At 48.1% G+C, this 144,179-nt stretch overlaps 3 protein-coding genes across 3 annotated transcripts; 1 reads left to right on the top strand and 2 right to left on the bottom strand.

Annotated features, from left to right (window-relative positions):
- Positions 1–45,709: 45,709 nt before the first annotated feature.
- LOC125941834 (uncharacterized) lies at positions 45,710–47,831 on the bottom strand. Its single transcript, XM_049659691.1, has one exon. It carries the CDS (start codon positions 47,478–47,480, stop codon positions 45,852–45,854), a length of 1,629 nt encoding a protein of 542 aa, XP_049515648.1. The 5' UTR covers positions 47,481–47,831; the 3' UTR covers positions 45,710–45,851.
- Positions 47,832–84,128: 36,297 nt separating this feature from the next.
- On the bottom strand, positions 84,129–102,645 carry LOC125941836 (uncharacterized). Its single transcript, XM_049659693.1, has 6 exons — positions 102,529–102,645; positions 100,617–100,736; positions 90,649–90,686; positions 87,942–88,048; positions 85,370–85,464; positions 84,129–84,294 (listed from the first exon to the last, which is right to left on the bottom strand). The coding sequence occupies exons 2-6, from the start codon at positions 100,727–100,729 to the stop codon at positions 84,129–84,131; spliced, it is 519 nt and encodes a 172-aa protein (XP_049515650.1). The 5' UTR covers positions 100,730–100,736; positions 102,529–102,645.
- Positions 102,646–102,853: 208 nt separating this feature from the next.
- LOC119435086 (sorting nexin-4-like) lies at positions 102,854–143,553 on the top strand (the record flags this gene model as incomplete). The annotated part of the gene is given in 10 exon segments (XM_049659692.1): positions 102,854–103,071; positions 103,212–103,312; positions 109,432–109,555; positions 125,518–125,595; positions 129,209–129,299; positions 129,302–129,383; positions 138,862–138,934; positions 143,046–143,135; positions 143,137–143,267; positions 143,384–143,553. Coding segments are annotated over 10 exon segments (976 nt in total), but the record flags the coding sequence as incomplete, so codon positions are not given.
- Between the last annotated feature and the right edge of the window lie 626 nt (positions 143,554–144,179).

Raw genomic sequence — 144,179 nt, 5'->3', positions numbered from 1 at the left:
CTTTGAGGTTCCGTATAAAGTCCAGACACGGCAACATCGCTGCCGTGTGCCGTACGCTGTATGTGCGAGTGAAAGCTTGCTAGGGTCAGCCGACTCCATCTCGGGCACGTGAGGGAGAAAGGCTGGGCGGAAGTGCGCTTCTGTCGGGCGTGAGGCATGGTGTGGGAGGCGAGAAAGGGAGGGGTTTACTTTGGCAGCGGCAGCGGCCGGGTGGGTGCCATATCTTGAAAGCAACCTGCGACGTGGAAAAAGAGCGCGCCCGCGCGGGCGTTATCTTCAAAGTGATCTGCAGACAAAGTGCAACTAGTGCCAGTAGCTTCGTATGAGCTGTGCTTTCGACGTTGAATGCGCATTGAACGAGAGACGACACGCTCACTGCTGCTGCCCCGCCTGCTCACTCAGCATCCAGACAGCGTGTTTCCGCGATCATCGAGCGAGATGCGTTCTTGTTCACCTGCGCACGCGTTACACCGTGCTTGTTAATTTAGTTACTAAGTGGGGCCTCATGGACAAACTGGCTCATGGCCTTATCGAGTTCGAAGATGCCGTAGTCATGGCAAGTGAAGATCACCGATTTTTTGCTGCCTACCCGCAAATAAAGCCTGTTTGAGTGCGTGTGATGTAACGCAGTGATGTAACGCAGTTCTTTTCCGGCCATTAAGTAGCTGCTAAACTGGCATTGGCAGTTAATTCGTACATCGTTTGTGTACCTAAACATCGTTCCCGGCCGACTAAGTATTAACGAGGTTTGACTGTATACAGTCGATTCCATTTATAACGAATTCATAAGTTCCATGAAAAGTGGTCGTTATATCTGTAGTTCGTTATATATGGCCTCACCCTTAAAAGCACTAAAAAATTAACCACACTGAAGCTGGCGTCAGCAGTTGCAATTCGACAGCACTTTGGTCTGAAAACCAGATTTTCATTGTCATTTTTGGTTTCTGTGCGTTCTTGCACCTATTTGCAAACGTCTGTTAGAAACATCCAACTGAAGAGCAAAATGCGGCATCGTGTAGCTCTTTTAAAACGGCGCCCGGTCCGATCACCTGTCATTTTTAAGCTGTAAGCGCTAGGCTTGTGCAAATATTCGATATTTTCAAATAGTTGAACGAATAATGCATTTTTCGATATTTGCTTCGATTCTAATTTTATTATTCGGAAATTTCAAAGTATTCGACTCGAACGAATAGCCACACGCGGCAGAGAGAAGGCGTTTTCGGAAGTTTCGGTTTTGGATTCAGTAATACTTTTCTCAATCCAATCCAAACCAAGCCAGGAAAACAGAACTATACTCAGAACAAAGGCGTACAAAAACGCATCTCGTCGGCGTGGTGGTGTGGTCGATTGCGTTTAGTGGGCGAATCTGTCTCTGCTGCAGCAGCATTTGATCAATCCCAGCTGCCTTGGACCACTCCAGAGCCCCATGGGGGACTTCATGCGGCCGGCAATCCGATTTGGAACTTTTTTGTAAAGATTCCACCGGAACCGAAGCTCGATGTCTTAAATGCAAGGCAGTCCTGAAGACCCCGACAAGTACGGCAACGACCCTAGCAACGCATTAAGGAGACACCTGGACTTGCACAAGGACTAGCAAGAGAAGCGGGACGCACGCGAAAGGTTATCTAAGCTCAAGAGGGCAAGCAAAGCAATGGTCAAGAGCCATCCATAGCCGACAGTTTCAAGCCGAAAATGATAGTGTCGGCCCCAAAAGCCCAACAGATGACAAAAATGATAGTTCGCTTCATAGCTCGTGTTATGCACCCCTACAACATTGCCGAAGAACCGGGTTTCGTCGACATGATGCAGTTCACTATGCCGGATTATGCTGTGCCTTCTCGGACAACGTTCTCGAGAGCCATTATTCCAGACCTCTACGCATCAAGCAAAGATAATCTGAAAAAGAAGCTCGGGGACATTTTTGCAAGCGCAGTGGGGTTGCTTTCGATCACAACTGATGGTTCGACATCGCAGGCAAATGACAACTACGTTTGTGTAACTTGTCACGTCATGGACAGTGACTTCGTGCAACACGTGCATGCATTGGCTTGCACGGAGATAACACTCTCACACTGCAGCAAACCTGGAGCTATTTATCGCAGGTGTCATCGAGGAGTGGGAACTTCCAGCCCACGATACTGTGCCGGTCTTCGTCGTTACAGATAATGGAACTTCACTTCAGCAGTAGCGCGGTCATCCTGGAATGGTGTGCAGTGTTTCGGACACACCCTTCAGTTGTGTGTCAGTGATGCCAAAAGAGAAGTGTCAGGGTTTTTGCAGCTCTGTGCTAAAGCCAGAGCGATTGTGGCGAGATACAAACGGAGTGCCAAGGCCCGTGGACGGCTTCAGGAAATTCAGAGAAACATGCAGCTGGACCCTCTCGAGATTATGCAAGACGTCCCAACGCGATGGAACAGTAAGCATGCCACGATGGCCAGGCTCGTGAAGCTCCGTACGGTCATCACTGTAGAACTTTCAGAATCTGACGCAGTTCCAAACTTGAACGCAAGTGACTGGAAGCTTATGAATGCAGCAGTGCAAGTCTTGAAGCCACTTGACCATGCCACAACTGAACTGTCTGAGGATAGATATCCCACGCTGTCACAAGTCATTCCCCTGTTGCAGTGCACTGAGGTGGTTCTAGCTGAACATGTTTCCCAAGGTGGTGAGGCAGCATTGCTTGCCTCATGCCTTTTGCGTAGCATCAAGACGAGGTTCCCTGATATAAAGATGTCCCGCCTTCCTGCATTGGCAATGTTGGTCGATCCTAGATACAAAGATGTCTGTTATGCTGAACGATCCCGTGGGGGCTGCCATGTTTGATCATGTGGTGACGCGTCCATTGCTTGCCTCAGCTGCCTCCGTTGCGTCAGTGTTTACAATGGATGTCCATGACGTCCAGCGCGGCTCAGGATACCTGTTTCGGGAGATATTGTAGACGCTGACTGGGTGGACGACATGAAGCTTTGGCCAGAGCGTCAGAGGACATATAAAGCACTTTCGGATCTCATTAAGCTTTGTCCAAACGGCAAGAGCAGCGTATATGGTGCTTGTTCTAAAAGCGAGGCTAAAAATGTATTCCAAGCTATCCAAGCTTTCCGCTTATGAATTGAATCAGGATTAGTGTGTTTCGCTTTTCGTTCTTTATTTGGCAAATGCGTTGAAGCAGTGGGTTGTCATGTTTTTGACTCAGTGAAGTTCGTCGGTGCGGTCCCTATCTGATTATTTTCTGCATAATCGCTCACCGGTGTGTTCATTGCAATAGATTTGTTCTTGCTGCATACAAGGCTTGGAACGAAGCTGTTCTGTACTTTGTAAAACCATGTAGCAAATATGTAGTATCGCTAGTAGCTCGCTTACTCCTGTGGACCGTCGCGAAACATTCCCTTTCGGCCATTGGTGTGCTGTCATGTAGTGGCTGTCCCCATGCTTTGGCGCACTGTGATTCAAGTGTGCGCCTATTCACATATTCTTATACATTTGCAATAGAATGTGCGTAAGTTTGCGTGCGAGTAGGGGTAAATGTGCGTCGATAACGTGTGCGAAACTTGCTATACCAGGAAGCGGCGCTACTCCCTTTGTCATGGTTTAAGGAGCGGTACTCACTCTTGCCAATGCCCCAGGGTTAAATTCTTTTCTTTGGAGGTTAGCAATACAACGCTGCCAGATAAGTGATTTTTTTTCTATCCACGAGGAAAGTCGTACATTCAGAAGGGCCGGCAACAGAGGCTGCCCATATGTAGCAACGGTCTGTGAACTTGGTCACACATATTCATTCTATTCCTTCATACGCCAGTCACTAGTTTTGCAGCGAACTACTGCACACGTCTTCAGTCCACCGCTTCACATTCTGCAGCATGAATAAAGCACAGTGCGTGAGCGAAAACCCAGTTACATTTCCGAAAGCTGATGTCACAGACAAAGGGCAGAAGTGGTGATGATTTCCTATTTGTGCGCTTTCGCTCAGGCAACGTATTATTGCGCGCCGCCGAAACTGCAATCTTGTTTCTCAAGAACTAAGTGCTCTGAGAAAAGGGTCAATAATGTGCTAATCTGGCCTCTCTTTGCTCCGGTGTTTCAGAAGCTTGAGATTTCGCTTTGCTTGAGATTTCGCAGCCTGCCTGTAGCTATATCTACTGGATGATCGGATTCAGCCTGTCACTTGCACTGAAGCGCACGCACAGGTGGCCCAGCCGGCGCGCCATCCATGGCAAAACGGAGTGACCAAGCACCAGCGAAGCCGCCGTTAAACCCTCGCCGAGTCGAGTAGTACTGCAGCAGCTAGGCTACGAGCGAGCGCAGCTGCGACACCTCTCCACAGCGGATCACGTGGCGTGATGCCACTCCTGCCGCACTTGCGCTCCGGCGGCTCAAGGTCATTGCGACGCAATGAATTACTTTGCGAGACATGGCGTAGTAGAGCTTTCGCTCTAAAAACGGTGTTAGCTTCCACCAAAATGAAGCGGTGGAGTTCGCATCGGCGTAGTTATCAGCGGAAATCGTACGTGAATGACAGCAATGCCAGGATGATTCGTGCCGATCAGTGCCTTTAAAGCCTTTATTTTGCATTTCCAACTGCGCATAGCACCGCGTGCCTTCATGAATACGTAGTCACCATCCATGATGTGTCGATAGCTGCCGCGGTTTCATCCGTAGTTGCAGCAAACAGTAGATTCATTTTGACTCGGTGCGTGCGTCGGCCGCCGCCTTCTGAACTGCAAGGTCACCGTCTATGATCCTGTCAACAGCAGCCACGGTTTCGTCCGCAGCGGTTGCAGCAAAGAGTAGTTTCGTTTTTACTCCGTACAAAGCTGTTGAGGATGAGGAGCACCGTCTACATTGCGATGGGCAGCAACCCGACCACACTGGAGAAAAAATATTCGGGATGTGCGCGCGGTAGCAAAAGGCACGTCCCAGATGACGCACGCCGCGGCTGCGTTGTGAAGGCAGTCGCGAGGCCTTCACCACTACGAGTGCAGATCACTCACGAGGTGACGAGAATTGCAGCTTCCGCACTGCTTTTGTGCAAACCGGAAACAGGATTTACTGATTCATTCAGTAAATAAAAGTGTGTTGACGTAGTAAGCATTTGTTTGTTTCCTTGATACCCTCGATAATTTGACATTCGGTTAATTCGAACATTTTTTTTGGTCCCGTGAAATCCGAATTAACAAGGTTTTACTGTATTAGTGACGAGCTTTCCGCGATGGTTTGCAGCCCGTTATCATATCGAGCGGTGGTGAATTTTCGTAATGGCTACACCACTAACCACACTGTCTAGCCCATTAGGCCTAATCAGAGCGTTGTTGTAGGGTGTCGGTGACTAAAGTTACGGTTACTGATGTAACGAAGATATATAAGCAGGCAGTCACACGACTCTCAGAAAGCCAACAAACTGCCTCGCCATCGAAGTGAGTGCATGGGATGACCGTTGCATGTTCACGGCTGCCATCTTCGCAAATTCCGTACGGCGGCCCCTCGTTCCTAACGACACTCGTCGGCGCACAACAGACTCTCTTCATAGCTTGGAGCGACCAGTCACGTAGCTTTGGATGTACTATCAACCAAAAAAGTTTACAGACCACGAGATCTCAGAAAACGCTCATATCTAAGCAGCCTTTAGAATAGCCAGTAAAACATTACGTCACAATGTTGTTCGCATATACCAGTAGAGGCTGGCAATGGGAATTAGCAAACTGGTGACTGGCTGCGTTGAATGGGCAGACCCTTCACCACATTGACCAACCCGTTTTACTACGTTGCCATGAATAGTTGCGTCGCAACGATATCATGCACATTAGTTCATAATGGACCCTGTACTCTTAAAGGAACTGACAACCGCTTTTTAAGGATCCTTTTCGGGTTGGGGTCGGTGAGCGATGCGGACGTCCCGCGTGTGCGCCGATCCACGCTTTTTGCGAGACCGTCTCGTGTGGCTAGGAGCAGGGCACTGGTATGGTTGAACATGGATCGTTCGAACGCGCCACCGTTCGCTGAACGTGAATGACTAGGCAATGGATCATATTCGCTCGCTATCCGGTCGCGGTGAGTCAGACTTCCTGATTTGTCGCGCGCCTATGTGAATGTTCTATGCGTAGTAATAGACAGATCCCATTGGCCAGTTTCACGACGCCACCACTGCTGAGGTGCATGCTGGCACTTGTAGTTATCCGGCCACTCCAGCCGGCCGGAGTGCCTGTGTGCCCTGTATTCGAACGATTTCTGGCAATTTTATGGTTTGTGTAGAGCCATCATGCGATGGGAGGATTGACCTGCTGCGTTCCTAGGTGGTACAACAACCACACAAGGGACAAAGGCTTCGGATTCTATGTGTTTTCTAAAGAGCGAAAGCTTCGAGAGACGTGGATCCAGCGGATTATTAGGTGGTACTGGTAATACATAGCGCGAGAATACGGGGACTAATAGCGCCAGCATTTCGATTGGGGCAAAATGCGAAACGCCCATGTACTTAGATTTCCGGGAATTTATTGATTATTGGTCGATTATCAATTAGCTATTGATTAGCTATTGATTGGCTATTGCAAGGTATTGGCCACGGATTTGGGCTTGGCTAAGAACTACCAAGTCATCCCCAGCATTTTCCGGATTTCATCGATTATTGATTGATTATAGATTAGCTATAGATTGGCTATTGCGACGTGTTGGCCACGTATTTGGGCTAGGCTAAGAACTACCAAGTCATCCACAGCATTTTCCGGAATCTATTGATTGATCGATTATCAATTAGCTATTGATTGGCTATCGCAAGGTATTGGCTACGTATTTGGGCTAGGCTAAGCACTACCAAGTCATCCCCAGAATTTTCCGGAATTTATAGATCATTGATCAATTATCGATTAGCTATTGATTGACTATTGATGACTTGGCAATGATTGGCTATTGGCGTTTTCATGTTAAAGGGCCCCTAAACCACCTAAAGATCGAAACTTAGTTGTGGTGTTGCAGTTGTGCACGAGTCTACAACGAACACGTAGCCACGAGAATTTTTCGAAATGGTGCCGTAATAGCGGAGTTACACGCGTTGATGATCGAAAAGCGGCCTTCACTCATTTCACTTTTTCCTTCACTACTCTCCTCGTCGACTGGTCTCTCCTCCTCGCCGAGTGCAGCTCCAAATGTCACGTGACATACGTCATCGCCAACGCGCTTCTCAAAACGCCTCACACTTTCGGTTAAGGCACTCCACGCTAGTGGCAAATATACTGACGACGAAACGGCCTCCCATGCCCTATAACGTCTGCCGCGTGAGAGGTGTCCAATAGAGGGAGTGCGACCGGCCCACAGCACGATCAACGGGCCAATCGATGACTGCGAAGCTGCGCGCCTCCGCCACCGGCGACGAAACGGCTGCAGCTTCTGTTCCAAGCAAAATGATTTTTCCTAGATAAAGTGATGCGTAAATTTAACATTTTATGAAGAACGATATCCACTGTCAAATGTTAAACATGATCACGAGAGCTCCGATACTTGCGAGCTCAGCTGCAGCCGTGCACGGCTACCGACAGGAGACAACCGGCTAGGCTGCGCTCGCATCGCAGCTGACGGCGCCGCTAATACGCGTTTTCTTCTTCGTGTACAATTATTGCGAAGAGCGATAACAACGGTAAGAAAATATTGCGGTTTGTGCGACGGTAATTCATTCCGAAGCGCCATCCGTTTTAGCTTGAAGTGAGCCAGAAAAGGCCTAGCGACGATATCGGCGCCGTCGAGCGATCGGGCGGTGAGGCTACTGCACAAATAGGTCCCGGTTCTCCTCTCTACGGCAAGGAAATCTCACCGTTCGCGAGGAAAACACGGCGGCCCACAAATGGCAAATGGCATGCGGCGAGTTACCGCGCCGGTAACGGGGACGTGGACGCAGCGCTTCTCGGCTACCCGCTGTTGCTGCTGTGCCGGCCCATGTTCATGCGAAGCGTGTCGCTATAGACCCTGTGTTGCGCGTTCGTCTAGAAAGGCTAACACTGTCGCACTCAGTTTGCGCAGCTAATCAGACGGCTAAGCACGACTGTGTTGGAACGTGAGCGATGTGGCACTTGCGTTGCAGGCTGTAGTTACCGACTCGCAACTGCGCACAAACGAGCACACGACGAGGAAGAGCAGAAAGCGCACGTACCTGCTAGCAGACTAACCGGAAATCGTAGGTTCTTGTTCGACCAATAGACATAGTTTCCGCAGTTGACATCACCAGATTCCCCCTGCTGACATCGTGACGACCGCTGGAGATACCGGAAAGGCGAGGGGAGGAGGACGGCATTGTTTTTTTAAATTTGTGGTGCTCCCACGGCGCGTAGCACTGCAGCGTTTGGCATCGTTGATCGTGACGGCATTCTGAACTCGATGCGCGTCTTTACTTGTAATGTCCAAAAATATCTGAGGTGGTTTAGGGGCCCTTTAAGTACGCCGCCTAGCTTAGTTAAGAACTTATAACTTCTAGATATCGCTGTTACCGAAGTCTTTAAGTCGTGCGTGAAACCCATGTAGGTAAGCATCATTAGGGCATGAAAGTTTTGGTGCCGCATTTCAAACCTGTCTCCAACAGGTACACAAATCCTATTATGTCCATCACTAAGCAACCATAACCTTGCAGTCACCAAGATTCACGTGTGCAAAAATAGTAACGCAAAACGACCGTGTACATCAGCATGTACTATATACAAAGCTCGAACAAATACGATACTCAATGCCTAATCAGCGGGTAACAACCTAAATGAAAGAGCAGCAGGCACTTTTCAACGTTCGCCTCGCATGCTGCAATGAACAGCCGATGTAATTTCTTAAAATACATGACGAATGTTTCTCGGTGGTGGAGTTGCAGAGATGTTAGGGAAGCTCGTGCGCAGTACTCAACGAGTGCGGACTGCGGTGGTGTTGACCAGTTGACTACAACAAAGATGGTGGCAGTGCTACTTCCGGAAAACCGCCGCATGCGCACATCGGTCGGTGGGATTGGTCTATTCGGCTAGCATGCATTAGTGCATGAAAGGCGCAATAAATGCCCTTTTGTTTGTTTGCACTACTGTGTTGTCGTTCCTTTGTCCCAAAAGCACGTGTGATACCCCTGACACACGGGCAAAAGTAAAGTCCTTTGCAGGAAACCCTTTGTTACTCCGAAGGACCCTTTGCAGAAAGGAGTTGCGCCGATGACACATGGCAGTGCATTAACTTCCTGAGGTGGTTCCACAAATGAACACCACAAAAAAAAAAAAAGCGCTGCTTGTTGAATCTTGCTGCCCAGCGTGCTCCTTTTGGGACATCGGACGATCATTTTGACAGTTTTGCTCGGTTCGAGACAACCTTTGTTTGAACCGAAGAGTATTCCTAGCGTGGATTTTGATCGCTAGCATCGGCGGCATGCTTTCTTGAGAGAGGCGACAGTTGCTGTAGTGTGTTTGAACTTTTCAACATGCTATGCATTTTTGCGAGTGTTTTGATGTACACTCGTCCGTACGAGAGCCACGTGGTCTGCATCCTGGGAAAGCGAGGGCTAGCGTCCACAGAGCATTTGCAAGCCTGGCATCGGGCACTCCGACAACGTCTGGGACGGTGGGCACCGTCAACTCGGATGCTGTGTGCACCGAGCGGGGTAGAACCACCTCACAGAGCTAACGTCTCCTCGCGGCTGCCTGTTGTGCTCATTGTGGGTGATGTTTTGTTTTGGGCGGGGGGTGCTGGTTATTGTCAGGGTAGCGACGCATTAGGCCTAAGGCTCTACAAAGCCGCCTGTCACACATTGTTTCCCTCATTATTTCGCCTCGCATGAATAGAAATTACTCGTTCGACTCAAGAAAGCGAGCTTTGTTCACGTCAACCTACCATCTGAATAGACGCCCGAAATTTTCCTAGCCGATTGAACATCGTACCACGTGGGCGATGCGCATGCAGAATTCCTCTCCCTTGCACTGCTTTAGTGTTTGTCGAGTGCGTTGAGTGTACGCCGTGAGCGGAATCACCCTGGTTTGCTGTCACCTGCACATCGTCTGCGCTGCTGCACCGGACTACAATCGAGCTACCCCAGGCGATGGAGATGCCTGTGGCCAGTTCGGCACAGTGACTTCGGGCCGCCTACGTCCGGCCTCGGCAGCTCGGAAAGAGCTGGCAGTCACCAACGGCTACTGCGGCTCTCGCCCAGGGTGCGTCGTCGGCGTGAGCGACGCTTGCTCGTGCCGACTTCTACGTCGCCGTTTCCAGAGTCCTGGGTTAGAGTCGTGCCGTCGAATCTGCAGAGCGGGTGCTGTGACCAACGGACGCCAGCGGTGAACCCCAGAGATAATGTCGCCTCGCATGTTATGGAAAGCGTGTGGACATTTCCTCGGTGCGGCCACTGCTGCATTACTACCTCTTGTTCGCGAAGCACGCGTTGATGTTAGACAGTGTTATGTTTCGCCGGAGTATGCAGTGATTTAAGGTAGGGGGGAGGTGGGGATGCGCGACCCTCACGCATCCCCTGATGTTGTTTTCCCGCATGGCTCCGTCTCCTGCAATCCGGCTTACCGTGAGCTTTACGGCGGCGGAGTGTGCGGTGCATTGCGAGAGATGGCGCGAGTGTCGCGCTGCTAACGCCACTAACGGCGGGTGGTAACTTGGGCGCAAAAGGTCGAAGGCGCTTCCTTCAGGTGGGATCAGTGAGCGATGCGGACGTCCCACGGTACGCCGATCTATGCTTCGCGAGACTGTCTCGCGTGGCTACTGCTAGGAGCAGGGCACGGTATGGACGAACATGGATCGTTCGAACGCGCCACCGTTCGCATGACTGTACACGTGAACGACTAGGCGAGGGTGTCATAGCATGGGGCGAACATATTCGCTCTCTATCCGGTCGCGGTGAGTCGGACTTCCTGATTTGTCGCGCGGCCCCACGTGAATGTTCTATGCGTAGTAATTCGGCTAGCGTGCATTAGTGTATGAAAGGCGCAACAAATGCCTTTTTGTTTGCTTGTATACTGTGTTGTCGTTCCTTTGTCCCAAGAGCACGTGTGACACCACAGTTTATACACAGTATCACTGCTGCGGCAGAATTAGCATAACATGATCCAAGGCATGGGCCTCTAGTTCCCTGAACGTCTCTTAATGCTTTTGAAAGTCTCTTGGTGCAGACCTCTGTAAGAGAGTTCATTGCTGCCCAAAAATCGTTGAGGCTGTTTGCCCTTTTCTATTTGCTTCATAGCTATTATGGCGTGGACATTGATTCGAAAGCCTGTGAGTCCTTTTTATGGGTGTGATGGTCCACGAACTGTCAATGGTGCCACAAGAGGAGCTCCAACTTCCGAGTTTGTCGCCAGTCCAAACTTCGTACTTCTCGCACAGTCAAAACCACCTTTCAAGCAATGTTGAACTGTGCAGCGGAGCAGGCTGCCAAAAGAATCCATCTGAACGCGAGAAAAATGTTCGCCCTCACTTGTAGGTGTCTGCAGGTGTAAGAGCTGGCTCTATTAGCTGAAATTTTTTCCAGGTCGCTGGCATAGAGCAGAATTCAGTGCGAATGGTATCACGATGGTTTCGCATCATGTCGATCTCTTCCTTAGTTAGACGGTCCACAGAAGAATGGTTGGTTGCTCACGTCAATGGCACTGGTTCAGAACACGAGCTGGGTCTGGCCATCTTAGTGTGCTTGCGGCTACAGGAACAATGCGTTGCATTCTCGATTGACGACAGCCGACAGCACAGTTCCGTCGCTGGAAGTGTCTACGAAGTCATCATTGGCAGCGAAGATAGGAAGTTCGATGCTCGTACAAGCCGCATAGCGCGCTTCCACACACTGAACATCTGCACTGTCTTGAGCTTTGTTGCCGGCATCGCGTGCAAACAATGATGAAGACAGTCTTCACGGAACTAGTGAAGAACAAAAAAAGCTGAGGAAATAATCTAAAAGATAGCGCAAGGCAAAGAGTAGCTCTCAAGCTGACGTTGTCGAGGCACCCGGAGCAAGGAGCAACAACACGCGAGTGCTGCGGATGTAGCATTGAAGGGAGCGTGCTGCCGCCGCCCGCGCAACAGCCCATGGCAGGCGCGCTTAAGCCCGCGGGTTTTGAATGCATGCTCTGGGCAATCAGCACTTCACACTGCATCGCTAAAAAACGCCAATAGAGCCTCAACCACGCCGCCGACACCATTTTCAAGGCGGCAACGAGGAGACAAAGCATTCCAGTCAAATGACACCAAAATGGTGGGGCAGGTCGCATAGGCCGGGAACTGGGGCGTGCGCGAATTTTGGTTAATTTCGGCATTTGTGCGGGTTTTGCGAACTGCGGCAACCTCAAAAATAGCGTTTTTTTTTTTACTTTACAGATCATTAGGTACTGATAATACATAACAGGTAGTTATGAGACTTACAACCCAAAATATTGTTTTCAAAAATCGACTTTTCACTATTTTCGGTTTTCAAGGGCCGCATCCCCCTTAAGAGGGTTGCAGCAAGTACCAGAGCCACACGCTCCCGTGTTCATGTTTCATTCCTGTCATGTTAGTAAAAAGTGGGCCCTGTTAGTAGGAGAAAGAGGACCAGTAAAGTGGTACTCTGTGGGAGTTGCATCAAGATGCAAACAAATGGCAAGCAAGGCAGGGGCGCAGCGACTCACCTGCTTGAGCTGATCATTAAGGGCAGGGCAAAGGCGGCGCCAGACCTCGTGGCACACTCACTGCGGAGACACATTGGGCACCAGCACCGCTGAGCACGAAAACGCCTGGTACAGTTGCAGCCATTTGCGGGTCACTGCCTTGCGCACCTGGCAGGTAGGAGAAAAGTGACATTAGCTTCTACTGTTAAAAATAGTCGGTTGGCAGATTCACTGTAAAAATAAAGGATCAACCAAGTGCCGATGTTAACGAAGACAAGGTCGACGTAGATGGTGGTTCAAATGATTCGATAATTAAATGTTCATTTATCTACAGTTAAACCTGGATATAACAAATTGACAAATTCCCGAAAAACTTCGTATAAAGAGGATTTTATATGCAGGTTCGGCACGAAAATTCAAAAATAAATGTTTACCGTATTTACTCGATTTTAACGCGCCCTCAAAGTAACGCGCCGTTTTCGTTTTCGTCGAAGCACTCATCCTCGGAATGTCACAGGTACGGATGCGTGGACGCGTGTGTTTCGCACAAGCGCGAGGCATCGGAAACGAAGAGCGAGCGTCACGATGGCGTCGTAGCGTCGTTAGTGTTACAGTAGAACCTCGCTGTACGTTCCCGGGGGCTGCGTTTTCCGGCTGTTACATCGTTTTCGACCGGTATGGACGAGCTCCAATAACTCAATGGCTCATGTAGCGAGCGGCAAGTTGCCGAGCGTCAGCGCCTTGCCGCGAGGCCACCGTGGCACGCGCGTCTCGCGTCGCGATAAGATCTCCCGCGCACATCTGAACGGCGAGCAACACCGCAAGCGCTCGTTGTTTCATGCGAGAGACGACGATCGTCGATTGAAAACCCGGCGTGGACCGGCGGCGTTCCGGTTGTGATGGCTCCATGACGTCACCCTCGTCGCTCTTGATGGTTCTTCATCTCGCAGCACGCGGCATTTGCCGCAGAAGAAACCATTCGCGCGGCACGCCGCAAGACCCCCGATTCCTGCCGCTTTTGCCGCGTTTCTGACGCGCGTTTTTTGCTGCGTGTTTTTGCCGCCAGCGTAGCTGTACCCTAAGTCCAAGGGCGATAACGCAGTCGGCGCGCGCCGTATGCTGTATGTGCAAGTGAAAACGTGGGAGGGGAGCCGACGACCGCGTCTAAATCTCGCGCGCGCAAGAAAAGCAGGGAAGAAGCGCGCCTTCTTCCGTTGTGCTCGAGGCGCGCGAGGGAGCGAGGGGCGATAGCGGGGCGGCGCGCGGTCGCGCAGGCCGTATCTTGAAAGCGTTCTGTGTGGGACAGAGTCTAGCAGTGTAGGTGCGTCGGCGGCTCGTAGCTTCTGCGTGCTGTGTGTTTCTCGGCGCTCAGTTTGCGTTGAAGCGATAGACAACAGCACGAAGGTCACTTCGGTCGCTTCTCCAGCGGCGCTTCCACGCCGCCAGCCTTGACAGGGCGTGTCCGCGCTCATCGAGTCTGATGTGCCCAGCGTGTACCGGCGCGTCGGCAACATCAGCTGGAAAAGGAGAGAGTGCCGGCTTGGCGGGCTAGGCCAGCTGCAGCAACGCGAGATCAGATTTGAATGAAGGAGGAGGAAAGGTCACGCCGCGGCAGCAAGATCGCTGGGTCGAGGGATGCAGGGCCGCCTCGCACACGCACGCACGCACATGTGCGCTCGCTTCGCATTCCATCGCGGTGCAGAAGGTGCTTCCTTTGCTGCTCGCGCAAAAATGACAAAATTTGGGGCGAAATCTCTAGGTAGTCGGAGGGGAAAATTCGTTATATCGAGGGGGTCTCCCGCTGCCACTTCGTTACGTAGAGGTCTCAAATACATGTGCTTCTATGGAGGTAACGGCGGGGATCGAAAAACTTCGTTATATCCAGGAATTCGTTATATGGAGGTTCGTTATAAGCAGGTTTAACTGTATTTGCTCTTTTTCACTTTAAAATTCACTCATTTCGTATCTTATTCATATTGTATTTCATGCATAATTACATCGACCTTGCCTTCTTTAGTAGCATCACACGTGGTTGATCGTTTTCTTGATCAAGAGGCCAGGTGACCGATCCCAGAGATGCATGCAACAACTGATTTCTGGACGGCCGATTTCTGGACATATCTGATATAATAGAACCTCGCTGTTACGTTCCCGGGTGCTGCGTTTCTGGCTGTTATGTCGTTTTCAGCCGGTACCGGCATAGCTCCCACAGGACCCAATGCATTGGTAACCCCGCTGTTGCGTCACAACTGTGGGACCGTTCACGCATCATGAACTACCATCCAGCGCAGGTCCGAGCAGCCATGTTGACTTTCCATGTCTCTTGGCTTGGTGGCTTGACGATGGCATTGGCCGCCCAAAGTGCCGCGAGTCAAAACTATGACGTATTTTCGGTTTCCGCCAGCAAAAATATGGCCCTTGAGATCCCGTGTTTGCTATCTAAAGATGGTGTCTATGACGCGTTCTGGCCCTAAAATTGGTTTTGGCTCATAGATGTTCCGTATGAAGTATAAGGGTGATAACGCCATCGCCGCGCGCCGCATGCACGAGTGAAAGCGTGCGAGGGGAGCTGACGACCGCGTCTAAATCTCGCGCGCACGAAAGCAGGGAGGAAGCGCGGCTTCCGTTGCGCTCGAGGCACCGGCAAGGGAGCGAGGGGGGGCGGGATAGCGAACGGCGTTGTGCTCTAGCATTAACTGCGTACTGCGCGGCGGCGCGCGGGCCGTATCTTGAAAGCGATCTGCGTTGGGGGCAAAATCTTGGCAGTCGGCGTCGGTGGCTCGTAGCTTTGTGCGTGCTATGTGTTCTCGGCGCTCAGTTTGCGTTGAAGCGATAGACAACGGCACGAAGGTCACTTCGGCCGCTCCTGCAGCGGCGCTTCCTCAAGCCAGCTTTTGACAGCGCGTGTCCGCGCTCATCGAGTGTGATGTGTCCATGTTTGCCTGTGGGCACTGACACCATGCTTGTTAATATAGTATATAAGCGAATGTTCACTAGTTTATACAGACGATTAACCTATCATTACTTTGTATAGCTAGCTGTCTACTAATTTGTTATCGCAATCGATGCTTCGGCTTTTGGGCGAAACTGACTTTTTTTCAAACGTAAGAATTAAAATACAATGAATGCAGTTCACCACTACTCTCATTTCTCAATTTTTCCTGTTTCTCGGCACTTGCATTTCCCGGCTCTTAGTTTTTTTTTTTCTACGGTCCCGTGAAAAACGTATCAGCGGGGTTCTAATTTGGATGCCTTTGCGGCACCGCCAGGTACCCTATAGAAATAATTCTATAAAAATGCGTGAAATTTCGGGCGCTGAAACCCTTCACAAGGAATTACTATGCCCTTACTAGAGCTTACTACACCGTTATCTCTCCTACACCTCCAACATCAGCACTGCGTAAGGCGTAATGAACGCACTCGCACAATGAACACACCCCTAACTTATTTTGGATTTTTTTTTCTTTCGCACAATAAACATGCCCTGAACTTGCTGCCGTGAAGTAGAGAGACACAGTACGATTCGGTGTCCGATATGGCGTCCGGCGGGCATGACTGTATCGGACGCTGCATCGTACCGTGTATCTCCTACTTTTATTGCAATAGCAATCATATGAACACTCTACCCGCGTTCGAGGAAGAAAGCGGGGAGGAAATGCACCGTATTTCGTCGCCCGCATGGCGCCGGAGGGAGGGGAGGGAGGGAGGCGGCGCAGCAACTGTGCATTGTGTGGCTGTGCGCGCCCTATCTTGAAAGTGATCTGCGTCGGGGGCCGAGTCTAGGTGCGACGGTGGCTTATACCTTTGTGCGTGCTCCGTTATTGCCGCTCAGTTCACGTTAAAGCGATACCCGGCACGAAGGTCACACTCCGTCGCTATTGCTGCCACGCTTCCTCATGCCAGTGTCTTGACAGCGAGTGTACCCGCTCATTGAGTGTGATTTGTTCATGTTTGCCTGTTCGCTCGCTGAAATCATGTTGATTAAATTACTTTGCAAGTTTATGCGGCCGCTAAAACTACTATCTTCACTTCGTATAGCTGTCTACGCATTTGCTATTGCAATCTATTGTTCACCTTCCAGCGAAACTGACTTTTTTAGAGGCGGCCACAGAAAAAATCCATCAAAATTTTACCCCGCATTATAAACGCACCACCCACCTTTGCACATATTTCTCGGGAAAAAAGTGCATTCATTATGCGAGCAACTATGGTTTTTGCGACACTCCAAGCGCATTTCTGCTGTCGTGGTCACTGCGATGTTCCGTACAAAGCCCAAGGGCGATAACAGCGTCCCCGCGCGCCGTATGCTGTATGTTCGAGTGAAAGCATTCGACAGTGAGCCGAATCGCGCACAAGGGAGGACAGCAGGAAGCCAGCGCAGCAGGGAGGGGGGTTGGCCTTGTGGGGATGCATGACTCTCACATGTTCCCGATGTTGTTTTCCCCGCATAGCTCGTCTCCTGTAGTCCGGCTTCTCCGCGTGGCTAAGCGCCGGCGGTGGTCGTAGTGGTTGCGGCGCATTGCGAGAGATGGCGTGAGTGTCGCGATGCTAACGCACACCGAACGGCAGGGTGACTTGGGGGAAAAAGGTCGAAGGCGCTTCCTCTTCAGGTTGGGATCAGTGAGCGATGCGGACGTCCCACGCGTACGCCGATACACGCTTCGCGAGACTGTCTCGCGTGGCTACTGCTAGGAGCAGGGCACCGGTATGGACGAACACGGATCGTTCGAACGCGCCACCGTTCGCGTGACCGTACACGTGAGCGACTAGGCGATGGTGTCATAGCATGGGGCGAACATATTCGCTCACTGTCGGGTCGTGGTGAGTCGGACTTCCTTGATTTGTTGCGCGCCCATGAATGTTCTATGCGTAGTAATTCGGCTAGCGTGTTTTAGTGTATGAAAGGTGCAATAAATGTCCTTTTGACTGTTTGCAATACTGTGTTGTCGTTCCATTGTCCCAAGAGCACGTATGAGACCCCACAGCTTGCATACTGGTAGCAACTGCGTAGTTTGAGTAGCAGCGCGCTGTATCTGAAAGCAATCTGCAGACGTGACGACTTGGGGTCGGTCGACTCACGGTCGGCCTGCCGCCGCTTGCGTTGCTGCTCGTCCTTCTAGCACAGCGCTCGGCAACTCTATCATGAGACAAACCCGGTACCTCCATAGTGCGCACACACCCGTATCAACTGCCAGAGGAGGTCCACCCAGCGCGCTTCGCGTGGCCATAGTATCCAATCCGATTTTGACAGCAGTTTTCCCGAAAAAAAAAAAAAAAATAATAACGTATGTAAATTGCACCATTCTATAAAACACACCCGACGAAAAATTCCGAGAGAGACTGTGACTTACACACCAGAAAATACAGTATTTACATTGATTGCAAAATACACAGTGTGCTGTGTTCGCTGCCACAATAGTTCTTTTGAGTTTCAGTAATTTACCATGATGTTTAGGAAGTGAAATGAGTGCTGTGGGTGATGTTCGTCAATCCTAGCGTTTCGGAAGCAAGTAATCAAAGGTTGACCAAAGGCTGCACAAGCAAAACTCGGTGCACCCACCTTGGCCCCCACATCGGGCAGGGCATGATGGACGGGAAAAGTGAGGGCAGCCACCAAAGCCGAGAAGTCGGGCTCCAGGTCGCTGCCCTGGTTCACCTCCTGGCCCGACTGCAAGAAGTTGAGCAGAGACGAGGCCAGTGCCATCCAGAGGGCACAGGCAAGAGGTGCGGCCGGTGGACAGCGTTCCAGACAGCTCAGCACAGATTGTGCCAGGTGAAGCCGCGATGGGTTCTGCAGACCCAAGGTCAGCAGACGCTGAAACAGCTGCGTCACCCTGCAGTTGACAGTCGAGAGTTCCAAACAAATGCTGCACAGTTAGAACCATAAGTGAACAGTTTTGACATGCAGTGACTGGCTAGACCAGTAGAGGCCAAAGTGACAAAGAGACCCTATGCCAGCCAAGTGCTTTGACAGCAGGATTGAGCACACCGGATTAGACATTGCATGTAAAGGTCAAAACACTGCCTAAAGTGATGGATGGTAAATACAACTTTTGGTTGCTGCACTGAAACACCATAAAAACTCGCCTACAGTTATCACTTCTATCCCAAATATGCACGTAAGCAAGGCCAGCAAGATAGAGGACAGCAGAGGCCTCCACCAACTCCAATAGCAAGCAAATGGCAGCACTGAACTGCACAGGATGTGTAAAGTGCATTCCTAACCAATAATTCATGTACCAGCCAGTAAGGCTTATCAGAAGACAATGACCACATGCAAAACAAGCAGTGCGTACTCATCAGTGCTTCCATAAACAGCCAAAAGTGACGGCTGCAGCAGAAGTCTCAGCAGGGAGAGGACAGGCGTGCCCTGCAGCGAGGAAAGCACAGAAAACCCCATGAGATGCATTCCAATATTCAATTCAATTTGATTTTCTGCATCAAGATTGAAAGACAATGACGCTCTAACAGTGGCCAAAAATCCTTAAAAATGGGCTTGAAAGCATTGACTGACCATCACCTTTAACAGACAGCAATACAACATTGCAAAGATAATAAAAATCAGCACTGCACATACAAATACAATAAAACCTGGTTATACCACACCCGCTTAAACAGTAGTTTCGTTTTAAGAGTAGTAAAATGAAATCCCGACTCATCATTCATTGAGCATAATGTGTTTCGTATCCGCATAAACCGTACCAGCTTATTGCGTACGTATCGGTTAACATGTAGTGAGTCCACTTTTCATCATGCAATCACAGCAGTAAGTCGTCCACACTGGGCGGCCCAGCAGAGCAACAAGGTGGCAAGACAACAATGTCGCAGGCGTTACGCTTCATTTGCCCTAAACTCAGGATCGGCGGCTTTTTGCTAAAGTTCGGCCTCAACCGGAGAAAGAATAACAGGAGGCGAAACTCTGGGCTGGCGCCAGCGCGAGCACTTGTGATAATGTCACGCTGGGAGAGGAGGAGACGCGCTGGTGGTGAATGTTGGCGCAGCGCCCCTTGCGGCGACGGAAGGAACTACTTCCCTCGCGGTCACAGTGGCGCACACGGCCGCGGCTACGGAAGAAAAAAAAAATTGCGCTCCGATGGCACCCAGCGTCGTCTGCTACTGGCTGCTTGCGCTAGGTTGTCGGATGCTGCAAAAAGGTTTGCACCAGCGCGGTTTGCACTCAAGGAATAAAAGACCTGTAGACTGTAATGCTATAAATATTTTTTTCAAGATTAATATTAGGATCACACGATTTTTATGCGGCAATAAGAGCAAGAAACTGGAGCACTTGAAGGGCCAGACGATCTGCGATCGTAGCCAGGCACGTATAAAAAGAGCAGACGATTTGCAACCATACCGATGTGCGTATAGAAAACTGCCCTTGGCGCTTTTTAAAATTTTTTTGGCGTAACAAAGAACATTCAACATCTTCATAAAACTGTTCTATTTCTTCATCATCGTGACTAGAGGTTGGGGCGTAGGCTTGTACTACCTTCATTTTGTACCTCCTATTCAGCTTTATTACAACGACTGCTACTCTCTCATTAATGCTGTAGAATTCATCAATGTTGCCCGCTATGTTGTTGTGGACTAGAAATCGTACTCCGGATTCTCTCTTATCTGGAAGACCTCTGTAGCAGAGGACGTGGCCGTTAGTCAGCACGTGTAAGCCTCACCAGTTCTTCTAACCTCACTAAGGCCAATAATATCTGAGCCACTGCCTGATAATTCCTCAAATAGCCCTGCTAAGCTAGCCTCACTCGAGAGGGTGCGCGTGTTGAACGTTGCCAGGTCAGTTTCCATTGGCGGCCTGTCCGGACCCAGATATTCTTAGCACCCTCTGCCACGTCGCAGGTCTGACCGCCGCCTTGGTCAGGTGCTCCGCAGCCACTGGGGACTGAGGGCCATGGGTTAATTGTCGGAGTCATGAGGTAGGTAGTGGCCGAATACAGCACCAGGGAGGCCAATTCCTGTTCTGGTGAGGGAGTGACTTGATGAAGCTTAGGGGCCTTCCTTTGGTTGCAGCTGAACTAGTATAGCCCCACTATATATATTTTTTTCTTGCCGGTGTCAGGCACCACTCCATGCCTGAAAATGTAGTGGAGTGGAGTAGGATTCGAACTTACGACTTTCAGATTTGAAGCCGGGTATTCTACCTCTGCTCCATGCCACCATCCACGTAATTACATGTATTACTGCATAAACTCGTATAACCATATCTCATCATTACTCAGCCGAGCTTGCTCCGAGTCATATTCACCAAAATTCTGTTTATCCGAGCTTGTTCCGACTCATATTCACCAAAATTATATTCAGCTGAACTTGCTCTGACTCATATTCATGAAAATTCTACTCAGGCGAGCTTGCACTGAGTCATATTCACCAAATCTACTTAGCAGAGCTTGCCTTGACTCATATTCACGAAAATTCTACTTGGCCGAGCTTGCTCTGACTGATATTGCCACGTAGTAGTGACAGTGAAGAAAACAGTATTAAAACTATGTATGATGAAACTGGTTGTTTATTGGGCGAACCTGTGCCCACAAAAGCAAGCTACACTCAAAGTGCAACGATAGCGGCGAACACAGTCGGTGATCGTCGAAAATCTGCTCAGCGGCAAAGCGCGTCGGCTTTTATACACGAGTCCTCGAATGTTCCAGATTATTCCCTGGTGCCTGCGTGTCTTCCAGAAAGTTCTAGACAATTTGCGTCGGTCATACAATCAGAGAACGTAAGCGTCGGTGAAAACAGGCAACGGGAAGAAGCATCGATAACGTTCTAGAAACTTCCGATACAGGCGCGTCCTGCGCCTAACGTTTAACATTTGTTAGCCGATGGAAAGCTGCCACCGGTGAAAGATAAACATGTATACGTGTCAATATTCACCAAAATGATATTCAGCGGGACTTGCTCTGACTCATATTCATGAAAATTCTATTCAGGCGAGCTTGCACTGAGTCATATTCACCAAATCTACTTAGCCGAGCTTGCCCTGACTCATATTCACGAAAATTCTACTTAGCCGAGCTTGCTCTGACTGATATTCACCAAAATTATACTCGGCCGAGCTTGCTCCGATTCATATTCACCAAAATTCTACTCAGCTGAGCTTGCTCCGACTACCACGTGACAATATTCACCAAAAGTTTACTCAACCAAGCTTGCCCTTAATCGTGTTCACCAAAGTTCTACTCAGCCAGGCTCACAGTTAGTTCGAAGTCTTAGTGAGCCGACGTTTGAGTGGGTTCACCGAGCTATGTATACATTACATTATGTGACCTGTGTAGTGCATGAGCAAACATTGCATATGTGTTGCATAGGATGAAATAAGGACAACTGTACACATTGCAGTTAGTTTTCTAGAGTTTACCTGACCGTTGCGTGAAAGCTACACCTCATGTCGATTCAAGCAAGTGCATTGGATCTGCATCCTAATTTTTGCCAATGCTGCTGGCTATCTTGGCCATTACTGGGTGGCCACATTTTGTACATTTCAACACAAATTGAGTAAATGACTGTGGTGCAATATATTAAAAACAAAAAAGATGCTTGCATCACTGCAAGTACAACAATCAGAACATGATACAAGCACATGCCCATAAGATGCACACAAATGTTAAATACATAAACAGACGGAATCAGTTGGCCACCACCTATTGCAAAAAAAAAAAAGATAGAAAAAGCACAGGCCAATGCTGCAATGACCACGCAAACCCATTCCCCTTGCCAGGTACATGGGCTATAGGAGAAACACACGTGGAACCTAGCAGTTACCTCGAGGTAGCAGCTATGGACGCTTTTGCATTCGCAGCTGGCCACTCAACCACTCAAGTGTGTTCAGTGTGTACTTGTACATAGGCACACTTTTTATTGTCTATATCTTAAAAATTTAATGTGCTCTCCTCAAAAATTTGAGAATGTTTGGATTCTGAGGCTTGCAAAGGTAAATATTTTTATTCGATTCTTGTTCAAGGTGAAAGCTCATACACAAGCTTAGAGATATTGTCAGTGCCCCTCACTTTCCCTCAGAACATATGAAGTCTGTTATTGACATTCGAGCAGCTTTTCAACATCAAGGGAATCAGCTTTCCCCGTTTTTAGCATTGGGTTAACGCAGGCAATTCAGGGAGGCATAAAGTTTTGCTAATACAATCGGTTCGGGAATTCCAGATTAGATTGTACCTTGACGCTTTCCTTGCACTTTTTTATTTTGGTCAAATAATCCAGTTTGAAATGGCTCCAGTTAGCATGCTCCAACATTGGTCTAGTATAGGTTAAGTACATGACAAGCTTAACAGACTGGGATGCTGGCTTTCATTTCCAGGAAAGGAACCATAGTGCCTGCTCCAGTTGCGTATGTTTTGGTTATCTGGGGCTTTCAGCCTCACTTTTAAGATGTGCTGTAGCAGGTAGAAGCACACATTTGCTATTAGCGGATAGTTTGATAGCTTCTTACTTTACACTTGCCACTAAGAATACAAAATTTTAGCGTGCGATTTTGCTATTAAATAAACAAACATACTCCTAACAAGATAACATACTCCTAACAAGATATTTAATGTTAGCCGTGGGGATACGCGGCTGTGCTACGTACTGCAGCATATTAACTTAAGCTTCTTGGTGCAGATTCACAGCACACTAACAGCGCGAGAAACAGGACGAGAAATTTGATGACACCCATGTCTTGTTAGAATGATATGATACTATGTACGTACACAAGTGACTGCAGCTCCTAAAAAAAATGTGATGTCGGCTTTTACGCCTTTCGAAATATTCAGAGAGCACTTGTATGAATAATTACAGCACACGCCGCGACGGACGAACTATGCTGGCGCTAAGATTAAAGTTCACAACACAAATTCCATTGCACGTTCAGTAATTACACACAGATCATTTGCGGCTTCCTTCAGGGGCAGACGTGAGTTTTTGGGTTGGTGCTTGCTGGTAAGTTTGGTGCAAGAATATTACTAGGAGCACTAACTGCTCAGGCGCAATTACGAGCAATATACACACATCCTTTCTTCAGAAGCTGACGTTAAGCACGGGTAGCGCAAGGGTCTCTGCGTTGACATGACGACTTCGCTGCAGCCGAATTCCGAATACTGCATATGCGATGACAACAGCTATATGGGCTTGTTGATAGGTCCTCTTGTAATTTGTTGTATCGCAGGAAGAACGACATGGGCATAAAAGACACACGACAGCACACAGCGCAGGACGACCAGCTCACGAACAGCTATTTACGTCCGCCATGTCTCCTCATATTAAACTTCATAAAACTCCAAAACAAATTAAACTTTGAAGCATTTCTAAAACACAAACACGCGTATTATATCTCCTATTGATAGCTTTCACGTGACATCAGGCATCCACCTTATCACCGTTTTAGGGCACCAACATAGCGACTACAAGCACTTCAGTCCAATCCATCTTATTGAAAGCTTTTACGTGATGTTGCGGACCCAGCTTATCATCGTGTTGGTGCACCAACATAGCGGCTACAATGATGTCAGTGCAAGCCATCTATTAAAGACTGGTCAATAATATTGTAACACACAGGTGTTTCCATTACATTTGAAAAATCGAGTTATGCCATAAAATTTGGCAGCAAGCAACCCTGGGTGTCACATCAGTAGCATTGTTGAAAACTCGGTCATGTGAATTGAGCCCTCCGAATTCGTATTGCAACGCGTGCGATCGCACCAATTTTTTTCGCTCCAGTCGCAGCATGTGCAACAGCCTTATAGAAGTGAGCTGTAATAAATGCCGGCATACTAATTTGGCATTCCCTTTAATAAGAGTAGGCCGTACTGTGTATCTTGATTTCTATATACCTAAGTTACGGATAGCTTGGTGCATCCTTGTTATGCAATGCTAGGAGACTCCTGAACATGTGCAGCACCGTATTATCTTGCCCTAAATTTGTCAGCATTGAATATTGTGAAAATTTGTCATATTTGATTTGATATTTGTCTTTTTTTTTTTCTTGATTCGATTGAATATTGTTAGCTGAGGGACTAGCGGCACCTATCGGCAAGCGGGAGAAATACCTCGTGCAACTGCCGAGCAAGGCGGGAAGGAAGACATCACGTGACGACGAGCGTTCGAGGCGTGAAGACGCGGCCGCCGAGATGCGGATCATGTAATCTGAATGCATCGTTAATAAATCAAGTTGTTTTTAGTCATCGATCGTGCCATCATATGCGTCAACCCCTGACATGGCGACGAGGATTCGTTAAGTATACCAACGCGGACAAGCAACTGGAAAACATGCAAGATTCAACGCGAGCGAAATCAACGCGGACAAAGCGAATCGGAACGTCCCTGGCCTCCACGGTGTCAGCGAAGGACGTCCCATTACCGAAACGAAGCACAGCGTGCAACGACCGAACAACCACCATGGCGGATCGAGACGGCGAAGTGAAGCACTCAACACTCAACGATGAGTACGGGAGTGACGAGCCACGCGGAGACGCGCAACGAAGCAGATGTTTCCCTGAAACGCCCACGACAGCACGAAGTGTAAACGCGAACGGCACAACGGAGCTCACGATGTCGCGACGACGACGCAAATGATGGCGCGACTGTTGGAACGACAAATGGAATCGCAAGGGAACCCAACAAACACGGTAAACGGCAACGACGCTACACGCCAGGCCAACGAAAATGCTGCAATCCAGATCACTACAATGCCCGACCTCACAGCAACTCTCCCAACGTTCTCCGGAACAGACAACGAGAGCGTAGGCGAATGGATCACTTCAGTGGAGAGCATGCGTGAGAGATGTTCATGGAACGACATGGCTATGCTAAACGCCGGAATATCCAGACTTCGTGGACGCGCAGCAGCTTGGCATCGCACAGACGGCGTAAGCCTCAAGAGTTGGACGACTTGGGTAGCGGCACTACGAAAGGAGTTTGACAAGCAACCACTGTTTTGCGAATGGGTGGAGAACGTGAATGCACGGCGACAGAAGGAAGACGAAACAATCACCGACTACATGTATTGCCGACTGCAACGCATAAAACGCGGCAAGTACGCACTAAGTGACGACGACATCGTGGACTGGTTAATTCAGGGAGTGCGCTTGGAAAGTGCAAGGCCCGTGCTCGCGGCTTCCCGACCTGAGGAAAGGGAGCGTGTCGGAATTCATCAACTACGCACGACAATTGGACAGGCGCATGGCTTCGACGAGAAGCGACGGCACACACGCGAAGACATCCCCGCGGAACAAGCCACAAGCAAGGCAAGGCAAGCCCACAAGACTTCCCGCGGACATTTGTGCTCGCTGCCTGCAACGGGGCCACAGCGCGAAGGATTGCCCGAGACCCGACACACGAACTGAGGAGGAGAAGGTAGCCGCCGCCACGAAAGGAAGAGCGAGCAGCACGAGAGCAGCGCACCAACCACATCGCGACGGCGCGCTCGGAGGATAACGTAATCCTCGTACCCACGAAGATCAATGGCGTAGAGACGCTAGCGCTATGGGACACGGGATCAACAGCGACTCTAATATCGTCAGCGTTTGCAGAACAGCATAACTTCGATGTTGTGCCAGACACGGGGTGCATACTCAAGGGACCATTCGGAGACTCAACAGCTCCCGTCGGAGCAACACAAGGGCATATCGCCATCGTGAACGCAAGTGCAACCGTCGATGTAAAAGTGGTCAACGACTTGCCACACGATGCCGTCATAGGGACTGACTGGCGACAGTGCATCACATTTGATTACATTGAGCGATACACGATCGGAACACATACGCTTGAATGGATAGCGAAAAACGGCTCACAAGAAGCGCCAGAAATGCAACGCGAGAAAAACGACATCCCACAACAACCTCTGCTTAAAAATCAAAACGAAGAAGATGCTACAGCAGTGTGCGGAACAATCACCGCGAACAGTTGGCACAAACAAGGGAGTCCCAAGCTTCCTTCACCGGAGGAAGTGCGACGTGCGATTTCACAAGTGCAACCGGCAGACTTCACCACGGATGAAACAGAAAGGATGAGGTCAGTGCTGAATGCAAACATAAATGTTTTTACAAATCCCGGCAACGAACTAGGTCTATGCACGCATGCCGAGCACACGATTGACCTCAACGACGAGAAACCAGTTCGTATGCAACCATATACGACGAGTGATGTGAACAGAAAGTTAAAAAGGGAAGAAACCGAGGACTGGCTGAAAAAGGGCATCATCCGCAAGTCGAGGTCAGCATACGCCTCACCTGTGATTGTTGTGGACCAGCCACACCATGAATCGACACCGAAAAGAATGTGCGTCGACTACCGTTTTCTGAATGCGAAAACTGAAACGGGCTTACCCCAATGCCAAGAATCGACACACTACTCCGCAAAGTGTCAGGATCGCGACTTTTCTCGAAACTTGACGTGAAGAAAGCATTTCTCAATGTCCCAATACGCGAAAGCGACATCGAGAAAGCAGCATTTGTGACCGAAGACGGACACTATGAGCCGACACGCATGATTTTCGGCTTGTGCACAGCGCCGTCAACCATGCAGAGCATCATGAACGAAGGCCTGCAACCGCTCATCGACAGCGGACACGTCATTGTGTATATGGACGATATATCACTTTACCAACGACACTGAGCAACACATCCGAACTGTGAACGATGTTCTGAAGACTCTGACAGACCTTAACATACGAGTGGACTTTAGGAAGTGCACTTTCGCTGCTGACTATCAGCTTCCTTGGATACATAATTTCAAGAGATGGAGTTGCCACAGACCCACGACGTACGAGTGCCATAAAGAACTACGAACAACCACGTCGAAAGAAACCGCCGCGATGCCTGGAAGACTACGTCACAGAGTATTGCGAGGACGCAATAGATTGAAGACCCGGCCGTGGTAGCTGAGGGACTAGCGGCACCTATCGGCAAGCGGGAGAAATACCTCGTGCGACTGCCGAGCGAGGCGGGAAGGAAGACATCACGTGACGACGCGTTCGAGGCGTGAAAACGCGGCCGCCGAGATGCGGATTATGTAATCTGAAGGCATCGTTAATAAATCAAGTTGTTCTTAGTCATCGATCGTGCCATCATATGCGTCAACCCCAGACAATATGCAATTCGAAATCTGCCATTCAGTATTCGCATAACCCTATTTTATATCTGCACTTCTTTGAGTAGCATGAATTGTAAGTACTGATGGCAAGCATTAGTACAAACAGCTACTACGCTGAAATAGCACTATAACTGTAGTACGTCTGTACACACCCTGACAGCTATGAGCACGGAAAAGACACCGACTTAGAAACTTATGGTGTCCTCAACTCACTCAATGTGCAAAGCAGTTAGCAGGACGACAGGATGACAATGACAACATGTGAATCATGGCATGACACGACGGCATCCAAAACAATGAAGAGATGTCTTTGTGAATTCTGAAAATTTGAATATGACTGCTGTGCTTAAAGCCATTGTGCTTGAAGCCACTCTGCCAATGACCACACTTCACTTGGGCATGAATTAGCCTAGTCATAGCTATAGATATCATAACATAGCAACTATGCTCTTGAGTGTTGTACTTACATGCAGCAGGCCAAGTTTTCCCGAGTAGTAGCAGTGTGATGTGAGCATCTTCTCGGCAGCTGGCTGGCCTCCAGCAGTATAGTCTGCAAGCAGAACACAAAGGTCACACCAGTGTGCTTTTTTTTCCGTTGCGTGTTTGTCGTGTCATACACTCGTTGCTCTCCCAAGCTCTCCCAAGAAACAAAGGATCATAAAGAAACGACAAAACATGAAAGTGTCCAACTCAAGAGATCAGATAGAATTCGCTGAACTGTCAGAACTTATCAACAAGAAGAAAGTAAGGGATATTCGAAATTATAACGTGGGAAAGATTGAGGAAGCCGTAAAATATGGACGCAGCATTAAATCAGTAAGAAGAAAGCTTGGCATAGGACAAGGCAAGATGTATGCACTGAAAGATAATAATGGTAATATCATCAGCAATTTTGATGACATAGTAAAAGCAGGGGAAGAATTCTCTACTGACCTGTACAGTGCCCCAAAACAGCCAAGCTACTTTCATTCGAAATAGTGATGAACCGGATACAGAGGCTCCTTCTATAACTAGCGATGAAGTTAGAAGGGCCTTGAAAGACACGACGAGGGGAAAAGCTGCTGGAGAAGATGGAATAACAGTAGATTTAATCAAAGATGGAGGAGATATCATGCTTGAAAAGCTTGCGGCCCTTTATACGCAATGCCTCACAACTTCAAGTGTACCAGAGAGCTGGAAGATCGCCAACATTATACTTATCCATAAGAAGGGAGACATTAAAGAATTGAAGAATTACAGACCCATTATCTTGCTTTCAGTATTATATAAAATATTCACCAAGATAATTTCCAATAGAATCAGGGCAACACTTGACTTCAGCCGACCAAGAGAACAGGCTGGCTTCAGGAAGGGATATTCTACGATGGATCATATCCATGTCATTAATCAAGTAATCGAGAAATCTACAGAGTACAATCAACCTCTCTATATGGCTTTCATAGAGTATGAAAAGGCATTTGATTCAGCAGAGATACCAGCAGTCATAGAGGCATTGCGTAATCAAGGGGTACAGGAGGCATACGTGAATATCTTAGCAAACATCTACAAGGATTCCACAGCTACCTTAGTTCTCCACAAGAAAAGTAGAAAGTTACCTATCAAGAAAGGGGTCAGGCAAGGAGACACAATCTCTCCAATGCTATTCACTGCATGCTTAGAAGAAGTATTCAAGCTCTTAGACTGGGAAGGCTTACAATGAGGATCAACGGCGAATATCTCAGCAACCTTCGGTTTGCAGATGACATTGTCCTATTCAGCAACAATGGAGACGAATTACAACAAATGATTGAGGACCTTAATCGAGAAAGTGTAAGAATTGGGTTGAAGATGAATATGCAGAAGACAAAGATAACGTTTAATAGCCTGGCAAGGGAACAAGAATTCAGGATCGCCAGTCAGCCTCTACAGTCTGTAAAGGAGTACGTGTTTATCTAGGTCAAATACTCACAGGGGACCCTAATCAGGAGAAAGAAATTTGCAGAAGAATAAAATTGGGATGGAGTGCATATGGCAGGCATTGCCAAATCCTGACTGGGAGCTTACAAATGTCGTTGAAAAGAAAAGTGTACAATCATTGCATTCTACCGGTGCTAACATATGGGGCAGAAACTTGGAGGTCAACAAAGAAGCTCAAGAACAAGTTAGGACCGCACAAAGAGCGATGGAACGAAAAATGCTAGGCCTAACATTAAGAGACAGGAAGAGAGCGGTGTGGATCAGAGAACAAACGGGGGTAGCCGATATTCTAGTTCACATTAGGAGCAAAAATGGAACTGGGCAAGCCATGTAATGCGTAGGATGGATCGGTGGAACATTAGATTTACAGAATGGAAACCAAGAGAACGAAAGCGCAGTTGAGGACAGCAGAAAACTAAGTGGAGTGATGAAGTTAGGAAATTTGCAGGCGCAAGTTGGAGTACGCTAGCACGAGACAGGGGTAATTGGAGATCGCAAGGAGAGGCCTTCGTCCTGCAGTGGACATAAATATGGGCTGATGATGCTGATTATTTCGGTCGGGGAATGCTACAAATTCGTATAAGCCATGATCTTATCACTGGGTTTTTACTGTATAACAATGGTTATAACAACAATGGGATTTTTTGGTACTTGAATTTTCTATAGCTGAGTTCGACTGTATACAGTGGAACCCCGATTATACAACTTTGATGGGACCACGCAAAACTGTTGTATAATCCGGGCAACGTATAATCCAGAAACTAGGAATCTAGGCAGTGACGCTCAGGATTGTCAAAAAAAAAAAAAAAACGGGTACGTACTGCCTGAATAAGCCGGCTGCCCGAAAATGCAGGAAAGTAGCAAAGAGTAGGAAAGTAGAAAAGAAGGAACATTATATAATTAAAAAAAATTACCATATTTATTTGATTGTAACGCGAGGTTTTTTTCACAAATTTCGTTGCTTGAACTTGTGACAACCCGGGTCCCATGACCGCCGTACGTGCGGCGAACGACGCATTGGGCGCATGCGCGATGGAGGGTGGGGGAAGGAGAAACTTTCCTTTCGGGGGCAGCGCACGGGAATCGCAAGCACTATTGTCGCCACCGGGTGTGTCCTGAGATACTCTGACATCGCCCGAGTCTCGGTCAGCGACAGCGGAAGGCTCCGCCGCCGCTCCTGTATTCCCAGCATGTGGTCCGTCATTCGCATTATTGCCGCGGCAATCGCAGCGGCTGCCCGTATCTCCGTGGTAAGTCGGAAGCCTTCTTTACATGGGTATTATTCTCTTCGAGGGAAACTCAGTGATGTCAAACTATAGCTAGCTGGCATGCTCGAAGTGTTAGTTGCAATATGCTTCGAGTGTACTGTGGTTGTCATTGTTTCTCGAGCATGTACCGGACCGCGGTTGCCGCGGCCGCCCGTATTGCCCCTTTGGTAAGTCGGAAGCCTTCTTTACGTAGTGTATTATTCTCTTCGAGAGAAACTTCAGTGATGTCAACTATAGCTAGGGCCTGCTCGAAGTGTTAGTTGCAATCGTAATAAATGCTTTCCGAGTGTACACGTGGTTGTCGTCTGTTGTTTCCTCGAGCTTGTACCGCACTGCGGTTGATGGGCAGTCATGCGCCAACCACGGGGCTCGGTGTGCCGAGGCAGAGCGTCGTGGGCATCTCCCCCATATCCCGACAAACGCAACCCTTGCATTACATTCGAATAACTGCAAAATTGACCATTTCAAAACAAATACACTAAATGCCAAGATTTTTAGCTTTATGTTGGTAACCTTGAACCTTACGTGTCGATCCAATCCATAGACAAGTCGACCGAAGTCAGAACTTGTTTTCGGTTGGAATCGACACTGTTATCGCTGTGCTTGTGACTGGTTACGATGCTCCAATACCCTACGGTCTTTTGCGATTCAACTCCGTTCATTTGTGAAGTTATGGCGACGCACCGCATTCGGTATGACAGCCACTACTAGAGACGAGCAATTTTGATGCTCGAGGAGCTGGGAAAGTGCGCCGCAGCTTGGTGTCTCAACGTCGACGATTTGCGGATGGCGGGACCAGCGGCAGGCCCTCTCTAAATGCGAGGCCAGTCGGAAAGGCTCTGTGAATCTTGAAGTCGCCTCGCACTGACCCAGAATGAAATGGTTGTGCGGTCTTTTAAGATAGTTTCACTATGTTGAGACTCGGCTCGACCCGGCACCGAACCCCTCGATGTATACGGCCGACAGCTCTCTTGGCGCTGATAGCGAGCTTAGGACTGCGCCAGAAACACTTAAACACTTGTCAGGGAAGCTTTCAGTGCTGAGTTACACAAAATTTTGCAAAAGTGAACCTATCTATGAAAGTAATAGCCCGAGAATACCACCCAAGGAAAGCTCCGTCTCCTCTACAGACGACGATGAGTGAGGAGAACTAGTTTCCAAATTATGATTCCTTCAATAAAGGTACAGTGTAGACCACTTATAAAGTAAGTCGGGGAGTTGCGAATATCCGCACTATAAGCGGTACCGCACTATAAACAAAGCAACAATTTTCAAGGCCCGCACATATGCAAAACATGTGCACCGAGCCGCCACGCGTATGCGACAGTCGAGGATGGCTAGAACATTTGTGGTTAGAACATTTGCATTCAATTTACAGTCGAATCTCGTTAATTCGAACCAAATCACGCGGCGGCGCCTCCGACCGGCATTGCTCCGGCACCGCTATAGAGTAAAAGCTTAGGGGAGACCCCTCAATGTCGCGCACAAACGAAACAAAAGAAAAATAAATGCGGTGGAAATTTCACCCTCTCTCAAATGGTAAGGTTGCCGATTCTGCGTTGCGCCGGAACATGCGTGTACGTGCCAACGTCTCAGCCACGCTACCGTAGCACGCGTAGAAAACGGCAGTGAACCCTTCTTTCTTCTTTATGCTTCCTCTACTTTCTAGTCACGTGTTGACCTTGGCCCCAGGTCGGCCAACTGCCCACGCCGGCAAACTCCGCTTCCCAATAACAGCAGAAAACGAAACTTCGGGGAGCTGGCGCCGGGCCGGCTGGAGGGGCGGCCCCTGCACGGCGGTGGACGCGCACGGTGACAGTCGAAAGTGAGGGAGCTACAAGGGAGGGCGAGGGTAGCCACCAAAGCGGCGGAGTTGCCAAGGCGAAATCCGCTTCCCTGCCACCCTCCTCCCTCACATTCTACGGTCTTTGCGTGCGCCCTTCACCGTGCCGTGCCGGCGCCGCCCGCTCCCTGAAGTTTTGTTTACTGCAGTTATCGTGAAACGAGCATTGGCCGGCGTTGGCAGTTTCGTGGCCCTCGCTCGCTATGCGTGCTATGATTTTTCACGACTCGCATCAAGATTCTGGTTTCAGCCTCACTGGCTGTTCCTTCGCACCACGTGCCCTTCTCCTCCACTTCGTCTTCTTTCTTCCTCGAGCACTCCTTGGGGCGCCTGTTTGAGGGGAGCGTTCACCGTCTCCGCTGACTTCCGTACTCCCAGGCAGCCGCACTGTAACCGGTATTTCGTTTCCCGCAACTGCACTATAAGCGATGCTTGTATACATGGAGTGCTATGGGAAAATTAACGGGAGTCTGAAAAGACAGCACTATATCCGGTCCTGCACTATAAGTGGTTACGTTATTGGTCTATACTGTACCATTTATTTTTCTATTCATTCCGTGTTACATTCGCGGCTGTTTTATTTTTATATATATTTTAAAATTTATTTATTTCGCGCAACTGGAAAGTCGACCCTCGCGTTACAATCGCGGTCGCATTACATTCGGCTAAATACGGTATTGCACACCCATTATCAGCCGGTAGTAGTCTGCTCACGTGCCAGCCTGCGTCTACTTAGAGATTTTTTTTTTCTCTTTTTTCGGTACCAGAACGAGGCGGGGTCGGCGTAAAATTGCGTCGTATAATCGAGGTTTTAATACATTATTTCTATGGGGGTTTTGCCGGGACCAAGCCAATTCGTCGTAAAATGCGAGTTATCGCATGAACAGGGGACGTATAATTAAGGTTCCACTGTATTTCTGTTCCTTCGAATAAACCACCAGTTGATAGTCAGCGCTCGTGCTGTCGACTTCCGTAAGACCTGTCTGTCTGAACTGTTTGTTGAATATGTTTAATTTTAGACCATAAACATCAAACCACGGCCGTGCATTACTTGTGGCCAGGTTATGAGGCTATGATATAAGAGGAGCACTGTCAAACCTTGCAGGCAAGTGGTGCCACCAGGAGCCACTCTGAGAGGCCGTCCAGAACGAGCTTCAGGAGGGCTGCTGCGGTGGGCACCGTGTCGGCTGTGTGGGCCTCTGTGGCACGCTTCAGCAGCAAGTGCATCAGCAGGCAGCCGAGGTCAGGTGCTGTGCACAGGCATCGTCAACAACAAGGAATTAATGCAGCCATCGGATTCCAGGAGCAGCTTCCACTGATACTGCAAACTGCGGCAACATTTCTCAAAGACTGATGCATTGCTGATTAACCAGTCATCTTAATAAGATCACTGCCTCTAATGAGGATAAAGATTGGGGCTATTTCCCTCATACATTTCTCAAACTACAATCTTTCACATTCCAATCACTTTGAAAACCACATAGGTGACCTCATATTCCCTGTCTCCACGTCATAGCACTCGCTTGATTATTCTCCCTTAAAACACTCTTTGAACTTTCAAATAGCATTTTTTTTTTGGCCTGGAGAGACAAAGTTCCAAGTCCTATATCAAGCCATATAACTACCTAAATTCAGGAATGTTATATTTTAGCTATAAGTCAGTTACTTATAGCACTAGAAGGCTTGATGGCATCCTCTAAAGCTTTAAAGTTAGCGAACTGTCTGCAACAAAAGCAGGCTGTTACAATAACCGTTACATAACAGGCAAGTGTGACGCCAGCGCAGTGTATTGCACATTCACATTGATCAATTCTACATTGCATATATATATAGTTCTGTATTCTGAGCGTGCATTGCATCAGCACCCGATTTGGTGTTTCAGTCGTGGCCAACTATTGCTGCCTCGTGTGGCAATAACAGTGATAAACATGAGTATGAACATAGTACTAAAAGAAAGACCCTCTCGCTGTTATCTTCCGTGTCAAGTCCAAGTTCGATAAGATCCTATCACAACCCGATCTCAGGGGTATGTGTGCAAGGATGAGTCGAGAAGGATGGTGGTTTAAAGTTCACCATCTTCCCACGCCTGCAGGGGGGTGTGTAGGCAGGTGCATGCACGTCCCCTTCACAAGCCCAGCCGTGGCAGCGCACGGCTGTCAGTGCGGCTCAGCGCATATAGTCGCGCACCCTTTTGGAGGTACTAATCTACTGCAGGTGCAAAGGTTAAGGGCGGGCGGCTTCCTGTACAATGTTCCCCGTGCGCCTAGTGCTGGAGGTCACGTAATTTCGAGCTTCGAGAGACGCATTAAAGCGAGAGGCAGAGGGAGCGTTTACCATTGTGGCAGCGAGTGTTCGCAGTCGTCGAGTGAGATCTGTTCATGTTTGCCTGTGCGCACAGGACAACATGCTTGTTATTTTTAGTAAGCAAATGTTTACTGCAATTCATTCGGCAGTTAGAATAACTAACAACGAAGTTGATCCAATGGTTGGTTTCGAACCCCACTACCTCAGCACAGCTGTCAAATGTGCTACCCATTCCATCACTGACTACCCAGTGAACTATGTAGGTGGGAAAAAGGTTAGATACAAAGAAACAGACAGACGGACGGACAGACAGCCCTCGGAAGTACCTGAGAATGCTAATGCATCAAAAGAGAGCTCGCATTGTACAAGAACAAACATGGCACGCATACCATGCACTGACTGCAATGTGACATGCTCACACTGACCCAAAGCTGCCTTGCACTTTCCACTAGAAGACTCACCGTAGTCTGGGCACTGTTGAACGAAGCCTATGGCTGCCCGACAAGTTGGTTCACAAATTTCAGGTGGCGTCCCAGGAAGCCAGTGTCCAGAGGACTTTCCAGGGAGGCTGCGTGCCAAAAAAGCAACAAAGCTTGCTTAGGTTGAGAAACAAATATGTGTTAGTGTCTCATTCCACAATGCATGCCAAGGCATGCATCGTGGAATGAGACACTAACACATATACAAGCAAACGGTGACCAAGAATTGTGAGTGCAGTGAAATATTGTTGTTTAGAGTGCCAAATCACTCTGAGCTCGAAAATTTGTGAAGTGATTACAATTGATACTAATGTACATCTGCATTTCTGTCATGAGTCGCTGGCAAGACGTGTGGTAAGGTGACAAAAGACGAAGACGTGGCCGAAGAAACAGACAAGGGACCCACAGGCGAGAAGCACTTGAAGCGCGAGAAAAGAAAAAAAAACAAAAAAGAAATCAGAAAAAGGAGACGCAGGCGGAGATGAGGGGGGGATGCTGACGTGGTCGAGATGCAGTTCCATCTCCAGCTGTGCTCTGGAGACTGGAGGCAGCAGCTTCGGGACTACGGACCGGAGAGGGGACGTTCTCGAGTTGGCTAGCGACAACTCCAGAGCCTGAGCCCGACTGCGCCGCCGTGGCTGTGTTCTGCAGCCCTGGTCTAGCCCCACATTGCCGTAACTGGTTGCTGTTCTTTGCCACGGGGCAATCACCAAGGCCACGTCAGCGGCACAATGGCCAACTGGCCCAGACCGCGTCCTGTGCCACGCGGTCTCGGCGCAAGAACGCAACCTCATCGCTCTTGACGAGGCCGACGCAGTGTCTTTTGCCACGCTGAGCCGGAGTCCGACACGACTGGCGACAGAACACTCGTTTGTTCGTGACTTCACGTTGATTAGTCGAACGAAGGACTATTGTAGTGAAGGATGTTTGTTTTTATGTGTATAGCTAGTTTTTAGAGTGTCTTGTTTGTGTATAGTGTTTATAGTGTGGGATAGTTTGCTGTTTGCTTTTCTTCATTACATATTTTCTGTTTGAGATAAATGTTCTTCTGCATATTTGCTTGCGTCTCAGTCCGTTCTGGAGTGCTGAAATTCGTGACAATTTCTATGATTAAACTCAACCAAAACAACACACACAAGACACAAGGAGCCCACAGGACAATGCTGGACTAACAATTGAACTTTGCTGTTGACGTAAACCCACAAAGTCTCATCATGCTCACCTTGAACGGCGTCCCAGGTTAAAAGCACAGTTACAACAGGGTGGGAGCTCCACAAAATCGGTCACCCAATTGCAACTGCAATATTTTGCACATGTATGCTGCCAACTTTGTCTGGCATTTCTTCAGAAGTATAATCAAAGGACAGTAGGCAGTAAATAACGTCGTCAATGTGAATGACGCAAAAGCTTTAGAGGCTTGGGTGGGGCCATAGCCCAAAAGGGGCACAATTAGTCTGACGGATAAACACTCACGTAGAGGTACGCAGTTCATGGTGGTTGTCCAGTCGCCTCTACAGGAAGCTCGAGCAGCCGCAACAACACGTACAGGCATTCCCGCCGAAGGTTGTCATGATCATGCTCTGGCAAAAAAGAAAGACAATATTTCCTTGGGCTCAGGCCTTTCCAAAGTACAGTAAAGCTTGTTATCACAAAGTTGTAAGAACTGGAATAAAATATTGAGAAGCGGTGTTGCTCCTCACACATGATCGCTCTGATGGTCTCATGCAAGTCGTCGGTGCCTAATGCTTGAGCTTCGGCACAGTTTGCAGTGTGGGGGTCTTCCCCAACCCGTAGCGTGTAATCGCAGCTACGCAGGGTTCGGGCGAATAAGGCAACAAGCGAGTCAACTCAACAACTTTATTGCTGTCAGCAATAAAACACACTTGCAGAGGGAAGTCCGCTCTGTATCAACTAATAAAATAGGCTTGCCTCGTCGCGTGTGGTAGTCACGCCAAAGAGGTCACTCACGGCTTTCAGCAGGTAAAATCCGTCCGGGCAGTTAGGTCAAGCGAGGTCAGAGAGACCCGGGGGTCTCTCGGTCGCGCTCTTCTATCTTTTTACCTTTACGCGAGGGGAGTGTCCTCCTCGCCCGCCGGATACTTTCCCTCTTCCCGCGCGGGCGCGCGCGTCGCGAGAGGCGAGCGAGAACCGGGAGAGGGCAAAGTGCACTTCTCCCGTGTCCGCCCGGCTCCCGCGGCCGCGTTGTGCGCGCACGAGATGTCCGCCCGATCCGCCGCGTGCGCTCCGTTCGCAAGCGACGGGCGAGCGCCCGCGGGAGAAGGTGGCAGCGTGTGCTCCCCACAGCAGTTAACGTACGGCAGTTGTATGGCCTGGTCCGCATGTCAAGCGTCTTTCGATCCTTCTAGCCTCCGACACAAATTCAGCGACAATCTTGGCTGGGTTGCTTATCAATCCAGTGAAGAGATCTTGTCCAGGGGTGGGACTGTCCAAAGTCATTCAGGAGTAACTTTAAGAGCAAGTAAAACTGCGTTTTGGAGTTTGTAGCTATTTGGAGAAGACAAATTTTGTAGCAATTCGGAGCAAATAATGTCATTTTGAAGCAGTTTGGAGCCGCCCAATTTCAATTTTGGAGGAATAATTGAATATGGCAGCGCATTTCGAAACCACAACAAAGCACAGAATAAACCAACACGAAGCGCATAGTAGAGGCATGCTTTGTAGCTATAGCGTACTAGAATAAGGAAGAGTGGGTCGGGCGACAGCACGGCGCATGCTTTCCTGTAAAGCTGAAAACATCAAACTATATAATCTCGCGCTGATGCTCGTGATGATAGGTGAAAATGTTCTCACATTATGCGGTCCAATTGGCGTGATAACATAATTTCTGGGTCACCATATGTCACCGCAGACCCAGAGCGCCGCAATCAACCCTAGGCTGGTATGTAACCTAAAGCTATTCCAATCTGTTTTTATTGCAATAACAATTATATGAACACTCTAGGCACATTTTGTCGTCATCGTCACTGTGACGATCTGTATAAAGTTGATGGTTGATAACATCGTCTCCATATGCTCTATATGTGAGTGAAAGGGTGCGAGGGTGGGCTGACAAAGGTGGCTCAATCTCGGCGCGCAGGGGAGAGAACGGCGAAGAAACGTGCCATCTTTTTCGCACGCAAGGCACTAAGGGGAGGGGGTTCTACTCCAGCGGCTGCTGCGTATGGCGCGGGCCCTATCTTCAAAGCGATCTGCGATGGGGACAAAGTGCAAGTGCTGATAGCTTCATGTGCACTGTGTTTTCACCACTTAGTTCGCATTGAAGCTAGAGGCAGCATGGTAGTCAATTCGCTCGCTGCTGCTGCGCGCTACTTCACTCCAGTGTTTTGACAGTGAATTTCTGCGGTCATCGAGCGAGATGTGTTCGTGTTTGCTTATGTGTGCGTGACACCATGCGCTAAGTACAGTAAGATGCCACAGGGACGAAATGGACACTGGATATGAAGCGGACACGAAGTGAGACACGGGACACTGGATATGAAGCGGAACGAAGTGACACACGGGAGCGCTCCCGTGTCTCACTTCTTGTCCGCTTCATATCCAGTGTCCATTTCGTTCCTGTGGCGTCCTACTGTACTTGGTGCGAGAAAAAATTAATGCACACCAACTAGCCCAATTCATAGCTCTTCTGAATGTTACAAGTTTATACGGCCGATAAAACTACTATTTTTACTTCGTAAAGCTATCTACTAATTTGCTATCACAAATGATCGATTCTTCGCATATCGAGCCAAACTGTGACCTTATATTCCAAATCCGCCATTAGCCCTTTGTGATAGATCAAATGGCTTAGGCCTTGCCTAAATAGGCATAAAAACAGATCAGAATAGTTTGACGTTAAACCGGCCCTGAGTATTTTACGTTAAACCGGCCGCGGCTGCCGCATTTCGGTGGGGGGAAATGCAAAAATGCCCGAGTCCTGTGCATTGGGGGCACATGAAAAATCCCCTGGTGATCAAATTAATCCGGAGTCTCCAACTACGATGTGCCTTTTAATCAAATCGTGGTTTTTGGCACGTAAAACCCAGAATTCAACGAGAGCCGGCGGTGGCAGCGCGTCTGAACATGCCGGTGCGTTTGCATACGCCGTCGATACACCGCAAACAGTAATGTGCCGGACGCAACCCAAGTTGTGAATCGCGAGGAAGGAAAGTATACCCTAAAAGGAAGGCCGATACACTGATAAGATGGCAAATGATAACTACAAATCTGAGTGTTCGTCTTCGGTGCCCAAGCTCCTGAACCGTTACACGTACTGGTAAGACTAGTTTATAAAGACGGAGACAAGCAACAGTGCCTGAATTATACACCGATAGCCATTCTCTCGTGCCTAGCATGCATGCTAGAGAAAGTATTATATAAGCGCATGTTATCATTTTGTAACAAACACCATCTCTTATCCCAGACTTAGCCTGGTTTTGTATGTGGGAGTAGTACAACAACACTACTGGAAGATTTTGCGGACAATGTGAATACAGCCATAGATAATAACAAAGTCGTCCTAGGGTTACTCTTTGACTTGAAAAAAGCGTTTGATACCATAGACCATAACTTATTAATTCAAAAACTATCCCTTATGGGATTTGGTGGACCATACAGAAGACTTTTGTGGATAGACAGCATATTGTCAAAAAACGGTGTCTGACAGCAGTGCATTGCTTCCAATAAATATGGAGTCTGCAGGGATCAGTTTTAAGGTTGCCATTCTTTAATTTGTATATAAATTACCTTACACAGTTGCACCTCCAGTATGTACCAATATGCTGATGACACGGCACTAATCCTGGCTGGAACAAACTACAGTTAAACCTGCTTATAACGAACCTCCATATAACGAATTCCTGGATATAACGCATTTTTTCGATTCCCCGCAGTTACTCCATAGAAGCACATGTATTGAGACCTCTACGTAACGAAGTGGCAGCGGGAGACCCCCTCGTATAACGAATTTCCCCTCCGACCACCTAGAGATTTCGCGCCAAATTTGTCATTTTTGCGCGAGCAGCAACCGGAAGCACCTTCTCCGCCGCGATGGAATGCGAAGCGAGCGCACGTGTGCGTGCGTGCGTGTGCGAGGCGGCCCTGCATCCCTCGACCCGGCGATCTTGCCACCGCGTGACCTTTCCCCCTCCCTTCATTCTAATCTGATCCTTCCGCTTGCTGCAGCTGGCCTAGCCCGCCAAGCCGGCACTCTCTCCTTTTCCAGCTGATGTTGCCGACGCGCCGGTACACGCTGTGGCACATCAGACTCGATGAGCGCGGACACGCGCTGTCAAACGCTGGCGGCGTGTGGAAGCGTTGCTGGAGAAGCGAGCGAAGTGACCTTCGTGCTGGTGCCTATCGCTTCAACGCAAACTGAGCGCCGAGAACACACAGCACGCAGAAAGCTACGAGCCGCCGACGCACCTACACTGCTAGACTCTGCCCCAACGCAGATCGCTTTCAAGATACGGCCTGCGCGACGGCGCGACGGCCCGCTATCCCTCCCCCCCCCTCGCCGGTGCCTCGAGCGCAACGGAAGAAGGCGCGCTTCCTCCCTGCTTTTCTTGCGCGCGCGAGATTTAGACGCGGTCGTCGACTCTCCTCGCACGTACGTTTTCACTCGCACATACAGCATACGGCGCGCGGTGACTGCGTTATCGCCCTTGGACTTTAGGGTTGTAGTCTCCGGGTTCTCTCAAGCCGCCTTTGTCGTAAGGCTTAGGCTTGACGGCCAACTCCCGTGTGCTTGCCTTGTACTATCGGGGTTCGGCGGTACAAAGACAGGCAGAAACACGACAACACACGATAGTGTAACAAGTATAAAAAGGGTTTATTGCTCCATGGGAATTCGCGTGGAAGCAGGCTATAGAGTCGACCTCGACGTTTGTCGTGGTCGATAGTGGTCGAACGAGGTAGGGCACGACAAAGGAAGGGAACAAGATGGTTACCTGAGCTCCGTCCTTCGTCGCGGCTCGCAGTCGTCTCCCTTCTCCGGCGTGCTCCGGTCGCGCCGGTCGCGCCGATCGCGACCGCCCCGCCTCGTTCTGGGCTCGGTCCAATGAGCGCGGGGCTCCGCGTACACGTCACCGCTGCGTTTGCAACCGGTTTCCAAGAGGATCGCGCCACCGCACGAAAAGCCGTTTGGCTCCCCGAACGGGAAGAGGGAAAAAGGCGTCTGCTCTCCTCACTTCCGTGGCGCGCGTAAGGACGCGGGGAAATATGAACCTTCATAATTCCCACATCCCTCCCCCCTTAAGACCGAACGCCCCCTTGACTCCAGTGGCGCAATGTTATGGCGGTCTCGCCACAACTAACCTACTCGCTGTCGCGGTTCCCTCAATGCAGTCGGCGGGTCGATGTCTTCAGATTCCTTCTCACCAGAACCCATTGTCTCGTGACATCCCCCGAAGTCAGTCACACCAGGGTCAGCCGACAAGGGCATTGTGTACTTGTTGGGTTGTCCATCGTCGACCTCTGATCGGATGGCTTGTGCCACTCCAGCCCCGCAGTAGCACGGCGCAGGGACAAAGGTGCACTCCTTAACGGGTCCTCCGAAGGTTGGCTCTCCATGCCGGCACTCGTCTCTTGCGTCCAGTGGGCCCAGGGAGTGCACGAGCGCGGCTATCTTCTGGAAGGCTAGTTGGTGGCTTGTCTTCTTGATCAGCTGAGGTGCAGCCGTGGCTCCGTGCCGTATGCCCTCGCTGAGTTCTATGGCCAGCTTTAGCTGCTGCTCCATAGGTGTGGTTCTGCTGCCTCGGGTGGGTCCGGACTGGCTACGGTCTGTTCTGCCGACTGCGGGTATTGTAGGGGTGCGCCACGGGGGTCGATGGACATTCGCTTGCCTGCCCACGGGTTCGCGGCGTAGGCGCCGCAGCTTCCACAGTGCCTTCCCTCCGGAAGTACCGCTTCAGCTCACCGACATAGATTGGTCCGCTGATACGACCTGTGTTCAGATCCCTCAGCTTGTAGTTAAGTCGCGAGAGCTTCTCAGCAACTTCGAAGGGTCCAACCCATTTGGGTGCTAAACCAGCAGCAAACCCTGTGCTCGCGTCGCTGAGCGCGTGGTTGCGTTTCAGGACTAGGTCTCCCATTTGGAATTCCATGTCCCGATGCGCTCGGTCATAGGAGGCCTTTTGACTCGCCCTTGCCCCTGCGCGGTTGCGATTCGCTTCTATCATGGCGTTTGCCAGGCGATCACGCAGCCGCCGTGCATAGTCGGCAATTGGTGTTCTTGCGCCGGCTGAATCTGTCCGTTTGGATAAGATTGTGTCCGTTGGCGTCTGGAGGTCTCTCCCGAACATCAGGAAAGCTGGCGTGAAACCCGTTGAACGGTTTTCACTCGTTCTTAGGGCGAAGGAGATCGCGTCTAGGTGCTCGTCCCAGTCGTTGTGCGCTTGGGCGTATGCCCCAAGTAGTGGCTTCACATCTCGATTCCGGCGCTCCGTCACATTCGACTGAGGATGGTAGGACGTTGTCTTCACCTGCCGGACACCCATCGCTGCGCATGTATCTCCGAAGATTTTCGACGTGAAATACGACGCGTTATCGGTGATCAGCCGCTCTGGGAACCCATAACGGCAGAAGGTCTCCGATAGTTTTTTCAGGACCTCCTTCGTTGTCGCTGCTCGTAGCGGGTAGAGTTCAGCGATTCCACTGAAGTGGCAAGTGATGACTAGCACAAATTTGTGCCCTCTCTTACTGCGCGGCAGCGGCCCGATCAAATCGCACGCCACAAGTTCCCATGGCTTTGTGCTCACAATCGGTTGCAGCATGCCGGGCGGCTTCCCGCCTCTCGGCTTTCTTGCTTGGCAGACGTGGCAGGTTTGCACGTATTTACATACATCACGCTTCATGCCAGGCCAGGTTGCGAATCGACATAGTTTCTTCCATGTCTTTGGTGCGCTCCCGTGGCCATCTATGTCGTGGTAATGCTGCAATGCCGCTCGTCTGAGCTGGCGCGGGATGACGGCTTTGAATCTCTCATTTGAGTCTTCTTTGCCTGGCACGTATTTCAGCAAAACTCCGTCTGCATCAAGCAGATAGCTCTCCAGCTCAGTCTCAGCTGCCCTAGAGTCCGCACCCACCGTCGTACCGGCGGTTTCCGTGCGCTCTCCGACTCCTCTCTCTGGGTCCGTCTCTTCCCTGAGGCTGGCGACCAGGTTTTGACAGTGAGTGTCGTCCTTTTGAGCCCTGATGAGCTGATCTCTGCTGAATGCAATCTCGAGGGGCGGTCTCACTCTAACGAGATGCACGTGCTCTTGGTTTTGTGCCGGCGGGGTTTTCCCTTCTCCCCGGCTTCCCCGCGATGAGAGCGGCTCGGCTGCCCCCTCCTCCTCCTCGTGACCGGCTGGTAGGGTGTCCGTCACCGGCGCCCGTGACAGCGCATCGGCGACCACGTTTGTGGTTCCTTTGCGATAGCGGATCTCGAACTCGAAGCGCTGTAAGGTCAGGGCCCAACGCGCGAGCCTCCCGCTTGGCTCACGGAGGCGGGTCAGCCAAGTCAAGGCCATGTGATCGGTCTCGACTGTGAACCTTGTTCCTTCTACGTACATCTCGAATTTTCGGAGTGCATAGATCACTGCCAAACATTCCTTCTCCGTCACTGAATAGTTGCGCTCTGCCGGCGTCATCGCGCGGCTTGCGAATGCCACCGGGCGTAGCTCAGTCCCTTCTGCCTGAAGGAGCACTGCACCAATTCCGAAATCGCAGGCATCTGTCTGGATCACGAAATGCCTGTTTAGGTCCGGTAGTTTCAGTGAGGCTGTGTCTGCGATGGCCTGAGCGAGATGGCGGAAGCTTTGCCGTTGCTCCTGCCCCCATTCCCAAGCCATGCCCTTCTTCAACAGTTTTGTTAATGGGGCTTGCATGCGTACGCAGTTGGGAATGAACTGTCGGTAGTAGCCTACCATCCCAAGAAAGCGGCGTACACCACTCACATCTTGCGGTTCTGGAAACTCGACGATTGCTCGAAGTTTCTCCGGGTCCGGGGACACCTGCCCTCGTTCCACCCGGTAACCGAGCAAGCTCACTTCTGCTCTGCAGATTTGCGCCTTGGCCGGGTTGAGTGTGAGGCCGGCTGTCCGGAGTTTTCCCAGGACGTCTCGGAGATGATCCAAGTGCTCTTCAAAGGTGTGCGAGTACACGACGATATCGTCGAGATAGGCGAGCGCGTGATGCCATTTGGCGTCCCCAAGTACGCGGTCTATCAGCCGTTGAAACGTGCTCGGACTTCCGGAGAGACCGAAGGGCATCCGCACGAATTCGTAGAGGCCCCTGTGGCAAGTAAATGCCGTTTTGCACTCGTCGCCTGGCCGCATCTCTACTTGGAGATAACCTTTGCTAGCATCCAACGTAGAGAAGTACTTCGCTCCGCCGAGGTTGGAAACTATCTCGTCCACCCTTGGGAAGGGATACGCATCCTTCTTCGTGACTGTATTCAGCCGCCGGTAGTCCACACAGAGACGGGAACTCCCATCCTTTTTGGGGACGAGCACGACTGGGAAACCCCAGGGGCTCGTGGACCGCCGGACGATACCAGCCTCGAGCAGCTCCTGTAGCGCCGCGTCAATTGCCTCCCGTTTGGCAGGACTGACCGGTCTAGGGTTGGATTTCCAAGGCTGCGCGTCGCCCGTCTCGATGCGGTGTTGTACCAACTTCGTGCATCCTGGGCGGTCTGTAAACATCTCATCGAAGTCGTTTAACAACAATAAGACGCGGTCTCGCTCGTGCTCTGTCAGCTCACCGACGTCCGCCAGGAGATTGCACCTTTTCCGATCCGGTCTCGGCGAAAATCCGTGTTGACAGGCCGCCGCCAGCGGTTTCGGCAGCGCGCGGGACGCGTTGCTCTCTTCGAAAAGATTCCTCCTTTCCACTTCGGCGAATGCCGGTGCGGCGAAATGCGCGAGCGGCGCCAACGAGTGTTCGCGGTAACCACCGTTGCCGAAGTCGATCACAATGCCACTCTTCGCCAAGAAATCTCGGCCGAGGATTACTGGGACCGTGAGGTCCGTCAGATGAATGAATCGCTGCCTCTGCCGCCGCTGATTCCAGCGCACGACGAGTCGCACATCGCCGTTCGAGCAGGCCTCTCCGCACGCCAATTGAAGAGGTAGTTTTCGCTGCCGTAACTTGACCCCTCTCCGTTGGAGGTGGGAGGCGACCTCGTCTCCGATCATCGATGCACTTGCACCGGTATCGAGTAGTGCTTTGAAGGTAGTCCCCGCGATTGCGAGATCTATGAAAGGGGCATTCACGTTGTTCGGCGCTCCGACTCGAAAGACTGAAGATGCCGCGATGGTGTTTGCCTCGCAGGCTGTTGCCGTGGCCGCCGGCAGTGTTACCGGCGGCCCGCCTCGTTTCCCTGCTGGTTAGAGCACTCACGCGCGATGTGTCCCGTCTGGGCACAGTTGAAACAGCGCACGGTGTTCCTCGCCGTGGCTTGAGCGAAGCGGGGCTGCTCCGCCGATCCCCAATCGTCAGGGTGAGGTCGGCCGTACGTGATCGCGTTTCTATCGGGTCCGCCTAGCTGCGTCACTGGTCTGCGATCGTCTGATCGGACGTGATGTTGCGCGCCGGACAAGCCTCCTGACTGTCTTGCTTGCGCGGTCCTCCACCCGTATGAGTAGGGATCGAGGGCGCGGTCCGAGATTTCGAACGGCCCGGGTGCACCCGAGGACCGACCCGGCATCGCAGCGGGTTCGCTGCTCGTGCGCCCGCTGCCGTGCCAAGCGCAGCTTGGTTCCAAGGACTCCGATGGAGGCGGCGGTGGTCGATACGCGCGGGCTGCCGAGATTTCGGCTTGCACCCGGCGTGATTCTGCGGCCAGCTCGTTCAGGTCTCTGCAACGTGAACCGCGCAGGTAAAGTGCAAAGGTAGGATGACTTTGTCGAATTACTCGTTCCACTCGCTCCGTGTTCGAAGCACTCGGATCCGCGTACTCGAAAAGCTCCTGCATCGCTCGGACATACTCCACCAGCGATTCGTCCGGGGCTTGCGTGCGCAGCTCCAACTCCCTCCGCATCTGCAGTCGGTAGTCGTACGGAAGGAATTCGTCTCTAAATAGCCTACGAAACTCGTCCATGCTGCTCGCCGTGTGGCCAACCAAACGGTACCACCGGGCGGCCTGGCCGACTAGAGCAACCGGGAGAACTCTCTCCAACACCGCACTCTCGCGCATGCCAGTCGCTTGCTCGTACTGTCGCAACGCCAGTAAAAAAAAATTAGCGCTCATCTGATCGCCGTAACCACTGTACGCCGGTATCGGTACTCCGATCCGAGGCCCGGGTGAAATCGCGGTTTGCAACACCTGTTGCAAAGCGCTCGCCAGCGTGTGCACGGGGTTTACCGCGTCTGCAGGCATTCCTCCGCTATTGGAACCGCCAACACTGTCCGGCCCGATTGCGGAGGCCCCCGTGTTTACTGGGCACTGGTCACTATCGGGCTCCGTGACGCGTGGCGATCTCGCTGCGTGCCGGAGAGCCGACGGAGTTGCGCCGTTTGGCCAGACCGAGTGCGCGCTCAAAGTGCCCGGGGCGGCTGCGCCGGCGGCGGGCGCATTTGCTACGGGCACGACCTCGTCTGAGTGGGGCCCTGGGTAGTGTACACCGAAATTTTCCGACGTTCTGAGGACGCGTGTGGCGGACGGAGGTTCTTCGCCGTTCGAAAAGGGGCTCCGGGAACCGCCGCCGTAATCCGCTGTGTTGACGGCGCGCACGGAGGGAACCAAGATTTCCCCGATTGAAGAGAACAGGTTCGGTAACCCGCCGAAGAATGCCGGCGTGTTGGTGAGGTGCGCGGGGTCGGGCACTCCTACGTTTGTAGCGGGTGCGGTAGTGCAGTACGTGTTTGCACGGCCCACATTTGTGGGTGATGCGGCCGATGCAACGAGGCCCGAGTTTTCCCTGGCCCGACTGCAAATATTGGCCAACTCCATGAGATCGCTAAGTTCGTACTGCGGGCTCGTCATCGTGTCGCGGGAGCCGGCTGCTCGATTGCGTCTGCAAACGAGAAATCACGTTGGGCGCCAGTTGTAGTCTCCGGGTTCTCTCAAGCCGCCTTTGTCGTAAGGCTTAGGCTTGACGGCCAACTCCCGTGTGCTTGCCTTGTACTATCGGGGTTCGGCGGTACAAAGACAGGCAGAAACACGACAACACACGATAGTGTAACAAGTATAAAAAGGGTTTATTGCTCCATGGGAATTCGCGTGGAAGCAGGCTATAGAGTCGACCTCGACGTTTGTCGTGGTCGATAGTGGTCGAACGAGGTAGGGCACGACAAAGGAAGGGAACAAGATGGTTACCTGAGCTCCGTCCTTCGTCGCGGCTCGCAGTCGTCTCCCTTCTCCGGCTGTGCGCCGGTCAGCGCCGGTTCGCGCCGATCGCGACCGCCCCGCCTCGTTCTGGGCTCGGTCCAATGAGCGCGGGGCTCCGCGTACACGTCACCGCTGCGTTTGCAACCGGTTTCCAAGAGGATCGCGCCACCGCACGAAAAGCCGTTTGGCTTTCTCCCGAACGGGAAGAGGGAAAAAGGCGTCTGCTCTCCTCACTTCCGTGGCGCGCGTAAGGAGGCGGGGAAATATGAGCTTCATAATTTCCCACAGGGTACGGCCACCCTAGCGGAAAAAAACGCACGTCAGAAACGCACGGCAACGCGTCATGCCGCGAGCGCGCAAAAGCGGCAGGAATCGGGGGTCTTGGCGGCGTGCCGCGCGAAATGGGTTGCGGCAATGCGCGTTGCTGCGCGAGAGATGAAGAACCAATCAAGAGCGACGAGGGGGACGTCACGGAGCATCACAACCGCAACGCCGCCAGGTCCGCGCGGGTTTTCAATCGACGATCGTCATCTCGACCATGAAACAACGCGCTCGCGGTGGTTGCTCGCCGGTCGGAGAGCGCGGGAGATCTTATCGCGCTGCGCGCGGTTAAAGCCCCTCAATAACGGCGGCACGCGGGTGCACGGGGCCTCGAGGCAACTTGCCGCTCGCTGCAGCGCGTGCGTTTTTGTCGCTAGCGTGGCTGTACCCTTGTATACGGGATTCTATGAGCCAAAACCAATTTTAGGGCCACACGCGTATGGGCACCATCTTATATAGCAAACGGACTCAAGGGCCACACTTTTGCCGACGGAAACCGAAATAACGACAGTTGTCGTCACGGCACTTTGGGCGGCCAATGCCATCGTCAAGCGACCAAGCGAGCGACATGAAAGTAAAGGCCGCTCGGGCGGCGCGGGGTGGCAGTTCGCAAACGTATGATGCGGGAACGAGTCCCACAGTTGCGGCACAAGTGCGGGGGTTACCAATACATTGAGTTCTAAGGGAGCTGTGCGGGATGGTCGAAAACGAGTAACAGACGGGAAAACGCAGCCACCCAGGGAACGTAACAGAGAGGTCTACTGTAAACATATACGACGCTACGACGCCAGTGACGCTCGCTCTGCGTTTCGATGCCTCGTGCTTGTGCGAAACGACCGCGTCCACGCATCCGGTACCTGGTGTGACATTCCGAGAATAAGTGCTTCGACGAAAACGGGAAACGGATGCGCGTTACAATTGAGGGCACGTTAGAGTCGAGTAAATACGGTAAACGTTTATTTTTCGAATTTTCGTGCCGAACCTGCATATAACGAAATACTCTTTATAACGAAGTTTTTCGGGAATTTGTCAATTTCGTTATATCCAGGTTTAACTGTATAATAAAGGGGTGTTCTCGATGCAGCAGAATGTCTATAGAATTATGACATGGTGTATAATTTCAGCTATCTTAGCACACAAAAAACTCAATAGTTTGTCTCCATAGTCCTCACAGAAAAATTGCTGTGTCATCCAAGCTTTATATGCACAGTGATGAGTGCAGCATCTGGAGATGTAATAACATAGCCCTGTCTAAAAAAGTGAAGTATTTAGAACTGCTTTTTGACAAGCACGTTTCATGGACATCTTATTTTGAATACCTTGCAAAGAGGTTAAGAACAGTTTTTGCAGTCATATACAGATTAAGATCTGTCTGCAGTATAGCATTGAGTTGGACCATTTACAAAGCGCTTGATGAATCAATTCTGAGATATGGTGCAACAGTCTTTGGGTGAGCTGCGCAGTACAAGCTAAAAGTTTTAAACACATATTATATACGATAACACAAAACATTGCTTATGGAACTGAATGACATCGAGATTGCAGAACTTATGAGGTAGCATTCAATACTAAGGATTCAGAAACAGGTGTTAATATTGTACAGTAAAACCTTGTTAATTTGACCCTCATTCATTCGGAAAATCGGTTAATTCGGACACGTCCTTTGGTCCCGGCTGGTATGCATTATTTAGTGCAATGAAACTCTCATTAATTCGGACGTGTTTGGCCATACATCAGTTAATGCGGATAAGTCTTGGTGCTCGGCGAGCGCGGAGAATGAAGAGCACCGTCGGCATCGCGATGGGTGGCGACCCGGCGACATTGGTAGAAAAATAATTGGGATATGCGTGCGCTAGTGAAAAACGTGTCTTAGATGAAAACGTACGCCGTGGCCGCGCCGTGAAGGAAGTCGCGAGACCTTTGCCGCTGCGAGCGCTAATCCGTCACGAGATGAAGAGAATTGCAGCTTCCGCACCGATTTTGTACAAAATAGAAACAAGATTTGCTGATTCAGTCAGTAAACAAGAATGTGTGACATAGTAACCATCTGTTTATTGCTTTCTTGATACCCTCGATAATTCGACATTCTGTTAATTGGGACATTTTCTTTGGTCCCGTGAAATCCCAATTAAAGAGGTTTTACTGTACTGACTAAGCATTTCTTTCGAAGTGAATTTACCCAAGAAAAAAAAAAAAAAAACACTCGCAACCTTCGTGTAACAGAAACGTTTGTTCTACCAAGAGTCTCCACGAGCTACGGTAAACGAACAAGGAAATCTTGCATTCAATTTTACTTCAATCAGTTTGTGGTGGATCTGGGAATAGCAACCGCTGAAAAAGCCAAGCGTAAAGTGTATGAATGGGTTGAGGCAAATATACAGTGAAAAGAGTGGATTAACTTTCTCCTTTTAATTTGTTAAATTGAAGTTTCTTGCTTCAATGTGTTGTCATTTTGCTAGCTGTAATAGTGATGTGCCAAAATTCCGGTCATGTTCTTCGTCTTTGGAGCGATGGGGGTGCTGTATGCACTATGAGTGTTCTTTATTGCATGATTCGCCACATCAATTCAGTGCTCTTTGGGGTTTCGCTATTTTGCAGTAGACTGGTCTTGGTGTACTGGGCATTCAGGCTTTTTGCTCTATCGGGACTGCGGGGCCACACCGCCATCCTGGGAGAGCGTTCACCCGCTCACACGGGGTTACACCTTCTCTGTCTTTGGAGGGAAGGGGGGTTTGGGGCAGGCATGGTTGAAGTGCACTAAAAGTTGTTTTGATATGTTTTGTAGCAACAGAATTGCTTCTTATCAGATATGTGTGCGTGGGAGTATTCTTTTCTTTTTGCTTATAGTTTGCTCTTGTTGCTTCAGTTTGATTGCATTGAATGTCATTGGCGTTTTTGATTTGGCTTGTTTCACTGGTTGTACATTTGGTAAGATTGGTAGGGCGAAGATCTACGCTGTATTTGGCATATCTAAGCGACATATATATATATGAACTGCTCTGTCCACATACAAGCAAGCATGCTTAAGCGGACAGGTAAAGACTGTGATGTGCAATGTGATATGATAAAAACTTATTTACCTGCGGAGGCAAAGACTGGCAATTCACATGGGACACGAAGCTCTTGCGTATGCACGGCTCCTTTATCATTGTAATAACTAGACCGCAAAGCAGCGTCGGAAATGTACAGTATTCCGTGACGGAAACGCGATACTCGGAGCATGCCGCTGCTGTAGTGTTCGTTCTTTTTTCTTTTTTTTTCTGCCAAGGTGACTGCTAGGTGATTGCCGTGGGACCAAAGGCAGTTACAATGCATCATAAAGGTTCGCGCTTTCACTGTATACCACGATGCTTCAGCTAGGTGTCCCCAGCGCTTACAGTTGCTGCAAAAAGTGCCAGCGATCATGCACTTCAACTATCGCATTTTAATTCCTGAGCACTGCATGTGCCTACACCACGCATATCCAGTCTTTCCGTTGTTTCATATAGCGAGGCACTGCCTCAGCAGCTTCAGTTTTTTTCCAATAACTGTTTGTGCACCCAAAACTGCAAGATCTTTGTTCAATTTTGGTTTCAAGTGGTATTGCGGCAACGCAAAACTGAAGAAATGTCTGAACGCATTCAACCAACGTGCCTGACGGCAGCCCCTGCTGCGCCCGGCCGTCGCAAGCCATTACATTCGCGTCGCCGTCGCATGAAGGCGCCACCGGTCGAAATTCATCCCGCGCCTGGTGCCCATAGCATTCATGGATCGGGATCACGGCCAGATGCACTTCTTAATGCACTAACTAGCCCCTGTCGCAGCACTACTAGTAGTCAAAGAATATACCAGACTGAGCACATGTGTACATAGAGTACAAATTAAATACAGGGCCAATCGACCGTCTTCCTTTCAGCAGACGTTGTTACAGGGCAGCATGTACTCGGCATGTATGCAGCATACTCGGAGCATGTACTCAGCACAGCAACTGGCATAGCAGACAAGACCTGCCCTATGGGGCGAATGAACAGTGCAGCTTTCAAAAATAACTCACTGGTCTCAGCGACAGTGTTGGCCTCAGTCAGAAAATGAAACCAGGGTCTTGCAGCAGGTCCACACCTGCACACAAGAGAGAACACAAAGTGCAGATGCATTGCTGCTTGGCAAGTGAGGTCACAGGTGATGAGCAGACATTCAATATGACTTGCTGGGCTCCATTTGCATGCTGAAGTCTGTGTGCTTATGTCATCTGACACCATCTCAATGAGAATTTAATAGGAACACACCAAGAATTGAGTTACCTTACTTGATTCTACACTGTCACTATCGACCATCTTTGGGTTCAAGCTTCTAGACCTGAAGATGCTAGAACAGTGTTGCGCCACTGTTATAATTTCTTACAAGTTAAAAAAATCTTTTAATGCTATCAGCGAACAGTTCACACAGGTATACCTGCTCCAATGCATGATGAGAAGCCCAAAATGGTGGCACAAATAAAAAGGAGGTCTGCTCAAACTATTGTTGGACAGATCGCACTAACAGTCAGTGCACTAGCACACAGGTTCTCGTAACCCCTTCCCTCTCCCTTTTTTCCACGATGAACTCATTATAAATGTCACAATGAATTAACTGAGTGGACACATGCAGTATATCATAATGAAAAATAAGAACAAAATAGTGCATAAATTATTAGATCTTAACCCTTTCTGGCCCACGGGAAAAAGCAGCACTGTTGGCGCGAGTGTCGTAAATACTTTTCCTGTCACAGAGCATGCTGATACTAAAGTCTATACAGTCGAGTCCCGCTACAACGAAATTCACGAGACATGAAAAATTTCGTTGTGGCGGAACTTCGTTGACGCGAACGAAACCGAAACCATCGTCCGGGAAATATCGCGATGGCCGGAAGGGGGGGGCAAAGGTTGAGACATACCGAAGGCAGTCGATAAAGTGTCAACTTCATGAGAGAATGCATTTCGCGCTGCTGTTACAGCATTTTTCATACATTGCGGCCGACGCTTAACCCAACGCGCGTGCCCGGCCGATTGCAAAACTCATTTTGCGGCACATGCACCGTCGCAATGAGGCGGTTTGAATTATCACAATTTCACTGCATATTTATGACAAAGTCGGCAAGCTTGGCAAGCTTGCGTTTACCGGAAGTTTTATTCCCGAAGTTGGTCAGCCTAGATTTCTTGCGCTTCAGGCAAGCAAAGGCGTTACGCGAGTCTCAAGAGTCCATTAAAAGAGCCATCGCAATTGTCGTGGGTTCTGATAACTTTTCTGATGAGGCGAAAATGATCCATTACTTTCAAAGCAGTCGCCGGAGTCGGTGTGTCTAGTAGATAGTCATTTTCCCCAGACGACGAGACGTTAGCATTTTGTTGACAACAGCGGCTGCGGCGCGGCCCTATCTTGAAAGCAATTTGCGACGTGCACAAAGTGAGTGCCGCGTGGACCTCATCTTCAAAGCGATCTGCGATGGGGGCAAAATGCAACTAGTGTGGTAGAGTCGTGTGCACTGTGCTTTCGACGTTTAGTTCGCGGTGAAGCAAGAGACGGCACGGAGGTCAATTCGTTCGCTGCTATTGCCGCGTCTCAGTCCCGCGTGTTGACACGGAGTTCGGTCATCGAGCGAGATCTGTTCATGTTTACCTGTGCGTGTGTGACACCGTGCCCGGTAATTAGTTAGCGAAGTTTACAAGTTTATACGCCCAATAAAACTACTATCTTTAGTTTACTAATCTGCTATCGCAATCGATGTTCGCCTTACGGCCGAAACTGCGAGATTTTTCCTTCTGCTTTCTGTCTCAATGATCGTACGTGCGTTCTCCTCGAGAGAGAGAAATTACGTTCTTCGTTGGCGTAGCCATTTTGACTGGACACAGGCCATAGAAACGGCAGCGATTGCGGTGATCTCCTGCAGTGTCACGCAGGCGCGTGATGATCACGCGTGGTTATAGATTGCAGTGGCTTAAACCGGTACTTTGAATTTGATTTCGTTCACGAAAACCTCGTTGAAGCGGACATACGATCGTCACAGCTTTGGAAGGGCCTTCTAATTTGACTACTCGGCAGTTTCAATTTCAATTCAGCCCAGTTTCGTTCTCGAAAAATTCGTTGAAGCGGAAATACCGAATAAAACACCTTCGTTATGAAGGGACTTTTTTGTATTACTTTCTATGGGCTGCTGACGGGGATCGGAAATTCTTTGTTGCGGCGGAAATTTCGTTGTAGCGGCATTCCTTGTAGGGGGATTCGACTAAAGTATCAAATTGAAGAGAAAAAAATTTTCTTTCCGACGGCCCTAGTCTCAAACAATGGTTTATTAAAGAAAACTTGAAACATTAATGCTTTTCACAGAAAAACATTACAAAAATTTCAGAATATACATTGCCAATGCAAATTGCATGTCACATATTCCAGCAAATATCACCTTTCTATGAAAAAATTTCTTGAAGCGACTAGCCATAGAGCGATGCCGAGGTCGACTCCTGGCCGTCTTTCCGTATGAAACAACTTCCTGCACAACTGCCAGTAAATGATCTGACCGAAGGCTGTTAATGCCCTGCAGCCTTTGGACCACACAGGATATCTTTACATCAGCACATGGTAGCTCTGAAGCAGTTCTGAAACCCTGTTCGGAAATTTGACGATCCTGATATTTTTGACGTCAGTGCTGCATCCAAAGTCCAAAAAACCCACACGCAGGTGCATTATAACGGTACAAATGTGATGTGTGTACGGAATGAACGGTGCACGACACCAACGCCATCATGGAAGCGTTTTGCTTCCATGATGGCCCTTCTATGCCCCTTTTTGGAGGTGCTAAAAAAAACGTTTCTGAAGCACATTACTGCACATTACCGTACAAATGAAGTGCCGTTGTCTACAAGGTGGCAGCTCAGATTGCAATGACAGCTACATAGGTGAGACTAGGTGGCAAGGTGGTACCTGTCTAAACGAGTACTTGAAGGACATCACAATGACAACACATGACACACGTGCAAAAAGGAACTGGGTAATCCCTACTTGACCAACGACATATTTGATTTTGATAATGTAACAATGTTTGTGCAGGAGCAGCGATTGGGCACGGAAAATTCATCTAATCATGGTTCATCCGTCGTGATCAGTCAGCATGCAATTTTAATCGTGGCCCCCTGCCAAGTTTATAGCTGCTTGTAAATAAGTAGGATTTATTCGCTCTATTAGCCATTAGTGAACTGATGATGCCACCCGCATAGGTGGCAAAACGTCTTTTGTTTTGACCTTTTGTTGAGTAAAGCTAGTGCAAATATGTTTACAGTATGAGTAGCCCTGGTTTTGGAACATTTTTCATTCCAGTCCACGTCAGAGAGTTTGAGACATCAAAGTTAATCAAGCATGCAGCCTAAGTAAGAGTAGCTATGCAACTATGCTTAGCAAGCACATGAGTCGGCCAGCTAACCTGCTGAAAGCAGGGGACAGGTGCTGAGGCCCCAGCGTGATTGCCAGATGCCACAGGGTGCGCACCAGGGCCAGTCTGGCAAGAGGGTCGGCAGAAGGACGCTGACGCAGCGGGGTCATTACCAAGTTCAACATCTTGTTCATCCGCAGTGTCTCTGCAAATCAGCACAACAGCCAACAGGTTATGGCAGCACTATCACTCACGCATGGTGTTAGCAACGATGACATGGATTAAATATGCGGAAGCGAGATACAGCACCTGTCCAGTCTTTCCTGATAGATTGATTTTGTGGTTATTGGCGCAAGGACCACATCTGGCCAAAGAGCGCCAAGACGATGGTAATGACTTGTTAGGGTACATGAATAGTGAATTACATGAACATTAGATGTGGCATGGCTGTAAAGGGGCCTAAAACAGTCGCTGTAAAGTGCGTAAAATCTATACGTAATAAGATTATGGCAATGACTAATTTGTGTACTATGGGCATGAACAATACATTGTGAAGGAATGATACGACTTGCAAAATATTAAAGATGCAAGAATTGGCCAGAAGCACAAGTGCCTAAACAGAGCCCTTGAAACACAAGGGCCTGGAGGCATGTGCTATAAAAAAAACAGCAACATCCTCTGGAGAGAGGATGCGCTACGAACTTATTGGCCTAATAACATGTAGCCAACATCGTTCAAGAATGCGAGGACTGCGTTGGTATTAAAAAGCGGCTCTTTACCGAGAAAATAGCGGGATGGAGAGGGACACAGTAGCGATATGCTAGCGCATGGGTTCTCAAAGTGGGTTCCGCAGGCCCCTGCTCGGGGTTCCGCGAGCCACTGATAAATTTTCCGTGGTCCCGCGCTCGCCAAGTGGCTAAAACAGCGAACACGAGGTGCGCTCGATCCACACAACCCCCGTTACCATGCCAAGTGTCAAAGAGCACATCACAGTGCGTAACGGCAACGCGCGAACTGCGTAATAAATCCGCAACTAAAAACGGGCAGCCAGCGCGCTAAGCTTTCGCTCTTGAATCTCGGAGGCCGTAATTAGCACCATGCGCATTTCTCCCGTTGTAGACAGGCTAGGTGCCGATTGCGTGCGCACGGACGTATACGTCGGCGGAATAAAAAAAATAAATGCGTGGAGCACCGCAAATGCGCGCTGCAATAGAACAAAAATGGCGCCAGCGTCCAAAAACGAAGCGGCGCAGTCCGCATCGCTAGGGTCCTCAGCGGCAATTGTACGCGATACGTGACTGGCAGCAATGCCCAAACGCTTCGCGTCTAATTGTCCCCTCAAAGCCTTTATTTTTGCGTTAATCGCCGCGCGTAACACCGCGTTGGTGGCTAGCGCGTGCCTTCACAAGTGCGTAGTCGCCATCTATGGTCGCGTCGATAGCCAGTACAGTTTCGTCCGCAGCGGTTGCGGCAAACAGTTTCGTTAGACTCGGTGCGCGCGTCGGCTGCGTGCCTTCACATCCATGATCGCGTCGATAGCGACGGTTCCTGCGCCTTGTTGCAGCAAACGGTAGTTTCGTTTTACTTGGTGCGTGCGTCGGCCGCCTGCTTCTGAACCGCAAGGCGCCGTCCAGATCGGTCGATAACAGCGCGGTTCGTCCGCAGCGTTTGCGGCAAGCAGTAGTTTCACTTTGACGCAGTGCAAAGCTGGTCGAAGATAAGCACCGGCTACATCGCGATGGACGGACATCCATCCTAATTTGTTGGCGACCAGCTCACTAGCGAAAAGTAATCGGGATGTGCGTGCGGTAGTGAAAAGCGTGTCTCAGATGAAGACCCGCGCCGCGAAGGATATCGCGAGGCCTTTGCCGCTGCTATAGCTCTAATCAGTCATGAGATGAGAATTTCAGCTGCCGCACTGCTCTTGTGCGAAATAGAAGCAAGACTTGCTGATTCATTCAGTAAATAAAAGCGTGTTGACGTAGTAAGCATTCACTTATTGTTTTCTTGATGCCCTGGATAATTGGACATTCGGTTAATTAGGACATTTTCATTTGGTTAATTCGGGGGGGGGGGGGGGGGGAACCCTTGGCGCTTCATGGAGCTTAGCAAGGTTCCCTGGAACGAACATGCTTGAGAACCCCTGTGCTAGCGGAAAATGTTTCTTTCTTTCTCTTTCGGCTTCCCGACACTCCAAGAGGACGTGGAGGACGGTGAGCCTCTCGCCACATCTACCACAGGATGGAGGATCATTACCTTTCAATAGAAAATTGTGGGTACCATATGTGTGTCCTATTCTCAGACGACAGAACACGACATCAGTTCGTCGTGTTTTAGTTGTACACGGCCAGAAACCTAACTGTGGCTTAATCAAGTGGAGAGAGAGAATAAACATCTTTAATGTGTAAATGCAGCTTTGGAGAGGTGTCCTCATTCCAGAATGCCTTGAGCTCGGGCTGCGTCCTGGGCCCTCGCAATCAGCCGCTGCTGATCTTCGAGGTCGGAGCTGGCCAAGGCTCTCTCCCAAAGCTTGTTGGTGTGATAAGGGTTCGGAGGATTAAGTGGTGCCTCTCTGCAGCCCCCTACTATGTGCCTGAGGGACCCGGGCTCTGCGCAGAAGCGGCATTGCGGAGAAGGAAGTGGAGAAGGAAAGGCAGGGAGGTTAACCAGTTCAGCACAACCGGTTTGCTACCCTACACATGGGAGCGGGAGGAGGGAGAATGAAAGATGGGGAGGAGAGAGAGAGAGCACACAGCACAGCACACACATCGTCAGTCACAGTCCGTCACTCTTGCGTGGTACCTGACATCACTGTCACAGCCGCTTGTCCAAGCCCGTTTCTTTTAAAAACCGAAGTAGTCCCTTCGTCGCCTTCAGCTGCGATGTCTTCTGTCGACAACATGTGAAAATCACTTCAACTGACATTGGTCTGTTGTCAAGGTGCGCTAGAACGGACGCCAGGGACTGTCTCTGAACATTATATTCAGGACAGTCGCATAGAATGTGTTCCAGCGTCTCCTCGCAAAGACAGGCATTGCAAAGAGCGTTGTCGGCCATTCCAATCAGAAATTAATAAGATTTAGTAATGCCACCCCTAGCCATAAGCGATAAAGCATAGTGGCCTCTCTTCGGCGGAGTCCAGATGGCATACAGAGATGCATCAAAGAGGGCAGGTGGTAGTGACGATTGCTCCGGTTGGCCTGGCCGCTGGGTGTGCACCATAGAGAGAGCGTGATCTCCTGTGCAAGCACTCGAAGTCTGCTGGCTGCGTCGGACCGTGAGAGTGGTATGGCCTCTTCCTGTGCGTCGTCAAGAGCTGCCCGAGCGGCATTATCGGCGTCTTCGTTCCCTATGACACCGCAGTGACTTGGAAGCCACTGAAATGTCACGTGGTGTCCTTTCTCATGTGATGTATGGAGTAGGTGCCTAATATCGAATACGAGCTGTTCGTATGGCCCGCGACGCAGAGCTGATAGCACAGATTGTAGGGCTGCCTTCGAGTCACTGAATATTGACCATTGTCGAGGTGGTTCCCGATTGACGAAACAAAGTGCAGCGCGAAGAGCAGCTAGTTCCGCAGATGTCGATGTCGTTGGGTGGTCAGTCCTGAAGCTGATGGTAGTAGCTCTTGCTGGGACAACCACTACACCGGATGAACATTGGAGGTTTGTGGAACCGTCAGTATAAATATGTACACTGTCCACATACCTCTCGTGTAGAAGAAGCAGAGACAGTTGTTTCAGCACAGGTGACGATAGCTCAGATTTTTTCTTGATTCCTGGTACACTGAGATGTACTGTGGGGCTAATAAGACACCAAGGGAGCATCAGTGGTTTAGATGCAGCGGTGAAGCCTAAGGGAAGTTTGTCGTACTTTTAGAGAACGATGCTTGGCGCCTGTCTGAACGTAGTGTTGCAAGGTGGCGATAGGGGGCACGTGCAAAATGTCTGATGTGCGTTCTCAGGGCTTCCACCGTCATGTGAGTTTGCATCGGATGGTCCCCAGCAATCGCAATAGTTGCCTCTGTTGACCTGCACCTGGGCAAACCAAGGCAAACTGAGTGCTTGAGCTTGTTCTGCCTGCAGAACACGAATATTTGTCTTGCAAGTGTTGTTCAGTACAGGTAGACTATATCTTAAAAAACCGAGAAAGAGAGCTCTGTAGAGTTTCAGCATTGCGTCTACTGACATCCCCCACGTCTTTCCTGTCAAGTATTTAAACAACTGGGAAATTGCTGTCAGGCGCCGTTTGATGTAGGCCACGTGCGGGCTCCAACAGAGATCTCGGTCAATGATTACGCCAAGAAACCTGTGGGTTCTGACATAGGAAATGGTCCGCCCATTGATTGAGATGACGTAAGGCGTCATTGGTTTACGAGTAAATGCCACTAGTGCGCATTTTTCTGGTGATATGCTGAGACCTTGTTTACACAAGTAGCTCGCAGTCAAAGTTGCTGCTCTTTGAAGCCGCTACGTATCTGTGGACGTGCGACTGCCGAAGTCCAGACACAGATGTCGTCTGCGTATATTGAAATCTTGATGGTAGTTGGTAAGTATTCAGCAAGTCCAAGAAGAGCGAGGTTGAATAGCGTCGGGCTGAGAGCACCGCCTTGAGGAACGCCTCTGCTGGTATAGCGTCGCGTAGTCCGGCCATCGTCACTTAACATAAAGAATGATCTTGCAGATAGGTAACTTGCAATCCACAAAAAGACTCGACCACCTAGGCCAACCGTTGCAAGAGCATCGAGAATGGCCTCATGTAGTACGTTATCGTATGTGCCTTTTACATCTAAGAATAAAGCTGCAGATAAACGCTTACGGGACCTTTCGTGCTGAACATATGAAACGAGATCAACTACATTGTCGATGGAAGAGCGGTCACATCGAAAACCAGCCATGGAATTCGGATAAATCTTGTAGTACTCAAGGTACCATTCCAGGCGGCCAAGGATCATCCGTTCCATTATCTTTCCTACACAGCTGGCCAGCGCTATTGGGCGGTAAGAGGTGAGCTCGAGTTGGGATTTGCCCCGCTTCAAGAGTGGCACCAGGCGGCTTACTTTCCATTTGTCAGGAACGTTTCCCTCCTGCCATGAGGAGTTGTAAAGACTCAACAATTCTTTCCGTGCGGATTCTCCAAGATAGCACAAGGCTCGGTATGATATACCATCTGGACCCGAGATGAAGAGCATCTGCAGAGAGCTAGTGCCGCCTCGAGCTCCTCCACTGTAAAAGGAAGGTCCATGCGGCAATCTTAGATTAGCGGATATCTTGAGTATGTGTCTTGCCCCATGGGTCATTATAGGAGATTTCAATGCACCCATCCGGCATGGGGAAGTACAAGAACGAATACAAAAGGACGAAGATTAGCAAGCATCGCCTACAACTATGACCTTACTCTCCTGAACGATGGTAGCCTCACCTTTCTTCGAGGCGTGACATATGGCAGCTGCCTCGACCTTGCTTTCGTCTCCAACTCTCTCGCCAGATGTGTGAAGTGGTTTCCGGATATTGAGACGCATGGGAGTGATCACATTACCACTTATCTTAACATCAAAGGCTTGTCGTCTAGATCTGGTCCACGGAAGACCATTCGGACGATTCAATGGGCCACCTTCAAATCTGATATGGAAGATGCTTGCCGAGGGCCTACCATCTGGGTTAGAGCAAACAATTAAAAGTACGATGCAAAACGCCACTCGCATGATGACGACCTCTTCCGCGCAAAACGACTTCGACATAGAATTAGAGCGACTACGAGCACTTCGTCGCCGGGCGGAACGTCGATATCGGCGTACAAAATCAATCCATGACCTTAGGGCGGCCAGGAGGATGCAAAAGAAGATTCAGCGTCGCATGGATAGATTAGCATCGGAACGTTGGGCAACGTTTTGCCAGAAACTAGACCCCCGGAAGCCACTGTCTCACATTTGGAAAACGGTGCAAGGTCTGCGTTGCCTTCCGAAGCAGCGTTTTCCATTCAAGGCGCTCGCGCTCTTCCAAGGGCGGCAAGACATCGATGTCGCAAAAGACTTGTGCGAGGATCGCCGACCAAGCGACTCGTCCAGATCCTCCACCCAAGGTGACGTCCCCCATTCCCGTGATTGGCATTGCGGAGAGAATTGTGTAGGGGCTGTGAGGTGGTTTCTGGTTGGGTGGGGGAATGTGTTAACCTGTAGAGCTCGGAGGAATCGCTCCTGCTCTCTAGGTACAGTGGAACCTCGTTAAACCGTACCCGCTTAAGCCGTAGTTTCTTATTAAATGTAGTTGAGACGAATCCCCGACTCGGCTACCCTTTAATTTAATGCGTTTGGTACCCGCTTTAGCCGTAGCGGTACATCGGGTACCTGTCGGTTAATGCGTAGTATTCACTCGTCGAATACCCATCATACTCCGTTGCAGTCTCGCGCTCCTTCAGCCAACCGATTCTGCACGCAGCGCGCTAAGCGCGAGCTACGAATTGCATGCGTACGCACGGATCTCCGTGGCCATTGCGATGCCTAGCCTCCGAGCCGCGCCGCGCCGCGCTGCCCACAATCTCGGAGTAGTAATCTTGGAGGCCTCAGCGGAGCGACCTAGCGAGATCCCGTCTGCGAGTGCTCTCGCGAGATCTCGCGTGACGCCGTTGCCGGCAAAAGCAGTCGGAGCAGCCGTGGACGTGCGCACATGTGCGCAGTTTTTTGTTCGCCAGCCGTACCGCACGTGTGCTGAACTTCGCGACGACTTGAGGACGCGGCGTGATCGTGACAGGACTGCTTGAACTTCGCGACAGTGATCTGCGGACGCGGTGTGATTGTGACAGGACCGCACAATGTCGAACAGGCAAGTGAAGCATCGCGTGATGAGCATCAAAGAAAAGCTGGATATAATCAACGACATTCAACGTGGAGCAAAGAAGTCCGTGTTGGCACGGGAGAAGGCCTGCCACTGAGTACTGTTTGTGGCATTTGGGCAGCGCGAGAGAAGGTACTTAATGGTGCACCGTCCAACCTCAAGCGTTGCCGTTTAAGGGCTCGAGTTACCCAGACGTCGAGGAGGCTTTGGTGCGTTGGCTAAAAATGCAAGGGCAAAAATTTGCCTGTGACCGGACCCCTTCTTACCGAAAAGGCGCTGTGCTTCGCCACACAGATGGGTCACGACAGCTTTGTTTGCATCATGGCTGGCTCGCTAGTTCAAGCCTCTACACTAACAACAAAGGTTGTTTCCGGCGAAGTGCAGCGGCAGCAAAAGCGGGGGGAGGACTGGGCCAGCGGCAAGCTGCAACATATATTGCGAGACTATTCCCCAGAAGATATATTTAACATGGACGAATCGGCACTTTTTTTAAGATGTTGCCGAACAGAACGCTAGCTTTTAAAGGGGAAACCTGCACAGGCGGAAAACAAGCGAAGGAGAGACTATCGGTCGCATTTGCAGCCAACATGGCAGGGACTGAAAAGCTGCCGCTCCTCGTTATCGGCAAGGCCGCGAAGCCGAGATGCTTTAAGGGTGGCCGACTTCCGTCAGGCGTGTTCTATCGTAACAACACTAAAGCCTGGATGACTTCGAAGCTGTTTGAAGAGTACGTGCGCCTAGTGGACCGTCGCTTTACCGCCCTTGGAAGAAAATTATTATGGTCATAGATAATGCACCGGCTCACGTGGAACTTGAGAACCTTTCTGCCGTGAAGCTGGAGTTCCTGGCAGCAAACACAACCGCACTTTCACAGCCCTTGGACCAAGGAATAATTCGGTCTGTTAAACATTTGTACCGAAAAAACATGCTGCGCAGGATGCTTCTTGCAATGGAAAGTGAGAAAACTTACAGCATCGACATGCTGGGCGCGATACATTTGCTGGCTTATTCGTGGCAGCAAGTAACAGCCGCAACTATAAAGAACTGTTTCGCGCGTGCACAGTTCGTTGTGCCCGCGGTGTCCGCCCAAGAAATCAATCCAAGCGAAGTGGATGCCGATGAAGAAGCGGCTGACGACAGCGACTGCGAGGCGCTGCTTGCAGAAGTTTTGGATCGACAAGGTGGCGGCGACAGAGTGCCGTTTTTGGCGTTTTGCGACGTCGATAATGACGTCGAAACTTGTGAAGATTTGACCGACAGTGACATTGTAAACTCGCTTAGTAGCAAATTATGCAGCGCAAGCGATGGTGAGGACGACAACGCCGAGCTGGAAGATGTGCCGTGTCCGTCCGTTGGAGAAGCAGCGCGAGCTCTAGATGTGATGCGGCTGTTCGCCGAAAAGAGAGGGTTAATGGACACATTGGCCTTCCACTTGGACGGCTTCGAGACTGCAGTTGTCGCTGCGAGGCCGCCGAAGCGTCAAACGAAAGTGACGGATTTTTTGCGCCCTGTTTCCGCAAAATAAAGAAGCTTTTTGGTTTTCTTGCGAAACGCGTTTCATTCCACAGGCAGGTAATGCATATTTATTACTTTCGGGTAAGCCGTAGTGCCGCTTAGCACGTACTTTCTTGCGTCCCCGTCAGGTACGGTTTAACGAGATTCCACTGTAGTGACTTGTGTGGGGGTGCATATGTTCTGCGGGTTAGCTTGTAGTGTTGTGTGATGTCTTGGTATGAGACTAGAGGGTGCATGCGCTCGTGTTCAGATTCCTCGGCGTCGGTTCGGTGCGTCAAATCTCAAGCCACGTGGTTGGCGACCTCGTTGCCAGGAATGCCGTGATGAGCTGGCGCCCAGATGATTATGACTGATCTGTTGGCGGCTTTTGATTTATTTTGAGAGTAGTGGCATGAGTTCTGCGCTAGCGAAGTTGCGGCACGCCTGTTGGGAGTCGGTAACTATGACTTCAACCTGTGTTTGGGAGAGCGCGAGGGCTATGGCCGCTTCCTCGGCTTGGAGGGGTTTGTATCGGGTGAGCGAAATGCTGCTCCGATGTTCTTTGTTGACGATTACGGTGGCTGTTGTGGTGCGCGTCTGGGGTAAGACCCCGCATCCGTGTAGGCTGTAGAGGGCAAAGTCCCGTATCGCTTGTGTATGGCCCGAGCCCGGGCCTCCCTTCGCTGTGCGTGGTGCATGGGTGCATGTTGCGAGGTAGAGGAGGTACGGTGATGTCGCTCTGGATGGCATGGGGTAAGCTAACAGTCTGAGGCGGCGGATGGCTGAGAGGAGGAGATAGCCCCAGGCGTAAGAGGATGGATCTCCCGCTTCCGTAACCTCCAACCTTGTTCGCTGGCTGGATAAATGTGCCTCGATCAGCTCCTCGGCCGTGCTGTGCACGCTAGTCGTAGTAGGCGTTCTGTGGACATACTGATCGGCAGGCCCATCGCCTGCTTATATGCCTTTCTGATCATTGTGTTGATTTTTGTGAATTCCGTTGCGTTCAGTAGTGCGTATGGAATAGCGTAAGTTATTCGAGACACGAGAAGGCTTGGACAAGCCAAAGCGTGTCCGCCTCCCCATGCCTCTTGTCTTGGTTGTATTCGCGGATCATGTGAGTAACTTGGGCTGTTGTATTCTTAAGCTTGTCAATTAATATTGTGTTGGTGCGATCCGACTGGAAAACCATTCCCAATATCTTTACGCTCTGCGACGGAACGATGGTGTGTCCCTCCAGTTGTATGTGATAGTGGGCGAGTCGGATGCATGCTTCTTTCGCGGTGAGACCAGGAGTGGCTCTGACTTTTGGGGGACGCAGCTGAGGCCGCAACTTAGCATAGTCGCTCACCACATCTGCCGCTTCCTGCAAACGGCTCTCCATTGCCCGATGGACCCCGTGAACGACCAGATGGTAATGTCGTCGGCGTATAGGCCATGCCGGATCCCCGGGATGTTATCGAGGAGCGGCGGGAGGCCTATTAGGGCGATATTGAAAAGGAGAGGGGATAATACTGCGCCGTGGTGTGCGGCGCCCGCCCAGTAGAAAGGGGTCTGTGGCTTGGTCCCGACCTTTAGGATGGCTTTTCTATCCGAGAGGAAATCTCTGATATAGGAATACGTCCTGGCCCACAGCCCAGCGTGTTTAGCCTTTGTAAGATTGCGTATGCTTGACGTTATTGAACGCCCTCTAAGATCTAAGGCGAGGATAGCCGTGGGGGAGTGGCATGTCGCTGGTACAATCACCTCTTCTTTCAGCTGAAGTAGGATGTCTTGAGTTGAGAGGTGTGGACGGAATCCTATCATCGTAGTTGGAAGTTTCCCGAGTCCTCCAGGAATGGTTGTAGCCGGTGAGAACGATGTGCTCTAGGAGCTTTCCTACACACGAAGTGAGAGAGATCGGTCGTAGGTTCTCAATGGCTGGTGGCTTGCCTGGCTTCGGTATCAGACGAACCTCGGCCATTTTCCAGTCCTCGGGAAGGTTTCCTTCCCTCCATACTTCGTTAAGCTCAGCGGTAAGCTCTAGTAGTGAGGGGTTGTCAAGATTGACAAGTGCCTTATTGGTGATTAATCAAGTGGAGCTTATTATTTGTTCAGCGTCCACAGGCGCTGCCAGTGGCCTCGCAGTTTCCTTCGTAAAAAAGGCTTCAGATCTGTGGAGGGAATAGCAGCGGCAGGATTAATAGCTTGCGATGTGGTTGATGCGGCCAACTGGTCTGCTAGCACATTGCCGATGCCTCTATGGCCAGGCACCCGCCTATTATTACATGTCTATGAGATTGGTAAATGTTACACAAGAGTGAGTAAAGCTCAATAAAACAGGATTTTTATGCTTTTGTAAAGATGTTGTCCCTCACAGCACCAAAGCTGCTGTGAGGGACAGTGCGGTGATTATCTTGTGCTGCGACTCGAATTGTTGATGATTCTTGCGAACATTCCCTTCGAAACAGACGTCGACGGGGTTCCCGGATACGGCCAACTTTGCTGCTGATCACAGTGCCACTTCGTGCAGTTTGCTAATAATTTCCAGGAGCAGAGCAAGACGAGATACGGCCATGCGCTGGAACAACTGACGCCCTTGCAGTACTGACGGCGCTACGCCGGAATGGAGCCGGCGGCCGGCAGACGACCACCCCTCCAGCGCAGCCTACACCTAAGGCGCAGCACTGAGAGCCACCTTCGAGCCCCGACAACGATCCCTCCCGCCTCGCTAGCACGAGCAGTGCAGCTGACCAGCCGCCTCCGAGTCGGCATCAAGTGTCCGCCAGCTGAGGGCCACATCACCACAACGCTTCCTCGGTCACCAACCTCGGCGGGTACTCGGGCAAACGGACGTCCCTAGGTGCCAGCCTCAACGTACGGGGGCCTTCTTAAGGGGGGGAGAATGTGGGGAGCACACGCGGCGGTAGGCGGACATCTCGTGCGCGCACAACGCGCGCCGCGGGAGAAATGCACTTTGCCCTCTCCCGGTTCTCGCTTGCCTCTCGCGACGCGCGGGCCCGCGCGGGAAGAGGGAAAGTATCCGGCGGGCGAGGAGGACACTCCCTCGCGGAAAGGTAAAAAGATATAAAAGAGCGCGACCGAGAGACCCCCTCTCTGACCTCGCTTGACCTACCTGCCCATACGGATTTACCCGCTGAAACCCGTGAGTGACCTCGTTTGCGTGACTACTACACGCGACGAGGCAAGCCTATTTTATTACTTATTACAGGGCGGACTTCCCTCTGCAAGTGTGTTTTATTGCCCACAGCAATAAACGTTGAGTTGGCTCGCTTGTTGCCGGGTTGGGGAAGACCCCCACAGAGTGCACTTTAAGAAAATAGGTGAAGCTGATATATGTTCGCTGGAGATGGAGTGACCACTCATTTGATTCTACGTATAAACTTTCGACGGGGCTTGTCCTGAATGCGCCAGTGGCCAGGCGGATACCTATAGTGGAGTCTCGATGATACGAATCTCACGGGGTCACGAAAAATATTCGTATTAGCCGAAATTCATATCATCGAAACGCAATTAAAACTAGCCAAATTAAGGGGGGACGGGGATCAGATCCCGATAATCGCGAGGAAAATCGATTTTTGAAAACCACGCATTTCGGTATCTGCAACGGCTAATCTACGTTGCATCAAAATGGTTTGGCTGAAAGCGCACTAAAAGTGCCCGAAAAAGATTAATTCGTCAGTGCGCAGGGTGAGTAAACAGCTTTAAATTGCGCAAAATCACCGTAGTTCACGGAGACATATCTCGTATTTCCCGCCACCGAGCGCCGCCATCTTGGTATCGTTTGAAAGCTCAAAGTTTCGCCATTCGGATCCGCTTCTCAATTCGTCTATCGTCGCCATCTTGTAACAAACGCACAAGCACAAAAGCGCGGGTCTGCGATAGGTAGTCACACGGGCCCCCTATGAAAGCGGGCCTCCGATTGGCTGCCATGCTGAAACACGTGTCCATTGGTTGCTGCTGTGACAGGGGCAAGATGGCGACGGCAGTTGTCTGCTTCGTAAACCACGCCGGCGTCTTCACCTGACACGCAGAATTCGGATTACTGAGAGCTCCCAGGTTAGTGATGGATCATTGCTCGTTGGAGAAGAAATTTTGGACGAAGCACTCTGCGGAATACGGAAGCGCAAGCCTCCTACAGCAAGAAAATACGGCGATTAGCGGGAAGCGGAGGAGCACCCAACTGAACGTGCCGCGCTACCTTGCACCGTGGATTACGTGCCGCGCTATCTTGCACCGTGCGACTCCAGCAGCGAAACAGACAATCGCCCTGTGCCATTGGCACCGATAACGCAGTCGACGGAAGACTCGCCAACGGAGGCTCCCGCCCTCGGCGTACCGCCATGCGAATCAGCCGAGATCGTATCTCGGTAGACATAGCTCGCTGTGACTCGGCAAAATGGCGCAAACACAAGAACGCGGCCCGAAGCACAGCCACTCCGTCCGGCCGATAGCACGCGGAAAAGGAGGAAAAGCATAAAAGCCACAAAAGCGCTTTAACTCTTCGAGCGCAGTCGCGCCCTCCGCGCTGTCCGGCACCGCGTCCGCGCCTCCGCACCGAAAGAGAAAGGGAGAAAGCGTGTGCCTGCGCGCTGTTCTCTTTCGCGGCCGTCGGTGGGGCGGCGTTTATTTGTATCAATAGACGCGGGTCGAAAATCGATTCGTAACAACCGTTCTCTAGCACATTGCAAACTAACGGAGCTCGGCCGGGACCACAGGAAAATTTGTATCATCCAGAAATTCGTATTAGTCGTGATCGTATCATCGAGATTCCACTGTAGATGGTGGACAGGATCTAGCATTTTTAGTGCGCTCGGGGCAGCAGAGTGATATCCACGGCACCATAATCCAATCGTGACCGAATGAGGCTCTTGTGAAGATTCATTAAACACTTCCTGTTGCTGCCCCAGGATGTGTGAGATAAAATTTTCAGTAAGTTCATTGTTTTTAGGCATCTCGCCTTGAGATGTTTTATGCGGTGGATGAATGTAAGCTTAGAGTCAAGTATGATGCCTAAAAACTTGTGTTCTTTGCTCATAGGTATTTGTTGTCCATACATTTCAATAGTGGGCTCTGCAACGAGACCTTTCTTCCTGGTGAAAAGAACACAAGAGCTCTTGTGGGGGTTTACTTTGAACCCTTTTCGTCTGCCCACTTAGACACTTTGTTCAACCCCTTGCTGTACCTGTCTCTCGCACACTGCAATTTTACAGGACTTGAAGCCTATTTGTATATCGTCCACGTAGATGGAATAAAAAATAGCTGGTGGCAACGAAGCACGAAGCGTGTTCATTTCGACGATAAAGAGTGTGCAACTGAGCACGCCTCCCTGGGGTACACCAGTTTCCTGTACAAATGGACGCGACCAGTCCATTACCTATTTTAACCCGAAATGTGCGGTTGTGTAGGTAGCTTTCAATAATGTTTAACATATTACCGCGAATGCCAATTGCCGACAGATCGCGCAAGATTTCATAACGCCAGGCTGTATCATATGCCTTTTCCATATCTAGAAACACGGATAAGAAATATTGTTTATGTATGAAGGCATCACAAATGTTTGCTTCGATGTGCACGAGATGGTCGGTTGTAGACCGTCCTTCTCTGAAGCCGCATTGATATGGATCAAGAATTTTGTTTGAGTCAAGGAAGTGTACAAGGTGACAGTTCATCATGTTTTCAAAAAGTTTGCAAATACAACTTGTGACGGCTATTGGGCGGTAACTTGTTACTAATGTGGGGTCTTTACCTTGTTTCAAAATCGGAACGACAAGGGATTCTTTCCATGCACTAGGTAGGTACCCGGCAGCCCATATATGATTGAAAAGTGCGAGTAGTTATTTGAGTATCGCTGTGGATGTGTTTAATCATATTGTACATGATCCCGTCAGGTCCAGGTGCAGAGCTCTATAGTACATGTATTCAAGGAGGCTCTCAACTCGGCGATGTTAAAAGGCACGTTATAGGGTTCGTTCAGCCTGCATTTGTGGTTGATAGCCTTGCATTCTGCGATTTGTTTGTGCTTTAGGAAGGCCTCGGAATAATGATTTTAATTTAAAATTATTTTAAAATCTCGTGATAAGTACGTGGATTCCCTAAAGCGTTCCCAGTCAGCTGAGGCCAGTTTCCAGCATGGGACATGCGGAAGGGAGTCATGTTCGGTTACTAAGTTTAGGGTTACTGGGAAATCACTTCTGTATGGGCTTTTAATATCACGCCATTCTAAATCAGGGAAAAGTGAGGCAGAGCCAATCAACAGGTCTATTGATGATATAACTATGATGGATATTGTAATATGTTGGTTCATTCTTATTGAAGAGGCACGCACCGGGGTTAACAAGAAAGTTTTCAATTAGTCAACCTCTCGTGTCGCATCGCGAGTCCCCAAAGAGTGTGATGAGCATTAAATCACCATGATAATGTATGGTTCTGGAAGCTGGTCGATGAGGCTGTAAAATTCCGTTTTACTGATGTGATGGTGGTGTATATAAATGGAGAAATGGTTATAGCTTGTTGATAAATTGCTTGCACAGATACAGCCTCGAGAGGCGTGTGCAGGACAAACTGTTGGCAAGCAACAGACTTCTTTACAACTATGGCTACACCTCCGGACGAGGCAGAAGCGTTCTCACGATCTTTACGGAAAATGGCATATTGCTTCAGAAAGTTGGACTGTGTAGACTTTAAGTGTGTTTCTTGGACACACAGCACCTTCAGATTAAATTTATGTATGAGTTCTGTGGTGTCGTCGAGGTTACGAAGTAATCCTCTGACGTTGTGGGAATCCTCGGGTCCCATAACCGCCGCACGGGCAGCGAACGTCGCGTCAAGCGCATATGCGTGCCAGGGAGAGTTGGGAGAGGCGAAACTTTCCTTCCGCGGGCGGTGCGCGGGAATCGCAAGCGCTATCAGCGCCACCGGGTGGGTCACGTGAGATCCTGCTGATATCGCCCGGGTCTCTCTGGTCCCCAGCAAGCGGCGATGGCGGAAGTCTCCGCCGCCGCTCCCGTATTCCCGCACGTGGTTAGTCAACCGCGTTCTTGCCGCGGCAAACGCCTCGGCCCCCTCGTGTTCCACCGTTGGTAAGTCGGAAGCCCGTCTTTACCTAGTGTATTATTCTCTTTAAGGGAACCCTCAGCGATGTCAACTATAGCTAGCTGGCCTGCTCGAAGTGTTAGTTGCAGTCGTAATAAATGCTTTCCGAGCATACACGTGGTTGTCGTCTATTGTTTCCTCGAGCTTGTACCGGAAAGCGGTTGATGCGCAGGCATGCGCCAACCGCGGGGCTCGGTGTGTCGAGGCAGAGGGCCGTTGGCATTCCCCACGTATCCCGACATTTTGACATTCCCAACGTGGGGCAAGCTCTTGGAGAATGGGACAACGATCGGTTCGGATGTGAGGAAGCCTGAAGGCTTTGTCCGGCCCAGCGTTAGGCCTCAACCGAAAGCGTGATTGCTAGCTAGATCTGTGTGTGCTTTCTTGAGTGCGAGTTAACGCTGCGCCAGTGTCGCCGAACTCGTGTAGATGCTGAGATTTACAGCAAGTTTTCTCCTAAGAGTACGCCCGAAGCGAGTGAGTGCAGCAACCGACGGGTGGTCGATTTTCCCTGTACATATGTAAATAACCTCCTTTCTGTATCTTTGGCTCTGGGAGCCGGGCGCCGGAAACGCTGGCTAGGACGTCAGCGGGGCGCAGTCCCAGGAGTCTGCTCGGAAGCTGTGGGTTGAGCAGCGAGCGGGGACCACTTAGCTAGGCCTGCATCTCCTCGCGGCGGCTCATTGGAACCCTTTATGGGTCTTTTGTGGCATTGGTATCCGTCATGGACGCGATTAGGCCTAAGGCTCTGCGGAGCTGCCGGTCGCATGTTGGAAGACGACCATGCCGTGACATTTAGCGGGTGCAACCGGATTCACTAGTTCTACTATACTCGCCGAGCGGAGAAACCTTGTTCGAAATAGAAAGCTTATTTTGTTCAGATGAACTTGAATTTTGCGGGCGGAATAACCGAAATCTCGGGGGACCAGAGAGCGCTTTGTTCATACGAGCATCGCACACTTTCACGCTGTATCGGACCGGAAAAATTCGGTCGAAGCGAATAACTTCATTCAAACGAACTGGATTGTTTTTCTTTCTCGTTACCGCATAAAGCTATGCGGTAGAGGGTTGTTCAGCATCGTGTCAGACGGCCGACGCTGCGGCGGCCTCTACTGCCTTAATTCTAAGTGTTCGTGGAGTGCATTTGAGCGACTTTGCAGAACGAGTGAAGCCGCCTCGACTTGCTATTGCTGCCATGGTCCACGTCCCTGCCTGCTGTCTCGGCCCTCCCTGTTCGCGGCCCGATGCAGCAACACATGGCAGCCACAATGAGGGAGGCCGACCATCATACACCCACGAGGATGCGTCGGTGCGAGGTTCATCGAGCATGCGGCGCGCCGCTTCGAGAAAGTCCTGACCCGCTGTTCCGGGTGGACATTGCGGCGCGCATCTTGAGGGCAAGCCATCTTCAGCCCCGTCATCGTCAACCACTGTGACGGCCGCCACACAGGACTGTGCTGCCTATCAACGTGGATTCGGACATTTCCTGCCGGAGTTTACCATCGCATCTGCCCGGATACTTTGTCAATGCCGTCGTTCCAGCGATTTCTCCGCCGTAGGGCAATATTTAAGGGTGGAGGGATGTGGGAATCCTCGGGTCCCATAACCGCCGCACGGGCAGCGAACGTCGCGTCAAGCGCATATGCGTGCCAGGGAGAGTTGGGAGAGGGGAAACTTTCCCCGCGGGCGGCGCGCGGGAATCGCAAGCGCTATCAGCGCCACCGGGTGGGTCACGTGAGATCCCGCTGATATCGCCCGGGTCTCTTGGGTCTCCAGCAAGCGGCGACGGCAGAAGTCTCTGCCGTCGCTCCCGTATTCCCGCACGTGGTTAGTCAACCGCGTTCTTGCCGCGGCCCCCCCGTATTCCCCAGTTGGTAAGTCGGAAGCCCTTCTTTACCTAGTGTATTATTCTCTTCGAGGGAACCTCAGCGATGTCAACTATAGCTAGCTGGCCTGCTCGAAGTGTTAGTTGCAGTTGTAATAAATGCTTTCCGAGTGTACACGTGGTTGTCGTCTATTGTTTCCTCGAGCTTGTACCGGACCGCGGTTGATGCGCAGGCATGCGCCAACCGCGGGGCTCGGTGTGCCGAGGCAGAGAGCCGTGGGCACCCCCCCATATCCCGACAACGTTCCACTGTAGTATCTGTGTGTTCATGTTGCAGACAATGTTTTTGCTGTGTGTCTTGTGGTCGAGAGATTCTCGCCGCTCCTTTGGCGCTGGCTGCGCCGTCTGGCTGCAAGATGTGTCCATCGGCTCTTGCGGAGCACTGGACACCCGCTCTTGAGAGCGGTTTGTTTGCGGTGAAGGCCTCGTCTCGAAGGACAAAACCTTGGAGGTCCGGAGATTGATGGCCCCTTCTGCAAGGGGGGCGGAGCAGCGCTAGCTGCAGCTGCCGAGGGGGCGGATGGCGTCGCTGGCAGCTCACTCTGTGTGAGCCGGACAGCTGCCAGAAGCCGCCCCCCGACGTGCCACTTCGACAAAGCTGGTTTTCCGCAGGTGCAATACCCGCCTGCGTGCCTCCTTGAAAGTTACATTGTCCTTTACTTTAACAGTTACTATTTTCTTTTCTTTTTTCCAGGATGGGCACGACCGCGAGTATGCGGCATGCTCCCCATCACAGTTCACACAATGTAGAGAGCTTTCACATGACTCGAGGAGTGTTCATGACTACTGCATTTTGCACAAGTTTGGCGGCCTCGGCAGTTCTGGGAACTATGGCCGAACTGCTGGCATTTGAAACATTGAAGAGGATTTGGCACGTATGGCCTAACACGAAGCTTGATGTACCGGCCTCGATAGACTCGGGCAGAACACTTGAGATGAAAGTAAGTATCAGATGCCTGGTCTGGAGCTTGCATCTCGCCTCATTTAACGTTTACATTGATGACATTCTGCTCATGAAACCCTCCAGGAGTTCAGCCTCACTCAGCTGCAACAGATCATCACACGAGACAACGCACGGGTGGTATTCAAGTACGGTGCAGGGTTACTGTTAATTGGGCATCTCCAAATGATACTAGATTGGGCAGTTTTTCGTACTGTTTCTGGTCTCGGAGCTACAAGAGGAGATTCACCGCTCGCCATCCTAGATGCTTTATATAGCCTGGTCCAAAATATCAGTCAAAGTCTTTGACACAAGGAAAGGTGAGATTGTTCGTACAAATCTGTCTGTTTTTTCTGAGTGGATCACATGGAATCGGGGAAAAGTTTCTCTTTGGCGACCGAAAAACTGGAAGACTTCATCGGTGCGCCCTCGTTTCAGACGGCGATCAGGTAGTGGGGGGAATGAACTTGCTATATATGGATTTTTCAACAGCAACGCCAGCCACCCACCATGGAGCCCAACAAGGGGACGCTGCAGGGCCTGATAACACAAGACATGCAGACGCCAGCCGTACGTCACTACTATAACCAAATATGAAATATTCAAAGTTGGCTACACACAAGGTTAATCCTAGCTGCCTGGGAAATTGGAAGTGAAAGGAAGTGAAAAGAAGACAGGATAGATTGAAAGTGAGAGTGAAAGACGAAGGTTTAAGAGGAGGACAGGAAAAGGCAACTGCCATTTCCCCTGGGTGGTCAGCCCAGGGATGCCGTCTATGTGAAGTAGAGGTCGAAGGGGTGTGCTGCCTCTGCCGGGGGGCCTTAAAGGTCCAAACACCCGGCATCGGCTCAACCCCCAGGATACCCCTTTTCCCAGACACCGACTAAGATGCGCACGGCGACACGCGGAAAGGTCCAACCGCCTTGTGCTCGGTCCATGGTGTCGCAGCACACCAAAGGCCAGGCTCACGCAGATGGTCCAGTCTTGTCCCGTTTGGGACATACCAACATACCAAGAATGGCCCCTTTCCATTGTTGGTATGCTTCGCCAGAATACATTCGGTATGCTTGACCACACAACACTGCTGTGTCATGACATAGTATGGCCTTTGGAAACCGGCATTAGGCAACGTTTGACCCCCTTGCGTACTTTCCGCACTTCAAAGCCATCCACAAGGATGACAAAGGTGGAGTCAACGCCATTACTGAAAGCAGCAAAAACATGCAAGTGCGAATTTACGTCTGCACCGCTAAATTTATTTGACCGCCGCATTCAAACTCAATGCAAGATGTGGGTTATCATGGAATGGCAGCATATCAGATGGAAAAATATTATGTAGGAGTCATAGGAGACCGTGAAAACACAACATAGCAGCAGAGAAATGCAATAGCGAGCAACATATCAATGGGGTTCCACTGTTTTCTGCCACAAACATCAATGCAAGACAGACACTAGTAGGGTGTGTTCTATTAAAAACGCCAGTGGATGTCCGTCGACCACTTTCAATATATTTTTCTGTCCGAGTCCCCAGGAACACGAAAGCAATGTTAGTTTTGCAGAAGAAAAAAAAACTGCTTTCACAAAAAATATTCGGGAGTCTCCCCTGACCCGGAACCAGCTCTTGTAAATTGCGTGAAAATTGGATTGTGATGAGCTGCCAGAAAAAAGCCATTGTAGCTGTGGGTCTGTAACATTTTAGCGACATACTATGAACATTTTGCACTGACAAAATGTTATTACCTTGCAGTGTACCTCTCTAAGGCTACAAATATCTGGCTTTCATTGCACTGATGAAATGCAGTACCGATGAATTCGGTTTTGGCAAGGCTAGCAACTGCAGTTAGGAACATGGCATGCACTGACCGGGCTTGAAGGTGGAGATGAGTGCTTTCCACGACTCCAAGGCCTGGCGCTGCAGTTCTGGCCGCGAAGAGGCGCAAAGGCTTTGCTGGCCACCCGCAGCAGCACGTTCACCGAGGCAGCATTCCGAGGCAGATACTGAGAAAATACCTTGATGCATGAGGTTCAACATCTCAACGCAACTGTGGCTACGATGAGGGCGCTTGAGTGGAAGGCTCTGGATTAATTTTTAGGAACTGGGATTCTTTCAACAAATGCAGTACAATGTGGCACACAAGCTTTTTGCTTCCACAGCCATCAGAATGCCACTGCTACATGCCAGGCATTGAACCTGTGTGAGCCACAGCTCTAAGAATAATTTTTCAAAACGATTCAAGAGGAAATCATAAGGGACTGCAAAATGCACAAGAATGTGGAATGCTTGGCAAATGCGAGTGAAAAGTACATACAGGATGCCGAGACAGCTTGTTGAGTCACTGCTTATTGGAACAAGGACCTGTAGTAATAGAGGTACTCCACATAACAGAGGAGGAAACAAACAGTATAGGTACAGAAGAAGCACACATTGTGCTCATTTGCAAATCTTGTTTGTTCTGAAGAGGCAATCATCAGCAGCAGCCTATTTACGTCCACGCAGGCTAAGACTTTTGCCAGCAATCTCCAATACCTTCATCTTATGTGCAGATTCCTAATTCATCACATCTAAATTCTCTGCCATCTTCAACTGCACTTCCCTTCCCTTGGCACCCATTCTGTAACCAAAGACACATTACATGGCCTCCATTCTTCCTCTTAATGTCAACAATAATATTGGCTACCACTGTATATCTCTAATCCACAATGCTGTCTTTCTGTCTCTTAATATGAAGCCCAACATTTTTTAGTCCATTGAGTCGTACATATATGGCACCACCACTTAAAGCAGTCACCATACAATAGCAATCAAAGGTAACTTTGAATAACTTTAATAAAGACAATGAAGTGATGTTGACAGCACATTTCTTTCGTAAGCAACCGCATGCTTTTTCATGTGTCCCAGTAGTTACACAACGAAGTGTGGAGATATTTTCTTGACTTGGGTCAATTTAAATTTCGTTTGATTTGGCCTTCTCTAATACGTCAACAAAATTACTAGAATGAACAAGCTTTTACTGTGCTACTGCTCGAATTTATCATTTTTCTCCTGTCCCCTCCCTACCCATTAATGAGAATTTACTGTGCCACAAATTCAAAACATTATTTTCACACAGTCCTATTTCTGATGATGCAGTTACAGTAAGTGCTGCACAAAGCCCTGTGAAAATTTCTGCTGGCAAAAGAGGTAATGTAGGTAAAAAAATTTACGGGAGAAAAAACAATTATCAGAAAGCAACACAAGACAGTGTAATGAAGTAGTTACGGTCACTGACCAAGTCAAGGTGAAGAAACAGATGTATCAGAGCCCGTACAGGTTCCGAAATATCTGTTTCCTCAACTTGACTGGTCAGTGACCCAACTACTTAATCACCATGTTACTTGACCAGACAAATTTTCGTAAAATTCAGAACTACAAGACAGTGTAATGTAAGGCATTTACCTCGCCCATCCATTGGATGATAAGAGTCCAGACCTGAAGTGCAGCACAGCCCTGGGAGTCGTCCATCCATTGGCCCAGCTGAGGTCCAATGCACTACACAATCGGCACCAAAGGCAATGATGCACACTGGGTGCTTATGACACACCACATTTCGACTAAATGTCTCAGCACCACAATTCTCATCATGGGCAATTTTTCAGAGCTGTCAATAACAAAAGACCATTGCTAACATCTTTCAGAACCCCTGACTTACTTTTATAGCGATAACAATTATATGGACACTCCTGGAGCATTACGCCGTCGGCGTTCTGCATCAAATCCAAGTGCGATGACACGCCCCATATACTGTAGGTGCTCAGTCGAGGGTGGTGGATCAATCTCGAGCGTGTAAGGGAGGAAGGAAGCACGCCGTCTTCCACTGGGCACTAGGCACCGGGAGGCGGGGGTTCTACTCCAGCGGCGGCTGCGTATGGCGCGACTGTTAGCTTGAAAGCGATCTAACATGAGTACAGAATCGGTCACGTGGGCCCTATCTTGACAGTGTTCTGCAATGAGTACACGGTCTAGGTGTGCCGAGGGCTCATAGCTTCGTGTGTGCTGTGTTCTCGCCGCTTAGTCACGCTGAAGGGAAAGGCAGCATGAACGTCAATTCGCTAGCTGCTACTGCCACTCTTCCTCACGGCAGCATTTTGACAGTGAGTGTCGGTGCTCATCGAGTCAGATGTGTTTGTTTGCCTGTGCACGCATGACCCCATGCTTGTTAATTTAGTTAGTGAGCGAATGTTTACAAGTTTAAACAGCTGATAAAGCTACTGTCCTTACTTCGTATAGCTGTCAGCTAATCTGCTATCACAATCAATGCTTTGCCTTTTGGGCAAACTGACTTTTTTTCATTCTTCTCGTAGACAAAGATTTTTATAGCATTTAGTAGCTGTTCTGAGACGCTTTTAAGAGATACTCTGTGTCGTGGGTATATACAGGGTGTTTCAGCGAACACTTTCAAAAATTCTTAAAAGTTACCTGTGGCAGATAGCACAATTCTAGTTCATGAGGTCTACTCAAAGAGGCGGACATTACTTGCACGAGGAATTAAAATGCATAATAAAATAATTAACGAAAATTCACTAATTAACTTTTAAATTAATTACCTGATGGCCCATATTGCAATTTACAAATTGTAGCCTTGGAGTTCGCAAGGCGGATCCACTTGGAACGAATTCTCGGGATGACACCAGTTTCGAGATATTAATTCCCAAACTTTGCGGAGAAATGCATTGGCGTTCCAGTTAGTTTCTTAACAAAATGTTGCTTCAGGCATTGAAGCACAAAATTAACTGGAACACCAATGCATTTCTCCGCAAAGTTTGGGAATTAATATCTCGAAACTGGTGGCATTCTGAGAATTTATTCCAAGTGGATCCGCCTTCCGAACTCCACGGCTACAATTTGTAAATTGTAATATGGGCAATCAGGTAATTAGTTAAAAACTTAATTAGTGAATTTTTGCAAATTAGGCGATTATGCATTTCAATTTTTTGTGCAAATAATGTCCGCCTCTTCGGGTAGACCAGCTCATTAACTAGAATTAGGCTATCTGCCACAGGCATCCTTAAATTTGAAAGTGTTCACTGAAACACCCTGTATATTGTTGAATGACTGTGAAAAGTTTAAAAATGCAGCAAAAGCCCATTCGGTTTTTTTTTTTTTAATATTTTTTATGTTCACATACACATCTTTTTAGAGTACAGTGCAGTCCACTTATAACGATATCAAGAACGAAAAATCCAATCGTTATAACCGATCATCGCTACATCTGGACTGCCGTAACAAAAGAAAAAAAAAGGAACAGCGGCCAGACATTGTAGTTCGGAAAAAACAAATTTGCCACTTGCAATAAAAAAACAACGTTGTAGAAAGTAGGCTGTTAAAGATAAACATTTATTTATACCTCTAAATAGCGTCTCAACCGTTAGGCACGCTGAAACAGAAATCTACACTTGCTTTCGCGGAAGTTTCAGATTCACAACTGCAGTGTGCATCGCGTCCAGCTGCTGCGCGAACACTGGCAACTATAATTTAGCGTGCATGAAATCAATGAGAGACTCGATCGACAACAGTGCACTTTGGGTGAACATCGCGGTCGGTGTCAAAGATGGGCCCTTGTCAATCTTGTCGTCACTGCCGCTACTGTCATCGCCTCCATCGCACAACGCTCGCGTCTGTCGCGACAACGATCGCCCCGTCGGAGATCTCTTCGCAGAACAAGGCCAGCACTATCTGCACCCAAAACTCCTCCTTCGAAGCACCACCTATTTCATCTTCAGTAGCGACATGCTCCCGGAGTTCGGTAATGTCAGCGGTTTCCATCGAGTTGGTTTTGCCCATGGTGGTTTCGTCCTGGCGCCCAAAGCCCACCTTTTCTGTTTATCGGCATGGCCACTGTTTCTGGCCTTCATGATCGAGGCGCTCCCGGTTTTCATAATCACCGATATCATCGATTGCACAAGCTCTTACTTCTTCTACAAAAATTGTAGCTTTGTGTCAAGCGACGCAGCTTTGCACTTTGTCGACGCACCCATAGCGCACCTCCCGCTACTTCCACGGAGCATTTCCACGCTCCTTGAGAGAGGAAGAGGGAGATGGTGTTCTGTGGGGTCATTGTAAAGCGAGCGCAGGCGCCGCTTGCTTATTGCTTTCCTTTTTTCCCTCCTCTGCTATGGACACTCCCACAACCATCGGCGACGCAGACGCGAATCAGTTGGCGCCATCTTGTGCACGCCACACCATTGCGATGCTCCTCGTGGCTTTCGCAATCGGTGCACAGGCAGAATCGCTGCGCAGTAATGGCAGCAGATATAAACTCGCGTAGGCAAACTTTTCGCCCTGTCTCAATTCAAGGCAACTTAAGAACGTATATTTTCCAATTATTCTGCATGAAAACGCCGCCCAGAAGCAAAATTTCGATCGTTATATCCGATATACGGTGAATAACATATTGTTATATACAGTTCAGTCCACATATAACGATACCACATATAACTATATCGGTTATAACGATGAGTCAAGAAAGAGTATCAACTTATGCATTAGGGCTATGAAAAAAACCCAGATATAACAATATGTATTCACCACATATGGATAAACGATTTAAATTTTGCTTCTGGGCGGTGTTTTTCATGCAGAATAATCGTGAAAATTGCGTTCCTACGTTGCCCTTAACCGAGACGGGGCAAAAAGTTGGCCTACATGAGTTCGTATCTGCCGCCATTACCACGCAGCACATCCCGCCCACGTCACCGGCAGTCGCGCTAGGAGGGGGCGGAAAGAAGAGCAATAAGCAAGGGCAACTCCTCTTGCGAGGGGCGCCTGTGCTCCCTGCCGCACTCTCTCTCAACGAGCGCAGAACCGCGCCACAGAAGAAGCGGGAGGTGCCCCTTGAGAGAAAACTGATTTTCCAGGACTCGAAGTACGAGCTCGCGCAGTCGATGATATCGACGATTATGAACACCGCGAGCGCCAGGATCATGAAGGCTATAGAAGCAGTGGCCATGCTGATCAAAGGAAAAGGCGGGCTTTGTGCGCCAGGAAGAAACCCCCATGGGTGAAACTAGCATGGTGGAAGCCACTGACATTAGAGAGTTTTAGATTAGGGGCGCCAATGCTTGCATCCCCCCAATCTAAAACTCTATTATCGAACTCTGGGAGCACATCGCTACTGACTATGTAATAGGTGTGCTTCGATGGAGGAGCTGAGTGCAAATAGTGCTGCCTCGTTTTGCGAAGAGATGTCCGACGGGGCGATCGTTGTCGCGACAGACGGCGGCAGTGTGCGACGGAGGCGACACAGCAGCAGCAGTGATGACGAGATTGACAATGGCCCGTCTTTGACACGACCCCGAGGTTCAAACCAAAGTGCAACGTTGTCGATCGAGTCGCTCATTGAATTCATGCATGCTAAATTATAGCCGCCAGTGTTCGCGCAGCAGGTGGACGCGAGGCACACGGCGGTTGTGATTCCGAAACTTCCGCGAGAGCAAGTGCAGATTTCTATTTCAGCATGCCTAACGATTGAGACGCTATTTAGAGGTATAAATAAAAGTTATTTTTCACGGCCTACTTTCTACAATGTAAATTCTTTTATCGCAAGTGGCACTTGCGATATACAAAAAATGCCGATATACAAAGGTCCGGCATTTTTTTTATTTTTGGAGTCCAGATATAGCGATGATCTGTTATAACGAACGGATTTCTCATTCTTCTCGATATCGTTATAAGTGGACTGCACTGTATGGGTTTCTTTCTCATAGCTCTAATGCTTAAGATGATCTCATCTCATCGTTATAACCAATATATCGTAATATGTGGTATTCTTATAAGTGGACTGCACTGTATAGGAAGTATGGATAGTAGTTTTATCGGTCGTATCAACTTGCAAACCTTCGCTTACGAACTAAATTAACAAGCACGGCGTAAAGCGTGCACAGGTAAACCTGAACACATCGCGCTCAATAACCGCGGGAACTCGATGTTACAACGCCAGAGTAAAAAACAAAAACAAAACACAGCGAGCGAATTCAGCAGATTTATTAACGAGATGTCACAAAAAGGATTTAAGTTGTTAAAATCACGATTGTGCGATAAAATTGCACAAAGTTTGTCAAGACATGCCTGTATCTAAAAAAAAATGTTACGAAAATTATGAGATATACAAAATGTTTTGCCGTCTATTGGACACTATCTCCGAAAAAATAAAAACTTTTAATTTAACAGGTATTCCGCTACAAAAATTTAACTGCAAGCACTACAGTTGGGCGTGCCGGGCTGCAGCAGCTGATGTTCCAGGCTGGTTTGCATCGTTGTCGCTTTCAGACTCAACATCCGATGAAAAGTCAGCGTCCTCTGACTCGCCGCTATTCGATGTATCGATAAGATCAGCCACAGAGGCAGCGGAATCGCGATATCTGCCATCTCCTGAAGCGCGCTCGCCGTTTTTGCGTTCTGCTTTGACAATCGCGAAACTTTGGAGCGCGTTTAAACATCACCGCCTGGCGAGAAAAAAGCGCTTAGAAAGCAAAAATATAGTTTCGCCTCTTTCACGTCCGATGGTGCAGTTTGTCCGTGAGCGGAGCGGAAGGTCTCGACAGTGGCGTTTCAAACCATCGATAGAGGGCTGACATTTTTTGTTCTCCTTTGACCTATCGCAAAACTTCGGAGGGTGTTTAAAAATCACCGCCTCGCGGAAAAAAAAACCTTCTTTCTGCTTTCGGGGGTTTTACGAGCCAAAACCACTTCTGATTATGAGGCACGCCGCAGTGGAGGGCTCCGGATTAATTTTGACCACCTGGGGTTCTTTAACGTCCACTACAACGCAAGCACATGGGCGTTTTTGCATTTTGCCTCCATCGAAATGTGGCCGCCGCGGCCGGGATTCAATCCCGCGATCTCGTGCTTAGCAGCGCAACGCTTTAGCTGACTGAGCCACCGCAGCAGGTGCGGGGGGAAAACAGCGAACTGCTTAGCAAACTTAAATATAGTTATCCTCCTTCACGTCCGATAGCGCAGTATATCCATGAGGGGAGCGGAAAGTCTCGAAAGCGGCATTTCAAACTTGATAGAGGGCTAACGATGCCCAATGGGCGAGGTACGGACAGAGTTAAGGGTGAACATGGGTCCTAGAAACAAAAATATCACAAAAAAAAATTGAGCTTTCATTTTTATTATTTTTCTAATCCCCATACCAGGGTGCACCTATTGGCAAAAAAAACTAGCTCAAATGACACATCGTTGAGGAAGACAACACTGTATTTGTCCAATGAAACATTCAGTTTTGCCCATGAAAGTGATGAGATGACCCATTTTGTGTCATTTGCCATTCCAAAACAGTCTATCATAGCCAGGCCATCTCGGTCTTGTTTGAAAGTACATGTTTTTAGATTGCGTTCCTGCCAAAAAGAGCCTTCATTGCTGCTTCAGAAGGAAACTACCTGATTTGTAGCATAAAATACCATTTTTGCACTCTAATTTTTTGCATTTTTATCAAAAAATGATTTTTCCAAGTCTAAAATTTTGGGAGCAACACTGTGTCGCTGTCACTCATTCAATCCTTTTGTTTTCTTTTTTGCCTGAATGCTAGAGAGTCAGAGTGTACACAAAAGTTATGATATAGTGTTTTAGGACACTGCGACATTTTGAAATCTTGTAGAAATCACCAAAAATTGGTGATTTTTACAAGAGTACCAATAAAAATTGTAGAGCTGCAAAGTTGCAGCTCTACAATTCATAACCTCAGCTAAATACAGATGTAAACATTAAAATGCAAATGTGCACTCTTTCCACATCCCAAATTTATAACACAAATAATCGCAACTTTTTTGGATCGACTTGAAAAAAATAGCTGCATATTTCTAATAAGCACACAAGGATGAATATTTCCTGAAAATTTTACGTGTCTACAATCACCAACAAAAGTGTTTTTATCCAGGACCCATGTCCCCGTTAAGCGGTCAGCCACCATGGGGTTCAATGGGGGCTCGGTGGGGGAAACTTCACAACTATGCTTAAACTGCAATACACATTAAGCGGGTACATATTAACGAGGTTTGACTGTAATTTGCGCAAGGACAAATTTCAATATAACAAAATTTCGATGTAGCGAAGGAAATTGCTGATTTTACCAACTTGTTATATCGAGGTTTACCTGTACTTAGTTGTATAGAAAATTTCAGTATATTGAAGTTCGTCATCTCGAGTTTTAACTGTATATTGACAATGACATGCAATAAAAATTGCCTGTCAATCAGCACCATGTTTGTTGACTCAATTTTCAGCACTGTATCCCTCAAGTCCTGCTTCATTAACACAGCGCTTCCCCAACCGCTCAGCAGACGCGCAGGCACAGAAGCATGGTACCAGCCACTTACATCTCTAATGGCCACATGTGCAGGAGCATCCACGCCCCGGGGGTGGCGTCAGGGCAGCCTTGCGCTGACCACAGAGGGCAGCGTATGCCTCGGCGCGCACTTCAGGGTGCAGCACGCATTGCAGCCCCACTTGGCACCAGTCGGACATGGTGGCACTGCCGGGCGTCAGCCTGCACCAAAGCACAGAACATGCCTACTGCTTCTCTTTTCCTTGCGGTTGCTATAGCGCACTGTTCACAGGCTTGCTTTGTTTGCTTTTCCTAAATACCTATACCAGTAAACACATTTTTAACCCCATCTGCGTGAAATGTCAATTAAAGTGCACATCTGACTCTACCATTACAGATTATGTGGAATCTCTTAGATTACCGTATTTACTCGAATCTAACGCGCACTTTTTTTCTTATAAAACAGGTCCAAAAATTGCATGTGTGTTAGAATCGAGTACGACCCTAAATCTGCGTTACCATATAGCCATCGGCATTTCGAAATGGCCGCCTCGCACGCGCGTCGAGCCTAGCTACACTCTAGCCTAGCTGTCGAAGCTTCCTCCATGTGCTGCACTACACGTGCTTAGGCATTAGTCTACAGTCTTTGTTCCCGTTTCTGCGTCTGCTCTATCAGCATGAAGTGCCTAGTCATCATGATGCCGCATTTAAAAAGAAAGTGATCACGGGCGTTCGGAGAATCCGAAACTTGCGTGCGGGACTGGTGCAAACAGAAGGACAGGATTTTCGCCAGCAAAGCAACACGGAAAGGTTTCAGTTGACCGAAGCAGGTCGTATTCTGTGACGATCCACTTCGGTGATATGATCGCCTTGGCCCTATCTTGAAAGCAATCTGCGATGGGGAAAGTCTGCCGCGCGCTGCGTTTTGAAGCGAGAGACATGCTAGCACGAAGGTCAATTCGCTCGCCGCGCTTCGTCACTCCAGCGTTTTGACAGCGAGTTTCCGCGGTCAACGAGCAAGACGTGTTTGTTGCTTGTGCACGCGTGACACCGTGGTTGTTGTTATTTATTTAGTAAGCGAATGTTGCAAGCTTATCGGCTGATAAAACTGCTATCCTTACTTCGTATAGCAGTCTACTATTTCTGTTAGAAAGAAAGGGTGCGGTACTGTAAGTTTTTTTTGTCACGGAAAACGGGTGCGGGTTACAATCGAGGGTGCGTTAGAATTGAGTAAATACGGTACTCGCTACTAGCAATTCTGACCCATTGCCATGAAACAGCATGCAAATGGTCTTACACATTGAGGCACTGGATGATGGCACGAAGTGCATCCACACTGACTTCCTCCTTGGCAACCAGGCACTTGGCTGCACGCAGCCACAGCTGCAAACACTGCAAGCAACAGTGACCAACTTGAGGTGCACCACATATATTAGCAAAGTATCGTCTCAACCACTGACCCCAAAATATTTTTGCACAAAGCTAAACAATCATCTCATTGCGACAGCAATTTTGTGGACACTCCAGGCACATTCTTTTATATCGACTTGAGGTTCCAGATACCAAGTAAACAAGAATAAAATGGCCCAGTGGCCAAATTCAGCACAGGACCTCTAGCACGCCATGTTCCACCCCATGGGGCATGAATTACATGACCACTGCCTGATACACCAACCATTAGGCCACGGGCGCTTGCCTCGGTGGGCGGAATGGAAAGCCCTACGAATTTCCTGCACACAAGCCAGCCCGTAGAGATGCTTGGCTTCCAAAACTTCACGTCAGGACTGGGCTTACACCGGCAGTGATCACTCTATGGCTATAACAGTAGGATGCCATTCGATGAGTCGTCGTCGTTGCTCATAAAACACGCGGCTCATAACTACAGCCAAGAAATTATTGGAGTATTGCAAGTTATAAATAACCACAAACAAACTTTCAAGGCTGTTTATACTCCACTTCACAAGCTGGTTAAGCACAGCCGACAGTACGAGGCGTACACAGGTAATATCCTTGCGCAGCGGTATAGTTTCCGGGCGTACCTGGCTGATTATTGGCTACACTAGATGGTTTTATTTTTGCTCGCTACATGACACGGTACAGCGGTACTGACATGTTAGAACCTTTGGGCATGCACGTCGTATACCGAGAATTACTGTGGCAGTTACAGCGCTAACCGTAATAGCCACCCTAATCGTGTAAGATGGCAGTGCCCATACAGCGTCGACCACCCGCTTTGATCGAATTCGCGCTTGTTACTGGCTCTCCACCCTGTCAGCAAGAAACAAGCGCCAAAATCCGTCATCACTAAGTCTCATCTCAAGCTGAGGTCAAATCATTAGGTATGTTTTGTCGTAATTATTGAGATCAGCTGTATGCTTGCATGCTGCTAGGACTACAGGCACGGCACCAAGCCGTAAAAACTGGTTTGATTTTTAGGTAGCAGATGACGCCACAGCGAAAGCAATTGGTGATGCGTTCACGATGCGGAATGCTATGAAAGCCTAATCGTTCGCTGGATCATTATATTCCTACCCCGCTCTAGCAGGGTACGTGATGACGTCGCGGAAAACGCCAAGTAGACGCCGAGCAGACGCTGTGAGGCAGGTGAACATTAGTAAGGGCATTCGCCCGAACTGCTTGCTAAGAAGGCTGCAAGGTAACTGCAGCGAAAGCATACAGGTAAAGCGAAGCCCTGCTGTCGCATGCATGTAAACAGAGCTTATGGTTACAGTGTCGAAACATTTTTTGCATCAATCCACCAACTATGGAGCATGTAAATTCATGGTAAGCAGATGCTGAGCAGACGACGCGGCAGATTAGCACATTTCGAGGGGCATTCGGCCTTCCTATCGGCTAAGAATTCCTGTAGCATCCACAGTGCTGCAACCAGCTTGTGACATGGAGTATAGAGTAATTGCTGTTGAAAGGTGAAATTGCATGTTAAAATCAAAAACCATTAAATGAAAAGTACACAAAAATAGCAAAAGTATCAAATTTAAGAGGACCATTCAGTTAAGCTCCTTGATAAATTCCTAGACAATGGAGCAAACATCACGAACTGAAATGAATCCCAGAGCACAGGGTCTAAACGAAAGAGTCAAAGAGCAATGCTGAATCTTGCTATTGCTGTCAATGCTTCGCTGTTCGGGCAACTCTGCCACTTTTTTCATGACACACATTAATCACTGCCCCATCGCAGTTAACAGGTTTTACGGCATAGTCTGAGATTGGTGTCTGCTGCTCAGGGGCAGCTGTCGCTAGGAATGGATTTGAACACCATGGTTGGGCACCGGTTCAACTCTCTGACATGACCTCAGCTGGCATGGTAGTAAAGGTGCACATGGTTCTCAGTGAAAAATGATATGCAGAAAGTAATTTAGTTGCCCCTCGAGAAGGAGGCTTTGCTGGCAGTGATGTCAGGGCCTCTTCTGCCACAGAGTTTGCTCAACCACAAGGCATCGCAAAGGTTCATTGAAGGGGCTTTGCTGGCAGTGATGTCAGGGCCTCTCTGCCACAGAGTTTGCTCAACTAAAAGGCATTGCAGAGGTTCATTGAAGTTGTTTATCAAATGTCACCGTGGCCACAGAATTCTGTACTCACATTTTGTGACATCCCTGATGCCCACAAAGTATGGAAACCTTTGGGAAGTGACTTTTCTCTGGTATTTTCACAGTCAAGATTTCGAGGTATATACTGCCCAAAACAAAAACTCCGGAAATAAGAGGTGAAAATACACGGAGTTCAAGCTGCGGCGGGAAAATGTAAACTTCATTGATATTTCGAAATATCAAAGTTTCAGTTAATGAAGGTTACTGTACATGTTGATAAATTTTTCAATGGGGAGAACAGGCTCAGCAGCGTGCTCCCACCTTGACATTTGAGCTGAAATTCTTGTTCTGTGCAACAGTTGCCAGTACATCAGCTCCTCTGGTCAGCATAGTGGCATCCTTTGAAGAGCGCAGCAACTCCACAAGGCCTACACACAGAGCACAGTACAAGCTCAGGCCGTGCAGAAAACACTTCACACACACACAAAAAAAAAAGGGGGGGGGGAAGAAAGAAAAAGAACCAGAGAGTTCAAGTTACACTTTCCAAACAGGCACCATGTAGTCACCATTCTCCGCCATTTTATTGTACTACAGGATGAAGGTGAACACATTCAAAGGAATCTACCATTACCTTTTCAAGTGTCAGCCGACACCATATTGTCACGTTGTTGTGACCGTAAAGGACAACACACTGCAAAACTTAAGAAGTTCACTTTATGGGCGTACTTGGTGCCCAAAAACCAAGTAACACTCGGAGCACAATGACAGCGGTCGTTGAAATCTGATCCATGGGTGAAATGTGTCAGTTACTTATACATGACTCATCAACATTCCAACCTCATGTTGGTGCTGCATTAGTTCCAGGATGTACATCACCATTTGCTTCATGCACACAATTTCATTAGACAAAAATTCTTTCGACGACAACATTCGAGAATTTTTTGACACGGGAAGATGCGTCATGTGCCGATCGGCACATTTGCAACATCTGTTAGCTGGTGCAAAATGGTCACCGGGAAAAACAATGTGCACGTGTCAATAGTCCTCATCTCGCACAACACCATCTAATTGTGTGCAGCCCGCAGCTGCTTCTCCCTTTTCTTCACAACCATTCTAGAATGTTAGTCGAATAGACCACGGGCTATCTGTTCTACGCATTACATGACCTCATCGCAGCTAGAATTTATAATTAGCTTCTCACAGCACACAAATTCTCGTGGTTGCATAATTTGATTTTTGCAGGCCCTTTGAGTTCAGAGAAACAAATGTGGCGCTGCAGTATCAATGATGTATTCACGTGATGGCATGGTGTTCAATTGTGAAAAAAACATTAAAATCCAACTGGCAGGCGAAATGCCACACACCTTGAAACTGTATGGAAAGCTTAATCAACTTGGCATTTGGCAAGAAATCTGCAATAAGCTGTCATTTTCCATTTTGGTATAAAATAGGTCACTGACTTTCTACCGCAATTGTATTAAAGAGACAGACAACCGCAGAGAAGAGAATCGAGATAACCCGCGATGGAAAGACTGCCTATCGTACTGGTTAAAACGAGCCACGTTTTTCTTATTAAATGTGAATGTATATTTTAATTCGTCCCTAAAAGTCGCCAAAAATGACCTTTGGCACCCACGCCGCAATAACATGGCATTAGTGGTCACCATGTGACCTTCTATTACTGTACGCAATCATGGTCTTTATATTAGTATTAAATTCAGTACACTTTTGCTATAGCTTTTTCAAATTACAATGTGCACACAGGCCTTCGTTTGTAGTGAGTAGAAAAGTGATGCTGCCTTCTCGTTATTTGATGAGTTGACTTGGCCGGCTCGATAGGCAAGACAACAAATAGCAACGACAGGGCCAGCCAGCCATGGTGTAGGCGTGTACTTGGGGAAAAAACGCGGTGGTAAGTATAGGAAGGTCTGTACGACAATTTATGTACCAACTTTTATTTTCAAAAGTGACGAAAAGGTCAAAATGCCGGTGTTACCCACAGTTGCACTCATTCCTGTGAAAGCAGAACGATGGGTGGCTTTCATAATTTGGGGCAGGCTATCGGCATCGCTCTCACTTCTCAGCGTTGCTGGAGGAGGGATTCCTTACTTTTTTTTAGAGGCTCTCAGATCGAAAAATTCTGGTTACAAAAATCCATGCACTTTTTGAAGTAACCGCTACAGGTGTAAACACTACCGAGGGTGAGTTTTTCGTTGCGCCATAAAGAACTAGGTCCTTAAAAATCGGTTGTCAGTCGCTTTAAGGTATTGGGTACTTAAACCCACTGAGCTAACATGTCTGGATCATTGTTCTTTTTGTATGTGCATGCCTGCATTTGAACTCTCCTCAGAGCAAGTGGATCGTTTCAGCGGCATTTAGCAATAGCATCTGAATGTGAGCTTCAAAGGAAACAATCAAATCGGCAACGTGGGCGAGAGATGGGGAGAGTGTTTCTCCAGAAAGCAGTGGCGGTTTCTGAAGCAATACCAGCAGACACACCAACCCCTGAGCAAGATACGCTCTTACTGGACTCAGTTACTGCCAATCACAGCTATACCCCATGGGACAGTTTTGCATGAATTGCTTTCGCTGCGTCTGGTCAGCATGTCCTCAAGGAATACAGCGCTGGGTGCCACGAAATGAATTCCAAGGAGAGGTAGTTGAACACGGTATGTGGCTGCCCTGATGCAATCCACGTAATGGGTCGAGCAGGCTACCAGACTTCGCTATTTCCAGAGGCAAAAGTGAGAGAGCTGGGGCCCCATTTTTATATGCACCGCATAAACTCAGAGGGCGCTGACTGAAAGTGCTGTGACATTTAATTGCCTTGCATTCCAATCGGAGCCATGGAAAAAAATGTGCCCCAGCCTTACTCCCAAACAATGCTACACCTCCAATGCAAGCTGGTATGTAGTGCCTCCCACTGTCATTCACATCACAAAGAAACAAGGAACAAAACCGGAGAGCACCCACACAGATGCCATGCAACAAAGCACAAGACCCAGACACTGCGTTCTCCATGACTTACCAGAGAGAAGCACTTCACTGCTGGCCACTGGGACATTCCTGCAAACACAGTAGCCACGTTTCATTCACAGCACGAAGTACAGGCTTGAAAGGGTAACTGCAGCTAACTTTTTCCCAAAATTTGTATATCTCAATGAGACTCACATTGTGCACTCTGCTTGGCACATTTATCACATGCACCAAATCATACAATCAAAAGTCGTGCAGTTTTCTGCAAATTTTAAAGATTGCGTGTGGACTCCTGGGCTGCACCCTTGAACAGATGATTTCTAGTAGCCACACTGTGCCCGCCATTTGTGACATCAACATGATAGCAGCGCTAATGGAGCGGTACCTCAAGCAATCACATTCAGGAATACAGTCACTTTCACAAGATTTTACATGATACAGCCGACAGCTCTGGCGGCACTGTGCTAAGCTCCCTGTCTTTACACGATGCAAGGAATGTTGTCAGCCACATACTTCCATGCATCCCAATGCCGAGTCCCACAAAATCTCACAAAAGTGATTGAATGCCTGAAAGTGATCATTTGAGAACACTGCCCCAGGTGCCATCATCTGCAAACTTCTTTTAAGAATGTCTTCAGTGCTCATAGGAGCGAACTTCGATTTAACAAACACAGATATGATTATAAAAACTACTAACAAAGGAAATGTTTCTCACCAATATCGGCATGTAAACAATATATGCTCATAATGAACACAGTAGATAAAGGCATTTGTGTGTTGCACACAACTTCATTTTAACGAGGTTATTGTGCATTGCAGGAGTATTAGACTGGGAAGAATTAGCAACCTATGGTTTGCATAAGACATTGTACTGTTCAGAAACGATGGAGATGAATTGCAACAAATGATTGAGGACCATAACTGAGAAAGTCTAATAGCAGGGTTGTACATTAATATGAAGAAGACAAAGGAATGTTCAATAGCCTGGCAAGAGAACAAGAATTTGTGACTGACAGTCAGCCTCTAGAATCTCTGCAAGAGTATTTATCTAGACCAATTACTCACAGGGGACCCTGGTCATGACAAGGCAATTTACAGAAGAATAAAATTGGGTTGGAGCACGCACAGCAGGCACTACCAAATCATAAGCGGCAGCTTACCACAATCCATGAAAAGAAAAGTGTACATTCATTGCAGTCTATTTGTACTGACAAGTTGGGCAAAAACTTGGGGCTTAACAAAGAAGCTTGAGAACAAGTTAAGGACCACACAAAGAGCAATGGAACAAAAAATGTTAGGCCTAACGTTAAGAGATGGGAAGAAAGTAGTGTGGATCAGAGAAAAACAGGAATAGCCAATATTCTAGTTCATGCTAGGAACAAAAACAGCTGGGCAGGTCACGTAATGCGTAGCGTGGATAACCGGTCGAACATTAGAGATACAGAATGGGTGCCAAGAGGAGAGAAGTGCAGTCGAGGACGGCAGAAAATTAGGTGGGGTGATGAAATGAGGAAAACTTGGAATCAGCTAGTACAAGACAGAGGTACTAATTGGCGAACAGCTGGAGAGGCCTTCGTCCTGCCGGGGGCATAACAGGCTGATGATGATGAACTGTACTGCCACGAGTAACTTTACAACTCATCTGCTGGTGTAAAAGTTTCTGCAACAGCGCAACAGGCACAGCAAACTCAGTAAAGTCATACAATGCAATAATGTTTAGAGGTTGTGGCTGAGCACATCAATTCAATATGGCGCTACTAGCTCTCCGTCCTCAGTGCGTAGCAATTCTACATTGCTACTGACACCACGACAAGCAGTTCTGTGGGCTGCCAGACAGTTTCAGTTGTGTGTCTTCTTGCAAAAATTCTGCTTTCTAACGCAAAGTGATCTTACATATAAGAGGAAACAGGAACCAAAACAACCATTCCTCTAACATAGTTAAAAAATATCATTGGAGTTGCCTTCCAGCACAAATCATAACAGCAGAGTTGTAGGATATACAGGGCGGCAAGAAAGTTGGAGCCTATTTAAAATCTTATACCCCCAGACTTAGGTTTTATCTGAATGTACCAGTTTATCATAAATGAGGGGATCCAAAAACTTATCTATTTTCATGACAGCAGACTGCAATGTTATTCTAAGCAAGTAAGATGTTGAGAAATGAATGGCAGCTATAACAGGGCAACTATGTGCTGCAAAAATCCTCCTACTTAAACAAAATTTCAAGACATGTTAACTCAGGTTAATAACGCATTACTGAATTGCACACTTGCGAGATTGGCATCGTAATTCAGCATTTGTGTGTTTCACCTTTGTAATAAATCTAGTCCTTTTTGAACAGCACTAGAAGTTTCCATAAAATAGGCCAACATTTGTAGCAAAGTCTCTATGATGAAACAAAACCTCTTCACTTATGTTGCAGTGCCTAGTGGATGGTAATGACAACACTAGCCAATAATTTATAACTGGAAGCAGAGAAATGATGTGGCATTCCCCAGCACATCAGGCACCAAGAAAAGGTGAGGAAGGCGATGGCTGGGCAGCAACAATTGTCACTCATTCAACTGTGCAAGATGTATTGAAGAACTACTTATAGAAGAGGTTCTCAATGCAATCCCATTGCCAGATGCATTCCACTTGTCTGGACAGGCGAGAGCTTGTAGCAAAGGCATGCAACTTTACACACGGTGGGGATGCGCGACTCTCACGCGTCCCCTGATGTTGTTTTCCCCGATGTCTCCTGTAGTCCGGCTTCTCTGCGTGGCTAAGCTCGGCGGTGGTTGCGGCGCGTTGCGAGAGATGGCGCTAGTGTCGCGATGCTAACGCTACGGAGCAGTGGGGTGACTTGGGAGAAAAAGGTCGGAGGCGCTCTCTCTTTGGCTTGGGATCGGCGGCCAACACGCACGGACGCTTCGCGCGTGCGCCGGCCCGCTTCGCGCGACCGTCGCGCGACTCGCAGTGATGCCACGGCTGCTGATTTATCAGTAGACCTACTGATTTTTTAACTTTTCTGCTAATTCAGTGATAAAGCGCTTGAATCTACTGATTTTCTTGCTTTTCTACTGAAATGAAAGCAAAAGCTGCTTTCATTTCAGCTGCTTTCAGTACAGAGTTTATATTAATGTGATGTCACCTAGCGAGGGGAAAAAACGCCGGTTAATTGGCTCCGAGGTTAACATACATTTTTGCGTTTCCAGACTCTCAAACGTACCCCACAACTATGAAACCACAACAATGAAACCTAAACTATCAAACCAGAACCAATGACTCTTTTCCTGCGGCGCTTTAAGCGCCTACTCTGTTCAGCAGGAGAATAGGACCCCACTTACTTACGTTTTAGTTTATTTGCGTAAGCTATAAGGGACTCACGTTTTCTTATTCCGGATCATCATCATCATGATCAACCTAATTTTATGTCCACTGCAGCATGGAGGCCTCTCCCAGCGATCTCCAATTACCCTTGTCTGGAAGATACTATACTCCAAAGCTTTCAGGTACTAACTACCATCTGACGCCTTTAAATAGGCCATCGGAGGACTTCACTGTTTAAAAATTCGTGCTTGACATTGGCTGTCTGGATCGCCGGGTTTTTCAAAAGTATCGCCAAAAATCTCGGGGTCAATTTTTGTACTATTTCTTAGAAGCAGCAATACTACAACAGAGTACTAATATAAGCGCTGAATTCGTGAGCTCCTAAACTGAGTGCAAAATTGAAATTAAAGATCTACTGATTTCTCGCGAAAAAATCTAATATTTTGTTATGTGTCGTGGCAATACTGCGCGCGAGGCTAAGAGCAGGACACCGGTACGGACGAACACGGATCGTTCGAGCGCACCACCGTTCGTGTGACTGTACACGTGAACTAGGCGATGGTGTCATAGCATGGGGCGAACGTATTCGCTCGCTATTGGGTCGCGGTGAGTCGGACTTCCTTGATTTGTCGCGCGCCCGTGTGAATGTTCTATTGGTTGTAATTCGGCTAGCATGTATTAGTGTATGAAAGGTGCAATAAATGCCCTTTTGATTGTCTGCACTACTGCGTTGTTCCTTTGTCCCAAGAGCACATGTGAGACCCCACACACCCATGTTGTATGTCCCCAGGATGATGAAGGCATCTCCTATCAGTCTGCAATTATACCCGTCTTGTGTTGGCGAACTCCATCCTATTCCTGCAGATTTCCCAATCTCGCTGCAGCACCTCTGCCATCTTCAACTGAACTCCCCTTTTCTTAGCACGCACTCTGTTTGTTGTTGTAACAGACCACTGGTTATTCGCTCTGTGTACTTCATGGCTTGCCCAAACCCAGTTTCTCCTTATAGTTCACATTATACAAGAAGGAATAAAATTAGACGACTCCACAGTACTGCTGCTCATACACAGGAAAGCACTACACCTGTGTACTTGTCTCATTTTGTCATGCTAGTTTTTTCTTCTTAGTTATGAACTAATGCACAAGAAGATGTTTTACTAGAATACAAGCTACTCATTCACTGTATAATCCATGCCACTGTCTTCCTGTCTCCTAACATTATACCTACCATATTACATTCCATTCCTCGTTGCCTGGTTCTCAAGTCGCTTTCTTATTATCAAGTTTCAGCCTCAGACATGGCAGATGGCACCAATTGTATACATTGTTTTCAGGAATACAGTGAACTGCTTGTCCATGCCAATAAGTGTCTACCATGTGTGCTCCCACCACATTTGTATTCATCTCAAAATTTGGCTCTTATGATCATATTCCCCTGGACTACTTGGCCAATGACTAATGAACTTCTGCACAGTGTCAAGAGGCTGACTGCTAATCACGCCGTTTTGGTCCCTTGGAGGCTACTGAATGTTGCCTCAGTCGTGTCTATCTTAAAGGTCCGCTAAACCAACCCGAGGTCAAACATTTTTATATAGAGGCATTTGTGTATAAGTCTACAACGAACATGCAGCCACAAGATTTTTTTTTAATGATGCAATAATACCAGAGTTACAGAAGTTTGATGATTGAGAATGTGGCTGCCACTCACTTCTCCCTCTCCTTTGCTGTGTACTCCTCTAAATGGCATGTGGATTCTACGTAACGTTTGCGCTTTCTTTTTCTCACATCCCATCCTCTTCCGGTTACCACAACTCCGCGTTTTTTGGCTACCCCCTGTTGCATTTGTGCTGGCCGGCACTCCCGTGAAGCTGTGCCACGATGGATCCTATGTTGTGAATATGTGATCACAGCCCGTTTTCTTTACAAGACGTTAGAGGCCAACAACCCACCGCACTAAGAGAAAAAAGTAGGTGACAGCAAATGGACGAAGGAGGCCCCTAAACCCACAGGCACCTTGCCACACCCACAACATAATACCAAACTGTCATGTTTCATAGAGATGTGCCAGCGCGATTGGCGCGGTGTGCATCACCTGCACCTCAGAAAAAAGCAAAAGCTGAAGCATCGCGTCGGTGAAAAAAAAAGGACCTGCATTCTGTGCTTTTTTTTTTTTGTAATGTATTACTTGACGAACAAGCGATGTGGCATTGGGAATTGCAAACAACGCAACACGTGGAAGAGCAGGTACACTTCTGCATCTACTGCAAGGAGGCGTGATAGCAGATGAACGGGAAGTTGCAGGTCGACCAATCGACATCACTTGGAGCATTCTGTTGACATCGCGAGCGTGTAGGGGCACCGATAAAAGGCAGGAATGGAGCATAGCATTGTTTCTATAATTCCTGCCATATCCCTGTACCATGTTCAACAAAGATGATTGTCACGGCATGTTGCACACGATGCACATGTTTATTTGAAATGTGTAAAAAAAATTTCATATTGTTAGGAGCCCTTTAAGCCTCAAACATGCCCTTAGACTTTGCCATTCTAGGACTTTAATCATTTCTTGCAAAATGTCTTGCTGAAGAAGACAGCCTCACCTGAAAATTACAGGTCGTCAATACAATGCCTGTTGATCATTACACCTGCCCCTTCCCATCTGAACATCATCACAAGCATCCGGTGGACTGGAGGTACTGTGCCTCTTACTCAACACTGGAAGCTAAACATTTCGACAGATTCCTACCCGACATTACTTTAATGCTTTCGGTATCTATCTATTTATGTCTGTCTGTCTTTTCCAACCCATGCCAACTTGGGTCAATAGGTTCGTGCCGCTCTTCAATGACAAAATAACCTTTTAACATTTATCTGATGATGGAAGAAATTAAACCCCGGTCAGATATATGCAGACAATCTTGCCTGAATATGTTACGATGTGGAAGTCGCATATAAGATGTATTTACACTATTTACAAGGAGAAAACGATACATAAACAATGGCTGTTGAGACAGAGTCCATCTCTTCACGTCAAATTGTCTTCTGAACAGATGACTGGAAATGGCACGGACAAGTAAAATTCTGGTCCTTCAGGGCGGAAGCTGCGACGGTACAAAATGTCATTGCGGAGTATGAACATCGGCAGCATGGGCTCAGCGTGTCCAAAATTGAGACTATGATGAGAACACGTAAACAGTCATCACGCCATTGTTCAGTGGGAATGTCACGCAGATCAGAATGGCCAGTACACAGTGTTGCAGTCATGCGCATTATATTCAGGGTCGTCAACAAGATGACGGGAGAGGCAGTCGCGCCCTTGTGCAAGCAGCCAGACTTGTATAAAATGGCAAATGAATATTCTTGCAGCCATAGCGCCCTTCTATCCAATTGAGAGCCAGCAAAAGGCATGGTGATCGGTAACCACAGAAAATGTGCAGCCGTACAAGTAGGGGCAGAATTTGGCCCAAACTAATACCAGGCACTCCTGATCAGTAATTCAAAGATTCCTCTCGGCGGGTGACAGGAGGCGGCTGGCGTATGCAATTACACGTTCTTCGTTACGCTGCCATTGAACGAGTACAGCCCCAATTCCATGGCCACAGGCATCCATGTGAAGTTCAGTGGTGGCAGATGGATCATAATGAGCCAGCAATGGGGAAGCCGCTAGCAAGCCTACGAGGGTGGAGAAGGCTTTGGTTTGAGCAGGGCCCCACATGAATTCAACGTCCTTTTTTAGTAAGTTGGTGAGTGGTGTTGGCGAAATTCTTGATGCAAAACGGAAATATGAGCATAGTCCAACAGAGCTTCGTACGTCTGCGGTAGAAGACGGAACAGTTAAGTTCTGGACAGCGCGAATCTTGTCCAGGTCGGGTTGAACGCCAGCGGCACTGACGAGATGGCCAAGAACGGTAACTTGGCGACGTCCAGAGTGGCACTTAGATGAGTTCACTTGCAGGCCGGCGCGTCGGACAACAGTCAGAATGTCCAACAGACGCGTTAGATGACTCGCAAAAGTTGTCGAAAAGACTATCACATCGTCTAGATAACACAGACATGTGGACCATTTATAGCCGTGAAGTAAGGAGGCCATCATTCTTTCAAAGGTTGCCGGGGCATTACAAAGGCCGAACGACATAACCTTGAATTGGTAGAGGCCGTCAGGTGTAATGAAGACAGTTTTTCAGGGGCCATGTCATCTACTCACTTTTGCCAATGGCCTGATCGAAGGTCTATGGATGAAAAGTACTTGACTCTGTGCAAGCCGTCCAAAGCACCATTAATCTGCGGCAAGAGGTAGACATCCTTGCGCGTGATTTTGTTTAGGTGTTGGTAATCGACAAAAAGCGCCAAATGCCATCCTCCTTGACAGGGACAACAGGGGACACGCCCGGACTACAAGATGGCTCTATAATGCCTTTAGTCAACATCTTATCGACTTCTTGTTGGATCACTTGTCGTTCAGCATGTGAAACACGATACGGCTGGCGGCGCATTGGATTGGAGTTTCCGGTGTAAATACGATGGATGACCACCGATGTCTGGGCTAAAGGCGGCCGTCAAGGTAAAAAATGACGCAGTAAGTTTCCAAAAGATGTCAGCAGCTTGTCTAGAAAGGTCAGGTGCAATCATCTTGCTAAGATCGTCTGTGACAAGAGTAGGTAAATTGCGGGTTCTTGTAGAGGGCGACGGAATGTCGGTGTCAAAAGACAATACCTCGCTATTGTTGATTGGCAAGATGTCACCCAAAGACATGCCTCTGGGAACAATTTAATGCGAGCAGTTAAAATTAAGGAGAGGGAGCGAAGTTCGACTGCCTGTAAAAGGGCTGAATGGGACGATAAAAAGTCTAAGCTGAGTATAACGTCATAGAGGCATTGGTCCAAAACGGCAAAGAATACAGTGGTTAAGTGCCCCCGCAATGACAATGCGAGCAGAGCACATACCAAGCACGGTAGGCGTTCCTCTGTCGGCCACGCAGAGGGTGTGAGAACCTTATTCGGACATCAAAGCAATTGGGCACTTATCACGGCTATGTGCACACCAGTGTCAATGAGTGCTGGGACACCGACGCCATCGACTACAACGTCCATCAAGTTCTGTTTGTTTGGCAAAGTGATTAAAGGGTTTTGTGGTCGAGTCGTCAATGCAGCGTCACCCCCGGGAGCTGCATCGCTTAGTTTTCCGGAGACTGGCGTCGGGGACGGCGGATGACGAACCCGCCGCGATAGGGATGAGGGTCAACGAGCTGGTGGCAAACGGGACTGGTGATGTCGAAATGATGACGAGGGACTGTTCCAAGGCGCACGAGCGTCATTGTTTGGCTGTTCCAGTTCAAATGGCGGGTGGTAACGATGCTGGCTCTGGTCGGGGTGATGATAACTGGCGAATGGCGGTCGTCGAGGGGAGGAGACAGTGCGGTTATTACAATGGCAAGCAACGTGACCAATTCACTGGCTGGCAAAACATATTGGCCGATCGTCTGCGGTTCGCCACTCGGCCGGATTTCGGTAGCGTGAAGCTGTTCGGCTCACTGGGGCGGGAGAGAAGGGCTGCGGGACCCATGGCTTCAAGTTATCGTGGCACTATTCGCACCAGGTCGTTTGATGATGATGATGGTCGCGGCCTTCCTAGCCTGTCGTCACACGAGAATGTCGCAACTGCATTCGGCACACATGCAAAAGGCGTTGCAATGCGGCGGCTCTTGGCCTGCTCGAAGCGTTGACACTCTCTTACGATATCCTGTACTGTTTCACAATTTTTGCACATCAGCAGGTTGAAAGCATCGTCAGCAATTCCCTTCAGTACATGCCCAACCTTGCCCGACTCAGCCATATCGCTGCTGGTGTTACGACACAGAGCCAGCACGTCTTGGATGTGAGACGTACGATTGTGTGGATGTTTGGACATGGGTCGCTAGTTCTGTCTTAGCAGCACTCTTCCGACCGGCGGACGGCCGAACAAGTCCTCCAGCTTCTGCTTGCACTTGTTCCAGGCGTTAAGTTCTTCGTCGTGGTTATCATACCACACCTTCGCAGTGCCTTGTAGGTAGAACACCAAGTTAGCCAACATAATCGTCGTATCCCATTTGTTGTGGGCACTAACGCGCTCATATGTGGCGATCCAGCCTTCCACGTCGAGGTGGTCGGTGCCGCAGAACGTTCCTGGATCCCGCAGCCGAGCCCGGACAACCGTCAGCATTGATGTGGGTCGCACCATTTCGGGTCCTGTTTCGTCCATCATGTTGTCCAGTCCGAGGTGACGACCACTGCGGAGCTCCGTTGTTGCCTCTCATGGTTACCCCGGACCTCTCACCAATTTGTTACGATGTGGAAGTCGCCGGATAAAGATGTACTCACAATATATACAGAAGCGGCAGCGATACATAAGCAAGATGGCTGTCGAGACAGAGTCCATCTCTACACGTCAAATTGTCCTCTTCTGAGTGGTGCCACTCTTGGTTGCACCGTAACAATATTCACACATGCATGGACTTTGCGGTGGTGCTACGAGATGGCACAGTGCGTCCAGAAATAAGCGCAAGAGAGGAGCCTGGCTGCATACATGCATGATGCGCTTCGCTACAGTGCTTTAATGCTAATACCATTAATGTCAACATTCATAGTGAGACGGCTTCTGTCGGAATTTTAACCAACATCTTTCTACTTTTCTTGGGAAGCATTAGCACGGCATGACATATAAGAAGCAGACCTGAACTCCTCCATGTTGGTGACGGCTTCAGCCTCTAGGAGGGCCCCAAAAAGCTTCTTCTGCTGGTGTGTAGTGGACAGCTTCAGCTGCTGCACCAGCTCTGCTGTCAACATGGCCACTCTGTTGCAAGAGAACACACAAAAATGGTTTTGAAGCATCACTTCATGGTTGCAGGACATGCATTCGTGCATCATTGACTGGCAAACAAACAAAATGCGAGTGGGCGAATTGAAATCAGACCATCAATATCTGAAGACTGTGCTTGGTGTTGGAGACATATCAATGTGCATCACTAGTCTCCTCAGACCTCGTTGACATCACATTTGATTTTTTATGTTAAACCAGAAGCCACAGGCAAAAAATAATAGATAAAGGTTATTGCACTCGGACATGAAGCCAAATGCATGTGGCACCATGTATAAATTAATCATCTCATGCCACCTACTCTCGAGAAAACTGATAATACTTAGAGATGATTGTGTTACCCCAGGTTCCAAAAAATACCTGTGAAATGCATTTCAATGCCCCTACGATTCTGAAATCTAGGATGAAAAATAAACACAACAAACTGCCACATGATGTTAGGTGTGTCTATTGGTTTACTGAAATAAGTTTTTACTGAAACAAGCAAAAGAGTTCATGGCTTTGTCTACATACATGAAGTTTTAGAAGTTAGCACCTACCACGGGGTCATCACTTTTTATATTCGAAACAGTTAAATTGCTTTGCAATATTTTAGAAACAGCACAATGGTAGAAATGACCGGTCAAATAAGACTTACAATAAGAAACTTCTAGGTTGCCCAAGGAGGCAGATACATGTCCCACCAGTAACTTTTATGTGAAACTAGCACTAGATTTTCCTCAAGCATTCATATGAAACTCAAGGATATTGGAGAAGGTTATCTACCATCTCAGACAAGAGAGCTATGACAGCAACTTATAAAGGCCGATATCGCCATACAGTTGCTAATAAGGAGAATACCCATCTTGCTGACCACTGCAGCAGCTGTCCCACTTGTGAACCACATTTCCATAGCGTGAGAATCCTAGGCAAGAGCAAGCATATAACATCTCTCATGGATTTACAGAATTGCCAGAGGCCTGTCACCTGCGGAACAAAACCCAGAGCCAGTGGAAAGTGCATGAAACGGCTGAACTGTCTGGGATTGACTTCAATAGCGCCTACATGCCTCAATAAATAGCACTCGTAGAGCGTATTAGCTTATTTTCGGAAAAGTGGCAGATGAACGAGTTGCCAAATTTTATGTAAGCAGTGTTGAAAATGTGCGCTCTTGTGGCGCTATTTCGCCTGTCGGTTTACGTTCCAGGGCCCAAACGTGCCCCAAGTGGCTTCGCGACTTCGGGGGTCACGCGACCACCATGCGATAACATGAACTCGAAAATCATGCGTTTTTTTCAGAAGTGACAGAAAGTCTATATAAACGAAGTTCGCCCACAAACGAAAACATGCCCCGTCATGGCAACACAAACTCGTCATAGCTTCCGGATATGCTCTAGAAGCTTGAAATCAAATCTAAAATAGAGATTTTGCCTAGTATTCCTCGCTTGAGAGCGTGTTTCAGTCATACAACACAAGAATTGCGATGCAAGCATCCAGCAGAGAACCACGGCACGGAGCAGCAGAGAGGGGTCATCGTGAGCGCTTCGCAAGCAGTTTTTCTCTTGACACGCGATGCAAACGACATCACCTTATGCTTCTGTCATTCGCTAGCACTGTGCCTAGTGAGCACGGCAAGTTTTCAATGATCTGAGTGGCCTGCGAATCAAGAGTGCAAGCAGCCACACTGGCGCTCGCCAAAGTACACACACACAACACGGTATACGGATGGCCTGGAACAACAGTCCAAACCAGTAATTTTGCGACAATTTCTCTTTAAATGATAGCTCACCTGTTGGGTAAGGCTGCTAATAAATGCGAGCGTCTAGGAAGACTACCACGAAGCTTTCATGATGGTTAGTTGTGAACGGCCGACGACCGGCGAAGCATGGCCTGAGCAACTTTGGCGCGAAACCTACTGTTACGTCAAAAATCACGTGCAACAAAACAACTCTGATTGTAAAATATTTGCTTTGTTTAAGTAACTTTTGTTTTGTTTTAACACAAATTACAATATTTTAAATGCTTAATGAACTAAAATGTTTATTTTGAACAACTTGATTGTCATATTTTAAGAAACAAATTAGCCAATGAAAGACGCAGCCTCTAGTCAACGCAAGTACATTGGCTTGCGCTTTGCGGGGCGTATGATTGGCGGTCCGGCGCGATCAGCAGCTGATGAGGACTCCGTGCGTGCGAAAGCACCGTGTTTCTCATATGGATCGACCTGTTTGCTGATTACTTACGGCAGTAGATTTTCCGGATCGTACACACAGGAGTGTTACGAGCGAATGGTACCATGTCCGAAACTCCGGAAGATGAGAACTCGCAAGAGGTAAAGCGCGACTGTTTCGCCAGCGTCTCTGTGCCGCCTTCATCCCACGTCCCGTTCGATCAAGAATCAAAGCATGTTCTTTAGAACGTAGATGAGAGCTCGCAGTTTTCGCCGCACTCCTCTCTGCTCTTTTTCTGCAGAGTGGAATCTGCGAGATCAGCATAACGGAGGTGGAGCGTCGCTGTACGGGCACTGTCATGCCGCTGCAAGATGTTTACATTGCCTATCAGGTGGAATCAGTGTGAGTTGCTTCGTTCTTGGAGCGCTTGGAATTGTTCCTGCCTATCTGGGGCTGATTGTGAACAATAGGTGCGTCCAGTGTCCGCACTTTCGCGTACACAGCGACGACGTCGTGCTCGTGACTCGTTGGGCAGCGATGCGCGAACGGCAACGCCAGGTTCCGTCCCGTTGCACCTTGAACGTGCTGCGCGCACAGGCGACGGAGGTGTGCTGCTATTCATGGTGGGCTTGCGGCTGCGTAGGTTGCGGAGAGACATAGCCGTACACCTGTTGCCGTATGCTGTGCAAAACCTCTTCCGATTTTCTTAACTGAAAAAAAAAAAAATGTTCTGTTCTTATTTTGTTCTGTGGCCTATACGATCTAATCCTGCATCAATAGACCATAATTTATACGCTTAAGATTGTTTGATGTCATGTGAGACAAATATGCAACAAATATATTTGTGCTTAACTTATACACATCAATTTAAGTTTGCGTTAGACTGCATACATTAAATATTCCACTCCATTTTCTGGCGCAATACCATTACATAGCATATGATCAAAAAGCATATTGTGTATATTGTTAAAGCAGTAATCATTGATGTTTATCGTGCATTGGGTGAGTTAACTTGCTTCACCTAGCTGGTAGATTTCACATACCGGGCGATCATTTTAAGTTTAGCTGAATTTATAAAGATCGCCGGTGGGGGGGGGGGGGGGGGGGGGGCAGATGGTATAATTCTGTTCCTTGAGCTGGAATATTCAAAGAGGCTGACATTACTTACATGAGTTATTGAAACACGTATCCAACAAATTAACAGAAATTCACTTCTTACTGAATTACTTTATGGCACATATTTACGGTCTACATTTAAGTGTGCTACCAGCTTTTTCGGCAGGGGTACACAGAATGAGGACGTTGAACTGTACTAAGACTAAAATTTCTGCCAAAACTGACCCTGAACCAAAAAGGTTCAAAAACGTTGCGATACGTGAAGTCGAGCAGCTTCTTTTGATTTACAGGGCAGTTTGTTACACGAGTGGCACAGATGCTGCTGAATGTATGCCGAAAACTGAGACGCTTGCAGTTCTGAACTTGGTGATGCTGTAGGCAGCACCATTGTTCGAGGGTCCCCAAAGGGCCACCAGTTCTGTTGAAAACTTTGATTTTGTCGTTAACTCGGGCAGCTTAAACACCAGCCGTAAAAGCAAAAGGATGTTGACTTCAGTAACTAGGAAACCCTTTGAACATGCACATCAGGAGGTATGAAAAACAGAAGGAAGGTTCGCTTGCGGAGGAACGCAGCAAGCACAGTGTGGATGCACGTCACAGTCGGGAAGCATGTTGTTATGAGTGGTGTGGAGCGGACGGCCCCAGATTCCAACTTTCGTTTTGCAATGAGCTCCAATGAAGCAGCTGATAATTGGTTCGAATATTAAGAAAGAAATATATATTGTTACTGCCCACCTTAACCACATGTATGTGGTACTGCTGTGGCTTTTGCAATGTCATTGGAACTGTATTGAAAATACGATATGTGAAATTTCGTAAGCGGGCTTTTCCACACAGCTAACTTGCCCTAACCTAGATGGCCACTTTCCAGGTAGTAGCACTGTGAACCTGAGACACGCGTTTTCAAAGCTTGGATAGTGTGAAGGGAGGGAAGGCAGCAGGAATGGTGTCAGCATCCAACATGTTGCCACCTTAATTGCAACCCGAGGTCCGCCATCGTGCTTAGGTCAGAATAGGTGTGTGGAGAAGTGCACTTGCGAAATTTCTTGTACCCTGTTCACGACTCGATGTCCACCAGAAATTGTACATGAACGTCAATTAGTGGATCTGTTTTGTGGGCATCGTTCAGATTTCCAACATGGGTATCCCCTTAGTAGAGAGAGAGAATAAACATCTTTATTATGTGAATGTAGCTTTGTAGAGCTGTCCTCATTGCAGAATGCCTCGGTCCGTGTCCTGGGCTCTCGCCCCCATAGAGTTAATATAACAAACTCTAGAGGAAAAGCTCTCCATAGCGCCCATGCATTGAAACCGCAAGGCCACCGCCATGTTGCTACTCTGTGCAGGCACGCACACCCTGACGGCGAGATGCGATTCAGACAAGACACGCAATCAACGCAATCCCGAGCCTCCATCAGTATGGTTGCGGCATTTACCTCAGGCGCCTGCAAACAAATTCTTTCACGCACCGCAAGTTTTACATCACAATTTTATAAATAGCCATGGGATCTTTCTGAAAATATATGGAATGAATTTTACACATTTCTATGCGTACGTGCTCCGTGTAAATGCGTGTTCTTGCACCATTTTGAAATTTGTAGTGTTACAAAAATTGGGGGTAGCAACATGGTGGCGCCATTGCGGTTGCCCAGTTTTGTCGCCCAGCTTTCCTCTAGAGTTAGTACTAACTCTATGCTCGCCCCTTAACAGAATCTCTGGACCTTAATTAAATGTCCTTCAGATACCTGTGACTGTTTGGGCAGAAGTTCCCACAACAGCTGCATTCTAGCTCTTTATGTCAGGCCACAATATCCATATTATAATGCGGGCAAAATGCAAGAGTACCCTTGTGGTAAAAGTTATGTGCACGTTCAAAACACAGGGCCAATCGGAAGTGTTTTACTGCAGTGTTTGTTATAGACCAGGTCTTCCTTTAGGACTTTCCTCTTAGTCAATGCCTTGCTCTAACCAGTACTGCTTGAGGCTTTGTGTTTGACTTTGTCATAGTGGCACTATGAAGCAGATTAAAATAGAACACAGCTAATAAAAGTTTATTTTACAATATTTCATAATTCGTGGCATCAGTGATATATTGAGGTTCAGCTGTCATGGAATTTGTAATGGTTTGCTTGCTGTTCCCAATTTTGTAACTTTCCTGACATTTAATTTGTATAATTCTCTTGCATCTTTACGCAGAGGTTGAAAACTTATCTTGCAAGAAACTTTGGCAACCCGTCAGTCATCCAGGGCCCTTGATTGATCAGTGAATTAAATTAAGCATTATTAGTATTATAGTTAAACCTCATTATGAGAAAGCTGAAGGGGTGTTGCAACCTTTACAATCATTACGTTGCTACAGCCATGCTTGACCTTGGGTGCAATATTTTTGTGCAATTGACATGTTGTAAAATCACCACTTAGCTATTATGCTTGCTGTACAGGAACATGCACATTTTGCTTAAATATTAGAAGAAAACAAACTCGCACTTACCGCTGCTCTGTTCGAGCTCAAATTTCACAGAAAGATTGCATTTTACAGTCATTGTTGTTCGAGTAACACTTGGAACAATTACTTGCCTTGTTTTTAAGTAAAAAATGCAAAGTTGCCTTGTTTATGGGACGCAAGCTGCTGCCAAGGTGGCTCGTGTTTCACAAGACAGAATTACGCTAGCTGTATTACATTATCGGTGGTATCTGCTAATTGTTTCTAGGATCGTTCTATTTTCTGCCTATACTGTTCATGAAGGACAAAATAATTGTCCTTTGTAGCCATTATAGCGCTGAAAACCGAACGATGTTATACCCACTAGCCTCAGTCAAACCTTTATTGAACATGTTTCTAGGATATTTTTGTGGAGGAGCTTTGCTGACTAGTTAATAAGGCCAGTTCACCCAGTTGGACCTGTGACAAGAACCACACTCGGTGATTCATTCCATGTAAGACGAGCGTGTATAAAGTTCCGCTTTTATGTGGTGGTTTACATTACGCGAACAGCATATAGTGTCAACGACCTTCTGCTGGAACATGCAAATGTAGTGCAAGCAAGGACTGACAGCAGTTTCTTTATCCAGTGTGCTAATTCTGGGTTCGAGCCAGTTTCAAAATGCGAGCATCCTCAGCACTTATCGCTAGCAACACAGCCGAAAAATGTTTGAGGCATTTGCTATTCATCGTAGCAAACCATTGTGTGTCAGCCGTTACTTCTGTTGGGCAAAGCGATCGAGAGATAGTTTAACCTTATGAATAATGAACTTTTTCTGCTTCAAACTGTGAGTGATTCACTGCTATCAGTATGTTTTCTTCCCCCCTGTAAGGTATATAAGGTACTTTACAACCAATAAGCCTTTCAGTTGGTAATCAGCGCAGCATCCCCTGTCCTGTTGTTTTGTGTCCAGTTTTTAGCACTGTTTGTTTTTAAAACATGTGGTAATTATCTCACCTAGTCACGTTATTGCTTCTGGGATGGCTTTCTGTTTCAAGGTAAGGTTCTAGTTACTGAATTCTGGAAGCTAATCTAGTAACATTGTTGGTAGCAGCAATCCAACATTGAGACTTTCTGGATTGAAGAGATAATGTTGAAGCATTGGGGTGACCCTTACTTTCCTTAAGGTGTAAATACCTCAGATTACACATCATTTAGAACATCTTAAATGACAGAGCAGAGATAAATAAAATCAGCTACATAAAAGAGCCAAGTTACAATTCCTCCCGAAATGACCATTCCTTGAAAGTATGAATACTTCTGCTAAATAAACACTTTTAATAATATTTTTTTAACAATACATGAGTGGAACAGCCTCCCAGAGCCAGTTGTTACCGCATCGCCTTCATTGTTTGCTATTCAATTAAAGGGTACAGTGAAATCTTGTTGATACAATCTTCACGGGAACAGGAAATAAAACACGGGAACACGAAAATAAATTGTATAATCTGAAAATCCTATTATCCGAGCATAATCGTATCTAAGAAAAAAAAGGTAAAGAATAAAAAAAGTATCATCCGGAAAAACATATTATGCAGAATTTTATCAACGAGATTCCACTGTATCTATTAACCATACTTCTTTCAACAGCTGTCAAAATGTCAAAAGCAGTCCTGCCTATGTATTTTGTGGCTTTGTTGTTGTGGAGGGCTCTGTCATATGTATTGCAATTTGCTCTACCGCATCATTTATGTTTTGTGGGGTCTCACACATGCTCTTGGGACAAAGTAACGACAACACAGTAGTGCAAACAATCAAAAGGGTATTTATTGCACCTTTCATACACTAATACACACTAGCCAAATTACTACCAATAGAACATTCACATGGCGCGCGACAAATCAAGGAAGTCCGACTTACCGCGACGCATAGCGAGCGAATATGTTCGCCCCATGCTATGATACCATCGCCTAGTCGTTTACGTGTACGGTCACGTGAACGGTCACGTGAACGGTGGCGCGTTTGAACGATCCGTGTTCGTCTATACCGGTGTCCTGCTTGGCCTCGCGAGACGGTCTCGTGAAGCGGGCCGGGGCACGTCCGAAGCGTTCGTGCGTGTTGGTCGCCGATCCCAAGCCAAAGAGCAAGCGCCTTCTACCTTTTTCTCCCAAGTCACCCCGCCGTTCGGTGGCGTTAGCATCACGACACTCGCGCATCTCTCGCAATGCGCCGCAACCACCACGACCGCCGCCAGCGCTTAGCCACGCAGTGAAGCCGGATTACAGGAGACGCGTGAGAGTCACGCATCCCCACAGTTTTGAACAATTAGGGATTGTGCCCCCCTACAACAATGCCCCTATGAAGCGCTTTCTGTGAACTTGATGGAACAGGACAAAACTACAGATGTCTGCTCTGTCACTGACGCAGCCAAAGCACATGGGACCGCTGCACATTGCAGCATCACAGAATCTGCATCATGATTGTACAACATTGTATCTTATGTGTCGTATGAATGTAAAAAGGAAATAAGACATGGAAAAATGTGTTAGTGAGCTTCTAAATACTACCCAAATATAGTGCAAAACGCTGATTTTCCTTAAAATGGGTTTTTTTCCCCCTGCAGAAATTGCCAGCTGCATTCTTTGTTGCAACATAGAACAAACAATGTAAATGAAATGACAGGCTGGCTGCCATTCTTTGTATATACATTGCCACGAAACGTCCACGGGTTTAATTATTATGGTTATACGAAAAAGAAAAACATTCACTGGTGTTGCACCGTTTGTGGAAACTATTTCATGTGCCCAGAGCTAGTGCCACAGTTGTCCCACAAAGTCTAGTGCTCTTACAACACAGCACATCACACACATGGCGTGTCTTGCAAGCCTCAGAATTTTGTTGTGGTAATGGTGAGGTCACCTTTGGTGTTTGTTTGCCAGAAACTAGAATAGCACTTCTCACAAGTGTTATCTGTTGCTGCAGCATCCGGGAGCCTAGCAAGACACCGTACATCGTGTGGCGACGGTACCGGGACTTTGAGTACCTGCACAGTCACCTGCAAGGAACCTATCGCTACGTTGTCACTCCTCCTCTGCCTGAAAAGAAAGTATGTGTGTCAGCATCAGATGACGAAACTAATATTCTTTGTCTTATCTGGTTTGGGAATCAAAAAGTTGCCTAACAGAAGTCTTGTTTGGATAGTTAGTGAACAAACATGATGTTAGTTGCGCAAAAATGTGAAAGAAAAAAATGGGGAGAAGGAAAACCTTAGTGCTCTGTACTGCAGCCTATTTTTTTCTACTGAATGATTGCACTACTTTCATTATGAAAAATTACTATTCATATTCTGTATAGTGTTTTCAGTAAATCTTGAAAATTTTGCTTGTGAAGAAAAGCCCTAAAAGCAAGACTGTACAAGACAGGTGCTGATTTTCTGTCACCGCTTCTGCATTGACACGAAAACACTAGTACCTAAAGCATTGCATGCGCATTCCTGTTATAGAACATGCACTGGCCTTATGTGGGCAGAAACAAATAAAAAATGTGAGATTCAGCCCCTATAATTTCCTTTATGGTGTGAATGAAAACTCAGGTGCATCGCCCAAAAGCATGTGTTAAGACTTTACCATGAAAGGCTTTACAAAGCAATTTCTCTGTGCTTGTGACTTTTAGCTACCAAATTTATTTGACCACTGACACACACTTAAGCATGTTTACCAATTTCATGCGTGAGTTTCTCAACATCGTCTACTCAGAATACAATTCTTACTGGCTGTTCTTGTTGGAAGCCAGTGCTTTTTGGCAGTGCTTTTAGCTTGTGCCAAAGCACAGAGAGGAATTCTAGAAAAAGGGCATGACAGTTAGTGCTGTCTTTGACTGCACTGATTTGCTACATGTACATCTTTATTTGCCGAAAATACTTTAAGCCTGCTATGGGCCTTTTCTCTGAGCACATTTTATTTTTTTTCCTGGTGGAAATTTTTGGAATCTCAGACTTGCAAACATGAAGTATAGTTGATTGGAGTGTGATGATCCATGCACCTTGTGTTTTCTTGCCCTCTTGCGACCTTCCATTGTGATCTAAAAATGTTAGAGAGATTCTCATGCTACTTCCACAATTGTTTTAATCTCGATTTTCCGGCAGGTCACAAGCCAAGTGGTTTGTAGAGTACAGTCCTGACTTCACTCACCTCAAAATGTTTTATAGAACCTTTTCAAGGTGTAGTTTGCTCTAGAGGAAAGAGATGACACTCGAAAATGTGAATTAAATACCTTTACCGCTTCTACCCTGCTACTGCGCAATCAGCTGTCGGAAATGCAGCTGGGTGATGGCTAACGCACTGTGCTTCATGCTGCAAAATGTGTAACTGTAGAGGGAAGACATGTGCAATAGTTAGCTGCAAAAATAATGATTGGCATATGAGGAATGGAATGAATCTGTGAGCCAAATTCGTGGACCACTGCTGAACAAGGACTGCCTGTGTTGCCAGCCCTTTACAATGCACGGCTTTTCTTAAGGATAAAAAGTTCAATCATCTGCCAGCATTGTATCGCTCACCTTCAAAGAGAGGACTTCAACCCCAGAATGTCGGCAAGGGGAGTACCATTCATTACACGTTACGAAAAGGAGTAGTACCACTTCCTGGCGCAGTAAGTTTCTCGCATGCTGTAAGTACACGCATCCACCCCAACTTGCGCTCGAGCTTATGTCCTCTCTATCGCCCCACATCAAGAATAAGTGAATCAATGCACTCTTGAATCAGTGCACTGAAGCATGGGTGACGACTACACTGACAGCACACGAATGTTCAAAGCTGAAGGTTTCGTGACAGCCCACAGAGTAAGCGAGTGGCTAACGATAATACGCCTTTATGGCACGCTGTTACAAAGTACAGAACATCTACGTTCCAAGCCTTGTGCGCAGCAAGAACAAATCTATCGCAACTGAACACACCTGCGAGTGATTAGGCGGGAAAAAACAATCACATAGTGACCGCACCGAGGAGCTTTGCTGAGTCAGAAATGTGACGAGCCGATGCTTCAAAGTGTTTGCCGAATAAAGAATGACGAGCAAAGCACATCGATCGTGATTTAATTCATAAGCAGAAAGTTTGGACAGCTTGAAATACACTTCTAGCACTGCTTGTACACTCGTGTACACTGTTCGCGCTGTTTTAACGAGGCGTTATGAGGTCTGAAAAAGCTACATGTCCTTTAAAGCTGTGGTCAAAGCCTTGCGTCATCCACGCAGTCACAGTTTATAATATTTGCCGAAACAGCGGTTTCTTGAGCCGCACCAGTGTGATAACATCCATTGTGAAAGCGGAGGCAACGGAGGCAAGCAGTGGACGGGTGTCGCCTTGTTATCAAGCATAGCGGCAACCTCAGGATCACCATAGAAAGGGTCTATACCATGTACCATAGTGAAGAGGATCCACATTTCTTGATGACAGTGAACTAAAAATATCATCAAACCTCAATGTAATGAATCAATTTAATTATCATAGCTAACTTGATATTGATAGAACACCACTTATGCTTAGCCTCAGTATGACATATTGTGTTTATCCATAATGTCTCTAATAAAATTTCACTGCTGCCGCAAACGAAGGCCGAGACATTAAATGGAAAGTGTATCGCAGGAGGCAGTGTTTGGTTAGATGAATTGCATGTGGTTGTTGAAGACATACTGCACTCGGAAACCTAGCTGTGAGTGTGGTGCAGGAGTGACAAAAGCTCACTGCATCAATGTGCTCAATACATACAAAGTGCACAGTGTTCAGGACGCACACAGATTTGGGGCAGCACACTTCAACAAGTGCTGACTACAGAAAGCAGCCTACATTCATAGTAAAAGCATGCATGCACCGGAGGAAAGTGCAACAGGACAAGCCACAGGGCATCGGGATACGAATTTCATAAGTGATGCTTAGTCAATGAGCTTCCCTCAAACAATCAACTATGGAAACAACCAAACAGGAGACTGGGGCTGTATTCTGAAACGATCCACTTCAGTGATAGTATCGCCTCGGCGACAATGTCGCCGTCAGGTGCACGTTTATTGGCTGGTCGAGCAAAATTGGATGACGTCGTGCTCAGCCAGCCAATCAGCTCATCAAATTTTGCTAAAACAGCTAATTAGCACGCGCTATTAGCCAAGGCAATAGTATCACCGAAGTGAATCGTTTAGAAAACAACCCCTGGTTGTGAGACTGTGCGTAAGGTGTTGCGATAAAAAACTGCGTATGTTTTTATTAAAAGTGAACGGAATGCTGCAGTCTGTAACACCTGCACACCTTTCAGGCCACACAGAAGTGACAAAAGCTTTAGCGCACAAACATAATGCACAAATCATGGAAAGAACAAGTGTGAGGTGTGCACATGCACTCAATGCGCTGTCAACAACAACAACAACACAAAAAAACGGGCAAGCTTGCACTTGGTCGTGCAAAGCTTAGGCACAGTGAAAGTATCAATCCTGAAGTCTTACTGGCTGCTACTGCTAGGTATTAACTTGGTTGATGCTCGATCTTAACTTGGTTTAACTTAACTACACATGTAGGAAGGTATTCTCGAGCGATCATTTTTGGAGGTACCTTCCCTTTCCCGACATTTCGCGTGACTAGCGCTGGACGTGTCGGTGCCTACGAGCGACAGCATTCCTGGCAAGCCACAAACGCAGGCAGGCAGGAGCCGTGTCTGTGTCGGGCGAAGCGAGCGCGCACCTGCGCCGGCAGTTACTAGGCAACGTGAGGCAACGTCATCGTTCCTGCTTCGGCGCATGCACAGCTAGGCAACGCGGGCAGCGTTGGCAGCTCTACGCGTTGCCTCGTTGGTGCTGCTACAATTTCTTTCTCTCTCTATCTCACTCTCATTTTCTCTTTCCCTCTCCCGAGCATTGCACGCGCCGTGCACATGCTCTCTTCCCTCTCCTTAACATGTCATGTCAAAGCAACATGTGCACGGCACGGAGAGGATGCGAGGCACACGCCGCTCCGAGAGGTGGCTGCTAGGCAATGCAGTGACGCAGTAGCCCACCCAGGATCTCTGCAAGGGGGAGGGTTGACAGTGTGCCAATACTACTATCTAAACAGCACTTATTTCGATTTCTTCACGGGAAATTGTAAAAAAAATGCACTTTTTGCGAGTGTGCAGACGATTGCGCGTCTTACATCTTAGTTGCAGTACTCAAATGCGTAAGGAAAGAAAAGGGGTTAAACAAAAGGGGGGGTTAAGTCGGCCTCAGGGGGGGGTTACAACCCCCGAACCCCTCCCCCCTTCCCCGTCGGTGCGCCACTGCAGTGACGTCATAGCTCGGTGAGGTTTTGTCAGCAGGCGCAAGTTTTACGGTTAGCTAGAACAGTTTCGCTGTTAAAAGCAGTGCGGGCATGAAGAGCAATTGGACATGCCTATTTTCATGGTGACAGCCATAATTAATTTGACAAGCTTTGAGCCAAGCTGTCAAGTGCAGAAACTACCGGTAAAAGATGTACCTTTATGCAGGGCGCGCAGCCACTACTGACAAGGTGTGTTCTTGGGTAAAGGAGTTGTGGCTCATGCACAAATAATTTCCACATATTTTGTGTAATATTTTGGCCCAACTTAAGTTGCGGGGCCCTTTCATCTGTGTAGCCCTTACAATAAGAATGTGCAGTATATCAGTGTAATGAAATTCCAATGCAACAAAGTGTTGTTTCTAGTAGTTTGTCATATCAAGGTTTAATTTTAATACTAACAACCTTCCTTTTTAATTTGACAGCACCGCAGATGCCACTGAATGGTTAGTTAATTACAATATTGCGATTACTGAACAGCATTTTAATTAATCAGCTTGAGGCAAGTGTTGCAATCCTGGCATTGAAGCTGGTCCGTACTCGAGGCATGTTCAGTTAGTAGAAAGTTTCAAGATGTTCTTCAAACTTAGTGAGAAACGCATTAGCATCTTATGTGCCATTTTTGTGCCAAGCCTTCTGTGCTTGATGCATTTCAGCACAATCGAAACGGAAGACACATAGAAGGGGACAGGACACATGCTTGTCTTGTACTCGTCTATGCGTCTTATTTCTTATTGTGCAAATTGTCATCAAGTAAACAATAACCAGCTTGCTCAGCAACAGTGTTTAGAGAAATCCTTCTTTCTAAATAAGGGACAAAACCGCATATAACTTGGTGATTGGTGATGCTGATGCATTTCATGACGAATTTTGGGAACAAGTACTATCTCAAAATGGGCACTAGTCTCGGCTACGCACTAAGTTTACACAGATTTGGCGCACTGTCTCTAATTTTGGATTGCTACACATTGCTCAAAGGTCAACAATTAAAAGTTTATTAGCAAATCATATAAATATAATTCATCAGCAATTATCACATGTTTACTTGTGTCTGTTCCAACTAGTATTGCATTGTCAAAAAGGGGCATTGCTATCTACGCTCACTTTCTTGAAGAAAACTTTAATGTGGCATTTACACAGGGGGTAGACGCCCCATTTTCAGCTTTCTTTGTCAAGAACAGTAGTGTGAGGCCTTCTATGCATACTCTTTGTATTGGGCATGACAGCATCTGTCAGATTAGGTTTGACGCATGTTCACTGCTTCCAAGGTGACTGGACAGGAGTGTAGACGACGCACAGCCTTTTTAAGTAGTCATGGTTGTATCCATCTGTCATTGTCACTATCATCGCTGTTGCCACTTGTTGAGCACAGATCTTGTCATTGTGCTTGATAAGCGAATCACAGTCGAACCTCATTATAACAAACTCACGTCGGGCACAAAAATAGCCTAGTTATATTTAAAAAATAATGGGGTTTACATGCCAAAACCACGATCTGATTATGAGGCACGCCGTAGTGAGGGACTCCGGAATAATTTGGGCCACCTGGGCTTCTTTAACGTGCACCTAAATCTAATTACACTCGATATTCGTTATAAGCATATACAGTATAGACCACTTATAACGTAACCGCTTATAGTGCTGGACGGATATAGTGCGGTCTTTTCAGACTCCCGTTAGTTTCCCATGGCACTCCATGTATACACGTATCACTTATAGTGCAGTGCGGAAAACGAAATACCGGTTACAGTGCGGCTGCATGGGAGTACGGAAGCCAGCGGAGGACAGCGAACGTCCCTCAAACGGGCGCCCCAAGGAGTGCTCGAGGAAGAAAGAGAGAGGAAGTGGAGGAGAAGGGCACGTGGTGCGAACGAACAGCCAGTGAGGCTGAAACCAGAATCTTGAGTGCGAGTCGTGAAAATCATGGCACGCATAGCGAGCGAGGGCCACGAAACTGCCAACGCCAGCCAACGCTTGCTCCACGATAACGGCAGTAAACGAAAGTGGGTGGCGCCGGCACGGCACGGCACAGGGCACACGCGGAGACCGTGGAATGTGAGGAGGAGGGTGGCAGGGAAGCGGATTTCGCCTCGGCAACTCCACCGCTTGGATCCCCCGCACTCATAGATAGCCCCTCACTTTCGACTGTCACCGTGCGCACCCGCTGCCATGTAGGTGCTGCCGCCCAGCCGGCCCGGCGCCAGCTCCCCGAAGTTTCGTTTTCTGCCGTTATCGGGAAGCGGGTGTTTGCTGGCGTAGGCAGTTTCATTGGCCGGCCTGGGACAGCGCCGCTGGTTCCCTCTGCTACAGTGGATACCTCGCGACGTAGCCACAGCGTGCAAGGTCAACACGTGACTAGAAAATACAGGAAGCATAAAGGAGAAAAAAGGGTTCACAGCCTTTTTCTACGCGTGGCTACGGTAGCGTGGCTGAAACGTCGGCATGTACTCGCATGTTCCGGCGCAACGCAGAATCGGCGACCTTGCCATTTGAGAGAGGGTGAAATTTCCGCCGTGTTTTTTTCGTGTTTTTTTTTTTTTTCGCACGCGACATTGAGGGGTCTCTCCTAAGCTTTTACTCTACGGCGGTGCCGGAGCAATGTCGGTTGGAGGCCCCGCCGTGTGATTTGGTTCGAATTAACAAGATTCGACTGTAAATGGAATGCAAACGTTCTAGCTGCATTCCTCGACTGTCGCATATGTGGCGGCTCGGTGCACATGTTTTGCATATGTGCGGGCCTTGAAAATTGTTGCTTTGTTTATAGTGCGGTACTGCTTATAGTACGGATATTGGCAACTCCCGACTTACGTTATAAGTGGTCTACACTGTATATGTTACCGTGTAACACCAGCGAGGCAATTTTTTTTTACTTCGTTATATCCGTGTTCGGTATGTTGAGGTTCAACTGTATACTACTCTTAAAAGATGTTAGACGTATCTTGAATGGTTATGCTTCTTCTTGAGAAACTGGTGTCTAGATGAACCTCGCTGATACGGCTCTGCGTAATACGGTTTTTGGGATGATACCTTTTTTTCCCCCGATAGTATGATTTGGTTGGATGATACTTTGGATGATCCGATTTTCGGATGATACGCTTTATTTTCCGGTTCCCGTGAAGATCGTATCAACGAGATTCCACTGTATAAGTTTGCAAGGCTTTGCAGGCAGAGTGACGGCATCTGTGCCACGATTATCTACTTATTCATCATGTACAGCCTGTAGCCGGGTCACACATAAAATTTGAAACTGCTACCAACTCATCAGCAAGGAGAAAGAACAGAAAAGTCAGTGCGTGTCGCTCCTCTGCCTGCCTTTTGTTCCTGTGCATCCAATTATGCATTACTAACAAGAGCAGCTTTGCAGTCTGTTGCCTGTAGGGCTTTGCATTGGGCTTGCTCCATCTTTTAGGCTTGATCGTATGGCATGCTGTTTTACTTAAATTGAGGCTTCTGAAAGGTAGCAGTACTTGTAATAAGCCCGCAATATCAAACAGATCAAACAAGCATCATGTCGCCATTACTAACTTCTTTATTCTCTTCTTCAATCCCCCCGCTCCCTCCGATGTTCTCAGACTTCTTCTTCTCATTCGGTACGCTTCACTCCCCCCACCATTTTATTCCCTCCTGGGATGGTATTTAAACACATTGCTATGGACCGATTCTTCATTTTCGTTCGCGCCGATATACCAGACAGTTTTTAAGTTGCCTTGCTGACTTGCAGTTTTCACGACACGATACGGTCCTTTATAGACAGATCCAGTATTTGATAGTCCCTTTCTCACGAGAACCAAGTCTCCTACCTCCAGCGCTGGTAACGTTGTGTTTTGCTTCTTGTCGAAGTTTCTTTTCATTCTTTCACGGTATTTCGCTTGGATGTCTTCTGTCCTTCTTCTTTCTGTAAGCTGTACCATCTTGTCGACTCCCAAGGATACATCAGCGGAAGATAAGTTGGTTTTCCAGTAGCAACAAAGAGTGGTGTACATCCTAGACCAGTTGTGTGCGATCGGTTATGATGAGATACTGCTGCTTCAAGGCAGCACTTCCATCCTCCCGGGAAACTTGGGTACATGCTGATGTATTGCTTCAGGTCCCGAATAGTTCGTTCCACCAATCCATTAGCTGCTGGATGGTACGGAGCAGTGAATCTCAGGGTTACTCCTCGTCGTTCTGCCCATTCCTGCAGTTTATGGCTTCGGAAGGCTGGACCATTATCCGATACCAAAACTTTGACGTTGTCAAACATTTGCGGTTGAGCAATGAGATCACGCTGTTGGCGTCATCTCTTCCTGGCTTCACTGCTACCATCCTTGTGCACTCATCCACGCACACAAGGAACGCTTGCATTTTCTTCACACCTTCCAATTTCTTACGGAGTTCGGCGAAGTCTAGGTGGACAACTTCAAATGATGTCCCTGAATGTTTCGGCAATGCCATTTGTTGAGTTGGTTGTTTGTATTTCACCTTATTCAGTTGTCATTCGTGACATTATTGCACATACATGTTCGCGTCTCGTTTCATGTGGGGCACATGTAAATCTCTTCGCGAGCTTCATGTAGGTTCGCCAAAATCCATCGTGTCCACCTGAATGCAGGCTATTATGGTAGAGATCCAAGATCTTCGGCACAAGTGTGGGAGGCACTGTAATTTTCCCCGTCACTGTAGGTTGTAGTGCTTCAGTTCCTTCCCAAAGTTTAGCGGCGTTTATTGCTTCTTGGTGAAATGAAACAGGCTTGACCGCCAACCTCGACATAGCATCAGCGTCTTTCATGGAAGCTCCCGGGCGATGACTGACGTCAAAGTCAAACTGCTGAAGCTCGTTCACCCAGCGTGCGATTTTTCCTTTAAGTTCCGCCAACTTCAAAAGGTGTGTCAGTGCTTCGTGATCAGTATAAAGCTTGAATTTTGATCCTTCTAAGTAGGAGCAGAAGTACCGAATGGCCTTTAGGACAGCGAGGGATTCTTTCTCAGTTGTGTGTAGTTTACTTCCGTCTTGGTGAAAGTGTAACTGCAGTAACCCACCACGCGAAGCTGTTGATTGGCTGCCCGGGTGGAGTCTCGTTGATACAGAACCGCTCCCGTTCCATAATGTGACGCATCTGTATTTAGTTCAAATGGAAGCGAAAAGTCCGGAAGGCAAAGCACAGGGTCAGAAGAAATTAGCTGTACCAGCTCTTCGTATGCATAATCGCATTCTCTTGTCCATTGAAAAGGTACATCTTTTGCGTCAACCTTGTTAAGCACCGTGTCTTCATAGCGTAGTCTCGAATAAATGCTCTGAAATGGCCGGCTAGTCCCAAAAACACGCGAAGTGAATGGACGTCTAGAAGGCTTCACAAGTTTAGCGATGCGGCGCCACGGACTCTTCTTTGGTATTTTAGTGTACCATCCCAATACTCGACCCAAAAAGGTAACTTTGTTTTTAAAGAACTCGCTCTTCTTGAAGTTTACCCTTGAGGCATGGCTTCGGACAAAGGCAGTGAGAACATGCGCAAGGTGTTCTTCATGTTGCTGCTCACTCTTAGAGTATACAATGATGTCGTCCACATATACATTGCAGAAGCGACCAAACTAACAGGGTTCAGAACTGTTTCATCATCTTCTGAAACCAACTGGGCGAGTTTTTTCCAACCAAACGGAGACGATTTATTCATAAATGTCAAATGGAGTCACAAAGGCGGTGTATTGCTTGGTTTCTTCTGAATGGCATTTGCCAGAAGCCTTTGCACAGATCTATCCTGGAAAACCAGGTGCAGCCGCCTGTTTCGTCAATGATGCTGTCTATCCGAGGCATTGGAAATGGGATCAAATGCGTCTGGTTGTTGATCGCTCTATAGTCAGTGCACAGCCTGAGGCTACTGTCTTCTTTTGGGGCAGTGGTGATTGGCGATGCAAATGGCGATACAGATGGACGGATGATACCAGCATCTAACATCTTTTGAAGCTCCTCTTTTAGCCATGTCTTCTTTTCTCTCGATAGGTTGTATGGCTTTTTCCGGACTATAGTAGTGTCGTGTAATTTAAAGGGGACTTCAAACTTGGTGGTACCAGTAGGATAGCCTCCAAGCATAACAATTCCGGATAGAGTTTCTGAATACTTTCTCCATTTTTCGGCCTGCGAATTCGGTTTGCATCAGTCAAAGGTTTGGGAGTATCCTCATGAGGGCTTACAGAGACAGTGTCGCCCTGATGAATGTTTAGCCTCAAAGATTTCATGTTTGGGTGAGAGAGAAAGAAGTCGTATTCGACACCTTCTATCACCAAGGCAAGAACTTCCGCGTACTGCGATTGATATTTTAGCTTTAAGCTTATCCATTCGCATTGTGTTCCTTTTCATGACCATCATAACCTCGTACAAGGACTGATCTGCCTGTGAATATGTCTTCTGCATGGCTCTGCTTCTCTTGAGTATTGATATTGAAGCTCCACTGTCGACAAGAGCGCAGGTTCTGTCCGTTCACGTTCAAGGTGTATGTGAAGTAAAACGGAAGAAATCAGTAGGATGGTCTCGTTTCGTTCGGTTGAACACACTGAGGCTTTTGTGCATTTGTTTCTCTTTCAACAGTGCTGGTGACTGCAAGGCGTCACCGGGTCGTGAGTCGGTGGCTCTAAGTCTAATATTTGCACTGTCTTTAAGTTGCGGCGACCTTGTATCCGAGTTGCTCGGCTGAGTATCTGACTGGTGGGGAACATGGCCTTCTTCCAGCTCCTCTCTGACCAGTAGTGAGGGAATAGTTGTAGCAGCTCTAGTAAGCTTCGAAGTGTCCGGCCCTTTTATTTGTGCATGCCGTTGCAAATCTCTCGGGAGACCGTGAATTACAAGTGCTAAGACTGATCCTAATGGCAACTCTGGTTCAGCAAGTCGAAGCAGTCGCTGCTTCTCAAGGAAGTAGTCAAGTGGTGAACCAGACCTAAAACGGTAGAACAGCGCCTGGTCCCATCGCTGTACGCTATTTGTTTTGAATGTAGACAGGAAGTTCTCTTTCCACATGCAGCAAGGTTCGCAAACATGCTCTAAGAACCGCAACTCGTGCCACTTTTTTGCTACACCACTGAGAAATTGTCGCATGTTTAAGACCCGCTCTTGGTCAGACATCCATTCGTTGTATTTCGCTGCGGCCTCATAAAAAGTGATCCACCCTTGGATCACTGTGGACCAGAAAGTGGTCCGAAGACCCGTCAAAAGTTTCAGGCCGTAAAGTTTCAATTGGGTGGTCTCTTTGTGGCGTAAAGCAGACAGGAGAGTTTCCGTCATGGCATTCTGTTGCAAATTGTTGCTGTTGAGTCATTATGGCCCGAAGAATTGTTGACATCTTGTCACATGATGCTCCACGACCTAATGGTCGTCCGAGTACAAGCTGGTTAAATAGGGTCACTGGGATATTCACCTTCGCCGAACCTCGTTTAACAAGCTCTTCGGGCGACATAGAAGCTCGATCCAGAACAACATCCAGGAGCTCACCCGTTGTGTCCAAAGGGAGGTCGACCGGGGAATCATCCTGGACTTGGTAGCCTTTGAATACCACTCGGTTGTTGTACTTCTCCACGAAAAAAGTACAAACATCTTCGTTCACTTGTCGGCTGCACCAAATATGTAATAAGCCGCACATATCAAACAGATCAAACAAGCGTCATGTCGCCGTTACTAACTTCTTTATTCTCTTCTTCAATCCCCCCGCTCCCTCCGATGTTCTCAGACTTCTTCGTCTCATTCGGTACAGTCTGTTGCCTGTAGGGCTTTGCACTGGGCTTGCCTGGGCTTGCCCCATCTCGCTTGATCGTATGGCATGCTATTTTACTTAAATTGAGGCTTCTGAAAGGTAGCAGTACTATTAAAGAAACTGCTTTTGTGGTTATTTACAAACTAATGCTGTCGTTAGAAAGAAAGTATCCAATCATTTCATTCTACCGGTGCTAGCATATGGGGCAGAAACTTGGAGGTTAACAAAGAAGCTCGAGAACAAGTTAAGGACTGCACAAGAGCGATGGAACGAAAAATGTTAGGCCTAACGTTAGGAGACAGGAAGAGAGGTGTGGATCGGAAAACAAACGGGGATAACCAATATTCTAGTTGACATTAAGCAGAAAAAGTGGAGCTGGGCAGGCCATGTAATTCGTCGGATGGATAACCGGTGTACCATTAGGGTTAGAGAATGGATATTGCGTTCGAGGACGGCAGAAAACTAGGTGGAGTGATGAAGTTAGGAAATTGGCAGGCGCAAGTTGGAATCAGCTAGTGCAAGCTTGGGGTAATTGGAGATCGCAGGGAGAGGCGTTCGTCCTGCAGTAGACATAATACAGTTTGATGATGATGACCAACTAATGCGACAGTATTTGAGCAAAGTGTGGCCATCGCGTGGGTCGTGTGAACCCTAGCGGTGCGACGTCCTTAAAAGGTGGGCAGCCACCTGCAAGGCATCCTTTAATGCATGCAACGTAATCGAGAAGGGTGCCTGGGGTCAGAAATTTGACATTGCAGGTGGTGTCTGTTGCAGGCGCAACAGTGCCACCTGGCTGAGGTACGTGTATCCTTGGAACCTGGTTAATCATAGAGTTTGATGCAAACTTACCAGAAGAAAATCTGGTGCCAGTGTAGCTATGTGGTTTCTGTGGTGGTGCTTCCCCATCAGTAGCTCAGCGTGTGGCCTGGAATGAAATCTGCCTATAGTTGTGCAAATTTTTTTGCCAGCAAAAGAACTATCATGACACATTGTTTTTTTTTTTTTTTGCGCAAACGAACAGGGACACAAGGACGAGCACTTTCTAACAACTGATTTTATTATTGAAGAACCACTGGCTTAAATACCCACAGATCTGCGCGATCCTGTCAAAAGAACACGTCAATAGTGCATAAAACAACGCTTGTCATAAAATGCCGCTATCCGGTCAGGATAAAAAACAGCAATGTTCATAAAACAAGCACATAAGGCAAAATGCGTTAAAGATATGATGACAGGAGCGAATTCTCTTTATCTAACAATGAAACAGAAGGATGACTGATGCATTTTTCTTGTAGTTTTTCAATCCAGTGAGCTTCCACAATTTCTCTCGCGGTTTGATTTCTATGCCTAAACAAATGGCGGTGCTTCCAAGACAAGGTGAGCACGCATGTTCTTCACAATGCATAGCCAAATGCATACTAGGGCGACCTTTGAGACTAGACAAGTGTTCCCTTAGTCTCGTGTCAATGCATCTCGAAGTCTGCCCTACGTCCACATGACCACACGTCAAAGGAATCTGTTAAACAACGTTCATTGCGCAATCGACAAATTGGTTCTTACTTGGATGTTTAATACTACATCCTTTCTTAGCATAATCCTCACTTTCAAACTTACTTTTGACCTTAGACACACACTACCTATTTTGTTTTTTGCCGAAAACACCACTTTTACTAACACGAGACTAAGGGAACACTTGTCTGTTCTCAAAGGTCGCCCTAGTACGCATTTGGCAATGCATTGTGAAGAACATGCGTGCTCACCTTGTCTGGAAGCACCGCCATTTTGTTTAGGCATAGAAATCAAACCGCGAGAGAAATTGTGGAAGCTCACTGGATAGAAAAACTAAAGGAAGATGCATCAGTCATCCTTGTGTTTCATTGTTAGATAAAGAGAATTCGCTCCTGTCATCATATCTTTAACGCATTTTCGCCTTATGGCTTGTTTTATGAACATTGTTTTATGCTGACCGGATAGCGGCATTTATGACAAGCGTTGTTTTATGCGCTATTGACGTGTTCTTTTGTCAGGATTGCGCAGATCTGTGGGTATTTAAGCCGTGGTTCTTCAATAATAAAATCAGTTGTTAGAAGCGCTCGTCCTTGTGTTCTCCTTTTCTTCGTCCCTGTTGTTTGCGCAAAAATTTAAGAAAATTGGAAATACATTGGTCATTCTTCGCACCACACAGTTAAAAAGCTGGTTTATTTCACTCTAATATTGTTTTCTTCAAACATTGTGTCTGATCAATATCAACCAACAAGAAGCGCGCCTAAAATGACACGATATCAATAATAAAATTAATATTTATTACCTAGCTTCATGTTGCAAATACCAATTACCTTTAGAAGACAGTGGTAAAAACAGCAGTTCACCTGGCTAAAACTACATTTGGTACCAGCTGTCGTGAGTCATGGGTGCACCAAAGCAACTAAAATAAGAAAAATGAACTGCACAGACGTTCTGTGAAAAAAGTGCGCTTCTGCCAGTGTCCGCACAGCGAACGCGCGCTTGACACGCGCTGACGACAGCAAAATTTAAGCGTCGCATTGTATAATCCATACCTCAATATATAGTTTGGCAAAATAGTGTAAACATAAATTTACAGTTGAAATAAAGCGCTATTTTAAGAGCGTACTATGTGCAATCGGCCTCGGCGCCCGCAGTGAAAGTACGTTGAATATGCTGTGGAACGCGTCTCCGCCCCAATTCAGTGCGCTCGCAGCGCCCTCGCACAATTTTTCCACACGCGGCGCCTCAGCGGGAGAGCGCCGCTCGGCCCACTCGACCATTGTCTATTACACTCTAGTTAGTGCTATACAGGTATTAGCTCTGTGTTTGTCTGGTTGAGCTCTGTGCCACTAGGTGGCTGGCACCATGCAGGCTGTTCACATTGCACCTTCGCTCATCCAGTAAAATGCCCAGTCCGCTTGCGCTTGCGTTTACCCGAATACTGCTCACGCTAAAACTCAATTGTGGTAGCATCCTCCGGCATGAAGTGACAGCTACAAATGTGTAGATGCTGGCGCTGATGAAATACCGACAGCGCGATGCGCTGCATCCATTCCGTTTGCATGTTGCCTTGCAGAGTGACTGATATCACAGCTGACATGTCGCCAATCGCTAAATGTGCTGCCCACAACGTAACAAGGGTGATCCATGGTGCTTGCAAAAAAACACTCGAGGCCAACACTGACCGCGCAGCTTGGGTCACACGGAGCACGTTGTAACACAAGCAGACGACACTTGCTGTGTGCTGGAAGTGCTTGAGTTTAGTGATAAATTGTTGTTGTGTATTCTCTTTCTATTACTTTTTTTATAGAAACAAATTGAGCAATATTTCAACTATTACGAACAACATTTGTTCACCATAAAATTGGAAAATTATCAAGACGCGACCTGGGTAGCCAATCCGATAGCTTGGCCAACTGACATCATTGGAAGGGGGGGCTGAAAACTAAGGGTAGCAGCATCACTGTGATCGGCAGCGCTGCACATTTTTAGAACCTTATAATCAATTGCAGACCTTACGTGGAGTGTTTAAATGCATTACTTAATATCAGAAGGATCTACTCTAACGATGGTTATGTTGATACAATATCGTCAAAATCGTTGCTGGATCATTTACAAGCTAGCACTTAACTAAAGTCTTGTTGTATGTGTGGTTTGAAGCAAGAAGATTGCTTCATATAAATCTTTGTGTGCCCTGCATTTTTTTATCCACATTTCTCCGTTTATAAAATTTCATTTTTTTTGTTTTGTTTTCATCTATGTGCATTTCTACTTATTGTACAATCGATTCCCATTAATGTGTCAGTGACTTAAAGCTCACACAAGTTCGACCACACAAGTTATTCTGCATTTCTGCATTCTTGCACTTCTTGTAGGGGAAAATGAACTGGGTTCTCTTTCTTTAACATTTGCTGCTTATTATGGCACTTCAATTGCTCTAAGAACAAAGAAAAAAAAGAAAGCATTTTGAAACAGGTTGAGCCCATAACTGAGATGCGTGCCCTTTGCAGGTGCAGTTTCGGTGGCAGAAGCTGCCCACAGACACCCTGGACCCAGAGTTTGTTGAGCGAAGAAGGGCCAGCCTTGAGGTATGTGGCTTGTCCTTCAGTTTGATCTTCAATAGGAGTTCTGTCACACATTTTCAAAATCGTGGTAACTCCGCCGCATGCTTGTCGCACTTAAAAAAATAACACCTGGCTTGGCAACACTTTTAAGGAAACCTTTTTAAAAAAGAGCATTACCTGACGTAATTGTATTTTATGACGACGTGACACACACGTATCTGCCAACTCCCCAATTTTCCTTAAGGTTTGCAAACTAGGGCTCATTTTATGATTTCACATGTGGTGCACCAAGTTTTACGAAAAATAAATTCTGTGTGAGCAAAATTTTACCTTGTCGATCCCCGCACTTTAAATTGGAAGCCTTGGGATGGCGAGAAGATACAAGAGAGCTACATTTGCCTTTCGCGCTAAAAAATAGACATTGCAGACAACCATGGCAGTTTTGGGTTCACAACCGCGGTGTGCATTGCATCCAGCTGCTGCACGAACGGCGATTAGCACGCACGAAATTGACGAGCGACTCAATCACAACAGCGCACTTTGCATAGACATCGAGGTTGGAGTCAGAGATGGGCCATTGTCCGTCTCATTGTAACTGCCGGTGTCGCCACTGAAGCCGTTGAAGTGAAGTGTACACAAGAATAAACTTGTGTACACTTCATCATTTTTGATGAAATACAATCTGGGCCAGCCGATGAAGACACTTTTAAATTGACAATAAACCTTTCGACACCAACTGCATCAATAGCGATGGGATCCATGGTAAGAAGTTGGTTATTGGTATATCATATGCAGAATACGGTGGGGGTGCTCTTATTAAAATGAGTGACAAACACATTCTTCAGAACATTGCAGCAATCGCTTTAAACTACTGGAACATTACATTGGATTAATTGAATATATGTCCTTTTAGAACTGTTAATAATGCTTTAAAATTTATGAGGGTTAGAAAGTAGTAGCAAAGGGAGAGTTTTATCGAAGAATTCCTTCTTGGTTTTTGCAGTACAGAATTCTCGGTTCAATTTTTGATAGCAAGACCAATGGTCTGTGGTGGCTGTTAGCTTTGCACGTCGAAATATCCGCTTCTTTTTTTGCGCATGTGCTTTAACGTGTTATGAAACCATGGAGAGCAAGGACTCGATGAAACTTTTCTTTTATACAAAGCTATCAATTAAAGACAAGAGTTTGTTTTTAAAGCAACCAGTTGTCCTCAACCAATTGCTGCTCAAAACGAGCAAGAAAACTGTCAACAAAGGCGTGCTATTCCCTATTCATTCCATTAATATCTGCTTTACTGTAGTCTTGGATGACCCTGTTTTTTTTTTTTCTTGTTGGAAACCCGTGCCGTAGAGAGTGAATTATAGAGTGGTTAATTCCCGGTGAATGAGTTAAGCAGAAAGTTAGGTCTGGTGAGTTGTATTACGTCTAAAATGTTAGCCGAAGGGGGAGATAGAGAGTGGGAAAGTGAACGAGATGAGTTAAGTTGAAGTCCTGACAAAAAGTTAAAAATTCTTTGCTTTCAGCTGAGCTGTGTTTCAAGGAAACCGAGGCTCTTTCCCACCTGATGTCTGGAAAATTGAAGTCGCCAAGTATGAAGAGGGGCGATTTTGGGTATCTGACAAACAGCTGATTGACAGCATCGTGCAGGTCATTACAGAAGGACAGTGATGCAGTTGGGCTGATAGAAGACACAAAAAATTATTTCGCGAGAATCAATGAGCACGCGTACACACACAAGCTTAAGTGAAGATACAATTGGAAGGACATGCAAAGTAAGCGTATCGGCAACCGCCAACAGAACTCCACCACCAGACCGGTAATCACGATCACATCGGTAAAATTTTTAGCACTTTTCACGGTCCAAAATTTCTTAATTTTTAACTTTTGCAGAAAGCCAGGTCTTCATCAGACCAACAATATCAGAGCAGGAATCAACAGAAGACAATTCAACGTGCTTATTCAGGATACTTCGTACATTGGAAAGGAAAATTGAGGCTTCTTTCCGCGGGATCTATGCAGACATAGCTATGATGCATTAGAAGTGCCGGCACGTGCAGGTACAGTGGCCGCGCTATCTTGCGTATCTGCCAATCGTGGCAAACCAATTTCGCTTACGCTGTCAGTTGCTGTGCAGTAAGCGTACCTTTTTTTATTCATGATGAGTTTATTCATGCGAAGCGAGTAGGGCTGCCCTGCCACCTTTGCAAATTCTGTTAGTTTCCTCCTTGAGTTTCGCGGTGCTCTGCAAAAATCTTCACTACCTGATACACCAGTCCCTTGAGTTTCTGCACCCAGACTGCATCCCTGACTTTAGATGATGAAACTTGATGATAATTGGTCAAGTCTTTTTATCAGTGTAGGATCCTAACCTGTGTGCTCGAGAGACTTCTGAATCGGGAATTTGTAGTTTAAGGTTGTGGGGTCTTGGTCTCACAGGAGACCAACCACCGCTGGTTCGAGCTTAGTGAGCCACAGGGCCATGTCAGCGTCGCCTCCAGCACCGCTCGTGCGCAGGCTCAGAGGCTGCAAGGGGCTACCGAGCGACGAACGCAAAAACGCAGTAAAGCCCTGAGTTGACGGACACCGTTACTGAATCCGTCGGCACCAGCACTGCACAAACACCCGCGCGATGGGAAACCAAAGGGGTCCCGCACCTAGGGCGAAAATACAATAACAGGCGCCTATAGCACGCCGCTGTGAGAGCACAGGCTCAAGCTGGGACACGCCGCTAGGAAAAGTCCCGGCGGCTATGCTACTTGCTCTGGCAATAACCACTGCGTCAACTCGCGAGAGCTCGGGCAATATCCTTCGGCTTGGGCTTTCGGCAAGTGCGGCTCAGCGTGGTACGACCTCGCGCGAGCACCAGGCACTGCTCATCGGCTTAGCGTCGGGAAAGGATCAGCACAAAGTACGCACTCCCCACACGGGCAAAGGCACCGTGCGCAAGCTCCAGTCCTAGTCGCAAAGGTGTCGGCGGACGAGAGGAAAGCATGTACGTACCGTGTGCTGGTCCCGGAGATAAGAAAGCCACGCTCCGCCGCTAGCAGTCGACGCGGCTGCGTAGTGACGTCAGCGCCCACCCTCACCGCAAACCACCGCGTGCAGAGCGCCACCGCTAGAACCGGTTGGGAGTGGACGGGGAAAGAAGGCGAGGGACGGCAGAACAGGTGAAGCCCGCGCAATGGCGCCGGCGCCTCCCTCAATCTCCACAAGGTGACGATACAAAAGATCTTGAACAAGGCCTTCTGACTAAACCCACGTCTCAGTCGGGCAGTCCGGTATTCCAAAGAACAATGGGTTATCTCGTCTGGATCTGTCTTCAAGATCGTCCAGTCGGGAACTGAGTGGAGTCTTGCAGAGTCTTCAGCAGATTTTGGGCAATGGCTAAGCAGACGTATCTGAATAATTTTGAAATTCCTCTCTGCAGCTTCGCTGTCTTTGATGTACGAATTGCCCAGATTGCCATTCATCTGGAAATTTTCTTTCTTTCTAATAATTATAAGCACCTGTTCCCAATTGATCCTACTAGCTCTTGTCCGGTCAATGTTGATGTCCTTTAGAGTGTAGTCTATAGCTGCTTTTGACGTCTGTACACACATTCTGTGATGTGCCAACTGTCGTGCCCACCCATGCGCAGACATTCCTGCGGCGGGTGGCAGGCCATCCCGAACTGTCGGCTGATCGGCTGTTTGGCGAGTTCCTGCGACACGAGGCCAGCTGGCGAGACGACCACAGCACGGTGGCCTCCTGCACCGAGCAGACAGCATGCTGCGCATCTTCAATGCTTCCCTGCGGCTTAAGAACCCTGACAGGTGAGCACCGCAACTTGGTTGTCCTCGCCTGGCATGGCCGTCATCTCGCACTGTCAGTGGTTTGGTATTCTGCTATACAGGCTTTGCGTGCACCTGGTACTGCTCCTGAAGCATACCTTAGTTTGCAGAAAGTAGAGACCAAGCTGCAGTGAAGGAAAAAAAAAAAATCAGATGCCAACGTGCTAAATTGAGCACGATGTATGAAAAGTTACGAGACCCACTTATCCGCATTGTGGGGTAATGTTTGTATCGATTTTGTTTCTTGTAGTAAATTTCTTTTACTGTACCTTAGCTAAATGTAATCTTACGCAAATGAATTGATATAGGACAATGATACACTTAATCCAGTTCGGTAGCTTTGCACAAGTGCGACAAGACAGCCAGGAAGCTGGTGCTCTGTGAGTGCCACCTGCTTTATAAAGTGATTACAGTCAACTTCTGTTAATTGGGCCCTGACAGGACCAACAAGATTGATCGAATTGCCTGGCAGGTTGAATTAACAAGACACAGAAGAAAGTGCCAGAAAACACTGTTGATTTATTTGGAAGTATTTGCCCCGATTATAACGTGTCTCCATAGGAAACTAATGTAACTGACATTAGAGTTCCTGTAGAAGTTAGAAATCGAAACTGCACCCGATTTTCTAACAAGAAAAATTTAGCATGCCTCTGATTCTGGCAATAAAATAAAGACGAAATCAGCAAACGTTACCTTCACAGAAGGGAACGTTAATGTCAATCGTCGTCACTCTCAGACAGCACTTTATTGCGTCTATGAAGAACCAGAACATGTCAACTTGTGTGCACTCCATAGCACGTTTGATTTACCAAACGGCTCCACAGTAGTCGCATACGGGTAGTGGCCCACGCCTAGACCAACCGCATCGCTAGTTCGTCCTCTGGCGCATGCAAATGCCAAGAACATATGACATGACTTGTTGCCGCTAGCTTAACATGTAAAATAACTTATCGTTTGAATGTGCTCTCAGACGAAAGTGCTGGTCGTCGTCATGCTATGCGCGAACTCATTCTGTCATGGAGGACGGAAATAATATAAGAGAGAGCATTACATCACCCAGCCAGTCTTAGCAAGCGAACTCTCCCCGTAGCCATTCTCTTCGCTTTTTCCTCGCAGTATCGGTCCAATGCGTGTCCTTTGAGACACAGTGTGTTGGTCAAAAATTTGTTATCCCGTAGTTTTTAATCGTTGCGAACTTGTACGGCTGCACTGCCGTAGCTCTGCTAGGGTTTCTAGCCACCCCGGTTAGGGTGGCTAGAGTGGGGAGATGTGGAAAGCAGCCACCAGAGCCTGACCCCAAAATGCACCGATGGTGCATGATGGCTCTGTCGGCAAGGGCACTCTATGGTGCTGCGCATGGGAACAGCTATTGTGGCACTTGCACCATATAAAATTTGTACCATTCCCTTAAGCAACCTCATTTCATTTCAAAAGTTTTTATATTGTGTCCCTCTTAGCTGGTATAATTTCCTGTAATGCTCTTGGTGGTCCAGCAGTTCATTATTGGTCACTGTCACAGCAAAAAGCTGCTGCAGCGTTCACACCTTTGATGCACTTATGCAGTTTTGCACACGAAAATTTTTCTTAGAGAATTTTTCAAAGCGAATACCTTTCTTTGACTCTTTTGGCCATTTTCGTGCGACAGTTGATGATCGCACTCAGCAAGGAAAACAGAAACAGCAAAAAAAAAAAAAAAACTCGCTATATCTTTTGTTCATCATTCGCTCACTTGTTCTTTCATTTGCTTGCATAGACAATCATCGTCGATGGTTCGGTAGCAGTTTTTTTGCCTTCCCTTGACTTGCAATGTAATCGGCAACACTATAATGGTTCAAGTGTTTTCACATTGCCTCTGCATGCTGCATCTGCTTGTACCAAAACAAGTATGCGTGTGATCGAAAAGCATGTGCGGGGTGCTTGAGCTGATATATCCTCTTAGAGCCATCATTTTGTTAAAGCAGATAGCACGTGGGGCCACTTGAACTTCATATGGTGTTACAGGCCTGTCTTTGCCAGCGAAAGTTGTTGTATAACTTCACTGAGCCAGTTTGTACGGCGTCACTAATTTACTTCTCAAATAATAAACATGAAAATATGGTTCATGCGCTTTCGATTACAGCATATCAGCTCATGTACTGTACAAGAAAGAAGCACATAATTATTACAGAAAGTAAGTGCATTTAAACCTTGCAAACTGCAAGATGCGACCTCTGTGTGCACTGCTTCAACTACAATGCACAAGGCTTGACCCACTCTCCCCTCCTTTTTTCATCTTTTTTTCTTTTTCTTTTTTGTTGATTCCCAGTGACCTCCTTAAAGATAAACAAAAGAAAATGAATCAGGCAGCGGAAAGCACACAACGGATTGTGTCAGTTGTGCTGAGAGCAGCCAATGAGCGATGGCTACCTAATGTTTCGACCTATATTGGTATGTGTAAGACAGATTCAGCGATTAGGCAATCTACACCACATACACAAAAAAATAAATAAATAAAGGAAATTAGTTTTTGTTCTCAAGTGACTGAATCATGCAGCCCCGCTGAGGTACTAAACCTAAGGAACCCAAGTCCTCTCGCAGGAAATCCCATAAATCTCAAAATTCAAGCACCTAAACAAGTGTAGGCTCTTTTGCGCTGTCTAGAACTACAACTCACGTGCAGTGAGATTTTTCAGATTCCGTGCACTGTGGGAATGTGTAAGAGGAGCTTTCTGTGCTGTTTGCTTTGATTGATGAGAATTAGTGGTGATGTCGATGGCAAATGTATAATTTCTACAGCACTTACAACACAAGAGTGGTATTGAACAGACACAGCAAGACATGTTTGCTTGAAGCGTTGTTGTACTCCATTCGCCAGAACCTCCGAGAAGGTTAGCATTCTTGTTGCCTCACACGACATCGCATCGTGGCAGAAGTGTTAAACTGAAATTGAATTATGGAGCTGTACGTGCCAAAACCACAATCGGATTATGAGGGACGTAACGGCGGACACCGATTAGTTTGACCCCCTGGGGCTCTTTAATGTGCACCTACATTTATTACATGAGCGTTTTTGTATTTCGCCCTCGTCCAAATGCGGCTGCCGCTGTCCGGATCGAACCCGCGACCTCGAGCAATGCCATAGCCACAAACGCCACCAACGCGGTTTTGGTTTCTTATGAGATTGCTCCGCCCAAGCAATTTTCAAATTAATTTTCTTGAAAAAAAAAGTGCGCATTAGAATCAAGTAAATACTGTAATAATTCACTGTGACTTACCGTTTTCATTTTGAAACCTTCCTGGGGCAGACAGAAAATACCACATTCTTGCGCATATATCCTGAACCAAAAATTTTAAATATTGAACAGTAAAGTCGGAGTGCGGGCTATATACGAATTTCACCTTGAGTGTGGCTTAGTGGCAGCGCAACACACAGTGCCATGAAACTACATTTCAAGGCAAGGTATGCCACCATTAAAGGTTTCGTTATCTCCTAGGGACCCGACCCTCTCCCAACCTCTGCGTGTTAAAGCTCCCTTCTCCCCTTATTCATGGTCGCCCTTTCTTCTCGTCTGTACGGTCGCTATTTTGCGTTTAGTAGTCGGCGAATAGTGCCTGCGGCATTGGTAAACTCCATTCCCATGGCGCTACCTCGGTCTGCATGAAGCGCTTCGCAGGATGGCGAAGAGGCAAATCACCGTTGGGATTTTCAGCTCGCTCACATCTGCTCCAACACCTATGTGAGGGCTGCTCCATGTACGCTGCCATCCTCTGTCGTGTCAATACGAGCTGCGAAGGGGCCCGATTCACGTCACATGTCACGTGACTGATTCATCCGCGATCACGTGCGTTGTGTAAATCCAGGTTTATCAGCATCGCCAAAGAGAGGGCTGGAACAGAACCGCTGGTTGGAGATACGGTGGGGACAAGTCATGCATCCACGAGTGGAAACTTTTTTTGCAAAGATTTGAGTGTTGTTGTATGTTATTTCTACGGGTTATACATGTGACTTTCATTTTCTTTCTGGACTGTTGCAATTAGGGTGTGAGTGATACGCAGAAAAAGTGTGGTAGACGTTTTCGACGAGAACTGATGTGTGTTTAACACATCACTGTACCCTTAGCGCCACCAAGACATATGCTGCCGCTATTTGAGTCCAGGGTGTCTACCAACCGGGAAAACAGGGAATTCTCAGGGATTTTGAATATTCTGGAAAAACTCAGGGAAAACTCAGGGAATTTGTGCCTCTATCAGGGAAAATTACTGTAGGGATGGACGAATATAGGGTATTGTCGAATATTTCATTGAATAATTCTATGTTCGTTATTCGCTTCGATTCGAATTCATCGATTCAATATTTTCGAATTATTCAGCGGTCCCGAATAGGCAGCCAAAAGCCACGGACGGTCGGTGCACATCTCGGAGGCTATGCTTCACGTCATGGCTGCCATACATTAACCATAAATCTCGAAGGCTATATGTTTTTGCATTAAAGAGCCTGATATGTGCGACGCAGAAGAGCAGAAACGGCGCTAGCGCACAACCGAAACGAAGCGGCGGAGACCGCATAGCCATAGTCAGCAGCGGAAATCGTACGTGAATGACAGCAACGACGGAACGCTTCGTGCCTATTTGTGCCTTTATTGCGTTTACCGCCGCGCATAACAACGCGTTGGCCGCGGGATTTCATAGTCGCCACCCATCATCGCGTCGATAGCTGCCGCGGTTTCTTTCGCAGCGACGCAGCGGTTTCGTTTAGTTTCGTTTTGACTCAATACGAACGTCGGCCGCAGTGGCCATCGCATAGATAGCGACCGCGATTTCGTCTGAAGTTGTTGCAGTGAACGGTAGTTTCGTTCTGACTCGGTGCGTGCGTCGGCCGGGTACGGTCACACTAGCGGCAAGTTGCCGCGCGGCAGCGCGATATGATCTCGCGCGCTCTCGGAACGCGGAATCACCGTGAGCGAAAAGGGTGCGATCGGACAGCGTCCAGAAATCCCTCTATAGAACCGCGAGAGACGACAATCGTCGATTGATAACCCGGCGCGGAGCGGCGGAGGTCCGGTTGCCATTGGCTCCGTGACGTCACCCTCGTCGCTCTCGGCACCCTCGACAAGCCGTAAAACCCCCCGATTCCTGCCGCTTTCGCCGCGCGCGTCATGATGCGTTGCCGCTCGCGGCATGACGCGGGCGTTTTTGCCGCTATCGTGGCCATACCCTTCACCGCAAAGTCGCCGTTCATAATCGTGTCGATAGCGGCCGCGGTTGCGACAAGCAGTTGTTTCGGTTTGACTCGGGGCAAAGCTGTCGAGGATGAAGCGCACCGGCAACATCACGATGGACGTGCGATCCGTTGGCGTTGAGCTTACTGGCGAAAAAATTATCGGGATGTGCGCGCGGTAGTGCAAAGCGTGTCGGAAATGATGGCGCGCGCCGCAGCCGTGCTGCGAAGGAAGTCGCGAGGCCTCGATCGCCGCTGCGAGAGCCAAACAGTCACGAGATGACGAGAATTGCAGCTTCCGCACTGCTTTTGTGCTAAATAGCGAAAGGATTTGCTCATACATTATACTAATAAAATCGTGCTGACGTAGTAAGCATTTGCTTATTGTTTTCTGCATACCCTGATAATTCGGACATTTTTTTTTTTTTTTCAATCCCGTGAAATTGAATTAACTAGGTTTTACTGTAATATGTGATATATACTGTTCAAACTATTCGATTCGAAATTATTTGACCAAATCACTACTCGCTTCGAACCTCAAATCCACTATTCGCCTGTCCCTAAATTAGCTGTAATTTAATTGAAAGGGAACGAAAGTTGCGGTAATGGAGGGAGGGAGGGGAGGGGACGTTTAGCTGCGCCACCAAATGCGTATTTATATAAAAATGTGGTGAGGCGAGAAGGCGGTAAAGACTTCGTACGCTGCTCGACGAGTGTCCCGTTCTGATTTCGTCGAAAACTTCTGAGCCGCCCCCAGAGGCACAGGCAACAGTCACCAGCGCCGTGCGCGTTCGGTGCGAACGCGGGCAAAACGCCGACGGCGTCGACAACAGTTCGGCGCATTGCTGGTGCTGCTGCATGTCTAAGTTTATACAGCTGATCGATAAAACTACTATCCTTACTCCGTATAGCTCTCTACTAATTTGCTATCGCAATTGATGCTTCGCATTTTTGTAACATGCTTACTAAGAGTGACAGCATCAGGCAACATGGTGTCAGCCCATCTTGATGTAAAAGAAAGTTCCGTTTCACTCAGGGAATTTAGCAAAATCACTCAGGGAAAACCTGGAAAACTCAGGGAATCTGAAAATGTCAACTTGGTAGACACCCTGGAGTCACCACTTCGGTCAAATATTGGGGTAGGGAGCGTACACGATGGCCAGCCAAGTTCGAATTACGTGGTGAAGGCCAATTTCAGAATCTAAATAACAAAAGTTTGGCCCCACAGAAACGTATGGCCACTGGCCAGGACCTTTGGTTGGGATTGAATTAACGGATAAATCAAATTAACCACAGTTGAATACAGTCGAACCCCGCTGATACATTTTTCATGGGACCGTAAAGAAAAGACCGTAAGAGCCGGGAAACAGGAAAAATTGAGAAATGGGAGTAGTGCTGAACTGCACACAATATTAATTAATTCTTACGTGTGAAAAAAAGTCGTAGTTTCATGCAACAGCCGAAGTATCGATTGAGATAGCAATTAGTAGACAGCTATACAAAGTAAGAATAGTAGTTTTATCGTCCCTATAAACTTGTAAACATTCGCTTATTAACTACATTATGAATGAATGAATGAACTTTTATTTCCCTTTTTAAGAAAGGGGAGGGGCCGGGGGGGAGAGAGGGAGGCCTGTGTGCTCCAGTTTTAGCACCTTGTGCTGCCAGACGTCCGCCTACCAGTCGTGGTAGGCCTCCGCTACCTCCTCAGCCCACCTCAGTACTCGGTCCTGCAGGTTGGGATCGGAGCTGCGCAGGGCAGTCTCCCACAGCTCCTCGCTACTAATTAATGGTTTGAGGTTGCGGGGGGGATATTTGATAGGGCATTTCCACATTATATGGGAGAGATCTGCTGTTTGGACAGGGCAGAAGCAACACTTGGGTGTCGGGTATGTGTCGGGAAAAAATAAGTGCAAAGTACGTGGGGTAAGAAAGTGCGAATTTGTAGTTGGCGCCACAATATTTCTCTCTGGCGCGTGCTCGACACAGAGAGAGGCGGATACGTTAGGCGTTGGTGTTTGTAATGTGTGCAAACTTCATGGAATGTGATGAGTGCGTCTTTATTGGTCTGTTGTTGGGAGTCATTGGCTTCTGGGGTAAGGCCCACATTTCCGTCCACTCGGTCCGTGAATCCTCGAGCAGCGGCATGATCCATTTCGTTGCCTGGTAGTCCTTGATGTGCTGGAGTCCAGATGAGAGCGATGTAGTTTTTCGGCGGGTGAGCGACTAGTAGAGAGTGCGTGAGGTTTGTAATGTAGCCGCTACTCAAGTTCCGGATAGCAGTCTTCGAGTCACTGATGATGACATCACAATCAGGTAGCCCCGATGCGAATGCAATGGCGGCCTCTTCTGCGTCTCCCGCTGAGATGGTCCTGACTGATGCTGAACGAACAGTGTTGCCCTGCTTGTCTATGACCGTTAAAGCATAACGATGTTTAGTTTTACAGGCTGCGGCGTCCACGTAGTAAACTCCTTCCGCCTGTCCATAGCTGCGTTGTAGCGCCTTGGCTCGAAGTTTCCGGCGTTCGACGTGAAATTCGGGGTGCATGTTTCTGGGTAGGGGTTGGATGTGGTATTGGCCGTGTATGTTCGGAGGAAGTTGATGTCGCTTGTTCTCGTTGAGTGGTGGGGCGTAGTGAAGTTGTCTCAGGATCTCACGCCCAGCTTCAGTGGTGGAGAGTCTGTGATATTGCGTTGATAGATGTGCTTCGATTAATTCTTCAAAGGTATTAATTGTGGCTGTGGCCATCACCCTCTGTGTGGATGCTCTAATTGGAACCCAACAGCGACTTTGTGTATCGTGCGGATCAAGCAGTTTACAGTGTCCACTTCCTTCCTAGAGAGTGAGAGATATGGTAGTGCGAAGGTGATTTTGCTTAGGACAAAGCTTGGATGAGCTGAGTCAGTTCTTCTCTCGAAGCCCTCCGTGTTTATTGGAGATCCTTCCTATGAGGCGTAGCGTGTTATCTACTGTTGTTTGTAGTGCTTGCAAGGTACGCTGATTTGCTCGGTTGCTTTGAAGGTGAAGACCTAGCACCCTTATCCTGTCTACCTGGGGTATGGAGTGCCCTTCAACTGTGAGGTCGATATTCGGGGGCGATGTCTGAAGCGTTTCGTGGGGGGCAGAAGGAGAAGCTCTGATTTGGTGGGGGAGCACCTAAGGTTCAAGTCGTGACCTACTTGTTCGATCTGGTCAATGGCTGCTTGGAGGGTGTCTTGGATGTGCCCGTCCGAACCTCCGGTCATCCACAGCGTAATATCGTCGCGTACAGTGAGAATCGGAGGTCGGGAATCTTGATTAACTACTTAACAAACATGGTGTCAGCGCCCACAGGCAACATGAACATATCAACTCGATGAGCATGGACACGCACTGTCAAACGCTGGGGGAGGAATTTAAGCGCCGTGCGAAGAAGCGAGCGAAGTGACCTTCATGTTGTTGTCTATCGCTTCAACGTAAACTGAGCGCCGAGAACCCATAGCACGCACAAAGCTACGAGCCGCCGACGCACCTACACTGCATAGAGTCTGCCCCCAATGCAGATCACTTTCAAGATTCGGCACCGCCGTGCAGTGCGCAGTTGATGCCAGAGCACGGCGCTGCCCGCTATCCCTCCCCCCTCGCTCCCTCGCCGGTGCCTCGAGCACAATGGAAGAAGGCGCGCTTCCTCCCTACTTTTCTTTTTTCGCGCGCGCAAGATTTAGACGCGGTCGTCGGCTCCCCTCGCATGCTTTCACTCACACATACAGCATACGGTGCGCGGCGACGGCGTTATCGTCCTTGGACTTTATGCGGAACATCTATGAACCAAAACCAATTTTAGGACCACAACGCATCATAGACACCATCTTTAGATAGCTAATATGGATCTCAAGGGCCATACTTTGCTGGCAGAAAACCAAAATACGTCATAGTTGTCGCCCCCGGCACTTTGGGCGGCCAATGAGATCGTCAAGCCACCAAGCCAAGCGACATGAAAAGTCAAAATGGCCGCTCGGGCCGGCGCGGGGTGGCAGTTCACAATGATGCGGGAACAGTCCCACAGCTGCGACGCAACAGCGGTGTTACCAGTGCATTGGGTTCAGGGAGCTGTGCTGGGACTGCCCGAAAACAGCCAGGAAAACGCAGCACCTGGGAACGTAACAGTGGGGTTCTACTGTAACAGGAGTCTACTGTATCTTAAAATGTGTTTATGTGTACCTTCTGCTGACAGTGCTACTATACTTGATGTAAATCCGGCAGTTGTTGCTTTCTCTGTGCAGAGAATTTGAGGAGGTGAAGAGGTACAGCACAGAGCTCAAGGCGAACCTGACCAACTTCTTAAGGGCACGAGCTGTGAGTACTCTAGTGTCTGCACTTGTTCAATTATAGTAGTTGATGTAGATAAGGAAACACTTCTGTACAAAGTATGGTGGCTGTTTGGAACTGAAGTATGTGGGGATGCACGACTCACGCGTCCCCTGATGTTGTTTTCTCTGCATGGCTCCCGTAATCCGGCTTTGCCGCATAGCTTTACGGCGGCGGAGTTGCATCGTATTACGAGAGATGGCGCTAGTGTTGCGTTGCTAACGCCCTCTGACGGGGGGGGGTTAGGCGAGCGCAAATGGGCTGTTCCTTTTCGGGTTTGGGTCGGTGAGCGATGCGGACGTCCCGCGCGTGTGCCGATCCATGCTTCGCGGGACCATCTCGCGAGGCTAAGAGCAGGACACCGGTATGGACGAACGCGGATCGTTCGAACGTGCCACCGTTCGCGTGACCGTACACGTGAACGACTAGGCGATAGTGTCACAGCATGGGGCGAACATATTCGCTCGCTATCGGGTCACAGTGAGTCGGACTTCCTTGATTTGTGGCACGCCCATGTGAATGTTCTATTGGCAGTAATTTGGCTAGTGTGTATTAGTGTATGAAAAGTGCAATAAATGCCCTTTTGATTGTTTACACTACTGTGTTGTTCGTTCCTTTGTCCTAAGAGCATGTGTGAGACCCCACATCTGGCTGCCCAACATGGACCTCTTGGGGCATTGTACGATAATTTTGACAGTTTTGCTCGGTTCGAGACAACCTTTGTTTCAACCGAAGCGTATTCCTAGCGTGGATTTTGATCGCTAGCGTCGGCGGCATGCTTTTTTGAGCGAGGCGACGGTTGCTGTAGCGTGTTTGAACTTTTCAACATCCTAAGCCTTTTCGCGAGTGTTTTGTTGAAGTACACTCGTCTGTACGAGAGCCACATGGTCTGCACCCTGGCAGAGCGAGGCCTAGCACCCGGGAGCATTGGCAAGCTTGAAGTGAGTGAGTAGGGAAGCCTCGTGGGTGGTCCGAATTTCTTATGTAAATCGCTTCTTCTATCTCTTTGACTTCGGAAGTCGCGGCTCAGGGAGCCGGGTGGTCACGGGCTACGGGCTGACTGGTATTGTGACCTGGCACCAGGCGCTCTGACACCGTCTGGGACGGTGGGCGCCGTTAACTCGGATACTGTGTGCACCGAGCGGGGTAGGACCACCTCACAGAGCTAACGTCTCCTCGCGGCTGCCTGTTGTGCCCATTTTGGGTGATGTTTTTCTTTTTTTTGGATGCCGGTTGTCAAAGTAGCGACGCATTAGGCCTAAGGCTTTACAAAGCCACCTGTCGCACGTTGAGGGTCACAACCTGGTGGACCGTGGTGTTGAGGTGTCGCACATTGCTTCCCTCATTAGTTCGCCTCACACGAATTGAAATTACTCGTTTGACTCAAGAAAGTAAGCTTTGTTCACGTGAACTTAGCATCTGAAATGCGGCCCGAAATTTTGCTAGCCGAATTGAACGTCGTACCACGTCGGCGATGCGCATGCAGAATTCCTCTCCCTTGCACTACTTTAGTGTTTGTCGAGTGCGTTGAGTGTACGCAGCATGAGCGGAGTCACCCCTGGTTTGCTGTCACCTGCACATCGTCTGCGCTGCTGCCCCGGCCTACGAACGAGCCACCCCTGGCAATGTAGAAGCCTGTGGCCGCCTATGTCCGGCTCACAACGCTCGGCAGCTGGAAAAAGAGCCGGCAGTCACCAACGGCTACTGCGGCTCTCATCAGCAGGGCACGTCGGCGTGAGCGACGCTTGCTGCCGACTTCTGCGTCGCCGTTTCCGGAGTCCTGGGCTGGACTCGTGCCGTCGAATCTGCAGAGCTGGTGCTGTGACCAACGGAAGCCAGCGGTATTCTAGCCACCTACCAGTGGTGAACCCCAGAGACAATGTCGGCTCGCATGTTATGGAAAGCGTGTGGACATTTCCTCGGTGCGGCCACTGCTGCATGTACTTCCCTTTGTTCGCAAAGCACGCGTTGATGTTACACAGTGCTGATATGTTTCGCCGGAGTATGCAGTGATTTAAGGTTGGGGGGGATGTGGGGATGCGCGACTCTTCACGCGTCCCCTGATGTTACTTTCCCCGCATGGCTCCCGTAATCCGGCTTCGCCGCGTAGCTTTACGGCGGCGGAGTTGCACCGTATTACGAGAGATGGCGCTAGTGTTGCGCTGCTAATGCCACCTGACGGCGGGGGGTTAGGCGGGCGCAAAAGGGCTGTTCCTCTTTGGGTTGGGGTCGGTGAGCGATGCAGACGTCCCACGCGTGTGCTGATCCACGCTTCGCGGCACCGTCTCGCGAAGCTAAGAGCAGGACACCGGTATGGATGAACGCGGATCGTTCGAACGTGCCACCGTTCGCGTGAATAACACGTGAACGACTAGGCGATAATGTCACAGCATGGGGCGAACATATTCGCTCGCTATCGGGTCACACTGAGTTGGACTTCCTTGATTTGTGGTGCGCCCATGTGAATGTTCTGTTGGCAGTAATTCGGCTAGTGTGTATTAGTGTATGAAAGGTGCAATAAATGCCCTTTTGATTGTTTACACTACTGTGTTGTCGTTCCTTTGTCCCAAGAGTAACCCCGCTGTGGCTCAGTCAGCTAAGGCGTTACGCTGCTGAGCACGAGATCGCGGGATCGATTCCCGGCCGCGGCGGCCGCATTTTGATGGAGGCGAAATGCAAAAACGCCTGTGTGCTTTCGTTGTAGTGCACGTTAAAAAAACCCAGGTGGTCAAAATTAATCCGGAGCCCTCCACTATGGCGTGCCTCATAATCAGAACTGGTTTTGGCACGTAAAATCCCAGAAAGAAGAAAGATGAATGTCCCAAGAGCATGTGTGAGAACCCACAAGTAGTGCTGGCATAGTACTACAGTCATGTCTCGTTATAGGGAATACAAGTCTATCATTTGCTAATTTCAAACACTTCCGTAGTCTTGTTGTGACATGTTGTGTGCATTTTTAATTTTGAGCAACAACTCGTCAAACCGTCACCGAAAATGAACTTGCGCACATTGAGAGTAGTGTGAACTGACGAAGGTGCATGGGAGCTGGTCATGGGCACATGAAGTTTTTGTTTCAGAACTAACACCATTCGGACTAACTGGATTCAGTTCATAATCGTGATATGAAAATGCACAGCTGTTAATAAGATATCTGCTTTGACTGCAGTGTAAGGAAGATATGTGATGTTCACACCTACTTCCAGACAAGGTATAAATAGACATGTTTATAATCACCCTTTCCCATGCCTGGCAATTCATGAGTGAATGTCAACTACCTCTTCATACTTGAGCCACTTATTCTCTGTTGGCCTGTTAAAATTTAGCTTTGCCAGATTTCGTGCATCTTTAGTATCGTTCAGGCATGCAGTAACAGAACAGATTGACAATTTGGAAAACTGCTAGTCATTTCAGAAATTTTCATAGTGCAAACTGTTACAGTGAAACCCTGATATAAGAAACATAGATGTAATGAATTATCACGTGTAACAAAGAAAATATAAACTTTGGTTGGGCATGCTTTTTTTCAGTGAGTGGTTTGCTATAATGAAACCAGAAATGCAAAACTTAAAATACTATCAGTTACAGCGACATAAATTTGGTTTGCTCGCAGCTCCAGCTGTATATTCTACTAGCAAAGTAATAAATACTCAACTAGGGCAACTTCAAATGGCACGTTCTAGATGTACTATCGACCAAAAAAGTCTATGGACCAAAGGATCTGACAAAAAACTGAATATCTCCGCAGCCTCAAAACGCAGCCTGGTATTCCCATTTGCAGCCTCTACTGGTATATGCAAACAACATCGTGATGTACGGTTTTACTGACTACTTTTATTTTATTTAGCGTTTTCTGAGATCCCGTGGCTCATAAACTTTTTTGGTCGATAATACATGCACATCTTGGCTAGCAGTTTAGCTGTCTGGCTTGCAGCAGGGCGTTTTTATTTTATTTTTGGTGCAAAAATGCGATTTCTGATAGCACACATAATGCCTTGAAGACGGTGTGGGTACTCTGTGAATAAATAAATAGAGAAAGAGGTAGTGTGACCCTTGCATGGTGATTCAGATCACGAGTGACCTGCCTGTGTTGTCACTGCAGCGTCTGGTGGACGCAACTCTGGATTTCCATACATTGCACCAGCAGTACGGGCAGGTTCTCAGTGAGCTGAGCCACCGGGACGGCCCCGGTTATGGGGGACAGACTTCAGGCAGCCGGTCAGTTCATGGATCGGCTCTCCCAGGCTGCACTGCCCTTCTTCGAGGAGCAGGAAGAGGCAGCTGACCGCCTCAAGGAGTACCTGGCCTACGCTGATGCACTCCTGTACCATTTTGCCTTGCCTTGCCTTGTTGCCTTGCCAAAGGGAATATGTAGCGATGCAAATGGAACCGGACTGTCTGTCAATCCTGGAAGTGTGTTCTGCATCTTGGCATACACAGCTGCTTTGCTGTGTTTGCTGGACAGCCAAGAAAGCACCTTTCTAATTCTGACATAAACGGCCTAGACAACTTGGGAAGAGACCCCCTCATAGTCTGCAATGACATTGGCTGCTTTGCGATTCTAGTCGATGAGATGACACTGGTTACAGTGGACAGCTGCAGGGAGCCATGTGAGTGCTGTCAGCCTGACTTGTGTTGAAGGCCTAGATGTTTTTTCAGTTTAAATGTTAAGTCGAGCTAAAGTAATAGATTAATACTGAATAACACCTAAGGCTTCAATATCATCAAGAACAGAGCTTTAGTAAGCGTGATATTGAGGTGAATGTAGGACATGATTTGAGACGCTACCGGGGCATTCAAGTACTAACCCGATGGCGTCATAACTGCTCATTATAATTTTGTCACTAATACTCAACTAGTGATATTGAAAAGATCATTGCATTTCATTATAAGACGGAAGAACATGCTACTTGTCTAGTTCTATTCGATTCTTAGAAGAAAGAACTCATTGACCTAACCCTTGCCAACAATGCGGCGGGTGGCCGATAAGTTTAGTTTTCACTCGACTCCGTGCCACCTGCCTCTCACGTTTTGATTGGTAGTTTCTGTATCGGTGTGCTGTTTGTTTTTCTGGCTCGCGAAGCTCATGCTAAAGAGGCAATCGCATGCACACGATATTCAAGCGACAACGACACAACAGACGGACCCTGTCATGCTATCGCATGTCACTGCAAGATGCAATTGTGAAAAAAAGTAGTGACAAACTTTTTTGTTGTCTGAATGAGTAAAGTCGTAT

This window comes from Dermacentor silvarum, unplaced genomic scaffold (genome assembly GCF_013339745.2).
Source record: "Dermacentor silvarum isolate Dsil-2018 unplaced genomic scaffold, BIME_Dsil_1.4 Seq438, whole genome shotgun sequence".
Taxonomy (NCBI): Eukaryota; Metazoa; Arthropoda; class Arachnida; order Ixodida; family Ixodidae; genus Dermacentor; species Dermacentor silvarum.
This window is presented reverse-complemented; position numbering and strand designations above follow the sequence as displayed.

Bases quoted from the DNA above. Each gene is read 5' to 3' on its own strand.
- LOC125941834 (XM_049659691.1), bottom strand. From the start codon at position 47,480: ATGACGAGCCCGCAGTACGAACTTAGCGATCTCATGGAGTTGGCCAAT.
- LOC125941836 (XM_049659693.1), bottom strand. From the start codon at position 100,729: ATGTTGACAGCAGAGCTGGTGCAGCAGCTGAAGCTGTCCACTACACAC. The intron at 85,465-87,941 runs GTGGGAGCACGC...TGTTGCTTGCAG, and splicing joins ATTTCAGCTCAAATGTCAAG to TGTTTGCAGCTGTGGCTGCG. The intron at 84,295-85,369 runs GTAAGACCATTT...GCTTTGGTGCAG, and splicing joins ATCATCCAGTGCCTCAATGT to GCTGACGCCCGGCAGTGCCA.